Here is a 141,448-nt window from a genome sequence, read left to right on the forward strand (position 1 = left end):
AACACTTTACAAGAAGCTGGGCTAATTGCACCAAAGTTCAAACCTGAATGCAGCCAGAATTCTCTACGCTACTGTCTCATATATTTTCACCTGTTTGACAGGAGATCCAAGCAGCCATGGGCTTGTGCGAGCAGGATGTAGGCCTGCAATGAATGGGCCCAGATTGCATCACTGAAGAAAAAACAAAGTTGAAAGCCTGTTGCCATACCATGTGCCAATTATCCTAAGAGCAAAATTAATTCTGTGCTTTTGTAACGCCAGAGCCTGATTCATTTCTACCTTTTGGCATCGAACGAAATGGTTATTTTAACTGTTATTTAAAAAGGTGAAAGCTTTCAGCAAGAGGCAGAGAGTGTGTAGATGTGACAAATGTTCCACAAGCGAGCTTGTAATAGGCCCCTCATTTGCGATACACTACACTGGTAATGCTTGATGTACGTGAAGATTATTATAATTATCCACATAAACGACAAAGGTAATTTTCAGTTGCTGATTGTGAGTGTCTGGTGTAATCCAACGACCTCCTTCATCTCGTCTGCTTGGGAGATCACAGGTTGTTGGGCCACAGCTGAAGTGATTTAGAAAGTGGAGCGTGTGTTTTGTCCTGAGTCACTACACAGACGTAAAGCCTAGCAGACGCATAGGATGGGGGCCTGCCATGAGACCATTTCTGTGCAGAAATGGAGGAAAGAGTTTACAGTGAAAGAACAAAGAAACATGGCTTGTTTTCAGAATCATAAAAGTCCCCTGAATGAAACTGTAATCATTTCTTTACCAATAAGAGATTGTGCTGGCCCTGACAGGCTGCTTAGTTAACTGTACCACCATGATGGTCCGAGCCAGTATTTGGCCAAAATAAGACGTGCCAAAATTTCAATCTAGTGACTGTAAAGAATGGCACATTATCTCTTTGCTCATCTCTCCCTTTTCTTCAGTTACTGAAATTTTTTGTTCATGCAAGTTAAATTTGGTGTTTGTTAAAAGCCTCCACCCTCCTCAGCCAGCCTTCATCAGTCATGACAGACGATGGGTCGATTATATACCTGTCCTAATTACAGCTTCTCCAACAGCACGACAAGTCAAAAACAGCTAAATATAGTTACTCCGTCAGAACACCTACAGAAAACTAATTGGCCCCTTATAAGTACACCCCTTATAAGTAAAATATTTTTAAACCATTTCATTATCAGAATGATGTGAAGTTGTTTTGATTAATCCAGCATCTCCTGCCTTTTCTCTGACTTACAATGTAATAAAAAAAAGCTTCACAATGTAATTGGGCACAATGTAATTGGGCACATATTTCTTTACAGAATGCTAAAACGTAAGGGTACACAAAACAGGTCCTACACAACACTCAAATGTACATCAATCACTTTATTGATTACATGAATTAGAAGATGAGAGTATGCAGTTTCCCACTGAAGGACAAGATGATATTCAGTGTCTCCATCTTGTCCATGAGTCACAGGCTGGTCATTTGTCAGTAGAACGGTCGAGAGTCCTATAGCTCCTCCTGAAAGTGCAGCGTTAATATGGTTCTAACTGTATAAACATGAATCGTTACTGATCTATGATCTGAGTCACAGACTGTTCTGGGACTCAGCACAACACATGGTGTTTTTGTACTTTCAAGCCACACACAGAACCTGCCATTTATTTCTTTCCACCGAGAAGCTTCCCTCTTCTCTGCTGTCTAAAGCTCAGGGCACCCCAGGGAATAAAGTGTATCCTCCCAAGAACCCAGCCAGCCATTAAAGAGGCAGCAGGCCACTTTGATATGGAAACCAACACAGACCAATGACAAAGGGGAGAGGAAAAATATCTAACAAACACATCCGAAGAGAAAAGACAGAGGCCATCCAGTCTATAGTCATGTACAGCTACAATATTTCACAGTAACATTCAGCTGCATTTTGATGCCACGTGTGATGTTTTGTGGCTATGCATCTGTTATAATGAGGGGATGCTAATTGATATAATAGTGTTAGCAGTGCTACACCCTCTTGCTACACCCTCAAACTCAAGAAAGCCAACCTTTCCAAACTCAGCCACCCACAGGGCCTAAAAATAAAAATTGCTATGAGCTGTGCAAAATACAATGGAGAAAGCAAGTCACAACACAGAACACAAATGCGAGAAGCCATTCACTGTCATTTACATCGCTTCCAGTGAACCTGTGTCAATGTTATTGTGGAGCAAATAAAAAAGAAGAGGATGCTATCTCCAGGGAAATCATTTTTCAGTAGAAGAATAACTAGAGGCAAAAAAATCAACACGTGCCACCTCAGAAACATGGAGAAGGATATCAAGTTTCCCATCTTTGTAGCTTCATGACTGTTCTGCAATGGAATAAAGATTTTCTCTATCTATAAACACACAGGTGTACCCACCGGCCCTGAGGGCCCGAACACGGGAAACCAGCAGTGATAGCCAGGGTCGATATTCTCAACTTGAGTGTCTGACTGTTCCTCTGTATTAGCTGAAAGGCAATTATGTTCTCACAAATGTAACCTCTAGCATTCTTCAGATCTACATGTCAGCTGAAAGGTTAGCGTGGAACACGGTTCGAATCACAGCCGGACACACGAGAAAGACAAGACGGGTTAGACAGTTCTGACCTCAGATCCCAAATAAATGAGAGGTGACCTGATGAATTTATTCACGTTATTATATTTTGTGTGTGTTGGGGCAGGTACATGTGTGAGGCATGTGAGACTATATTTCTATATTTCCAGCAGTTGTCCTGGAACTGCTGCATCTGAGGCCTTTAATCTTAATCTGTATCTTAATTTGTCTAACATCTGGAATTAATTCTGGGATTAATTGACTTTACTTTTAAAAGGTACCATATGTATTAGAGCCTCTGAATGAACAGAGGCCTGAGGATTTTCGTTTGAGGAAATGCAAAACGGTGAGTGGGAGCAGAGCCATTTTTAGTAGGCCTAATCTGAGTTGACATTATTCAGTAATTTACCTCTCCCTCGTCTACCTGAATGAAATGCGGTGGTCAGAGCAGCACCGTTGCTTCTCATCACACGCTTAGCGCGGCCGTTGTCTGCAACAGCGTACTATATGGGCTAGATCTCAAGTGTCAGCCCACTGAATTGGCAAAAGCCTGCCAGCCCACGAGAGTGCAGAAAAGGCCATATGGGGTACTTTCATTCTCTGAAAGATGCATGAAGGACCAAATTGAAAGAGTAATGGCGATGTGACGTCAAGCCTGCAGGTCAGAGCAGAAGGACTCAGCCTCGATTTATCAAGAGTAATTCCCCCATCATTAGCTGTGGGGTTTAAAAGGCCAAGCGGCTGCAGGCTGCCAGGCTTTCTGACATCCAGCCCCGTTACCTGCGGCTGGGCTCGCTCGCACCCAGCAGCAAGCCTGCACCACTCACAATTAACACACGCCGGGGCACACCAGTGAACGCTGGTGCACACTGGTGCGAAATATGTCACAGCACTGACCCTCAGCCAATGGGCTTTCAGTTCCCTTATGAAATAACACCAAACACGAAATAGGTATGTGCTAGGGATCTATAATAAAGAACCATATTTCTGTGTTGTAGCGCAGTGGTATGCGCAGGTCAGTTATGCATAGATGAGGGTGACTGCTATTACAGTTTAGACAGGGAGCAGGTTAGACACAAGGCTTTGTAGTGAGCCAGTCTCCGACTTCAGTCCAATATTCAAATTAAAATTTGCCCTCGGTGGCATTCAAAGTCTGAATGGTGGCACCTGGGTCCTAAGAAGCAAGGACAGAATAATGAAGTGCATGATATGATCTGAGCACTATGTTATATTTAAGAGCACAAAAAAATTATTAAAAAAAAAAAAAGTTAATTATTGGCGGCTATTTCTAGCTGTGAAGTAAGGATTATCAAGTTAGTTATTCAGTGTGGGCAATCATTAAATTACAACATTTCAAATTCAGTCCCCAAATAGAGTTATACAAACATGTGGATATATGACGAAATGCCAGACACGTGATCAGTTCTGGCAGACAATGCCATGACCCAGCTTGTGTTTCTACAAGGCTGAGCAATGTGAAATAAGAAAGAAAACCACTCAACCAAAATGGTAGCACATATTTGCACGTTAGAGCCGGAGCTGGCTGTGCTATTTTTGTTTATCACGCTGCCACTTAATCTTTTCACAGTCACCGCTGCCTTATGCGGTTTCATCTCGTGTCTTCGTTGTGACTGAGACTAAGTAAAAACAAAAGAAAAACATCACACGCTTTCACACATAACAGCCAAAGTAAGTCTGTTGTGTCAACAACAATTGCTCTACACTGCATAACATGTTATGAACTGGTATGCTGGTGCCAGTAAAACAGTAAAACTGGGGTTACAAGCTTTAGACTCTTACTTATAGTCTTTTATCACACTTAAAAACGCTTAAGGGTCCAGAGTTATTATTTAATGTTGTAATCAATATGTAGTTCTCTGTATACAGTATTATATATTCTATTTTAATTGCTATTGTTTTTCATCGTAGTTTTCACATTGATAGTGATGCATCAGGTGAGTGAACTACAAACACTAGACATGTCAAGGCTCTATAAGCAGGTGTAAGACTGCTGAAGGACAGAACAGGCCAGTTTCTGAATGGTTCTGGATAAGTGACTTAAATGGGTTTGAGCTTAGAGAAGCAATTTGTGTCATCAAGAATCGTTCTTTGCTGTGTCTTTACATGGCATAAAGGGAACCCAAAAGGTCCATAGGCTAAAGAACCATAAGTGGTTCTCTGTCTTTTAAGTTCTGTTTTAAACAACATTCAGCACATGATTATAAATGGACACCCAGAACTGCTGGACTACTAGAATAGGTCTACTAGACTCATTAAAAAGTGTTGTACATAATAACATATATTACTACACACTGTGGGTCAATTGTTCAGGGCACCTGATTGGAACAACCTCAGGCAAGTCATAACATATCACGAAGGTTTGATTGTCCTCTTTGAGTCTTGACTGTGATGACTTCATTCCAGCAAATGGTTTCAGATTCTTGTTCCCTCACTAACACAGCATCTATTACTGGTTCAAAGGCTGTGTCAGGCTGGACTAATTTCATGCTTTGCTCCACAAGTGGCCCAGCTGAGATCGAGACACATAGAGAACATGTCTGACAGGTCAGTTCGGTGTTTATACAAGATGTTCAATCTCAGGGTCCCTCATCCCTAGTCCATTTTAAATAATTGCACCAAACGCACTCATATACACACACACTTAGAAATAGAGAGAGAGAGAGAGAGAGAGAGAGAGAGAGAGAGAGAGAGAGAGAGAGAGAGAGAGAGAGAGAGCGAGCTTATATGACAGCATCATTGGACAGCTAATGAGCTGCACTGCTCAAGAATTCTCACTGCTTGCATGCTTGGTAGTCCATGGCTCAGGGTAGAAGAAAAGTTGAATTTCAGCTTTATGAGATTGATGTATTGTTTCTCAGATTTATTCCAGTTGCAAAGGAGGGCAGTTTCCAATCTGTTTCCATGACAGGTACACTAACATGCTTAGTCAAACAACAAATATTTCAGTGCTGTAGTAGACTACTTCACTGTATGTCTTATATCAGAACAATTTGAACCTCCTAAAGTTAGTGTTCACTTGCTTTTCACTTGTGAATGCTTTAAGGATGTGGTTGGTGTTTACATTATTGCTTGGATATTTAAGTCATAAAATACAGAAAAAATGTTAAGTCAGTTAACACACAGGTGAATATTCTCATAGTCCAGGGGTCCCCCACAAGAAACAATATATTACAAGCTGAGATGAGTTACAAAATTAACCTTTCTCACTGTGAGCTTGTAAATCTTTCCAACTTTACACTGTGTAAACATGGGCCAGAACAAGGAGCAGCTGCCACTCAGATGTCAACTGAATGTGTTCCAAACATGTGTCATGTGTAGGAGTTTGTGCCGTAATGGCACAGGAAGAGCACGGCTGGCATCCCCTTATTGTCTCATCGCAGATACCCCCTGCCTCCTCCCGATCTGGCCCTCAGCTGCACCCGGACCGGGTCTCCATGGTTACAGGCATCCCACACCCCTTCCTCATGGTTGTGACATCTAATTTTCTCGGGGATGGTCTCAGCGACGCACAGCGCAGCAGGATAATGATATGCTTTTAGCCCGCGCCGACTAGCAGCACAATCACGGTCGAGCACCCCAAGGTCATTAGCCCCTGCATGGGTATCTATTACTCTAGAACTGGTCACCTGTTCAACTGAGCACAATCCTCGTAAACATGGTTGGACTACAGAGTCGCCCACAGATGGGATTCGTTGGTCTGACTGTGTAACACTAATCTATGGCAAAGGCCATGCATTGCTTTTCAGATTAGAAGGACGATGGAATAAAACATCTAGCAGTTGATTTGAATTCTCCCATAATTACAGTGGGAAAGGATCATGCCCCACAGTTGATCCTTTTTATTTTAGGACAAATAGCTCGTGTCAAAAAAAAAGTTGAAAACCAAAATCATTATTCATGAATGATGAGCAATGTTTTAGTGAAAATTTCAGATGATAGTCATAGTCATCACCTCTGATTCTGTTCCTTGTATAGTTCACAGTAGGCTTTTGTTTTCAAATAGGAATTGTATATATTTCATCATATTCATCATAAAGCATCATTCATGTATAATTCATAAGCAGCAGTAATTCTGCACTTGAGTCTCTTTGACTCCTGGTATCACTCCGACATGTCATCATGATGTGATGCTGCACTCACTTCATGTCCACCAAGGACCACCTGTATGTGAGTCAAAGCAGAGAGACTGTACACACAACACTCCACGTAGGGAAATCTGGGCACAATCACTTTGGCACAATCACTCAAGCACAGCATATATGGATCCTCTGTCATTTATAGCCTTTTTTCCATAGATGGAGATGGAGATGTCATTTCTCCTACATTGTAATTTGTTTTTTGTTTTGTTTTGTTTTGTTTTTTCGAAAGTCTCAACTACTCACCTTGTATATTTGCACAAGGCATCCAACTCCACCCATCTTCAAATGTCACCGCTGAAACTAATCAGGCATGACTGACAATGATAGATCAAGTTGCTCTGGGCGATAGGCTGCCATAGTTACCATGTCCACCATGACCACTTGATGCAGAGAGAGTGCCATTGGATGCCCAGTCTGAGTAGCATGGATCTACCGTGGATCTATATGCAATTAATTTAGCATTAAAAACATTAGCTAGCTCTCGCCTGCAGAAAAATATCAAATGTCTATGAAAGGGAAGCAAGTCACATTTTTTGATTTACATCCACGCTCCACTGACTCAGAACACATTACATCTGGCAACAAATGAGAACAAAACAAACGCCCAATCTTTTAAAAATATAACTGTGTCTTTTCCGTGTCGTTTGGCATCACCTTCCATTTGTCACCTATAAGGTAATTTCCTCTCACTTAGGCGGTGATATTGCAACGGCAGAGAGCACAAGCCTCATAATAAATGAGTTGCCTGTGGTCATGCCCTGCCTTTTCACACGTTTCCTTGAAGGAAAAGCTTTCAAAAATGAAGTGCGAATTTCACTGCCTCAAAGTACCCAAGGCCAAAATATGAACATGCTTGGCATTTACCCACCCAGAGGTGCATGCTGTGTGCGTGACCTTAAAAAAGCGCAGAGGTGAAGCCCGACTCCTGAGGAGCTGCTCAGACACAGTGCTCATTACTTGGGAATCTTAGTTTGTCCAACTTTAATCAAAACAGTACCAAATGATGTACTGATTACACATATCAAGTGCTATACTTGAATATTTAAATCAGTCATTTATTAGTTTGTGTGCATGTCCACCACTTTAATAGGATCCATTACAAGCATATTAAAATGTGAGGCATATCCCACATTCACAGGCATTTTGTAATCAGTTTTTCTACATTTTCATCAATAGTTTTATAAAGTGGTTGTGACAAATATTGAATACCAGTGATACTCTATAGCAGTGTAAAGGGCAGCCTCAACCTGAAGCTCTTAACAGCAAAGCAGACCTGTCCAGCACAGCTTTTAGGTCCCCGACCTTCACAGCACATCGGGCAAATATGCAAAACCTTCGATGTCAGATTATAGATGATGTGTCAGAGTGTTGCTCTTTAAATATATTTATTTTCATAACAAACCTACATTTAACATTATTCAGTAGAGAAACTGCAGTCATTCTGACAGGGAAACTCTTACTCCATGGAGTTCCCAAAACTAAATGCCTCAGGAGTCACATATAAATTTCAGATTCACATGTAGGTAAGAGACATGCCTGTACATCAAAGGAAAGGCAATCAAAAGGCTTTGGTTACAGGCTGCTGCTTTGATGTTTTTTTAGTATGCATTCATTGTGGCTCAGAGCACTTGTATGGTGGAATGCATTTTCTCCACCACACATAGCACTTTAACATAAAAAAACTAAAGTCATCCAATTTAATCAGTTCATCTATCAGTGGAGAAAATAGTAGCAAGGAACTGGAGAGGATGAAAAATCTAGCATGGGCGACACAGACCGAAAAATAATGACTACTTGTAGCGTACTCGCACTCAGTGACCACATTCCCAGAAGTATTGTGATCCCAGGAAGTTAGGTTAACCCCAACCCTAACCCTTTATCTAAAATTCCTGCAGAGGTCCAAACTGAAGACCCATGCCTTCAAAAATAGTCACTCGCAAATAGTCTATTAACAGCCTCAACAAATTGGTGAGAGCATTTATACAGGATTTAAACCTGGTGTCTTCTGGTCCTGGATTTGAGACCGCACTCCCAGCTTTGAGAGCAGAGGGAACAGTAGTTACTGGTGCATTCAGAATCCTTCAGTCTAATGAAGGATACTTTAACAATGCTCCACTGTAAAAAATGCACATACAGGTTATTTATCCCTTTAATGATACATCTCATTTTCTTTTCAATCTGATACTAATCCATTCCAAGACTGTTATCATAACACCAATATCAACTGTCTTGTGTACACAAAAGGTTTATATTTTGTACATAAAATGGGATCATATCTGTGATTTCTACATTTTTGGAAGTGTTAGAAATGAACAACTTACAACATATATGCTAACAGAAATTTAACAAGGCAAGTGTTTTAATTCATCGGTTTCATATTACTACAGGGTCAAAAACTCAATTTAAAAAGTTATTCAAAAAAGAATAAACAAATTTGGCAGGCCTAATAATTTAAATATATTTTATGACTTCATGTTTTATCACTTCACTTCATTTGAACTTGAAAACTTTATAAAAAAACTTCACTGTCATTTGAAGAGTGATGTCAAGTTTGTGAACTTCATGTGATGATATCAGTAGCAGAGCATAAGGAACAAACCGTTTCTATGCAGATATTCATGGAAGGAAGGACCAAAGCCAAGAGGGTCAGGGTGTTCTGTTGAGGCGAAACCTCGGGGTCTGGGAGGCTCACAGACAGAACAGTTGATCGTGCTCAGGTGAGCATCTGTGGCGTGTTCATTCCCTCTCCTCCTCTCCTGGCTTTATGCCACTCACGTCCTACTTGAGGTGAAATATCATCTTTGCTTCCAATATTCTTTCTGTTCTGTTTATTCAGCAGGAAAAGAAGTAATGAACTGAGGTTTTATTTCCTTTTTATAACTGCACCCTTTTGAGGTAATTTCCTAGACTGGAAATTGGAATATTAGTTTGATAGAATATGTTATACGAACCAGTAACTAATTACAGGTTCAGGTTCTACCAGGTTTGCTCTGTTATGCTATATCATATGCTGCATGAGAAGACAACATGACGCACAGAGAGATTCTTCCTGAACAACTATGAATAGAATAAACATGCTCTCACAAAGTTGACTTTACAAGAAAAAACTTTTTTTTACATTCAGACTTATTCTACTGAGTCATTACTGTGAATACTTGCATTTGATTTGTGCTCACTAAAGGCTACATCACGTCTCGCCCCGATCAATCCGTGCGTCCATTTCACGGCAGTGCCAGAGGTAAGATGGAGTGGTGTGAGATGGAGTTGGAGGTGTAGACTGCATAAGTCCTTTACATTTTTTTACTCCGAAATCAAAAGAGAAACACACACATCAGCAATCAGTGTCAGTTACTCATTTCAAGAGAATTAATGTTCATTGTCACACACCTGAGGGGTCTGTTGTATTCCCGTTCTTATGTAATTTATTTGACACATTTATCAATTACAGAATATTGTGGTATTCATTCTAAATAATGCCATGGAAACTAATTTCACCACAGCTGAAAGGGAATTGTTGACCAAGTACTGCTCTATGAAACCAGACCATAATCAAACATACTCAACCTGGGCTCAAAACTGACTGTAAAACCTGTAGAAATAGTAATGTTCCATCTTGCAGGATCTCTTTAATGCAACAGTGACAGGAAAAGCTACAACTATGACAAAGAATAAGCGAGGAATAAGTGAGACCTAAGCGAGAAGAGTACAGCTGGCCAGATGTCTCCTTCAGTCTCGCTGGACTGTGTTGCTGGCATACGTGACCTAACGCAGCCTCTAGTCCACTGGTTCCAAACTCACCTTTGGAAGTAAAGTATGGTCTTCAGCAATAATACACTTATTGAGGCAATAGAATGACGCATAGAAGGACATGAAGAATGTACTAGATAAATAAATTAGCATGCCCAAAAATTTTAATGTTCTTCTCTTCAGTCTCACAACATAAAAAGACAAAGCATGTGACCACGTGATCAGTAATATGTTTATTTATCCATTGGGATAAAATGATCTAATGCTTTTTGGGGGGAGTTGACCACAAAGAATGAAACATCCCTTATCAAAAAGCAAATATCTTAACCATGCTTTGTTGGTTTGAGATGCTCCAAAACAGATCAGTCAATACATTAAAAAAATAAAATTAAATAAGTAGATCAATAAATAGATAAATATAATCATTGATATCTTTAACAAACCAGCTGCATCAATAAAGTCCAGAGACCCTTCTTTCTGACTGTGCTGATGGTGTGTATAGTGAAGGTGTAGACAGTTCATGTTGGGTTTTCTAGGAGGAGGAGGTGGTTGTTTGGATGGGCAACTTGTCAGGAGTTTAGCACTGTTAGCACGATGTGAAAGTCTTCCAGAAGAAGTTCTTGCAGGGGGCTTTGCGGTCTCTCTGGGGCAGCTGTGCTAGCCGGTTGTAGATCGCTCTCCGCTCCTCCAGCCGGGACTCCAGGGGCTCCTCCACTTCGAAGGGGAAAAGCTCCCCAGTTGGTGTACTCTTGTTCACCTCATCCAGCAGACCTGACACCAGATTCAAGATCAGCTCCTTCCGCTCCTTATTCAGCTCCTGCAGTGGGCAAGCCCAGTTAGTCGTGGGGCAGTTCACACTAAAGTGAATTAATGTACCAAAAAACATCAATGTGAGTCAAGTCACTAAATTCCAAATCTGCACTCTAGCCCACTAATTCGCAAGAAGTATATATTTAAAATAGATTTAAATAGGATTTTCCTTAGTTTTTTCTTTTCTTCAATAACAGAAGACAATGTTTACTTAAAACAGAAAATTATTAGAATATATTATATTATAAAGCACTTGTTTCCAATACTAGAATAAAAAAAATAAAAAACCACAAAAAACATCATCCAGAGAACGTGAAGTGATGGAGTGTTGAAACGACAGACAGGAGACGCGCACTCACCCTGGGGTGCATGGGGCTCCTCTCTTCTACTGGGAGCACAGAAGCTGCTCTGACACTGTGCAGCACCAGCAGAAAATTCACCACGCCGGCCAGAAGCTGCATGCTGACAAAATTACTGGAACAGTGGAGAGCGGAGGAGGAAAACACGAGAGAAAGAAACAGAGCCAGAGAAAGAAAGAGAAAGAGAGGGAGAGAAAGAAAAAAAGAGTTTGCCCAAAGCAAGAGCCCAAGTGCAACAGAATGCCAAAGTGTTTGCGGAGTAAGAGTTAAAAGGAAATGGGTGCTGCTCCTCCTGGTCTCGGCTGGAAGGTCTTGGGTTTGGGATTCAGGTGGCAGTCTCTTATATAGCTCAGGCTCCTACTCTCCTGTTGACGTAAAGGCTGATGGAAGAAGGGAGGGAGCTAAGGGTGTAGGAGGATTAGGGACTAACAAAAGCCCCGAGGAGCTAACCCCTTAACAAAGCAGTCACTGCACTAGAGCACCGCGCCGCCGTGCTCATGTCAGAAGTCTAAAAATGGTCCTTACATCAGTAAAAGCAGTGTTACAACAAACAGAACCTAGAAAGTTTTGCAAGCCTTTCTTTTGGATGTCAGTACATCATTTAAATCTGTCATATCATTTAACTCTGTCTGTCAAATCAATGTCCAGAATGTCAAACACCATAGACAGGTGTGCTCTTACCCGGTACAATGCAGATATCTTTGCTACATTAAAGTCACTAATGAGGTCACAAATTATGCATATTTTTTAGCACCTTAAACAATATTCAGATGAATATTGAGATATTAGTAAAATGTCTTACAACCTAGATTTGCCTGACCATGCCAACAGCTGTCGTTTAACATTACTCAGCCTTGCGAGTTAGATTCTGGTCTGCCTTATGCCCCCAGATTGCTATTGAACTGTCTGACACCTAAGCTGGTTGAGGAGAGTTGTTTATGGTGTTTTGTAAAGGTTAAAAAAATAAAAAAATAAAAAAATACAAAAATAAAAAAATAAAAAGAAAGAAACAGAAGGGAAATCAAGGCACTGCAAGACTGAAGTAAAATGTATTAGTCAATGCAGGCTGCATGCGTGTGGAATCAATATGTAAGAATATACATTGGTTGACTGAACCAAATAATGAAACATGAAGACTGGTTAAGATTAGGGATAGTTTGTCATTCATATGTTTTCAGAATTTGTATAGCCTCCAATGATATATCATTAACTATCATTTACTATTTACTATCATTTACATTTACTCATTTTGGGCAGGATTCTTAATTTTGTGTTGAAATGTGTTTCTCTTTGTAACGTTGAACCGAGTGCCGCAGGGTACGGAACAGCACGCACAGACTCCCTCGATTTAGTGAGATGTTTAATGACATAGAACATTGATGACAGTTGCGGCAGTTACACATAACAACGAACAGCGTAGACAGGAACAATGACATATCACGTTAACAATGGCTACACACACACACACACACACACACACACACACAATAACACTAACGATGACAGTAAACAATGACAGTAACAGTAAAAATGACCAACGATGAGGCACACAGAGGCGCGGGTTTAAATAGACTGACAAACACTTAACCCCTGCACAGGTGTGTGCCATCACAGAGGGCATGGCTACAAACTATGGTGAACCCCCATGCACGTGGGAGGCTGTACCACGTGACGGGGGGGCGGATGTAGCGTTCCATGACACTCTTATACAATCATAAACCATTTAACAAATATTGTGTTCTCCCAGTGCCTACTACCTCAGTGACTGCTGTGTTCATATACTCTATAAACGGATTTGCTAAATGCATATGTGTCATGGTATATTACACCTTTGAGAGCACATTCACTCACTTAACTCAGTGCTGTGTACTGGTTGCTCTTGCACTATGATATATAGTGTATACGGAATAACAGAACTAACAGAATTGCTAAGCCTTAATCAATAATGATAAGTAATTGCATAAATGTAACAAGACCCCTTAAATATTGTGGTTTACCAAATGTTAAGAGCAATAAGAAGAAGAAGACAAAAATAACAAAACAAATCTGAAGATTGCAAGTTTTGAATTTTGTGTTCTCACACTACAAAGTCTTACTTTCATGTTAGAAATGACTGGTCAAATCTGAACCATGATTATAAATTGGTTATCTGAAATAATTTAAATTAAGGTCTATTACTGGCTGTTACAAGCTTTCTTTGAATCAAATAATAATTAAACAACATATTTAACATTACTGGATATCTTCCAGTGCTCTACCCCATGTTAGCTGAGGGAAATGTCTCATTTGAGGAGTAGCTCAGGCTCAAATGCTAATTTTGCTAACAATGAGTGAAAAGTCAATAGCCACCCAGCAGCATGATGTAATTTACATAATGTTAATTGAGTCACTTACATTCATTGGTAGTGATACTAGCACGGAATTAGTGTGATTTAGCATAATACTCTCGTTGAGGTCATCCACTCCACCTGGGCCAAATGAGTGATGTTGATGGACACCTTTTTGGATATGCACACGCACACACACACACAGTGAGCTGATATTTGAGGCCTTTAACTAAATTTTACAGCAGTTTGGCACAGCCAGATTAACAACCGAGGCCCAAAAGAGATTAATACACTGCCAAGATGATCTGGCCCAGAAGCACAATCTTCGTACACTGCGTTTGAAGAATTCATGCCAATTGACTACCACTGAACAAATATATATGTGCCACCGACACGTCAAAAACACCACCACTGGCACCAGTGCTACACACTTGATTGGATTTTACATTTGACTGGAGTTGGTGGAGCTCTGAGACGACATTACACACTTTCTCAGCAAGAAAGTGTATTTGCACCAACAGGACTGTTTTTCAACTTTCAGGACTGAACAACCTGGTTTTTAACTGATATGCCTCCATGTTGTGGGGATCTCTTCCAGAGAGTGTATATCAAAGCTGTTTTAAAAAAATGATTCTTCACCGTAGCCCAAGATGAACCTTAATCTGAACACCATGCAGAGACATGGAAAACTATTTTATGGACACAGACACAAGAGACATGATATCGAGATATTTGCAATGCACAAGAAAAATACTGGAGATTTTACTTATTGACATTTATTACGCTAATTAGCAAAGGCCTAACAATCCAGAGTTTTCCTCCAGTAACCAATAAACACTGCTTAACCAAGATTCTGTCCTATGCCAAAAATAAAAATGAAAAATCTGTTTTTACACACTGAACTTAATGCATAAAGAACCCAAATGTTTCCATAATTTCTCTTTCACCCATAGCTTTTATGTTCCAATAGATTCAAATATCTTTATATATTGTATGGGAAAGCAGCACCAAGAAATTGGAGTCCCTCAGTGTTGGCAGACTATTGCTGAACACAAAAGTGGGACGTTCCTGAAGCTAAATTCAAGTATTTTAGAATACGTTTGTAACTTTAAAAGAATGCCCAATTCTAAACATCAAATCAAATATGAAATACACACCTAAATGTGAATATACACCTCTAAACGATAAAAATTTTATTTAAAAAAAACAAACAAAAAAAACCAAAACAACAACATTTTTTGGGCTGCTCTGCTAAAACTTAAAGACAAATATAAAATTGGATTCTACTCCTATTTATACTCACAGGCCAATCATATGGCATCAACACGGCACGCAGACGTGGTCAAGAGACGACCTGCTGAAGTTCAAAATGATTCAGAATGGAGATGAAAGCGACTGAACAGGATGTGATTGTTTGTGCTAGACGGGCTGGTCTGAGTATTGCAGATCTACTGGGATTTTCTACTGGGAAACTGCTGATCTACTGGGATTTTCTACTGGGAAACTGCTGATCTACTGGGATTTTCACACACAAAAATCTCTAGGGTTTACAGAGAATAGTCCAAAAAGAAAAAATGCAAAAGGTGAAATTGCCTTGTTGATGGCAGAGGAGAATGATAGAAAGAGCATCTCCAAACACACAACACGTCAAACCTGGAAGCAGATGGGCTACAGCAGCAACACATCTGACAGGCAACTGAGGCTACATTTCACTCTGACTCACCAAAATTGGACAATAGAAGACTGGAAAAACATTGCCTGCCCTGATGCATCTCGATTTCTGCTCCAACATTCAGATGGTGGGGTCAGAACTTGACGTAAATAACATGAAAGCATGGATCCATCTTGCCTGATATCAACAGTTTAGGTTGCTGGTGGTGTAATGGTGTGGGGAGATTTTCTAGGCACACTTTGGCCCCTTAATACCAACGGAGCATTATTTAAATGTCAGTCTACCTTAGTAATGTTGTGACCATGTCTATCCCTTTATAACCAGCGTATCCATGCCATGCTTGAAGGTTCAAATCATCTCAAACTGGTTTCTTGAACATGTCAATGGCTTCACTGTACTCAAAGGGCCTCCACAGTCACCAGATCTCAGTCCAGTAGAGCACCTTTGGTATGTGGTGGAATGGGAGATTTGGGTCATGGATGTGCAGCCGACAAATATGCAGCAACTGCGTGATGCCATCATGTCAATATTGACCAAAATCTCTGCAGAATGTTTCCAGCACCCAATTGACTATATACCATGAAGAATTAGGATAGTCCTAATGGCAAAAGGAGTTCCAACCTGGTACTAGCCAGGTGCACCTATTAAAGTAGCTGTTATATACTTGTGGATTTCACAGCAAGATTGGTAAAGCCTCCATAAAGATTACCAATGCCATCTTGTGGTTAGCAATTCTATGTGCACCAACACCATGAATTCACCCCAAATACTTCAACATCCACTCTTCCTTTAGGAAATCCCTGCTGGCCTTAAATGTAAGCCACCCATCATGGGATTTAAGAAAATTGGCAAAAGAGAGTTTAATTTGTATTTTAATTATTTCAAAAGAATTTATGAATTTTGCTTGATATTGTGAACACTAGTTGGATAAGGAATAAGCTCATTCTTACAGCAACACAGTAGCAGGTGACTGAGGTGTATTCACCCTCTCCCAAAAGATGAAATTCCCTTACAAAGAACAACTTCAAAATGTAAATAGTGCCTCGCTAGGGTGTCTGAATCTTCCATTTGACAGCTTTTAAAGCTTTTAAAACCTTGTTTCACATTGCACGTGGTGATTTCTTTCCACACAAGGTCAGGCATTCCACTAAATTGACATCTCACATTCCATATGAAACCAAGATGCACACACAACTTTGCCAAAAACAAAACAAAACACAGCATTAATACCATATGATATGCAATTAATTCAACAAGTGTTTTATCAAAATACCTACGCAAGTCGGTCTTATTTTGCGTTTAACTACTCATGGGTGCAGGTGTCAAACCAGTGAAACACAACGAGTCGGCACCCCACACCTTTCCACAGACAAAACACTTCATAAGCATATGAAATAGCATACACTCTGAAAGGGAGTGGCAAATGTCATTAATAATTAAATGGCTATTACTAATATTAATAATAACCTTTGAATGAGGTTACTTTGCATTAGCCTGCTATGACTACAATTAGTAAGATCACATTAGTTAATTTTCTTATACTGACTAACTGGCCCTCAGCCCTCGCTGGGTTCACCAGGAATATAACGTAAACAGACACAGGATTGATTCCCCTTCACCAAAGTGTCTTTTTGCAGATTGACAGAGCGACCCAACAATGATGGATTCATCCCTACAAACGGCAGACTGATCCTTAAACAGTTGCCAAACTCAAATGATGCTTCTTCAGTTAGACTGCCATTTCAAAGCTGGTTCTTTGATGACAGTAATAGTGGAATGGAACACCATCTTTCTGCGGCGAGCCAACATGAAAAGACTTTAAATTTCGCATCGATCCAAGCCAATAAGCATGTTACGCCCAATGCATTCCATAAGACACAGATATAATGTTTCTGATGGAAAAAAATAAAATAAAATAAAATAAACAAACATTCACCTGAAAGATATCCATGATTCCGTGTGCGTGTGAACAAGAACAGAACAAAAACAAATAAATAAACAAACAACAAAAACGATACAGCAACGGCGAGTCTTCATCGCAGCAACAGACGGAATGAGAGTTGATAACTGTCCGAAATGTACAGAATCCCCCCCCCCCCCCCAATATTCCCTTTGTCCTGATGAAGAGCAGCAGACAGGCTGGGGGGGGGAATGGACACACACCGCCACTCAAACCTTTGCCCTTTTTTCTACTCAGAAGGCAGTGCAAGACAAGAAGGTTCCAATTATGCTTCACTTAGTACCTGGAAAACAACCACAGAAAAATATTTAGACATTGGCCTTTAAGAGTTAGTGTGATTTACAAAGCTATGCTGTACAAAAACAAGAATATTTATACATGACAAAAGGAAACGAGTGTTAAGACACTTATGGATGTGTGGTGCTGTGTGTTTTTGTAAGGTTAACCTTTCTGGCAAATTCTGGCAGGATGAATGCTGCTCGATGGATTTCAGGGTTGTAATATTTTAGGCTCATGCTCTCAATCTCGTCCCTTGATAACTGTCGCACAGGCTCCCGGAAATTCGTTTCCTGGAGCAATTGAAACGCACACAAGCATGAAGAGAACACCTTTCTGGAGAGTTCTACAAGCTCAAAACTCTGAGAAGAATGGGGCGCATGGGGAAGAACAGGATTTGTTTTACCGGGTTTTTACTGCAGAGCATGAAGCCAATTTGGCCACTTGGGTAGGTGGGAATGGTGCAGTAAGCATAGTCCACCACCGGGAACAGCGTCTTGCAGAAGGTCCGCATTTCTTTAATCAGCTCCAAATGAAGCCACTGACACTCTCCTGCAAAAAGCCCCCAAACAGCCTTACTTACGATCAGAGGTTTTTCTAAGAGGTTTTCCATGGTGAAAGTGTGTGGAAGTGTGTGACTGCATCAACCTTGACAGCAAAGAATTCCACCATCACGAAGCGCTGTCTTCATGAGTTGATAGTAGGACTCTTTAAACAAGCTCTCTGCCGGACCTGGTACAGGGCAGAATTCTGTCAGTAACAAACAAGCTTTTTCTCCCTGCTATGTTCTACGGTAGATCAAAGGCTCATAACGAGACCAGGGTGAGAGCACATGTCCGCATCATTTGTTCGTACCCACAGGGTCTGAGGAGTCTGTTATGATGACATCAAAAGCATCCTGATTCTGCTTCATGAACTCAAAACCATCTCCTACGTTCAGAGTCAGTTTAGGACTGAAGAACCCCTTCGCCATACCAGGGAGGTACTTCTTTGACACACTGATGACATCCTGGAAAGAAATCACATAAAACAAGCATAACGCCACCCCTCCGTCAAAACACATACTTCTAGGTATAAAAAAGAACCAGCACACCAAAAGGCACTGAAACAGATGAGCCTATAAAGATCGTGTTTTTAAGACAACTACACCAACTACAAATGGGGTTTGAGAACCGAAGTATGCAGTAATGCCAACCTCATCAATCTCACACTGAACTACAGACTCAACCATCGGGTGCTTGACAACCTCCCTCAGAACTCCACCGTCTCCTCCTCCAATAATGAGGACCTGTGCAGGAATATGAAAAGATTACATGTGGGGCCATACATTCTCCAATGCGCTTCATATGACCCATGTTCATTTTTCACATATTAGCAACGTTTTCAAAACTCCCCCTCCCCACAGTGATTTTCTTTCCATCTTTTTGACTGTCCCCCTCATGTTTTATACATAAAAAAAATCCCCAAGCGCAGATTAAGTAATTACCTTTTTAGGGCCAGGATGACAGCACAGGGGTAGGTTGGCAATCATTTCTTGATATGAAAATTCATCTCGTTCAGTACACTGAATGACTCCATCCAAAACCAGGACGTTACCATACGTCTTGCTGCATAAAGAGCAACATTTGCATTACATGAAAAAAGAAGAACCGTCAGTGACAGTCCCGAGACTAATACCCAGGAAGAGCAGGAGTGTTGAACACGGGTACAGCAGTTGATGTCCCTACGAGTGGGGCATGGCACAATACTGTACATCTGGCCAAACTTAGAACTGATGGACTTATGCATAAACTGTCTACGACTAATATACACAGAGGAGCCATTACAGAGGTGAGAAAACAGATCCGTTACACTGAAGTTAGACACCACAGCATGGTGAGAGGCTGAGGCCAAGGCCGAGAGCTAAAGCATGACCGACAGCGAACCTGGCCGAGACAGGCTAGGAACACGAGGTGTAATCGGCGGCCTTGGTAATGAAAAAGGAAAAGGCCTGCTGAAGTAACAGGAGCCTTGGAGGTCTCCATAGACGATCTAAGCCGGATTAACGTGTAACAGACAGGTCCGGGGATGCCACGTTACACCTCCGCCCTCAGGGCGCATCTAACGGGCTATTTCTGGAAAGCTCAGAGAAAGCAGAGCACTGAACAGCCGTGAGGATCGTTCAGACAGGAGTGAAGTGGCGAAACAGCACCGATTCAGATTAAAAACTCTCGGCCTGTTCGAAACTCACCTTTTAAACACCATAACGTCCTGAAACTTTGACGTCTTGTGGTACAGCACCTCCTCTACTTGAAGACTCATGGCCTGACCGGGCCACAATGTACACGTTTCGGTGAACCACCCGTCTTTAATGCTGTCCATTGTAAACGGATTTGTTCAAAGTGCAAGCACAGGTCTTGCGTGTTTGTTAAAAACCAGTAGGTAAGTGCTGCAAGATCTTAAGGAGCTCCAGATTGACACGTTGGGCGTCTTTTGGAGTACAACCAAACCCATGAAAAGGAACCAGCCAATACAAGCGAGTCTAGTGAGAGGCTCCAACCAATAAGAGGCACGTTTTGCGCCAGCACCCGCCCCCTCAGAAACCAATCAACCATACGGGACTACTATACAAGATAGTTCAGCCTTACAGAGAACAAAATGAACCCACGTGTGAAACTCGGTGGTCTCAACACGCCTACAGCTCTTCCATTGGCACGTTATTTTAAAGTAAAAAGATTGGAAAGCAGTGTTTCTGAGACGGATTGATTCGTTTCCAGACATTTATTGAGTTAAACCAAGGATTAGGTTTGCAGTTGAATACGTGCTACACATACTGGGTGTACACTCGTTTGCACGTTGACAGTAGGAAGTTCAGCAGGTGTCCATCATAAACGACAAAGGAAGACACTGTCTTAAGAAACAATACAACTAAGCAATGCATCATTGTCTGTAATTAAATACTGCAGACTCTTGGAATAGAAACACGCACACAATATTAGACCTTATTAACCTAAGCAGCATAATTCATATCTAAATGTGTTTTTTGTTCATGTTTAACATGATACGACATCTGACAAATCTTTTGTTGATGAGCATGATGAACATATACAACTATAATTTGCACCACAAATTATAGTTGTATATGTTTATTACACTGAATTACATAACTATGCCACTGGTGTTGGGGTTTGTGGTTTAATTTCAATATTCACTGTTTTTAATCAGATGACAGCTGTCAGAAAAACAATGATTCAAGGACTAGTAAGAGCATGCACACAGAATGGACATCTGTTGAAAACTACTGAACTGTGACACCCATGACAAAGAAAAAAATGTATATATGCGTCAGAGATCACGATAATTCTGCTACTGTTGCCAAAACCGTCATATTTAGGTGACCTAATCGTTTGGATTTGGATTAGCATCGGCATCAGGATACTGTGGAGAGAGCAACCATTATTCTTACCAGACACACATAGTGAAAAAGGTAAAACACCTGGTATAAAAGTGTTTAAGTGTTGAGGCAAGACTGTCTGAAGGGGTGTATCAAAATGGTCATGAATCATCCTCTTTTGTTTAATTAGGTGACATATTTATTGTTTATTAAAGAAATACAAACCTCAGGGTAGACTCCTATGAGTGAGTCAGCTTTGGTGTAGAATTCCTCTTTGAGGGAGGTTACAATTGCCTGGAAATTCTGGACTGGTCCTTTATGTAATTGGCCACCTATGATATTTAAAATTAATCAAAATAATGTGATCATTTTGACAACAACAAGTTAAATCACTGTATTTCATGTCTAATACCTCCTGACAGTTGTGATCTGATTGTGGTCTAATAAACACCATACACAAACCTTGCCAATGTTTGTGTTATCGAGTGCAGCGTCTATTTCATCGAGGACAAAGAAGGGAGCAGGCTTGTAGCCAAGATGGAAATTATATAAAATCTCATTAGAAAAGGCAACATGTTGGCAGACTAAAAACTTTTCATTCCCATCAAAGAGTAGTGAAAATTAGGATTACAGAACAAGGACTTTTATTTTAATGGTTGTCTCACCTGTGCATGGCAAAAAGCAGCGCTAAGGCTGCCACGGTCTTCTCTCCTCCAGACAGGTTGTCCATTGGCCTGAATCTCTTTCCTGGTGCCACACAGTTGTAATTGATCCCATCCAGGTATGGCTCCTCCAGGTTCTCCGGTCCTAAGAAAGCCTGAGCAACAGAAAGACTCACTGCTACAAGTCTCATGAACAGCGGTGTGTGACAGTGATGTGATTAGGGCTGTCACAATATCAGATTTTCACAACAAAATTATTGTGGCCCAAAAATACTCATGGTAATGATATTATCGTGATATCTGTAGAAGATCTGAACAAAAATATGTACAAAACACTGCCCCTTTAAGAGACAATGACCCACACTGATCATGCCCTGATCATATAGCTGCTGGGTGTGTGTGTGTGTGTAAGTCAGCTATAGAGCTGTAAACAGAAGAGCTGCACATGTATGTCCTAGCATTAAATGTTTATTTGCTTATGATGCATGATCTGGTACAGATATTCTCCATGGTCTTCATGTTACGCACGCTGATGCGCTGGAGAATGCTCTGCCGCTCAGCCAGCTTCTGCTGGAACGTGCTCATCTCCGCCTTGATCTCCTCTTCAGACAAAGCGTCCTACACGCACAGACAAACGGAACGCTGCCTGCTTCGCTTTTGAAACACAGACCGCATTCTGGACAAGGGATCTGGGATTTCTGGTACTTGTAAAACCTTGTGGTCCTTGTTTAAGTTGCTGTAGTCGATCTCCATGAGGGCTTCCTTGGTATGCACAGAGCTGGAGGTTTTTTGGCTATTGATGGACTCATCTGTCTGAGAACTTCCCTTGAGGTAAAATCCACATCATAACAGTATGTTAGGGTTTACAGTATGTGACCTCAGCCATGTGTGGATCCTGTCTCCATTTGTCTGTTCACGTTAATAGCAGTGGTCTGTAAACCCACTAGACTAGCATATATATGGTGCTGCATATAGTTAAGTGGCTTTTGTTTTTCTTCTACCTCCCCCTGGCTGATGTCATCTATGGTTCCCTGGTTTGAGAGGCAGCCTGATAACCTCCTACAGGCCTGCAAGATGCAGGACGTCTCGATGGCCATCACCTCCTTCTGGAGCTGAGTCAGTTCTCTAAGCTCACACCATATCACACACACTATGAGGAAAAGTTATCTTAACGGCCACACGTTACAAACAAACAAAGGTGTTCTTGCAACAGATGCCAACAATGATATTTAACAAGGTCATATACTAGATTACACTCGATTTCAGTCAGTGATCTTAGCACGTGGTACACCATATCTCAGTTAAAGTCTTCAAGTGGCCTTGCAGTGCACAGAGCAGACATCCTCCAGAATTTGAAATGCACCGATAGGAGATTGATACTGAGCAACTACTGAGAATGGCTTGGACAGTGCTCTTACCAGGTTCATGCGGTCTCTCAACTCCGTGACGTCTCTCTCTCGCGTGACTGGATGATTCTTCTGATGTCATTTATACGTGGGCCAAAATTGGCCAGTTCGCTCTCCAGCTTGGCCTTCTCGTGCAAAGACGACTGATGAGACACAAGGCCTCACAGTGCAGGCCCTCACAGAGACGGCGTTCGTTACGAGACCCATTTCCCACGTCTCTTTCCTTGGGCTTACCTGCAGATTGAGGGACAGGTGGTCTTGGTCTGTTCCAGGTTGCTCTGCGAGTACTTCAGCCTGAGACTGTACCTGCCTAAGCTCCGCCTCCTTTCTCTTTGTCTTTATCTGATCCTGAAATGACCAATCCCCACCAAACAAGCATCAGAAGACAGTGACAAAACAACACAAACCACTTTCCGTCTCCCTCTCGATAGGCTGTAGCGTCACCATATAAGCAGGCCATTGTTTCGAACAGCATTTGGTCCGGTGACCCTTGCTGGGTTCAGTAAGTCACCTTGAGCTCCTTTGTAAGCTTCTCTTTCTTGTCTTTGAGTTTGTCCACGGCTTTCTCATCCCAGCATTGGGCCTTTACTTTCAGGTAACTGGCTCCTCCAGAGAACACCCCAGACTTTTGGAAAAGGGTGCCATCCAGAGCCACGGTCTTCAGAACAAAAACAAAGAAAGTGCTCAAGCCAGAGGGGTAAAGCGTCCTGTTTGACCCACGTAGGAGAACATGCTACTCTTTAATACCTCACCCAGATACAGTTCTGTGTGTGTGTGTAAAAGCCTACTGTATTGTGTGTGTGTGTGTGTAAAAGCCTACTGTATTGTGTGTGTGTGTGTGTAAAAGCCTACTGTATTGTGTGTGTGTGTGTAAAAGCCTACTGTATTGTGTGTGTGTGTGTAAAAGCCTACTGTATTGTGTGTGTGTGTGTGTGTGTGTGTAAAAGCCTACTGTATTGTGTGTGTGTGTGTGTGTGTGTGTGTAAAAGCCTACTGTATTGTGTGTGTGTGTGTGTGTGTGTGTGTGTAAAAGCCTACTGTATTGTGTGTGTGTGTGTGTGTGTGTGTGTGTAAAAGCCTACTGTATTGTGTGTGTGTGTGTGTGTGTGTGTGTGTAAAAGCCTACTGTATTGTGTGTGTGTGTGTGTGTGTGTGTGTGTGTGTAAAAGCCTACTGTATTGTGTGTGTGTGTGTGTGTGTGTGTGTGTAAAAGCCTACTGTATTGTGTGTGTGTGTGTGTGTGTGTGTGTGTAAAAGCCTACTGTATTGTGTGTGTGTGTGTGTGTGTGTGTGTGTAAAAGCCTACTGTATTGTGTGTGTGTGTGTGTGTGTGTGTGTGTGTAAAAGCCTACTGTATTGTGTGTGTGTGTGTGTGTGTGTGTGTAAAAGCCTACTGTATTGTGTGTGTGTGTGTGTGTGTAAAAGCCTACTGTATTGTGTGTGTGTGTGTGTGTGTAAAAGCCTACTGTATTGTGTGTGTGTGTGTGTGTGTAAAAGCCTACTGTATTGTGTGTGTGTGTGTGTGTGTAAAAGCCTACTGTATTGTGTGTGTGTGTGTGTGTGTGTGTGTAAAAGCCTACTGTATTGTGTGTGTGTGTGTGTGTGTGTGTGTAAAAGCCTACTGTATTGTGTGTGTGTGTGTGTGTGTGTGTAAAAGCCTACTGTATTGTGTGTGTGTGTGTGTGTAAAAGCCTACTGTATTGTGTGTGTGTGTGTGTGTGTGTGTGTAAAAGCCTACTGTATTGTGTGTGTGTGTGTGTGTGTGTGTAAAAGCCTACTGTATTGTGTGTGTGTGTGTGTGTGTGTGTAAAAGCCTACTGTATTGTGTGTGTGTGTGTGTGTGTGTGTGTGTGTGTGTGTGTGTATAAAAGCCTACTGTATTGTGTGTGTGTGTGTGTGTGTGTGTGTGTGTGTGTGTAAAAGCCTACTGTATTGTGTGTGTGTGTGTGTGTGTGTGTGTGTGTGTGTGTGTGTGTATAAAAGCCCAATATATTGTGTGTTGTGTTCACCTTATATCGGTAAGGTCCCCGAAGGCAATCCTGCGTGCATCCTCCACGTTTTCACACACGAGCATATTCCCACACGCGTACTGCAGGGCTTTAATGTGGCGTGGCTCATAGCGGATCACATCGATCACCAGCTTGGCCCCTCGGAGTTCCCTCAGCTTCTCGTCTGTGGGCTTCACCTTCAGCGAGGAACATGAGAGGACCCCAAGCCCACTAAGCCTGACATACAGCTGAAGACTGGCAGCTGCATTATCTGGATCCTCTGGTGTCTTGAAGGGAATGCAAGTCACACCTACGGGTAGTCCAAGGGCAGGAAGGTCTCTGGTTCTCCTCTTTGATGTACTGAATACAGTCTCTGCCCGTCTTCTCTGAGTCCACAACGATGGCATCCATGTTCTTTCCCAGGACCTTTGTCACCACGATCTGGTACTTCTTCTGTGTAGGCTGGCATAAGTCAATCAGCCTGCCATCCTGATTGAAAAATAAGATTTAAAAAATTAAAAACAACAACAACAACACAACCTAAACTGCTCCGTTCACCACAAAGCCAGAGTAAAGCCTCTTAATGCTCTCCATGATCTCAGATTTACGCTGCGTACAGCCGTTTTCCTGCCTGTCCATTCTAGAATGGCCAAGTTGCTCCATCACCTGGGACCAAGAAAAAAAAGCCACAAAACATTCACCATTCACAGTGTCGGGGGGGTGAGCATGGTGGTGTGTGAGTTTACTTAGTTCAATTCCATGTTTCTCTCATCGATCCTCTTTTTGGCCAGTTCCACTTCATCCTCCATTCGCCTCTGTTCATCTAGAGATTGTCTGCTGAGAAAGACAAGCACGATATCAACTGCGGTGACGCGTAGTGCCTTAGGTGGTTCACCTGCTGGTGGCCATGTAATCCATCTTCTCAGTGCATTTTTGCTTTTCCTCCATCTCGCTTATTTTCTGCTTTATTTTGGCTTAAAATTCAGTCATTTTAACCAACGAACCCAAATGGTGAAATAATGCACTCAGCCTGTGTGTAGAATCACCCTTGAAACCAAAGATTCAGTCTGACCTGTGATAAGGCCTGAACCATGTCTTTGCCCTCGCGTGACTCCACCTCTGTCTCCATTTTCTTCCTCTCCTCCAGGTCCACTCTGTCCTGGTCATCCTTCTGGTCGCGACTGAACTTGTCCAGCTCCTGGGCCAGGGTTGCTGCTCCCTTGCTGGCTTCCTCCTTCAGCCGGTGGTATTGCTTAACCTGCGCATCGTGTGCCATCCCACAAAGGATTACAGAGAAGGCGACGTGGCCAAAATAAAGTCCGAGCTAATAACAATGAATTGGTAACATAGTAATCAAAAACAAAATGCATGAAGTTGAGGAATATAGCAGCAGCCATAAACCATGTGTGTTATTTCAAATGGAGCCATTTTCTCAGAGAAGAGTACTGTCATGGTGTGCAGAAGCACTATTCTGAGAGTGTCAGTCTGGCAAGCACACTTCAACACATCTGTCAAAACAAAGATTTGCAAAGGTGTCTGTTTTAACTATAACAGTTATTAAATCAAAAGACTGGAACTGGGACTCCTCTCACTGACTAATTGTGACACATCCCACTACTGCATTCTCTTCACCCTTTTTTGTATCCATTTCTCTCCCTAGACCATACCAGAGGTCCTGGAGCTATGAGCTAGAACCACCAAGAACTCTGGGCCAGATTCTTCCCTCTCCCACCAGCTGTACCTCAATCCAGCCTCATTTAGTAGGACCTAAGCAAAACCTTTTATTGAACTTTGAGAAGCTGAGCTCAATTGGTTCTCCTCTAAGGTGAGATCCTCACCCTGGCTCTGGGCCTCCTCAAACTCCTGTCTGGCCATCTCCACAGCAACCTGCTCCTGGTCCAGCTCCTCCATGTCAGCCTTGCGTTTCTTATACATCTTCTGAGCATTCTGCAGGGACTTGCATCCAGCTTCTTAATCTTGTGGGAGGTGTTCTCCTTGGCCTTGATGTACTGTGGCCGTTTCTGGTTCAGCTCAATATCTTTCTCTCTGTGGTGGCAGACATTGTCTTCAGACTAACAGAACCGGATCAAGACTAGTGTTTGATTTTATTTCATTTTAAGGTACTTGCATAGTTTAACACACTGATCACAAATTATGTAAAGTAAAGAAAGATATATGAAAGTTCCTTCTCACATACTTTACTTCCTTCTCCATGTTCTGCTGATCCCTCATCATCCATCCAGGTCTTTCTTCTTCTCCTTCAGTTCCTCTTCGATATGATCCATCTTCTTCCGGTCTTCTCTGTTGCGCTGCGACAGCTCTCGGTTCAGCTTCTTGAGCTCTGCCTTAGTGTGGTAGAGCTTGAAAGGTTGCAGCTGCACATGGGCCCTCGCCACTTCGTCCTTCAGCTGCTGGTAGCACTCAGCCTGCGAGGAGGCAGGCACAAAGCCCCGTGTGCTTTTTCTAATGGAATAACTGCAAACAAATTACAGACAATAAAAAACACTGAGCAGTTGAACAAAACTGGGCTGTCTCTCATATTCTGATCTTCAGTATCTGGTTTTGTAAACCACACTGAAATATTTATTCGCACGCAAACCTCCTCTTTCTCCTCCTTGCGCTCGGCCGTGATGTTCTTTTTACGGTGGTAATTAAACTGTGTGCCCTCCTCTGCCTTCACCATGGCGATCTGGCGATCTGAGCCCGTTCCCCCGAGCACGAGAGCGCTTCACACAGGGAAGTCCTCTCTTTTGGGTTCTTCATGGCTATGGACTCAACAGCACCCTGAGCGGGGGAAAAAAAGCCAACAATCTCACGGCTCCATCTTCCGTTTATGTTCAATTCACTACTCTCATACAAAAATGGCTTTTTGTACCTGAAACACTAGAACGTTCCTGGCCTCGATTGAGATGCCGAGTCTCTCCAGTTCCTCACTATACTCAGAGAGTCCAACTACCTTGTTGTCGATCTGATATTCAGAAGAGGAGCCTGAGACAGATACACAGACCGTCAATGTGAAGCTAACCAAGAGACTAAAAAACATAAAAATAAAAGCGAACATGTGTAAATGCTTTTCACTGCACCTATTATGAGCCGCGTAAACGTGCGTTCGCCACCGCCTCCTCACTGTACACCATGCTCACAAAGGCTCGGTTAGCCGCTGCTTTCCCCACCGGCGCGCCATGGATGAGGTCCTTCAGATTTTTTGACACAGAGGTTACTGGTCTTCTCTGCTACGACAAAACTGATGGCGGCCATCAAGGTCGATTTTCCTAAATAGCAACGTTTAAATCAGATAACAATCAACAGCATAAAGGAATGCATTTAACATATTATGAATTCCTTATTGATTTGGACATGAAAACAATATGGAGGTCTGTTAACATTGAACTGGACCAGGCTAGGGTGCGTCGCTCATAGCACACATGAAATATCTGCAATTTTCCATGTATTTTCGCGTAAAGCAGCACATAAAACAGGACGAAATGCCAGGCTATGTGGTTCTATAAATCTAAATCTGATGGACAACAATCTAAAGGCATCAACACCAGACCTCCATCCGCGCTTACCGGATCCATTTGGTTCAATTATTGCTGTAAATTTGTGGAAAGGTCCTATTATTTGTCAGCCTTTATGAGATTTGAAATTTTCGATCTCAATTAGTTTCAAATAACCCATGTTGACTCGCATGCCGACACGCAAGCTTCGTTTCAGGACTCTTCGTTGCTTGTCTGTTTTATAGTTGCGTTGCTTTTTGAGTCATTTTGTTGTCGACTGGAGTTAATTAATTTTATGACGACCCGACCACCGCAGTCAAGCGCCTCCGTCCAGCGCTACCCCATCCAGGTCCAGACTCCCGCACACCGCTTTCGAGAAACGCAGGTTGAAGCGGCAGAGCATAATAAAAGTCAGCAAGATTGTGTAACATTTTAGCGAAAATAGGACCAGGTCGTTATTATTGATTGTCATATATGCATTTGCTTGACGAACACGTGTTAGAAGACTAACGGAGCTGTTCACAATGCTGAATTCTGTACATTTTGAGAATTAAAAGAAATTGGCCAATTTCACTTCAGTTTCACACTTCTGTGGATACAGGTAGGTTCATTCTCTTTTGAGTTCGGAGGGAACAAGACTCCAGCTATATGAATTTTTGAGGGCCTTAATGTTGGAATGAATAATATTAATGCCCCACTCTTGTCTGACTGGCACTGTGAGGTTGCCCCCTGTCATTCTAAAATGGATCTGTGGAAATTCCCTTCTCATCTGATTTCAGAGGGAACATAGAACATAAATGACATTTAGGCATTTAATACTGAAATGATACTGAGTGACTTTGTGAGGCGGTCTACCGTTAATCTATAGTTGTCTGTGGAAACAGGACATTTTCTTTTAATCCTAAACTGAGTTCAGAAGAAACATAGCCCACATATATGACATTTAAGAGTTCTTTACGTTTGAAAATAATAATCATAACGCCCTGATGTTGTCTGAGTGGCATTGCGAGGTAGAATTGGTCTGTGGAAACAAGAAATTTCCTTTTAATTCTCATTTTAATACAGTGGGCACACAGAACACGTATCACATTTAAGAAGGCTTTAATTTTGAAATAATTATGCATAGAGCTTGTCTGACACTGAGCCACAGCCAAGTTACCATGGCCACGCAAACCTCCAAACAAAAAAGCGGCACAGACCTGCAATATGTCCTGCCATCACGAGTGCGCTTGACGAGCAACAAAGTTTGGACACCTCTGGGTACCTCTCGATTTGAACGATAACGTTACCTATAACGACACACCTGCGGACAATCTGCTACCTGCGAGGATGCACAAGGTCGACCTGCCGGTGGACGAGGCTGCCGTGGAGGCAGTGAGGCGGCGCCGGTCCGCGGAGGCAGCCCGGCAGACACGGATCTTCAGCACGAGGAACCGAGTCATGGGTCTGGACCTGCACGCGCTTGAACGACAGGTGGCCGAGCGGCGTGAAAGGGTCGCGATGGACAAACAGCGGGACATGGCCCATGGTAAACGTGCATTGGTCAAAGCCAAAACCAGTCTATAGGCCACACTAAAATGTATAACTGGACACGTTTTTCGTCCCCCCCCCCCGTTATACAGATGCGTTGCGTGTCTCCTTTGATGAAATGCTTATGAGGCAGCAAAAAGAAGAGGAGGACATGAGAAGAGGCCTGGCACGGGACCTCGTGCAATACCGGGCAATGCACCAGCGCGCGGAGGATTCACGTGAAGCAGACCTTAAGTGTAACCACCAGGGGGCACTTGGCGTCGACGTATCTGCTCCACAGTCCTTCGGACCTGCCAGCATGCAGGTTTTTCAGGTGCATATAGTCTCTGCAGTTACTGCCCACTAACTACGCCTTCTATCATTTAAGGCACTGAGCTCGGCATTTGCCATAGAACGTTTGAGTCTTTGGACGGATCTGTTTGTTTCTGCATGTGTGGGTTCAGGGAGAAGGAGTTGGGGAGGATGAGAGGAAGAGGGCTCAGATGGAGATGAATGAGAGAGTGCTCCGAGCGCAAAGAGAAGAGCGGGACAAGCAAAAGAGGGAGTACAAGCACAAAGGTAAACACACACACACACACACAGCCCAGACTCCCTTATGTCTGAGTCCTTACAACCTATGGGCCTGCTGATGTGTATGTACACTGTAGTGGGTCATCACCGTTTCCTCTGTATGTTCACAGCAGTGCTGAATATGTGCGTGTTGGGGAAGCAGTGAATGTTGTGTGTGTGCAGAGCTGCTCAGATGCAGAGAACTGCTGCAGCACGACCTGCGAGTGGCACAGCTGGATGCTCTGGAGACGGAGTGTAAAAGAGCCGCGTGCATCGCCCTCAAAAGCTACAACCAGGCTCAGGTGGATGGGGAGGGATAGGGAGAGAAAGAGAGAGGGGGGAGAGAGAGAAAGAGAGAGGGTGGGGAGAGAGAGAGAGGGAGAGAATGAATCTTAGTACATCAAACAGTGAGTCCATTACCTTGATTGTATTGTTTTCTTAAGTGATGGAGCTCATTAAATATAGTTTGCTGTTCTTTGCTTTGCAAGAGACAGCTACATTTTAAAAGTGTTTCCACATTATTTATATTATTTTAAACCCTCAGGCTTTCTTTGTCATTGTCATTTTTGATCAATAGATAATAACCCTCCAGGGACACGATGAGATGGGAGGGTCAAAGCTCCTGAACTCTGACCTTGAGCTGTGTTTTTGTAGGCAGAAGAGAGGTTGGAGAGAGAGAAGCAAGACAAGCTGAGACAGGAAGAGGAAGGGCTGGCAGAGATGTTGCACATGGTGACCTCTGACCTGCTGACCGAGTGCCCGGAGGCAGCAGTCAGAGCAGGGGCGGCCCCCTGTGTGCCGCCAGACCACTGGAAGGGAATGGGCCCCGCGCAGCTCAGCGCCATCTACAGGCAGAGCGAGGAGCAGCGCGCCGAGAGGGAGGTGAGGGACCATCTCTCTTGCTTTCACACACCCTCTGCACCGAAAGGCGGTGCTTCTGTCTCTGCCGTGGAAGTACATCCCTCTCGCCCCCCACAGAGGCACACGCAGCTGGAGAGGCAGAGGGAGAAGGCGTGGGATCTGCTGCAGCTGCAGCAGGCCAGGCAGCAGGTGGAGGAGGAGAGCAGAGTGAGAGAGACAGAGAAGGAGAGGAGAGGGAAGCTGGACCGCTACAACCAGCAGCTGGCCAAAGAACAGCGGGCACAGTAAGGGCAGCACGCAGGCGTCAGGCACCGCGGAACCCCAGCCCTCTGCTAGCTGATAGCACTCACAGCCTTTAGCTTCTTCACACTCAGGTGTTACTGTATGGATGTGAGTGCTGGTTCTTTTGTCTTTTGTGCACTAGTGAGTCATGGTATAACATTAAACACGTCCTGTGGCGATATTTTGGAAAGCTCATGTAATTCTGAAATCTGGTGTCTTTGGTTTTTTTTAGACAATTTTACAAAAATCAATAAAACATTTGAAAAAAATGTTTAAAAAATAGCATTTTTAAGAAGATAGAAATGCTAGCGTTTAGGCATGTTTTGTGCCGCAACTGTACTTTCCTCTTGTGTAAAAAAGTGAAATGTTTGCAAAAGTCGAGGCCCTGTGAGAGTCTACTGATGAACAGAAATCCTGTCTTTTGCAGCCAACAGTACCTCAAGACGGAGCTTTATACCAACCAGCCCGCTGCCCACTACTTCACCCAGTTCAGCACCAGCTCACGCTAGAAACCTCTCACACCACCATCCGCCCAGCACCAAATGCACTGTGGATGTTTGAATTTCTAACTGCAGAGAATACGTGACCTTGTTAAGGATTAATAAATTATGCTTTTCATAGCACTGATAAATTGTGTTGCATTTTTTTAATATAACATTCAAATATATGTATTAGAACAGCAAAATATTGTACTTCAGCATCAGAGTCCATATCATCTCATAGATTTTCTGTGCCATCATTTAAAACTACATTACGTAGAGTAGTAAAAAGTTGAACAATTTTAGTGCTACTCAGGCAACCTTGCATCCTGCCTGAGATGCACGCTTAAATGCCTAAACATGAAACGTAAAACAGCAGTATAGTGAATATCTGTAAACTGACTACATAACTACATAACACGCTGCATCCGGAAAGCCACCAACATTGTGAAAGACCCCACACACCCCTCACATGAACTGTTCACCCTTTTGCCATCTGGAAGAAGGTACCGCAGCATCCAGTCCCGCACCTCCAGACTGTGCAACAGCTTCTTCCCAGAAGCCATTAGACTGCTGAACTCTGGCTAACTCCAATTCCAATTCAGATTCCAAAAATGGGCACTTTTATACACACACACATACACACATGCTTATACACAGTCACACACACTCACACACTCTCACACACACACACACACATACATACGTACGTACATACATACATACATATCTATACACACACGCACACATTGTTTTGCATCGGACTAGTGCTGAAGTCAAACCTCACACAAATAAACTATGCACTTCTGTTGCAGTCTTGCACATTATCCTACTTGCTGCTAGAGTACTGCACTAAACCAGCACTGTACTCTGAACTGTTCTGGCTGCTACCGGTGACTGCTATTTTCAGGGTAGCATATCACTGATTGCTATGCACAACTCGCTTTACATATGCCCAGTACTGTGTACTGAACTAAATTGCACTGTCTACTCATTTTGTATTTTGTATTTGTCCTGTCCTGTATTTATTATTGTTTATTTAATGTTTATTTAATGACATTTTGCACTATATTGGACTGTTTGCACTTGTGTAGCATGTTGTCTGTTGCACTGTTGTTTTTATGTTGCACCATGGTCCTGGAGGAACATTGTCTCGTTTTTGTTGTGTACTTGTACATAGCTGAAATGACAATAAAACCTCTTGAACTTGAACTTGAACTTGACTCTTCTCTCCAAGGCCATCGCACGCTCGGACACCAACAACACAGACATCCAGAATTTTGTCCTGAGTGTATCTGTACAATATAAGCAAGGGAGGCTAACACAAAACCTATTAAAAGCAGCAGTCCCGTCGACCACACCCCACCATCCCCAACGCTCCACGGCTCAGACACACTGGTTTCAATTCATTTGAGTCAACACATGGCAAATTCTCCCTTTGTGTGTATGTGTGCAGTGTATAGCCAAGACTAGAGCATCCCTGATTTTCCCATGGCTTTTTCAGGAATTGCTTTGTAACAGATACACACCATACTGCAACTCAAGCAAACAGGAAACAGTTGGAAATGTGGGGGGAAAGTAGTCTTATTATGGTTGGCTTAATTTAAGGTCAATGGCCATTAATGTTTTATTTTTCTTTTTTATAAAATATGTTGTTTTTTTGTTTTTTTTAAATTCAGACATTATCAAAGGATGGCTTTTTTTTTCTTTTTAAAGTTTTTGAAAACTAATCACTAGTTATCCAGAACAGTTATACCACAACTAACATTTTAGCCAAAAGGTCAAAGGTTCAGAATTAAAACATCAACAACTCAGAATAATCGACGGAACACACTGTTACAAATCAGTGCCATAACAAAACAAACATTTGGGTTTTATTTACATTCAGATAAAAACAGAGGTTTTGGCCCGTCTCTGCTTCTGCACAAGAACACGACTTGCTGTATATCCTTTCACTTCACTTTTACTGGACTCCTCAGGTCTATCTTCTCATGTATTTTCACATAACACTGCTCACCCAAACGTACGTACCACACAACGAAATAGAAACCAGTGCTATTTGGTATATCTGGCATGGGATTATATTCTCCACCCCTTCAAAGCATACAATCTCCGTGTATGACATGAATCACGATAGTTACATATATGACTGTTTTTACATAACCAAACCAAATTTGTCAATGAGTACATGAGGGTGTGTGTGTGTGTGTGTGTGTGTGTGTGTGTGTGCGGTGTGTGTGCGGTGTGCTCTCTCACAACCCCATCAAACTCAGTACTACCTCACACCCCATTACACTTTTGAAGTGTGTAGTCATATGGCTTTACACCAACAGGACTGCAAGAGAAGATTTGTCAGTACACACAGTTTAATACACTACGCATGACAACTTTTCAGTAGGTATTGATTGCTCCATTGATTTTATTTTTGAAGCATTTACAATACAGTGGGTGATTCATGATTCACATACACTAGTTTTCCAGGTCAAGCCCACTTGTACGGGCCCACCCATATCCGTCCCTCGGTCATGGACAAACACGATGGAAAAGTGACATGGCCGTTCATCATAACAGTCAACTGCAACGCTCTCGTGCACTCATCCAGTCATTCCTCACATTCTGACCCATTGCTTTTTATTTGATTCTTTTTTAGATTTCTATAACCTTTGATTTATTTCAATCAAACAAAGGGAACATGTGACATTGAAAATATTTCAATAATCAAGTGATGTCTAGTCCTGGATCTCTTCAGAACTAAAATTACAGTAGCTTAAGCATGTTTAAGATGTGCCATCATTTAAAACTACATTACATAGAGTACAACAGTAAAAAGTTGAACAATTTTAGTGCTACTCAGGTAACCTTGCACCCTGCCTGAGATGCACGCGGAAACGCCTAAACATGAAACGTAAAACAGCAGTATAGTGAATATCTGTAAACTGACTCTTCTCTCCAAGGCCATCGCACACTCGGACACCAACAACACAGACATCCAGCAGCAGTTTAGTGGGATATTGGCATAGTTCACACCACATATTCCTCCTGTATGAAAATACACCTTTACGAGAATTTTGTCCTGAGTGTATCTGTACAACATAAGCAAGGGAGGCTAACACAAAACCTATTAAAAGCAGCAGTCCCGTCGACCACACCCCACCATCCCCAACGCTCCACGGCTCAGACACACTGGTTTCAATTCATTTGAGTCAGCACATGGCAAATTCTCCCTTTGTGTGTATGTGTGCAGTGTACAGCCAAGACTAGAGCATCCCTGATTTTCCCATGGCTTTTTCAGGAATTGCTTTGTAACAGATACACACCATACTGCAACTCAAGCAAACAGGAAACAGTTGGAAATGTGGGGGGAAAGTAGTCTTATTATGGTTGGCTTAATTTAAGGTCAATGGCCATTAATGTTTTATTTTTCTTTTTTATAAAATATGTTATCTTTTTTTTTTTTTTTTTAATTCAGACATTATCAAAGGATGGCTTTTTTTTTCTTTTTAAAGTTTTTGAAAACTAATCACTAGTTATCCAGAACAGTTATGCCACAACTAACATTTTAGCCGAAAGGTCAAAGGTTCAGAATTAAAACATCAACAACTCAGAATAATCGACGGAACACACTGTTACAAATCAGTGCCATAACAAAACAAACATTTGGGTTTTATTTACATTCAGATAAAAACAGAGGTTTTGGCCCATCTCTGCTTCTGCACAAGAACACGACTTGCTGTATATCCTTTCACTTCACTTTTACTGGACTCCTCAGGTCTTTCTTCTCATGTATTTTCACATAACACTGCTCACCCAAACGTACGTGCCACACAACGAAATAGAAACCAGTGCTATTTGGTATATCTGGCATGGGATTATATTCTCCACCCCTTCAAAGCATACAATCTCCGTGTATGACATGAATCACGATAGTTACATATATGACTGTTTTTACATAACCAAACCAAATTTGTCAATGAGTACATGAGGGTGTGTGTGTGTGTGTGTGTGTGTGTGTGTGTGTGTGTGTGCGGTGTGCTCTCTCACAACCCCATCAAACTCAGTACTACCTCACACCCCATTACACTTTTGAAGTGTGTAGTCATATGGCTTTACACCAACAGGACTGCAAGAGAGGATTTGTCAGTACACACAGTTTAATACACTACGCAGATTACAATAAAAAAGACACACGTATAGAGGGCTACACAAAATTAAGTACGCTAGAGTACGATGGTGGGGTGAACAAAGGTAACTTTCTGGTGACATCGGTTATGTGGACAGGCACAGGGACCGATGGATGTGACAGCTGTCTAATACTGTTGGCTGACTGCTGGATACCACTACGTACAGCGTGATATAAAGCACCTCATGTTAACATACCATTGCAGCTTTTCTATTTACAGTATATAGCTTGGCTATGGGGACCTGGCTGTGTATTTGCTCTTGAGGTATGCAGAAAACCAATCAGAAAATCACATATACATTATGGGAAACAGAAGAAAACATAAAGGCATAACATTTTAAAATAAAGTAAAATAAAAAATGTAAAAGAACGCAGTGCACCGGTCTTCCAGTGCAACCCACTGAAATGGCAAATAACAACTACTACATATAATAAATAAGTCCACCTATGCAGCCCATATGCAGTGTGCACTGGGCATACGTCTGCATAATGCACTGCTCAGGACATTAAGGTCCTCGTTTCCCTCTGCTTTAGTCCTCCTGCACTGCCTTCTGCGTTCTGTATTTGGCATTAACCGTGGGTGTCTTGGTGGCTGAATTGTCATTCTGTCGTTAATAAAGTCACTGGCATTCAGTAGGTCATTTTTGCAGGCAGAAAACTGGGAGGCCAAGCCAGCTGTCACCCGTGTGTACCTGTGCACAGCTGTGTATGCCTGTGTTATGTTGGGCTGCAGAGTTGCAACACAACGGCAACTGGGAAGCAAGCAAAAGATGGCAGGCAGTGGTTTTAAGGGACAACACGATTGTAGCACTGAACCAGTAAGCGACAACATGTTATTATTAAGCCATGCCCAACAGCATTCGCTCGAAAATAAACATGCCCAAAACCTCTGACTCCAAGGTCACTAGCAGTGAACGTGCTCATGGCCACTAACTGCAGACATTTCCAGCACAAAGAAATATATGTGAAGTTCTACAAATAACATACATGCATAATTTCCACTAAATGGTGTTTTGAAGATCTCAATGCAGTCAATCTATGCAAACATTAACAAGACATTTTTTTGGATTTTCTTTCATCTATCTAGTATGTTGTTAGCCATATATGGATTATTTGCTTAGCATGAATAATTGTGGACACTACAGTGTCTTCCCAGCTTGCAAACTATTACAAAAAAAGCATAACTTTTACATGCTGTTAACTTTGCATAGCTAGCTATCATTGGTTACTTTAGTGGCGTAGAGGGCACCTATCATGAGCAAGCTCAAACGTTAATGTTGTCACTTACAGCTTAGTGGTGTCATTCAGTTTCAGCTGAATTTCGTATTTGGTTTTGTTTCTGGCATTGTTATGTTTATAGTCCCTGAAATGATGATGCGCTTGTCATCTTTTGTTTGTTTCGCAGTTGCTGCTCTTCTGTGACTCTTTCAGTCACCGTACTGTAAACTACTATGGAAGGGCATATTAGAAACAAAGAGGAATTATCTATGAACAGTTTGCAGGGAGGTTCCTACCCGTACAGTTGCTTGTCTAGTCTATTCTAGACTATTCTAGTCGTTTGTGTTTCCCTCCATCTATGCCTGAATTGTATCGGTTGATCAAATTATGTCTAATGTCAGTCCCAAAATTGTATGTGGTGTCCCACTACATGGGATTTGCTTTGAGTGTACATACCGATGTTGTACTGCATCTACTCATTATATAGTCAGTCACTTAGATACGTGTTAGTGGGCACATGGGTGAATCCAGTTTGGAAGTGTGGCCTACCCTGCCTGGCTAGTCTGAGGCCACGGCGGAATGGGGTGTGCCGTGGCCAGTGGGCGTGACGGTGGCAGGGTGGGCGGGGTGAAAGGGCAAGCTGTCCTAGGGCTCCACCTCGGGCGCTTCTCTGGTGCTGCTGAGCTGACTGGCCAGGGACTCGTCCATAATTACCTCCGTCTGGATGCTGTTGCTGTTGCCGTAGTCCTCGAGGGCGCCGTCGCTGCAGAGCTTGCTGTCCTCGCACAGAGAGGGGAGACTGGCCGTGCATTTATCCTCGTTATCACTTCTCAGGGGAGATGAAAGACAGGGAGAAAGGGAGAGAGAGAGGAAGTGTGGGATGAGTGGAGAAATGGACAGAAAACGGGACAACCGCTAGAAAGTGCTCTCAGACGGCAATTAAATGATTAGGCTGAGCTCAAAAGGACTGCGTAGAGGGGGGCGGCGAGGAACCCAACCCCAGCGAGAGAGCAGCCGCATGCCTTTACAGAAACACACTACAAGTCATACCTCTCTAGAGATCTGGACAGCGTTTGAGAGCATCAGGAAGAAAGAGAGAGAGCGTAAGGAATACAAAGAAACGCCAGAAGAAATTCACAGGCAAGCTTTGTCATTTAGAAAAGCACTGATAAGTAGCTCAGGGCACCACACCTGTACTCCCCAAACGTCTCGTCCTTCATGGGTCGGGCCTCCGAGTCCACCTGGCCCTCCTCCTTGTCTTTGACTGAGATAGCAGAATTTACAGCGTTAATATCACTGATGCCACTGCTTCTGTAACAGACAAATGTAAAGCGTCAGCACAACCGCAGTGTGCGGTCACTCAGGCAGGTGGCGCACCTGAGTACTTGCCGCCTTTGCTCCGCTTGATGAAGCAGAGGATGAGCAATACCAGCAACAACAGCACGAGGGCGCTAATGAGTCCAATGAACCAGCCTTCAGTAGCAAAGCCAGATCGCATCTCCATCACTCCTACAAACAGACGGGCATGAAAGCAGACTCAGGGTGTCAGGGATTAAAACGACACACATCAAATCTTTTTCAGATGTAGCTAATGTGCTCGTTTTTGCATAGAAAGACCAGCCTGAACTTATAAAGAGTCCAGCACTTTCAGAACCAGCTCTGACCTTTAGTCCTGACTGCACTGTTCTACACTGTTTTACACCACTGTTTCTGTCTGAAAGCGTTTGTGTTTGTGTGTGTGTGTATGTGTATGTATGTGTGTGCGCGTGCGTATGTGTTTACATGCTACCTGCTCCCGTGGTCCGTATGTCAGTCTCCCAAAAGGTTCCGTTACTGGAGATGAAGTGCAGTATGTAGGTGGATCCAGGCTGCAGGCCGTGCAGGGAGTAGAAGGCCTGGGTGGAGTTCACTTTCTCCGAATGCTGCCAGCTCCCCCGGCCTGGGGGACAGAAAGCCCAACACACTCCATCCCACTGGCACATTAGCAGCCGGCACAGAGTCGTCTGCTCTGGGTTTGGCATCACCACGGCAACATGCTGGCATCACATGACACCTATGCTGAAGTTGGCCCTCAAAAATGTACATCAGTGCCTTCACATTAGAGGTTTGCCCTTTTTAAATAGGAACAGGAAGCATATCAAAGGCTAATTACTGAGTTATTAGTGTGCATGTGCAACAGTTCCATTAGCACTTTTAAAGGGCATTTCCTTCCGGCAAAGCTCTTACCGTTCTTCCGTAGGTAGTGAATGTGGAAACCCACGTTCCTTTGCCTCTCGTGGGAAACCCAGGTTAGGTTGACTGATGTCTCTCCAACAGACAGACTAAAGTTCCGGGGTGGACCTATTCACACACACACGTGCGCACACACGACGGGAAAAAAATAACTTTATTCTGTTTTCCATTATGGATGCCTGCTCTATAACGTCAATGGTAACATTGTTGTGCCTGGTGGGACAGGACACTGAGCACGGAGTGTGTTCAGGAAAAACTTTTCCATATTTACACTGTAATCTTAATCACTGCACTTCTCTCGGGCCCATTACTCATGCATATTGCTTTTTTCGGAGAAACTGTTATGCTTCAAGGAAACTGTAACTGCATCTCGGAAACAGCAGATATTTCACGGCTGGATTATAGTTAGTTTGGGAAGATTTATTTCTCTGGGTGCATTCTATTTCTAGAATGTCATGTTTTATTCATTTGCTCAGTTATTTTCCATTGCTGGGTGATGCTGGCTTATCAGAACTCTGTGTACTTGATACCCGATAACAGGAGATAAAACTTTGGCGTTTTTCTCCAGAAGAAGGTAAGGGAATCGACTTCCCTCCTTCCACCGGTCCCTCGGTAAGCGCACTTGGTCTGCCTGTTTAGTGTTCCATCCGTTTGCAGTAATATAAGTCAATGCAGAAACCCAGCAGTATCCAGTAAAGACGTTTCATACGACCGTGATTAATGTTGCTAAAAATTAAACCTTAATCCTTGCATCCTTTAATCTTTGAAAACACAAAGCAACGGACTCAGAAACAGGACAGATCTGCTATATAAATGTGGGACCTCCATCGAGGATGGTGGCTCCTTCCCGGGTGATGGGCAGGCCATCCCCAGCAGCGGTGAAGCCCCGCAGGTAGAAGCGGTAACGGCTGTGGGGGTCCAGCTCTTTAAGGGTCAGCTGGGTCACCGTGGGGTCATCAATCCTCTCCTCCTGCATGGGACTGTATGCATTATCGACTGCGGCGTCAGAGACAGAGATAAAGAGAGAGAACAACGGAATGTGAAGATGAACAGAGAAAGCAGAGACATAATGGGGTATTTCTTTGTGAGGTAAACTTCTAGAATGTTTTCTAGGGCACCAAGGGACGTTTTAGGCACAACGGGAGGCGGATGGCCTACTCAAAGTAGGATCACATTAATACCGAATCCAGACACTGTCAGGCGGTTGTACGTGTACCTATATCGAGGATTTTACAATGGCCTCCAACATGGATCAGCCAATCAGATTTTAGGACCAGAATTATCTGTTTTATAATGCCACATAAATGCCACTGATTACTTGAACTGATTACTAGAACTGTCTGTGTAGGATGAATGTACTAATTACTAAGAAATTAATGGCATATGAAAGCAAAGTATTGCATCTGATATGCTGTGAAGAAACATTACACGGATTCCTATACAGCTAATATTCCTGCAGTCATTTGTTTGAACGCTACAAATTATACAGTGGATGTGTGTAGGCTTACGCTGCTGGTATTGCACCAAGTATCCCATCAGAACCCCGTTGGGTTGGGCAGGTGTGGTCCAGTGCAGGGCCATCTCTCTCTCAGAGGGGCTGACCAATACCAGAGACGTGGGCGGACCAGGAACTGTAGGAAAATGACAGCGTCGGTGAGTGGAATCCACAAGCTTGCCACGTGGATCTCCTCATCTTCCTCTGTGATGCTGAAAGGCTCGAAATGCTTGGTAATTATCGAAAAGAGTTGAATTGGGAGTTGTAGAGAAACGCAAAATTGTCCGGGGCTTTGGCTTTTGTGACTGGGATTTACAAGTGGTGACATAAATGTATGCTCACATAGTCTCCAACATTTATTTTCTGTCTCTTTTCAGTCCTGATTGAGACAGGAGGTGCTTGGGCATAAAGTCTGTGCCTCACCGCCCTCGGGGGTCTGGAAGGTGCGCGCCTCCGAGTCTGGTCCAGCTCCTCTGCTGTTGAACACTTTCACGGTGAGGGAGTAGCAGGAGTATGGCAGCAGGCCTCCCAGGTCCTTCTTCTCCTCGTCAGCTCCTGTTGTCTCGTAGACGGCGCTCAAGGACGCGTCCTCCCTCCCGACCTGATTCTGCTGGTGTCTTCCACATGGGCCGTGGTTCCACAGGTGGATCTGACAGGAAAACGACAAACAAATTCACTTCATGTTGGTGCTCAGCCAGTGGAGATGTTGAAACTTGCCTCTCATTTCATCAGTGTGGAGATGACGAAGCTTTAAAAAACACTTGAAAAATGTTATACATCTTTCTAAAACTCAACATTCAAAAAAAGGATTTTAATAATCTCCTTTGGAGTCACAGATTAGCGGAGCTCAGGCGTGAAGATCCACGGATGTGCCTGGTGTTTTTAGCTCATGCTAAACTTTTATCTGTTCGTTTTGGTGGCGGGCTCGTAGAGTGTTTTAGGGCAGTGATTCAGCACCTTGTAGCCCAACAGATGCCCCCTCACAGACTTCCTTTCCACTGGGGCCCATGTCACCCTGATGGCAGTGCTGCTAAGAAGAATCACACCCACATTCAGGGGAGATTCCAGAGGATCTGAAACACACACACAGGACACACACAGTGGACCCGTGGTCCCTTAAGAGAATTCAAAACTGGGATGACTAAACCAACTCACTCCCTTGCAGGATTCTAAATATTCTCTTCTGTTTGCTTCAATGACTTACACTTTAGAACTAAAAGGATGCAAGAAATTAATGGTGGAAATTGTACAGGGAAGCCCCAGATCAATATAAAGCATCTATCGAAACCTGAAACCTGGCAGCATCATGCTATAGCAGGAGTACACGAGAATAGGTTGACTCACAGTCCTCTCCAGAGTAGCCAATGGTGGACCTGGGTTCTGGCCCCTCTCCCACGTTATTAACGGCCTGCACCTTGATGTCAAAAGCAGTGAAATGGTCCACGTCGGTGACGACGTAGCGCGGCGAGGTGGTGAAGGCGAAGTGCCAGGAGGGTCCGCTGCCCACCACCTTTCTCCACATGACCTTGTAGCGGAAACCCGGCCCGTTGAAGCTCATCCGATCCATCTCCTGCAAGAAGACAGAGCTGGGAGCTTCACAGAGATCTTTACCAGCATCTAGATTTCCAAAAGCGTGGCACACATGGAACTCGGTTAAGCAAGCTGCGAGCTGTAAATTTATGGCTCACGCGCAAAGAAGCCTGGGAGGAGAAGCAATTCAACGGTCGGCGTGGAGTGAGAGCAGTGAGCTGTTTGCAGAACTCACTTTCCACGTGATGACGAGGTTGTCTGGGTCCTCGGACTCGCTTTGCACTCCTACGGGGTTGCTGTCTGGCCCTGCAGGGGACACACGGAAGCCTTAGCGCGCAGGGCCGTTCACAACACAACACACACCTGTCACTTCAAATCAGCACCACAGCAAGGCAGCGTGAAGGGGATTCCCAGCTGGGGCCCACTGGGAGCGGAGCCGCTCGCTGCTCTCAAACACCCCTGGCCAAAACTCTAGCCTCGGTTTTAGGTCCCAGACCGACATTAACGTGCAGGAAGGGCTCTGGCCCCTAAGGCTGAAAGGCTTGCTATCTTACGATCAGCGGGCGTGGGGTAGGCTTCGGAGAGCAGGCTGGGGTCGCTCTTGCCGACAGCATTGATGGCGATGACCCGGAAGCGGTACGAGAAGAAGGGTCTCAGGGAAAGAGATGCACGTAGGGTGTCTCCAGACACACGCGCAAGCTCCTCCCACTGCTCTGTGTCAGCACCTGTGTCAAACTCCACAACATACTCTACACACACACACACACACACACACACACACAGCAGAGAAGGCAGGGAGACACCGGATGTGGGCAACATTAGGAAATATCTGTGCTGAAGTCCAAGACCAGCTAACTTTGTCTCTACAAGCCCCTGTATGATCCATATAGGTCAACAACCAATGGTCCATTAAACACAGATCAAATGGCTGCCGCCTAATGAAAAACGTTCAGCGCCACTGAAAGAATATTACACATAAATCAGTGTCTGTACCAAATACGGGACTTTTGTGGTCATCTCCGGGAGTCCAGGAGAGAATGACTGAGCGTTCTCTGGCCTCGGAGATCTGCAGCTGAGATGGCGCATCTGGCTTGTCTGAGTGAGAGCAGGAACACACATGGGAATTTGCATGCCACGACGCCAACAGCAGAGCAGGGCATGAAGGGCAGGTCAGAATGTAAACAACACTTTGCATGCAGACATGATATAGAGACAGCTTTCCATGACTGGGGGAAAATGTCTTTTTCCACAGGTCAAAATTACAATAATACATTATCTGTAAAAGCCCATCGCATAAGAAGCACTGATTGGTTTCATACCAACGACGGTGATGGAGCCGCTGGCATCCGCCCTGTCCAGACTCGTCAAGACCTCACAGGTGTAAACACCTTCATCCTCTTCCTCGACGTCATTTACTGTGAGCTCAGACTCTAAAATCCTGTACCTGGAGAACAGCAATAGCAGCAACCACCATCAGTGGCCTAGAATAGTGGCCTGAATTCAGGTCAGAACACATCTGATGCTATCCCACGGTACGTCTGATAATCCAGTCTGATCAGTGGGGCTGTGACGGATCCTACTTGTCTGTGTCGGAGGACTCAGTCAGCTTCTTCTGGTTTTTCCTCCACAGGACCTGTGGTGGGCCCAGAGTGTTGTCCATCTGGTACTGGCAGGTAAGTGTGGCCGCCTTCCCCCTCTGAACGCGCAGAGCCTGGGGTGGCTCCACGATCAGCGTCCTGTCTGACGGGTGTGTACGGGGGCAGCTGTTATGCGTCACAGCCAAGAGGCAGTAACAAAGGCTGCCACGGCCCACTGAAACCGTGGCTACCGTTTTGATTGCAGCTTTATTTTCTGTCTGTTTAGAAAATTGCTAAGCCACTATTTCAAGATGAACAGAAAAAAATATATAGTATTCATTAAAAGTATATTCAAAGTTTTATATATATATATATATATATATATATATATATATATATATATATATATATATATATATATATATATATATATATAAAATTTTATTCAGTATACTTTTAAAGATGTATATATATATAAATATCTTTAAAAGTATACTGAATAAAATTTCATATATATGAAATTTTATTCAGTATATATATATATAAATATATTTAAAAGTATATGCAATACTCAGATACTGCACAGAGAAGTGTGGGCATAAGAAAAAAGCGTTTCTGCATGTTTGTACTGGTTTGTACTGGTTACTTACTGAGCACTTCCAGCTCAGCAGTAATGGTGAGTTTGGCTTCATTAACGGAGCAGGTGTACAGGCCTGTGTCGCTGTGGGACACACTCCTGATCACCAGAGTGCCGTTGCTTAGCTGAGTCATCCTAGGGTTGGACATCACAGAGTCCCAGGTCTCACCCTCCCTGAACACACACACACACACACACACACACACACAAGCATATTGCTATATTGTTACATATACTAATTTTAACATGCTCCCAAAATGACCCCTCTGCACTGTTCCCAAACTTCCCCCAAACCCCACTGCCCCGCAGCTTCCTGCCAGCATGTGCACTCACAGCTTGTATCCCTCCCCCTCTCACCATGTGACCCGGGGCCGGGGGGAGCCAAAGGTCTGGCACTGCAGCTCCACCGTCTGTCCCTCCGCCGCCCGGTATGACAGGTCTTCCTCCGTCAGGATCTGCGGGGGAAGCTCTGGAAACAGCACCATGTCCTTTCACCTTCAGCTGACACCACTCACAGGCAGGGGTGGCGCAGTGGTTAAGGTACTCGACTTATAATCAGGTTGCCAGTTCAAGCCCCACCACTGCCAAGGTGCCACCGTGGGGCCCCTGAGCAAGGCCCTTAACCCTCAATTACTCAAGTTCTGTTCAGCCATAATTGTAAGTCGCTTTCTATTAAAGCGTCAGCTAAATGGATCCATGCAGTCATTATATATATTAACTATTATATGTAATAAAAATTATATATATATATATATAGCTATTACATAAGTGTTTCTCTGGAAGCCTTGTGTATTACAGAATTTTATATATAATTTGATATATATATAAAAAATGTCACTACATATATATATCTCACCTATGACAAGGACGTAGGTGTTCACAAGTATGTTGCCGTGAATGTTGGCGGCCTTGCACTGGTACACTGCAGTGTCACTGCGTGTCACATCCTTCATGATGAGGACGCCCCCAGTCACAGTACGCCTGGGGTCAGGGTCGATGTCTGCGCAGAGGCTGCAGCCTTAGAGCATGGCCTATACCACACGCCCACCCTGTCATCCTTTACCTCGCACTTTGGAGAAGTGTCTGCGCCAATTTACAGAGAATTACGGGGAAACCACACAAACACCCCCCCCCCCCACACACACACCTGAGAGAGGGATTCCGTTGATGCACCAGGTGACCAGGGGGGCTGGGATTCCGTCTGCCTGACACTCCAGTCTCACGGTCTCTCCTGGTGCATACAGTTCACTATCCGGTTCCTTAGTCCAGTATGGCGCAGCTAGAGTAGTACACACACCAGTGCACAGATGAGCACGTGCACACAGGAGCACACACGTATAAATACACAAATACACCGAACTGAGCAACCCACCGGAGAACCATGTTAACAAAAATCATCCATCCGGCAGAAATGAAGCCATACGATATTTAGATACATGCGAAGAAAACAAAGCTCTGACAGACACTTTGAGTTCCTGGCACCCCAAAAAATACTAATTAGAGGATGTTTATCAGTGCAGTTGCTAATTAGTGTACACAGAATTGGCACACTACAGCTGGAGCTCTGAGCCACCAGTGCCAGAGGTCCTCCAACCGAATGCCCCACTGAGCCCCACTGATAGACTAGTTTACACCACAAAACAGCCGAGGCAGAGTGGCCTGCACCTTCCACAGTGACGGAGTAGGTGTGGGTGGAGGTGCCCTGTGAGTTGGTGGCAGAGCACTGGTATTCCCCATCGTCATTCTCCGAGATGCTGGTGAAATGCAGCAGCCTGTCAAAGCTGTCTTTGGAGGTGCGAGATTCAGACAGCGCGTCATCCTTCCTCACCCACTGGACAGAGGGTGTGGGGCTGAGGGAGAAAAGGATAGAAACAGGAATGAAGACATGCAAAAGACAGTTATGTGATTGGCTTCAATATAGCATGGGGCGAACAATGCATACACAGACGCACATCCATATTCACACACACACACACACACACACAAACAAACACACACTCACACGCCCTGGACGATACACTCCAGATCCAGACTCTGGCCCCTCAGCACCAGGTAGGAGCTGTGTGAGCCTGTAGGTCTCATCATCTGTGGCCTTCTGTTCCGCACCACTGCGTTAGCTACGGACAGAGAATAAGAATGACAACAACATCAAGATCAACAACAACAGCAGCAGCGAGTGAAGCAAAACAAAAACATGGCCACATGTGACATCTCGTATGGAAACAAGCAACCACCCAAGCTGCTGTGCAGTACATGTGAGCCTTGAAGAGGCGGGCTCTGGGGCCCAGGAGGAGCCACATCAGGCTCCTCTTCATCTGAAGCCCCTCCCTCCTGTTCTCCCCTCCCCCACACATGCCCTGCTGCCTGCAGGCTTAACCCAGTCCCTGGCTGCCTAGGGGCGGTGTCTCGGCTGCCCCTAGCTCCTCCCACTTACAGGCCACAACATTGAGGCTGATGGCCTCTTTGACGACGATGATGCGGGCGCCCAGGAACTGGACGTTGCACGTGTAGTCGCTCCGACTGTCCTCCGGGATCACGTGGGAGAAGTAAAGGTTGCCGTCGCGTCCCTGGATCACGCGCTCGCTCTGCTGGATGTGCCGGAGCCCTGCGGCAGAACGGAAACGGATCAGAGTCCGACGCGCTCATCCTCGAACGTCAGAAGAGCCCGCGGAGCTGCCGGAGGAAGGGGGCGGAGGCGGCTCACGTACTCCTGTCCATCCAGTGGATGACGGGGGTGACAGAGCTCTGCGGAGGGTTGCAGTGCAGGACCACTGGGCTTCCCTCCTCCACCATCTTCTTCTCCTTCTTCTCCTTCTGGATGGCAGGAGTGTCTGAAAAGGAAGGGAGTTCTGGTGTTGAGCGGAAAGGGTCACAGGAACGTTAATGATCATCACTCTGAAACCAGTCGCCTAGTCTAATGAACAAATAATGGAGTTCCGGTGTCAATCCGAAAGAGCTGGAGCTGTTCCAGTAAGGACAACTGAATTCATAATGGTGCCATCTCCGTGTGCCGCGTCAACAAAGGGTAGAGACGTTGCCCTTCCTGGAGCCATGGAGAGTGCTAAAAGCCTTAGGAAAAATCCACTGAAAAACGTCCAGAGAATGATCATGTTTAAAAATGTAATAAAGCACGTTTTAAAGAGACACTGCTGTATGCCTGCTGCCCCTGGAGGGTTTAGGCTGTGGGCTATTGTTAGTCACATGCATGCTGACTGCTCCTGCTTCACACACATTAGTCCCAGGTGGCCTCGCCCCTGCAGAAAGACATACGGCGTATCAGCTCGACCTGGTTTCTGGGGCAACTGTTGTCACGGAAACTGGGAGTGAGGTCATAGAGGCACATGAGCGGAACAGGTAGATGGCTGGCGGCGCAGAACAATTGTTGCTGGCCCGTGTTTGATGTAAGCAAACGTCGCTACGCGCAAACGCAGAAGCGGAGCACAGCTTTACGTTTGCTGTTGAAGCCAACCTAAGCCGGCGTTTTCACTCCTCAGACGGACAGCGAGACGGACGCACCCTCGGTGACGATGCGGACCTCGCTGGACACGGCCGTGCCCAGGACGTTGGAGGCGTAGCAGCTGTAGTTGCCGTGGAGCTGGTGGATGGGGCCGTCCTTGGCTACAAAGCTCCCGGAGTCAGGGGACATCGACACTGCGGACGGGTCAAACTGCACTCCATCTTTCATCCATCGGAATCTGGGGGGGGGGGAATTGGGAAGATGGCAGGAGAGACGAGTGAGAGACTAAGACTCGCTAAATATCTTCCTGCCGAATCTTTTCTGCGACCGTGTTTGGTCAAACACACCAACACTCAGGCAGAGGTGTGAAGGACCCTGGTTTACGGACTATGAGTCCATCTGGGACTAAATTTGAAATTTGTTTCTATGGATACTGACGTGGGAGGGGGATTGCCAGTCGCCTCACAGGTCATAATGATGTCATCCGAGGAGAAGGCAGTGATGGACACTGGTTGGGCAGTGATCACTGGGGGCTTCTTGACTGCAGAGACGGGGAGGAAGTAAGAGACAGCAACAGAAAAAAAAAAGTGAAATTGAGAGGGGGAGAGAGAAAAGGACATCACGTGACAGAAACAGAGAAAGAGAGCAAGAGAAACAGACAATACGTTTATCCAACCCATTCCCACCCAATATGTGCTGGCAGCGATGGGCTGCATGTGTGTGTGTGTGTGTGTGGTACTCCAAGGGCAGGGGTAGACACACTCCGTGTCCACCCATAAGGACTGTCTGCATTTGAAAAAAGGCCACTCAACTGATCCATGGGACTCCCACTGAGACCCTCGGGCACAAAAGGGAAAGCCCCTGGGACAGACACACACACACACACAGTTCTCGTGTTTCCATGAAACAGAACATCGCTTGAATAATGCCCCCATCCTGGGTGAGCAGGCGAGGAGCGGAGCATGGGCTGCCCCAGTGGAGGAGCCACGTGTTCAGAAAACGACACGCTCGCCACGCGGATGACATTTCACGCACGAGTGCCTCACAGGGAAGGCGGCTGCGAAAGACGTGGACAGGGACGGAGGAAAGAACCCAAAGAATGGACCCAGCGGAGAGGTTTAGAGAGAGAGAGAGGGAGGGAGAGAGAGAGAGAGAGAGAGAGAGAGGGCTAGAGAGAGAGAGGGGAAGGGATATATATATATATATAGAGAGAGAGAGAGAGAGAGAGAGAGAGGGATAGAGAGAGAGAGAGAGAGAGAGAGTGAGAGAGACCTTTTGGGAGGGGACTGTGGGAGCTGTTTTTGAGATGTTTTTAAGTCACCAGGGCAATAAACAAGTCCACATATATGGCAGGTAAAATTCATATTATACAAAGTGGGCAAATGCAGCCAACTCTTCCACCAAGTCTTTTCTGTACTAGGTCACGGTTGGATACTCGTGACACACCACTGTCCTGCCATGGGCCCCAGAAAGTGTTCTTTTTTGTTGTTGTTGCTGTTTGACTGCAAAATTTGAAGTGTGTGTGTGTGTGTGTGTGTGTGTGTGTGTGTGTGTGTGTGTGTGTGTGTGTGTGTGTGTGTGTGTGTGTGTGTGTGTGAGAGAGCTTGCGCATTTAAACAGAACATGACAGAAAGAGATTGTGAAATCTGGGTGAATGTGCAAAAAGGGCCAAGGAGAGGTGGGGAACAGAGAACAGGACAGAGCGCGAGAGCGGTGAGGGCTCGAAGACAGAGCGCGAGAGCGGTGAGGGCTCGAAGACAGAGCGCGAGAGCGGTGAGGGCTCGAGGACAGAGCGCGAGAGCGGTGAGGGCTTGAGGACAGAGCGCGAGAGCGGTGAGGGCTCGAAGACAGAGCGCGAGAGCGGTGAGGGCTCGAAGACAGAGCGCGAGAGCGGTGAGGGCTCGAAGACAGAGCGCGAGAGCGGTGAGGGCTCGAGGACAGAGTGCGAGAGCGGTGAGGGCTCGAGGACAGAGCGCGAGAGCGGTGAGGGCTCGAAGACAGAACTCTCACATCAGCAGCCATAGTTCATCTGCTGCAGGCTGTCCTTATAGTGACCTGAACCTCTATGTTATACATGGTGATGAAAAGGGTAACTATAGTAACATTTACCGTACTTCCAAACAGAATATTTGCAGTATTTGGTGATGTTGTCATGTGACACAAGACCTAAACCCAAACAGAGATAAAGACTTGTGGCAAACAAACACACAAATATGCACCAACAAACACACACACACACACACACACGAGAGAAGATCATTGGCACTTACGTTCTTTTGTACGGTCTGTCCAGCATGTCAGTAGGGACGAAGAAGTGAGTGTTTATACACACTAGATACACATTGATAGATTACATTATCTAAACACACCCACACACCAGATGCATCAGTGCTGTGTTTTATACATTACTGATTCTCAGTATTGCTGGTGATTACATGTTCATGTTCATGTGGGGCAGTGATAGCTTCGTGGTAAAGGTTCTTGACTAGCAATCAGAAGGTTGCCAAGTCAAGCCCTCACCAAGTTTCCCCTGTTGGGCCCCTGAGCAAGACCCTTAAACCTCAATTGTTCAAGTTGTATTCAGACATAATTGTAAGTTGCTTACAATTAAAATGCAACCAATTCCTGTCAAAACTGTTTTTGCTTTTAGAAACAAAATATTACCAATAACCTCCTAAAAATGTATTTTCTTTTTTTATTTTTATTATTTAAAATGTTGTATTATTTTTTACATATGTTCTATTATTAAAATAATCGGGTTTTTTTTATTATTTAAAAAAATAAACACACATACATCTGCACATGTTGGCTTAACTTCTTAGGTCTGGCAGAGTTCTGGGGCTGTGTAGTTCTCATTGCTCAGCAGGCGTTTTCTTTAACAAAGGCGCTCTTTGTGCTGATGAACATGTGAGGCCTTCCAAAGATCAGAATAAAGATGTGACATTGTGCCAACTCAGACACCTGGTTTGCATTTGGCTGGCCAAGGCCCAGTAGCCCTGCCTGATAGAAACGAGCTTGCTAAGCAAGACCAGAATAATGGCTCGTGCTGGGCCCTCCTCTGTATCCTCCAGTCCTGACACTTTATCCAGTGGTGTTGGACACAGTAAAAAATATGTTCTGCACTGGAAGAAGGGAATATTATCTATCTATTGGACTGACCCTGTGCACCAGACAAAAAAAAATTAAAAAATCTATTGCAGGTGTGTTATTGATCGGCCACGTCTATATTCACTGTTCATGGTCAAAGGGACTGCAAATGAAAATCAACATATGTCTTGATACTGTCACCTTTATACTAGCCCCGCCCTCTCACAACTCACCACCTCAGTCTGCTTGAGCCTCTGTGCGTGTGTGAGTGTGTGTGTGAGAGAGAGAGAGAGAGAGAGAGAGAGAGAGAGAGAGAGAGAGAGAGAGAGAGAGAGAGAGAGAGAGAGAGAGAGAGAGAGACAGAGAGAGACAGAGAGAGAGAGAGAAAGGGCTATTCTGAGCCTGTGACAAATTACTGCAAACTGAAACTGCAGAGCAGCACTGTGTTACTGAGAGCTGAGAATCAGGTACACATCTGCACCAGCAAACAAGATCAATGCTACAATCAGTTCGGCAAACCATCAAATTAAACACACCTACATCGGGACACTCCACAAATCCAAGCATACCTTTACCGTCAAGTTTACAGCAGTCAGACACACATGCACACGCACGCGCACGCGCACACACACACAGACACACACTGCACCGTCTCTGCACTTGCAGTGCTTAAATCTCATACTCACAGTTGTCTGGAATGTGGATGACAGCCTGGCCTGGCATTGGAGTGAGCACCAGGAAGAGGAGAACCCGGAGGAGAGGGAGTGGGGGAAGCGCGTGGCGCCCCCTGCTGACAACCTGCTGTCGTGACGTAGAAGGCATTGCTCACTGTTCCATCAAAGCTGCACCTGCTCACGGACTCGAGCACACTGTGAGGATGACTCCGGCGGGCCCACACGGGGACGGGCGGCTCTCTTCCTCCTCTCTCACACTCACTCAGTCTCTTCCTCTGATCCTTCTGCTCCTCCAGTGCTGGCTGTGCTTCCCCTCAGCTCGTCTCTTCCTCGTTGAGTCTCTCTCTCTCTCTCTCTCTCTCACAGATCCACGCCCTCCCGCTGTCGTCTTACTGGGGGGATAAAAAAAGAGCAAAAGAGAGAGTGAGGTGAAGAAAAAGAGAGAGGTGGAGGGATGCGTGCCACACATGTCAAAGGAAGAGAAAAATGACTTGACCACCAGCCAGTCCAGCAGGGAGCTGGGGGCAGACAGAGAGTGAGGAGAGAGAGCCCAGTGCACAGCAACAGTCCACCTTAGCAAAAGTCAAAACAGGACAGACTGAAAGTCACGTTCCTGTTAAACATCGGGTGAGATGAACACATACGCAACCAAGTGTGTCGTGCTGACAGAAGCAAATCCAAAAATGACATAACCTGATCAAACAAACATGGGCAGACTGATCACACGTATCAAAGCCAGTATACTGCCATTAAGCAGATAGCAGATAAGAGGAGAACAGGGAGGGGGAGGGGCCAAGAGCCTGGGGCAGGAGCGTTTGAAGTGGGTCAGTACGAGCACGCCGGACGATAAGCACCTATTAGAGATGGTATCAGTCATGCTGCAGGGGTGAGGGCCATGCTCCAGGAACAGTTCAGGAGCTCCCAGCAGGCGCTAGCGTCAACGCTATCGTACTCCGCGTCTGCTCCTTGCCAGAGCAGGTCTCGTGGGCGCACACGCGCACACGCAAAAGGAGAGCCCCCGAGGACCGGCGCAGGAAAACCGTGAAATGCACAAAGATGAGTGAGAGAGAGAAGGAGAGACTAAAATAAGCAGGTGGGGGGTGTTTTTAAGGCTCCGCTGATGCCGGTTGAGAAGCAGCAGAAGGCGGCTCAGGGGCTCAGCTGTAGCCTGGCAGTGCTGCACGCCCGGCAACGGAGCCGGCCGACCTTGGAGAGAGCTAGAAGGTTGAGGGGAGGAGTAAAGAAGAGACACACACACACAAGCGAGGATGATGGGAAGGAGATAAGCATTTCGGCCGCTTCTAGCAACGCTCCCATTTCTTTGAAACCTGTTCGTGTCAGATTTCACTGGTAGTGTTTTTCACGGGCAGTGTTTGAATTAGCAAGTGTGAAAAACACCAGGCCATGTACTAATACTTAAAGAAGGTCATGGTTAAGAGATGATAGAAATAATGTTGGTATGGAACATGGATTAGATGGGTCATTAAACACATCACCTGATATCAGTCTTCTGCTTGAATAGCTCTTTGAAAAATAGTAGGGCGAGAGAGACAGACAGAGAGAGCTAGGGGGTGGGGGTGGAAGGTGACAGCATAGCCAGTAATCCCCTCCCCAACTAAACCTCCGAGCCAGTGCATCACCTCTCACGCACCTCCTCTCTCCTCTTCTCTCTCAGTCTGAGATGCTGGCTGTTGCTGACAGATCAGAGGCTTCCTCACAGGGTGTCAGCAGCCAATCACCAGCAGGGTGAGCCTCTGCTGGTGAAAGTGGATGAATCGAGGCGCACTGTGTCATTTGCTTAGCGAGCAGCGGGATACCGGAACGTGTGAGAGGACCGCTGATCGCCGGTAAAGTTCGGCGGGACCGAGAAGACGCCCGAGTGTAGGCTGGTTTAGCCGAGTTCCACGTGCACACCCACCAGAAACGCCCGGCAATCAAAATGCCGTCCAGCAACGCTTGATCAAACAGCAGTCGGTAACGAGGTGACCAGACCAAGTGTGGCACACTCGCTGACTGAAGGTGGTGAATAAGAACAGAATAATGATGGTAATGAGAACAGGGAGAGAAAGCATGGAAACGCACACCTGCATGCACACACACACACTCACACACAGACCGACGTGTGCACGTTACTGTGCAGCAAGTGTCTTGGCTTTAGGTGCTTGCCATCTTAAGCCGAGCGTGCAGATAAGAGATGGGTGGGGCGATCGATGGGCTGTCCCATCTTCTGTACTGATGGAGGAGACTGACACAATGAGCTGGGCTTTAGCGCTCACCGACCTGCGGTTCAGCTGTTTCCGATAGCATCTAAAGTCCATTACCTGCTTCACTGGCCTTGGGTCAGAGGACAGACGGTGGTATGGTGCAGCCGTGATGGCCACGGGCCGCCATGAACTATTCTAACCTGTAGCCTCACGTCTAACATGGAGGAATAGAGCTCAGCATGGGAATCTGTTTGCCTTCACACAAAGAGGTTGAGTCATAGACAGAGCAAACAAACAAAGAGGAATTCATTATTTTTGTTCAGCAAAGAATGGGAACAATGACCAAGTTGCAGTTATCAATTAAAATATGAAGAGTGTAGCCATAAACATAAAAGATTGCAAAGGGCCTAATTTGTAACGCTGACAATTCAGCCTGTGTCGAAATCTCTCAAGATCAGAACAATGTTTTCGGTATGTAGCATCCACTTGCTTTTAAGTGCATCTAGCAAACTGCAGTCTCCAAGGGCCTTGTGGGACATGGAGATGCATGTTAATGACCCCTCATCTGGATCACGAGTTGAAATGCAAAGAGAAGGCAGCAGGAGGGTCCGAACTCCACCTTCTTCCCACCAACCAGCTCCATCATATCCCAACCACTTTTACATAATTGCCCCATTTCTCCTCCGCTGCTCCTCCAAACACTCAAGCGTGCAATGACCCAGCGTGCAATGACCCAGCGAAGGACACACGTCCTCAGACTCCCAAGTTTAACCCCGAGTGAAGGGGCTTTCACAAGCCTCGTGGAGCGCCATGCACATATGCAGGCTGTGTCCTGTCATGCCTTCTCTTTAAATATTTACCACCTCCCACTGTGAAGATGTGTGTCAGAAAGGAGGAGAGGGGGAGAAAAAATAATGAATACATGGGAGCCCTCCACCCCACGAGACCCCCCTAAGGGTCTATCTGCCTGAAAATCCAAGAGACCCAATAAGGGGAGTGTGTGTGTGTGTGTGTGTGAGAGAGAGAGAGACAGAGAGACAGAGAGAGAGCTTCTGTAAGAGAGGCGTGAAGAAAAGAAACTGACATTTAGATGGCAGCACTCACTGGAAGACGAGCAAAGGAAAGTGACTGAAAGTAATGGAAAGAGGAGGAGTTATGGCAGAGGACAGCAGTGTGTGTGTGTGCGTGTGTGTAGGGGGGGTTAATTCACAGAGACCCCCTACAGTGTAAATTATTTATAGCCTTTCCCTTCCTGTTTGCCCTGAATTCACCTAAATTCATAATTCATATTCCTGCATTCATCATATCTGGTTTGGTGCCAGACTGGCCCACTCTGTACAGGGGATGCAATTGTCTCCGTCTAGGGTCTTCCTGGAAGTCAGCTTCTCCAGGGAACGAGCCTGTGGCACTACGATAAGCCCAAGGGTTAAGGCTGTAACCATCATAGAAGGGTAGCACCAGATGTATGTGAAGTAACACTTTCCCCTAATCCACTCCAGAAAGCTTTAGCCTCACAATAGGGTTTACTGGATTACACGAGGTCCATAACCGCTCCGTTGATCTCACTGAGCAGCACCATTTAGAGAGAAAGTGGCAATTATCGCGCCTGATAAAAAGCCGATAGAAGCCTCGCTGTACTGCTGCCTTTTCAGTGTGTTTGCATGCGTTACTCCAGAACTCCAGGACAGCACGATATAGTCGGGGCTGAGTAGCTGGTTCCCTTCTTCTTCTTTTTTCTACCAATGCATCTTCTCCACTCTCAACGCCCGGACGCCGTACACGCTTTTCACTTCTCCCTCTCCTGTCCTGCTCTTGAAAGTGATGAAGTGCACACAGTCTGACATGCAGCTGACACCAGAAAATGTATTTTTTGCTGCTTTATTGACTGAACATCATATGGTGGATATCCCTGTGCTCCCTTCATAAAGGCCTGGGATGTGTGCAGACAGGCCTGCAGCGCACATATCCAGCTGCCTGAGAACTGACCTGTTCAGATGGCTCAGCGCAGCACTCAGATGGCACACTCCCTATCAGTGCTGAGAACAGCTATACAGAGAGATGGAGAGAGAGAGAGAGAAAGAGAGAGAGAGAGAGAAAGAGAGAGAGAGAGAGAGAGAGAAAGAGCGAGAGAGAGATAGAGAGACAGAGAGAGAGAGAGAGAGAGACAGAGAGAGAGAGCACTATTATTTTTTTGCCACTTTTATCTTCTAAAAGCCTCTCTCCAATTCCACACCCTCTACACCTATTCTCTCTCTCTCTCTCTCTCTCTGTGAAGGGTTAATATCAGAATGACAAAAAGCTGTAGAAATATAAAGGTTGTTAGTGGGGGCTACCACTCACGCTCCCTTTCCAGGTTTCCATGACAACATGGTCTTTACAGCTGCCCCTCCAACATATAAATTCAGTTATTCACACACACGAACGCTAACAGGCAGACACTTGGCCGCTCCACGTTCAAACATGCACAGGAACATGTGCACGCACACACATGTACATGCGCATGCGCCCCGCCACCAAAATGCTGCACATATTTCATGTTGTTTCAAATTAAAAGGGATGATTACCCATCACATTTTCTCGAATCTAAGATCCTGAGCAGCAGAGCTACGACGCCCTCTCGGTCCCCCCCCCCTCTCTATCCCTGCGCCTCAGCCCTGTCGCCTGCAGTCCGGAGCTCCGTTCTGGGACGGCCGGGAAGCAGCAACGAGGTTTATTTATTTATTGTTCCCCACCTCGAGCCACAGTAAAGGAACGGGCGACTAAGAGATGTGGTGAATAATTAAAGGCTGCGCGTACGCTCATTAAGACGGAGGGATGCCTCACGTTGATCTCGATAGGAGAGAGGGAGAAGGGAGGAAAATGGAAAACAATGGATCAACATCAAAGGGGATTCGGGTAGAATAACAAGAGTTCAAATTTAATAGGGTCTCACACAAACAAATATATCAGCAAAAGAGTTAGGATGACAGTTTCTATACAACACTCACAAACCTATGGTGAAATGTACCAATAACAGACAGTAATATGCAGTGTGACATGATTCTAGCGTTCGCCGTGGTTCTGGGTGTGGTTAATGCGGTAAATTATACAGGCGGAAAGTAAAATATTCTTTCTCTTAGCATGACATAACACAATAGCGTTTTATGAATAAATCTAGGGTAAACCTAGATGACGTGTGTGCTGTATCGAAACGAAATCAAATGACACGGACCAGCTACCACTTCAGATGACAGCGCAAAGCAAACTCTTGGATCTACATTAGAGGAGATGGTAACACGAAACGGCCTCGTGTATTCCATACAGGCAGAAGCAGTGTCAGTGTTTCCACAGCGAACGTTAGTGCACTGATACCAGCATCTTTCTCTCAGCCAAAATGACAGACTGGTCTGTGTGAACAAGAGCATTTATTAAAGAAACACACACCTCGGGTGCTTTGGATTACACCTGCCTCCAGACACGTGGCTGACCATGCAATTAGACATTCCATACTACTCAGAAGCCTTATATTAACATGGCAAGCAATCACTGAAGGCACAAGAAACATATTTTACACTAAATGGAAAATTAATAAGAAGAAATGCACTTGTAGCTTTTCCGAAACTCAAAGGCGTGGGACTGGTAGATCCCAAGCGCAAAGAAATACAAAAAGAGAGCCATAAATACTGGCCAGTGAAAATACTAGAGCCGGTTAATAACAGCAATCGTAACGTGAGGGAATTAAGCGGAAAAGCCATTACTGCTGACCTTCTACCCTCCCCAGGCGCTCAGAGCTTCGTTTCACACGCCATTTGACATGCTACACACTGAGAGCTATTGTGTCACTCTCACATCCAGTTTGTTTGTTTGTTTGTTTATGTTTGTTTATGTATTAAGACAGAAAGGAGGACATGAGTCAGTCGGTGAGGTCCACGTCTGGCGTCTGTCACACCCTGGCGCTGGACTTGTGGTCTCAGAGAGGCTGGCAGAATGAACGGAGTTTGTGGGATCAGACAGATGAGGACATTCAGAGGAAGAGACCTGGCTACAGTGGCCGACTTCGCGTTAGTGACGGGCGTCCTCTTTTGAAGAGTTGATTACGTAAAATCTGTTTCCCCAAAGAGTGGTTTTCACCCGAAATACATCAACTCATAGATTTCTGTTTCCATGCACCATTACACTGAGTTCACTTACTGCGAGCAAATATCTGTAGGCCGATTTACTACTGTTAAACGGAGCCATTATAGTGTGTTGAGACACAGCTGATTACTCCAAAAATCACTGGAGCGTCTCTGACACTGTACTTAAGCCACCGCGACAAAGCAGAATATGTTCGATTTGAAAATGAATACAAGATTATCGTCATTTTTAAAGCACTGTTTTGAGTATATACAAACAATATAGAGGTTATTTATATTCTTTAGTATTATAAATAACTATATTGTGTGTATATACTCAAAACAGTGCTTTAAAAGACACTCCAACGATTTTTAAAGAGCAAGTGTTACATTTTTTTTTTTTTAATGTGACGTCTGATCTTTATTTACCATGATCATTATCAGAGATGACAAACCGAGACCTTCGCCTTACAGCAGATGGAAACAGAAAGGTTTCCACAGTATGACTGAATCGCCATGGCTCCGTCACTCTCGAGAGCCATGAGAACAAAACAGAAAGAAAAGCCACAGCGCTGCGCAATGGCAGCAAGCGCAAGGCAAGCCCTGAGCAGGAGCTGGTTAAGGAGAACAGCAAGGACAGCAGTGAGCAGAATGAGGCCCAGCTCACAGGAACATGGACTCTGCAAAGCCTTCATGCGCACGGGGAATGGTACACTACATTGTTGCAGGAAACAAAGAGAGAACAACAGGTATCACACGGGGGTAACACTCCGGTCAAAGCAACAGTCCACGACAAATCTATTTTTACCACAATTATGGAAACGCGGCAGGATGACAGAACTGCTTTAAAAGCATTGAAACCTGCCACATAACAAAACAGGAAGCTTAACGCAGGCTTTAATCAAGCCTGAAGTACACTATACACAAGCAGGCCGTGATTAACATGCTATGTGCCCTCATGGCTGTCAGGGTGAAGATGAAGCTTTGTGTCTGTGTGCATGTATGGAGGCGTGAGTGCTCCCCTGGGCTGGATAATAAGTGTGCTGTTCTGAGGAGAAGACAGCTGTCCTAGGATTGGGTGACACACTGGGTCAGGTCAGCAGCTCCTCTGGGAGCAAGCACACACACATGCACACGAAGCCTAACCACTACCCACCCCCCATTAAGACAAGATCTCCATTACGCTCTTACATTACCAACATGTTTTAGCGCCAGCTAGCATGGCTGTCATAAGAAAGCACAGCACTGGGGAAAACTACCAAGCTAAACACTTGCACAATTAGTGCATCAAGCATCTAGTCCCCACAGCTATCAGTCATCACCAGTTTGGATTAGTCATGATAGCCTTGTTGCTCCATCAGTTAGAAAAGCAGTGTCTAAACACTGGCCTCTCTCCGCTGACTCTGTGAGACTAGAGGGGAAGATTTGTCTGGGATGTAGCTAACCCAAGACAATGATCTCCTCCCATGTGGAAATGGGGAGTATTGTCAGGACAAGGTCAAGCCTGCTTTACTACGCCGCACAATTTGCACGAGGACTCGGAGGGCCAGCACACACACGTGCCGACCACGGCGACCGGGTCTAAAGAGACAGGAGAAGGTAAATTAAACGATTGTGATGCGAATCACAAATCACACGAGAAGGCAATTTAAAGACTGTGAAGCGAATCACAAATCGGCACAAAGCAGACGGGCCGTAATAATGGTTCTTCTATAGTGGATAAACTTCACAATCATATACGATGATTACACAAGAAATTGCTTACACTAGAGGGTGTATAAAATGGAGGAAGACGTGGTCCGCGATGTTATCAGATGTTAATTTCGTGGCGCTGTCCGATCATCAGAAGCGGGTCAGATAACCGCTTTAACTCTGAAAAGTTTCAAAAGCGTCTTGCATCTAAGTGTTTTTCGTGTAATCAAATCTGGCACCACTTGGGAACAATGTGAGGAGAGAGAAACAGGGCTCTGTGTCACATGTATTCTTTACTTGGTGATGTTGGGAGATGAAGGCGGACCGCTGTCTATAGTGGGAATGCACTGACGGCTCTTTTTTGGGCGTAATATGCCTCCTTAGTCGGACTGAGTGGCAAAAGTATTCTGCAACATGGCTGCATTTACTAAGGGAAACATTGACAACAGGACAAGAAGCAATTATCTGCTTAAGTTACATGGAGTTGGACTCAACAGATACAGCCAAATTACCCAAGAACCAGTGGTGCATGGATGTCGACATTTTCCTGACATTTATATTGTAGCTAGCTAGCGAGACCCAATTTCGACGCCGGGGAAATACACTAAGCAAAGCCTGAAGGCATACAAAAGCCTAAACGTTTGGTCGTACTTCAAGGGGGAATGTGTTGGTAAAATTAGTGTGGATGTTAATAATGGATATTCTGGTTGTATATAGATAAGATGGTTCAAATATGTGTATTTCATTACAGTTTTTATTTGGAAAATTAAACTAGCTTGGCCTACTTGTTCGTAGAGAGCGCTGCCACTCGGTAATGTTATAGCTAGCATACACTAGCTATCTAGCATTACCTATAGTTGCACAGGAAAACCAAATAGCTAGCAAACGTTATTTTTATCTTTTAGCAGCCTGTAACAAGATAGATCAGAATTAATTCCTTAAACTATATTTACAGTTTTAGGTGCTTGTTTTTGCAACATTCACGCTAGATAATTGTACCACTCAGTCTGTCACGCACTGAGGCTCCGTAAGCGTCTCCTGACTTACTGCTTTCGCTGACATTCGTCATCTGTACTGGAGAACATCAAACCTGACTGTCAGCCCCATCTCCTAACACAAACACACACACACACAAACCATCAGTGGATCAAATAGCATGGGTAATCTAGTGCCAAGTGAAATCGGTTGAAAAGCGATTTGACTGCCATTCAAATGGCCTCGTGGTCACGCAGAGTAGGAACAGGGTCAGGCAGGCGGAGGCTGGTGCGCGTCCCCACTCCTGTAACCATGGGCGATGGTGAACCCTCACGGGTACCAATAGAGGGCTCGCTGCAGGGGGAGTGCACACTGTGCCTTGCCTGAAGTGGGCTGCTCTGCTGGGCTGTGATGTAGATAGCGCTACACTGAATCTCAATGGCCTGGACATGTGCAAGGTGTCAATAAAGGCCTGCCTTTTTTTTTTTTTCCCCTGCGCCAATCACCATGACAACTCTCTGACTCCAGCAGCATGCAGCTATGCTCCACCCCATCCCCCCAAATCATTTCTCTTCCCTTTCTCCCTTTTTTTCATTTTTTCTAGTTCGTCATCTACGGTTAAATTCTCCTTGGCGCAACTTCGACTCCGTTTCTGCTTTTCACATAAATCTCAGGGCTGGGCCAGTGGATTTGTGCTTGTCTCCTTTGTGTCTCTCGGTAACGTCTCTCAGCCACCAATGCATCTTTCTCTTCAACCCACCCTGTGAACAGCCCCTCCCTGTATCACTCTGATCACATGGTTTCACTGTGCATGCATGTACACACACACACACACACACACACACCCATCCATCCATCAGCTATGGGGACAAGCAGTTGGAATTCAACACTCTGTTCTTCATTAACAGATCCCCAAGAAACCGTCTCTTTCCATTGATGTCAGTAACAACCCATGAATTCCTAAACATGTTTAGGAATATTTGTATGCATCACCTCCTAATAAGCAATGACCTCTGTCAACCCTGTTAATCCATAATGAGCCATTCTTCATTGCTTCAGGTTTCCAATCAGTCACTGTGCACTGTGGCGCCTGAAGTCCTGCTGCTGCCCACCCCGTTAGCCTCTAAATCTGCGCTGCTGTGAGTGACTTTGCCCTGCAGCAAATCCAATCATGGTTAACAGAAGCTATGGAATTCCATTTTAGTCTCAGCTGGTCCTGCCTTTTCTGCAGTGACCGATTTGGACTCATGAAAGGCATCTCCCGCCAGCGGCACCGGCTGCACCCAGCGCATCAGTTCGGCCTCTGCGGTGGCCGTCGTACACAAGCTAGTCTCTGAACAAACGAAAGCAGATATTCCTCGGCAACAAAATAAACTCAGCCGACACATCCAGAGCAACAGGACAGGCGGAAGGCGACCGGCTCTGGCCCCGGCTCTTTGTCTCCCGTCAACATGCCGATGAGACGCGACAGCCCTAGTTGGCCGCGATTCCTTGGCTGTGCCAGGATGAAGCACACACCAGGGGAATGGAGAGAAGAGTGTAAGAACAGACGCTGAGAAACCTGAGGGAGACTGCACTGACCTTTCGCTACGGCTAAAGATGATCTAAAACACGCTGACATACACGCTTGCATAAAACACTGATGGTATAAAGGAATCGAGACAGAACACCAAAGTGACCACTCCCAAACTCGATTACGATGCCGGGGTGACCTCTGTAATTACGTAAGGCTCATAGATACCCCAGACAGGACAGATCGGAATGGGCTGCCTAGACCCAACCCACCCCCCCCTTTTAAATGAGGTTAGAAACAACCCTCTACATCTGCCGTCATTCCAAAATCATTGATCAAATCACTAACATGGCGATAATATTGCATGCATAACGACGCGCGCACACACACATATAGATATGAACCGGCAATGTTGCTGGGATCAGCTTCCCCTAGTCTGAAAGACAAACTGTGCACACATTAGAGGGACCAATAATAGCCCTCTTATCACACGAATTTATGCTTCGTGGTACTTTCTTCACACCAGAGAAGGTGAGAAGGAAGGAAGGCCTAATCCACATAAATAAACCAGACAGGTGCTTCCACTGTGACCACACCACATGAGCAGGATCCAGCCACGCGCCCAGCAAAACAGGGAGAAATAACAACAAACGCAGCGCTCCCTGTACCCTACCGGCCTGGAGCGAGGGACCATCCCCTTGCGCTGGGTAAATATTTGAATGTCTTGCACTGTTTTGTTTTCATGTTAAAAGGATACGCTTTAATTAGTGTCTTCCGGAGGCAAACGAGGGAGAGGCCGTGTTCCATTCAGAGGAGAGCCGTGCACGCGCGCGCGGGCGTGTGCACCTTCGCGACAGGTGGGCGTGCAAGTCTCAGCATGTTTAGGCGTTGTTTGTCACCATCTTCTGCGACAGTTTAATCTCTGCGGGTTTCATCGCTGGCGTTCTCCTTCCTTTTAAACAGACAGACGGGCAGATGCACACGCCCTCCCCCTCTCCTGTCTCACGCACGCATTTTCTCTTCATCTTTCTCTGCCCCAGCCACTGGGCCTCATCCCCTCATTCCTCTTCAGCGTGTCTCCTCTTCGCTCACTAGCCTCCTCTGTGTCTCTGCTTCCCTAACCCAGGCTCTTACATGGGGCTTTCAATCATTTCTTAATGGGCATCCCATCCTCCACTGCTCTCTGAACCACACCCAACCCCTCTGGCCCAAAGACATTTGACTGGTTAACTGCTTGGTTACCTCGTTAGGGCTTTTTAGTGTTTAATATCTGATCTCCTGTCATCTTTCTCATCGTGCCCCCCCCCCCCCCAAGTCTCCTGACTGCTACACAGGCCACAGAGCTGTCGATGTTGCAGGCATGCATGTGCATTTAATAACCACCGCTGGTACTCAGAGGTTTTATTACTGGATTATTTTGTTCAGATTCTTGCCCTGCAGGACAGGTTAGAGGTATGCAGTTTAACTTATTCTATAATCTATATTAAGTTACACTGCGAAAGCCAGTGTAATCAAAGATCAGAAGTTATAATCAAATTTGAAAAGTTACATTTCACATCCATCATGCTATATGCACCATATTCACATTGGTTTTCAGGAAATTCCACAATGGCAGCGGAAGTTCTCTGTAAGTTCGCAAAAGGTGCGCATTAATACCCCTAACGTCCGGAGAAGACCGCACATTTAGCTTGGCTAATACACATAAACACGCCCTTTCATCTTGTACCACTTAATGCTCCAGTTTGTTGTTGTTTATCTGAAGAGCGTTTTGAAACGAAGCCGAGCTGTTCTCATGCAAGGCTGGCAGCAGCCCTGCAGAAACGCATTACAAAAAAAGAGTACTGTTGCTGGAAAACACGCGCCCAGCTCGGCTTCATTTACCTACCACATGGAAAATTATACACTTTCAAACGCAGCATGGAACAAACCTACAACCTATGGTAGTCTGTCGCACACGCTTGAAATATGTGAAAATGTGTGTATTGAGAGCTGGTAATAAGCTTGCTGCTTTGCAGCACTGCAAAAACATTAAAAATCATAGCGGTTTTTTTCAGCACCGCAGACCTGTCAGCCCGTGCGTGCGTGGCGGGGGCAGATTTACGTATAAACATAGTGGGTGATTTGAGATGCATAAAGATCATTTCGATCGCTTTGCCACAAGAGCCGTGCCCAGAGTACAATTAACGCGCATCTGATTACAATGCATTTAATTCAGCGCTTCAAAAAGACGACAACTGACGCACGCGAAGGTCTCTCTCGCGCCCCCCTCCCCCCAGGGTGCAGTAGGGGAGGGGGATGTCATGCCTGCCCAAACTCCTCTCTCCAACCGTCCCGACTCGCCCGCATGTCCCCGAGCCTTTCTGGCTTGGCACAGTGCGAAACTGGAAGGCGCCGTAGGTTAAGATTAAATTAGCCGCGTGTGTGGGGATTACAGTCGCTGGCGTGCTGATCCCCTCCCACACTGCCCTTAATCCAGACGTAATGAATATAATCACACCCGACGCTTCTCGAGCCTCCAGTATTACGCAGGTGCACACAAACATTTTCCGCAGTGCACGCAGTCACCCGACGGTCCTAGAAGAAAGAAAAATAAATAAATCGCACGCGCACAGCGTCTTCCCACTTAGAGATTTCAGTGAGGCACATCCTCGCCGACGTCACTGCAGGAGTGAGTGTGTGTGTGTGTGTGTGTGTGTGTGTGTGTGTGTGTGTGTGTGTGTGTGTGTGTGTGTGTGTGTGTGTGTGTGTGTGTGTGTGTGACACAACCAAATTCCCCCCCAGAAATGAGAAGGGTGGGAGGCACCTTTACACTGTGCATTTTACTAAGACTGCACTGAACAGCAGAATGGGAGACAGGAACTCATCACTTATTCTATCACAGCTGTGAATTATAAGGGTAATTACTTTTTTTTTCTTCTTCTTCTTCTACATGGGTCTAGCAGTTGTGTCCATCTCTCCCACACTCGTAGGCAAGCAGTGCTCAGAACATTTTACATGAACTCTTTCAAATCCGTCTGTTGCTAAACCAAAAGAATTTGCCACGCATAAAATTCTCTCCTCCATTTTGGGTAGTGCACCAGCACATAGCACATTACAAAGGTAGTTTCATCATTAGAGCTTTGACAATGTTGTTCTGAAGGACCCCCTTTAAACTTGCCAGTGCTTCCTCTCAGTAAACCAGTTTATTTCATCAGTGGAGCAGCAATTGTTTGAAAAGTCTGTTCCGCTCTTCTTCACTTCCAGTCAGCCCACCCACTCGTGCTCATTTGTATGCAGTGTCTCGGATTTTCGCACGAAATCTACTAAATACAAGACGTTCAACCGCCATAAGAACGCATTACAAACAAAAGATGTACTATGTTGTTCCACTGTGCCATGGGTAGTTTACCAGCACTTGTGACACTGGGGTGGTGCTCTCACAGTTGTAAACACTTTAATATATTCTAGAAAGCTGTGGCACAGAGGTGATCTGGAGGGCCTTCATGACACTCGCCAGTGCCGCTTCTCAAAAGGCCAGTCAGTGCGTCACGTTAGTCCAGTTCATCACTGGTTCATCAGAGGAGGCTTAGTAACAAAGCAAGGATTCAGGCTAAGTTTAGTTCCTCATTTAGCCAATAATGGGTCTTTCAGTGGAGGGCAGTGATAAGACACAGGCAGACAGGGATGATTCACTGTGCCTCGCCCCAACAAAGACATCATTTCATTTCGGCCATGAGAGGGAGAAAATGGGACTCGTGGAAACAGAATGGCATCAAGGCCAGAAGTGAAAGCTCCTCTGTTGTCTTCTGTGGACTCCTGTGCTGTGGCCTTCATCTGTTGCTTCTTGGCAGTCGCACCTGTTTCCTCGCCCGACGAGGGAAGCATTTGTACTTATTGTTTTGAAGGCCTGTTGTTCCAGCATGATTGTATCTTAAGACATCATAGAAGGATGTAGAGATAAAAAAAAGTGAGAAGTAAGATCAGAACTGTTGCACACTCCATAAAAACATACCTGAGCGTTAAAATGATGTTTAAAAAACATGCATTGATCTTTTGATTGTTTAGAAAACAGATTACAATGTCTGCTTTTTAAGTGATTGAATGTGGGGCACTGGTACTGTGATTTTAAATGATTAATTGGATTAACAATCATATCAGCATATAAAGGCTCAATTTAAAGCAGCCAAAATTATGCACTTGAAAGATTGATTTCAATTTTATGGCCTTTGTCAGTATATATAAGAGAATTGCAATTTGTTCTGAAGAAGCCATTAGTTTGATTGTGATCTACAAAGTGCCTGATCAGGCCTGATGAGCCACTGAAAAATAACAGTTGCAGTTTAGGGAGGAAAGACAGCATTAAAAGAAATGAAACATGACATGACAGATGCTCACCACTTAAACTAATGCACTAGTTAAACCAAGGCTGATATTTAGCATGGCCTTAAACATCCAGTCAGTTCTTATGGCCGGGCTCCTTGCCGTTTCCCTCACTTTGCTCTGATGATTGACACTTTGGCCCAGACTTCCCTCATGCTTTTAAGCCTCTGTGTGTGTGTGTGTTCACAGAGAAGCCATAGTTCGTGGCCACCGCCCATGTGGCTCTAAGTAAACGGTTCCACCCTGCCTGGCCTGTACTGGCGCTGCTGTCTCAGTCTGCCTGCACTCTTCGCATTGATGCAACATCTCCTCCTTTTCTCTCCTGCCCACTACACATGATCCTCAGCTGCCCCTCTGCCCTCACTCAGTTCGGTGCAATTTCGGCCCACGGGAATCGCGGACGACGCGTTCCCATGTTCGTCTGCCAGCCCTCGGGCCTGGCACACATCAGTGGGTCTACTCCCTCTGCACGGTTACGATAAGCAGGATGTCGGGAGGGATTTTTGCGCCACCAGTGGGTACAGGGTGTGCCGATGGCAGTGCCATCCAGGCCTTTGGGCAATAGAACCGGTAGCTGCCGTGGATGCTTGCGTGCCACACCACTTCTCCCTCGAGCTCCACTCTAACTGGCAGATTCAGAGCAGATGCTCGCACCCCGCCGAAAGATGCGTTACCACGCCAACCACCGGCCTTTAAGGCAGGCTGAGATGGTGAGGATATATGTCCTGATAGGAGGATTTAACTGTGATGGCTCTTTTTCTCCTCCAATATCAGCTTATGCCCCTCCCCCTCTGACCTTGCACCCATTGTCTCAGCGCCAGTCCCTGTCTCACTTCAGACGACAGATTTAAGCACACACATTACCATCTCGGGGAATGGCTCTGCCTGTCAAACATGACCACACCCACCCTCATTCTTTCCTCTCTCCTAAATCTCTCCAGCCTGTGCATCCGTCTGGGAATATGGCTCAATTAAATGTGGTGGCTCAGAGGAGGAGAGAGCTTTGTGTTGCCGGATCACATTTAGCCTCACAAAGGCAAAAGCCCTTTGGATATTATGGGACAACAACAACAACAACAACAACAACATTCCATCACATTATGATGTAACAGTACAACAAGTTGCTAAGGCCAACAAACCCATGCCTTCTCCACAGTAAGCCTTACTGCTTACCCTTGGGATGATGTGCTAAAGAGAAACATGCATCACTGTCACACACCTTTTATGGATTCCCGATCCATATGGATTGCCAAGGACAGGCGCCTCTATGAATTTCTTTGTTGACAGTAACTGTGCAAATCTGACAAACGGCTCCAACCTCATGCACAAGTTCCAGAATTTGTACCAAATGTATTTTTTTGCTGCAATAGCAGCAGGACATGCGACAGCCACAACCCTTGCCAAAGTGTCCGGGATTAGCACCCTGAGCATTGTGTACAAAAGACCCACCCCGAATCTCGCATGCTGGCACTCGGCCAGGTGAGCAGCCTCCGTTTAGCAGCCAGTGAAAACAAACGCAGGTCCCACCCTCCTGCTTCGTTTGTGCTCGCACGCTCCCCTTCTGCCCCATTAAACTGCAGTTAGTTTTTCCCTGTTTGCTTTAGTGCACACGCCCTGGATCTGCACACAGGCTGCTGCATGAGGAGCGCGCCGCTCAGCAAAGACCCACATTACCTTGTTCTCCAGCGATTATTGGCGGCTAACACAAATAGCAAGAATGGGAGGGGGGTGGGGTCAGTAAGCCACAATTAAGAGACTGCAGCAGTATATCTAGTAAGCAGAACAGGGCAGGAGGAGATTAAGATAGTGTGGTTCAGTATGGATGAAAGCACACTGCTGCATGGCACTGCACCTGCTCAATCGTCTCTGACAAACAGAGACGATCCAATCAGTTGCTGCCTCATTGATCAGCATGACTGATCAAACAGCGTCATCGAGGAGGTATCAATGCTCGCGTGCCAATATCAGAGACGGAGAGACACATCTCCACACCACTTAGTATTCAAGACTACCGCTCACTGATGGAAAAGAAGTACTCTTCTGCAGCCAAGCTGCCCTGTTTACATGAAATGGAAATGAGGAAGATCAGAGGATTTTCAAAAGTTCAGTACAACTTATTTATTCTGAATGAGATGATATAGAGGGAATCAAAACATGAGCTACTCTTAAATTACTTGCGAAATCTCAAAACCACTGGAATGTTACCAAGAAGAGTGAATAAACGACATGTAAAAAATTCTTCATTTGTAAATTAGGGATTTGCCTTGGAAATATGACTAGCTGCTTCTAAAGCTTTCATATTTAATGACCTACCTTTCCCCTAAATGTTAAGCCAAAAACTGGTTTCCAAATCCGTTCATCCATGCAACTCCTGCCATCCCTTCACTCCAGGTACAGAATACAGCAAACACACTCATGAATCCCTCAGACTACAATAGTGCTGTCGTTTCATCCGAGGACCCATGAGGATCTGCCTGCCTACGTAAACACGAGATGTATGCAGCAGTTCTCAGCTATGCGAAGCTGTTACTGCATGCCATTGACGCCATTCTGCTCTTACCTCCACAGGTTTACGAAGGCTACAGCGCTCTGTGGGGTTTTTCCTCCCCCTCCTCCCTGATGTAGAGGTTTTGCGATTCTTCCTCCCTTTCAAATTGATTGTGGCCTCTCTGTGCTGATGCTGCAGTGATACAGAAACACACCCTCTCACACTCCTCTCTCTCCCTCCCTGGCCTCTGATTCGCTGCTGGCTAGAGGTGACATCACCCTTTCGCTCAGCTCTTTCCTCCCTCCCTCTCCTTCTCTCTCTCTCTCTCCTTCCCTCCCTGTTTTTTGACCATTGCTTTATTCTCTTTATCCCACATTCTTTTCTTTTTAATCCCGTGCTGGACAACAGCCACCCCACCCCACCCCACCCCACCAACATCTGTAATCTGATTGGCCCGATCAGACAGATGAATGGGTAATGCAATCATAGAGGCATGATGGCAGGCGCATTAGCCTCTCATGGCAGCAGTTTCCAGCACATGGCATGATCGTGGCATTAAGCACATGGACTGATGCTATGCTAATTAAACAGCGTTATGTTGTGCTGGAAGGGCGCACTCTCTCCCCCCCTGGCACCTGGCTACTGAACAGCAGACGTGATGATACTGGCAGGGAGGATGGGGGATTAGGCCTGATGGGTGGGGTGGGCAGAGAAATTGAGAACCATTCACATTCATTTAAGCAATTATCAGCCCAATGCAAGAGAAATCAATTCAAAAACAGCATCTTATATCATTTAGTAACTTGAGCGTTCCACAAACATAGTTTCACATGACTGAATGCCAAATGACTGGCATTCAAGTGACAATAAATCAGTACTCTTTTCCAGCATCATAACACTTGCCTGAGTTAGGACACTAAGTAAATACAAATATCAGAACCCCCTTCGATAGCACCTGTGACTTCCACCCCTGATGGGTTCTCCTTCTAAAACACAAAAGACATACTCCTCTACATCACACAGTCCTCTGGCTCTCGAGGCATAATAGAAGTGACACTGTATGGCTGCTGTAAAAGGTCACTGTTCAGGTGCTTGTGTGTCAGTGTGAATAAAGACTCAGGGAGTAGATATTTTTGCATCATCTCCACATTGCCTCTCCCAGCATGTGTTTCGCCTTGGTGTCACACATGGGTGACATCGCCGCAGGGTGCGCAGTCTGAGCGTCTGCTGCTGGTAACATAAGAACACGCATAAGCCCATGACCCCGGAAGATGAATCTAAACGCCCAGCCTCCCGTTAAAGGACTGCCGTTGGGTTCGGTTTGCCAAGTGGCTCTGTTGCATGCTGGGCTGCCTGGGATTGCAGGTCACATGACTAACTCAAGGCACAAACACACACAATGACAAAGGACTATGTAAAACAGAGAACATTTGAATAAGCAATTTGCAAGGGTTACAAACAGAGGTCTAACTGCCAGAAACAAATGTATTATATGATGAGACGAAATAAAATATTGGAAGAAATTTGTGATTTGGTTTTAGAACTGGAACAGTGAAATATGGCTTGGTGCAGATAAACAATATAAAAATAGGTCAAGGGAGGGACAGGCTTTCAGACATGTCAAACTGTCATGAAACAGCTCAACTGTCTTGTGTTGGATTCCTTCATCAAAAGTTTTTTCTCCCCTCCTTAAAACACAATCAAGATGAGGCTAGTACTTTGAGATCAGCTCTGTGCATTGTCAGAGACTACATGATCAAAAGGCAAAGAATACTCAAGTGTTGCTAGATGATAAAAATAACCTGAACACACTTGCATAAAAAATGGGTTTAAGAAACAAAAATAGCATCCAGTGCTTTTCCAGGTGTTCAGAATGTTACTGCTGGAGCAATCTGAAGTTCTCAGCCTTAGGCTCTGTCTGTTTGCCATTATTCTTCAATTACCATGACTAGCACTGGGCCAAACTGGCCAAATGACCTCACGTCCACTAAATGAATTCACTTAAGTCAATTAGCTGCCTGAGCCAGTCAGAAATAACCCATGACAAGTATACCAGAGACTTCCGATTTCTGTCCCCCCCCCCACCTTTTCCTGTTGTCTACTAGTGTTTGTGTCTACTGTTTGCATGGGGGAAGTTTTTTTTTTTTTTTTTTTTTTTTAAATCTTATTTTTAACCTCCATCTCAGAATAAGACAAGATTTGAGCTCTGGCTTGTGTTCGCTGTAGCACTGTTCGATATTCTAGTCTGACATTCTGCCAGACAGATAATGCCTCGCTGTAGCATACTATTGAGTTGACTCCTCTCTGTAGACTTTTAGGTTTAGGATGCCAGAGTGCGCACACACACCCCAGTCATTTTGTTCTGTCTACAGCAGAGCAGAGTCTTTTGGCCCTAAAGTAGGACACATGATGACGGCGTTACACTCTTGGGGCTGCCGATTGCTGCACACCCACTGAGGTGTCAGGCTGTACATGGTAAAAGCCTGAGACTAGAGACAGACATACATGGACTGAGTGACACACAGAGACGGTGAGAGATGGTGTGAGAGCCGTAGACACTAGGATGATTTACAGTGACATTGTTAGGCTGCACAATTCATCTGTGTCAAATTAATTTATTACTGTCGACTGCAATTGATATCCATTGTTTGTGTGTACAAAGATATCAGACCTCAACCACACCACCAATTTATGTTGGAATGCTACATACAAACACTGGATAAAATTATTAGGCCATGAATTATTGATTCACACACACACACACACGAGAATGTGATGTGAAAACTCGAGATAAAACATGAATGTTTGGGAACAGTACTTTGACAAATTACTAGACTTTTGCATCTGTAATTTGCATTGTGAATGTCAAAATACAAAAAAGAACCAAAACTTCATTGTGCCCAAAACCACGTGCATCACATATTCCTCAAACTCCCAAGGCCTGCACAGTGGACACTTACTGTTCTTGCAGTGGTACTTCTGTGCCTGTTACACCAAATTTCCATTAAAGAAGAATTTACCAAATTGAAAAGAACACTAATCCTTATAGATTAGTAATGAACTTGCTAGATATCATGACAAGAAATATAATCTTAGTGGTCACTAAACGAATAGGGGTTTTATTGATATAGACCACCTGCTTTCAGTTTTCATTGACTACATTTTAACCAGAACTTTTACAAAGTCTTTTATTCAGTTACATACAGTTTTTTTGAACATTTTAATTTTTGTTCATGTTGTATTTGGCACGATTCAGCATAAATCACAGAAATGGATGCCTGTGAAACTAGATTAACGCTGATGGACAAAGTCTCACTGCAGTTCTAACAATCAACATAATCCTGCATAGGTAGTCTTACAATAAGTAGCTATATTAACTTACCTTTTTAAACCTGGGATAGCTTTGATTTTTGTTGTATTTTACATTATTGATCCTCAACTGCTCTGCCCACCACCAGTGATCTCAACAGTGGGCAGTGGAAAGATATACAAACTAATAAACTGATTCTAAGTAGATCAGGTGAGGTTTTTGGGCATTTTTCCTTGTTAACAAATGAGTTTTTATATTACCCTATGATCTTAAGCAATTAACACTGGCGGTGCCTTACATTAATTACTAATTATTTTTAGCAAACATTCACTCTTCTTGGTAACATTCCAGTTTTTGAGATTTTAAACCCCCCCCCCCCCATTAGTTTTCCAATTTTAATCTTATTTTGTAGAGTTTGTGTGATCCTCAAGGCTTTTCCCTTCTATAATCTGTCTGCAATGGATTGTGTGTGAGAAACTCACCAGGAAGCATAATCTTTAATTAAGGCTTTGCACAGAGCACATGGAGGGGCTGTCTCATTACCAGGTGAACTGGTTCAGCTCTGCATACCCTGAACGTGAAGCACGCATATGCCAAAGGGTTAACTCGCCCTCACAGTACAAAATACATATATCTGTATAGTCAATTAAAACCATGAAGCCAATTACACTAATGAACAACTCCTGCTTTAGTGCTATGCAAATCCATTTGTCCTCCCCTCGTCATTCCCCTCACGGGGGGGAAGTAATGCCCCTGATTTATGCCTGGCACAGCACTCTGCATTATGATGGGAGTTCTGGCAGCGTCTCAGAAGCTGTCCGGTATTAGTCCCTGAGACCCAGTGATTGGCTGCCACCTACACTGGCTCCCTGCCTGGAGGTTTACAATAGTGATGCGAGCTCTCCAGATATCACAGAAGAGACGCAATACCCATGTTTGTAAACATGTATTCAACATTATAATCCTTTTTTAAAACATTTCCCCACAATGCCTCCAATAGCTTTACTTAAGACTTGCATTATTTATAATAACCGAGTCAATACCTATTGAGCAGCCCTTGCAGAAAGTCACATAAAATCTGCATAATTTAGAGGAAGGAACGTCAACAGTGTTCATGCAACATCAAATGCAATCATGCAGCTACTGCAAAGCCAAGAGGAGCAAAAGACAATGTTTTAAGAAAGGAAAAATCTTTGAGGGGAAAATACTTTTACATATTTCATAGAATTGAGATGATGTACCGCCTCAAGATCTCCCCCTAGTGGTGTATTGATAACTTGTACCTCAGACATTTACTCAGGTCCGTACGTTTCTTTGGGTTCTGAATACATTTTAAAATGTGGAAATTGTAAACTATAATGGCTCACGGTAACATGGCGACCCTCTGCTCTGTGGCAGGTCTAAGGGGCAAGTACTCTGTCAAACTCGTTCCCCCTGAATTGAATTCAAATGCAAATCGTGAGCAACTCCGTGCGAGGGAAGAAATGCAGCGAGTCACGTGTGGCAAACGCCATGAGAACTCACTCACGTGCTACATGGGGGAAAAAATCCGTCACCATTAGCTGGACCTTATCTGTCTCCCGTTTCAACTTTTGCAGGGACTAACAGTCTCTGGCTTCAAGCATGAAAAACCACAACAGCTTTCATCTTTATCTGCCTGTACAGGACCAGGGCTAGCAATTTTACAATTAAACTCAGACTGGGGGTGGAAAGGGACGCAGACAGAGAGGGGAAGGGAAAAAGAAAATAGAAAACAATTAAGGCAGCATGGGGTTAACATTGATTTGAGCTAAAGTCATTTATCTGTCCAGCTCATCATGTCCCCGAGGCAGAAACTACAGCAAGCGCCAGTGGATTCCCTCACCTTAGATTTGATGAGGTGGAGGCATGGGCTGCGCAGAATCTCATGGAGCCGTGGTGTCTGCTTAAAGACAGGGTGGGGCAAGGCGTGAAGGAAGAAGCGGAGGGGGAGGGGTTAGGGAGACAGGGGTACCTGGTGGGAGGAGGGTAAAGGAACTTAAGTGCAGCTTAAGCGCAGATGGTGAGAGACGCCACTCATGCTAAGGGGAGAGATGGAGTGGGCAGGGCAGGGCCCAGACAGCGAGGAAAAGAAGGCAACACTGAACATGACTAACAGAAAAAAAAAAAAAAAAACAACAAAAAAAAAACAACAAAAAAAAACTAAAAATCAATAAATCAGCACCTGGTTGGTAAATGTATCAGTGTACTGGGGTGCAGTAGGCATGATAAATGCCTGAGGTCTCGCATGCACGCAAATCTGGGTCATCGGGAGAGCAACAGCCATCCATGATGACTGCGATGAAGTGGGGGGGGTGGGGGGGGGTTGCGTGCAAAGACAGACACAGGCCCACACACTTTCTTGCTACTGGCCCCTCACAACACCATCTGAACCAGGTAATCTCAGTGTGACACCAACGATTGCCCTGAGCAGCTCTGCAGCAGCACGGCCAGACGAGTTCTCCACAGCGTACGTGCCCCAACGGACCCTCATTCTCCTGTGAAGTCGGCCTGGAAGCTGGAAATGATCATAGCATTGGGTGCAAACAGTCTAAGGTCTCTTGAAACAACTTTAGCACACACGATCGAGTCCATTTTATGCATTTATTTATGTAGCAATTTATTCTCTGATTAGCTGCTGAGGGGCTGGTTCAGCAGCCCATGAACCACGTCAGAAGGCTGGTGGTTCTGGCCAGTCCGTCACTTCCTCTAAGCTCTGTGATCCTTCCCAAAAATACCACAAAAAGTTGCCTAAAAATGTCACCCTTTGAAAAGTCTCTGCACGGTTGCAAGTTCATTCAAAACTCTAAACTCACACTCGACCCCACCCCCCTCCCAGTTCGCCCATTTTCAAAGCTAGTGAGGTCAAACATTAGCAACAGAGGACAATCGACATATGCATCCCCCCCAAAGGTTTTATAACCATCCTGTTCACGCACACAAACAACCTTCTTATTTTAACAGCCAGAGAAGAACAAAAAAAGATTAAACATAATAAACTCCCAAACCTTTTGTACAGAGAAAAACTAAGTGGAGAAAATGTCTCTTATATTAGTCCGCGTAAAACCTCCAGATCGTCTCTCTCGGGTCTGCATTTTAATTGGGATGGGAGACACACAAATATACCAAATGCAGTTCTGTGTGTCAGTGAGAGGCTTCGTGTGTAGTAGGCAATGTCATTATGTTTGTCTCGCACGCTCAGTCATCCAACTTTACATGGATTAGAAAGAAGCAGGTCTTGGCCATGTCTACGATAGTGTGAATATGCGTGTGTCATAAGTTAACAATATGTAAGTTTAAATCAGTGTGGTGTGTGACAGCGTGTGTGTATATGTGTGTGTAATATATATATATATATATATATATATATATATATATATATATATATATATATTTTATTTTTATTTTTTTTTGTGTGTGTGTGTGTACTGTGTGGGTTTTAGGAAAGTCTCTAGGCCAGCCCGAAGCCTTCTGAGCATTCCTGAATGGCCAACAGCAGCATGTGTCTCAGCTTCTCATAGCTCTCGTAGGCTGGGAGGTCCAACTGGTTAAAGCTGGAAGGAGAGAGAAGAGAAAATAGGGTTCTCACACACCATCAACTCAATACTTAACACAGCTCCTGGCCTGCTCGTTATGTGGACGGGTTTCTGTACCAAGTGTGTGCAGAGGGGAGTCGGTCAGTGGAGCGGTCGTCGCGGTGGATCTGGAACTTCTGAATGCCGTTCATGCCCTCCAACGCGGCAAAGCCCTGCAGGGGCACCTTGGACGTGCCCGTGACAAACTGAAGGAACTTGGCACGGTCGGCCTGGTCAAAGGAGCGCAGCGCACGCCAGAACCACTGGATCTGCATGGGGAAACGACACAGGTCAGCACCAGGAGACTATGGCACCACCTTACCATGGAGGTGCTAAAATTTGTGTTTTTAATAGACTCTCAAGTAGCCGTTTTGCTTCCCTTCAAATTCTAAACTTTCTCTGTGTGCATACACCTACTTGGATGGAGCTGGACTGGTACTTGTGGTACTCCGTGTTGGCCTTCAGGTCGTCAATGTCGATGGTGGGCAAGCCTGAGATGAGCAGCTCCAGCTCCTGCTCTGTGAAGATGGAGATCAGCCTCTTGGGGATGATCTCATAGAAGCCCTCCAGGAAAGCTGCCAGCTGCTTGCGGATAGCACCTGCACAGTAAGGAAGCAGTGAGCTCGCGTGCTAGCCTGCGCTCCAGCAAGTCCTCAAAGATGGAGGAAATATCCGCCGACGTGCTGACGATGCTGCGCGGCACAGGCTCACCCGTCATCTTCATCTGGCACACCAGGTGCACGTATTCCTTCTTGTTCTCTTCAGTCACCAGGATGTTGGCCCCGTTGGGCTTCAGGTCCCTCACCTCACACACCCCAAACTCCTGGACCTGGAAAATGACAGGGACGCAACAGATCTACTCAGCCCTGTGCTGTGGGAGACAGGACATACAACCAAACCCAAGACCTTTCTGAACGGTCTTCACACCTCTGTGCTGAATGTCAGCTCGTAACCCAGGGTAGACACATCATTCTCCAGCAGGTAGACCAGGCCCTGGAAGAAGGGATAGTCCTCGCTCTCCATGTCTGTGTACCTGTAGAAGACACCACCAGCAACAGGGCATGGTTTAACACAGGAGGTCAGGATTAAGGCCAGCGTCTGAATACAAAATCACACACAGAGACACATGTCTATTAGGGCAGGCAAAGACTAACTCTTACTACACTATTTTATTTTATTTAGAAATTTTTATAACTGCCAATATGAGCAAATTCCACACAATTTTTAAATTTCAGCTGTTTTTTAAATGGAACCGCATTCATGTCAGATGCACATCTACTTTTTAGGAAAATGTCACGATGTAGCTTATCAGATTAGCCTTTTAGTAAAAGGAAAAAAACATGCATAATTTCACTGAAATCCTTTAGCCACATATGTCCAATCTGTGACGCAAAATCCAGTGTGGAATCCAAGGCTGCTACGATCCTACATGCTGCAGACCCAGCTGGTAAATGACATCACCGACCGCATCACTGTGGCGCTGGGTCACTTTGACTTCAGTCGCATTCTGTCTTCTGTTAAATGAAGCAGCTCTGTACATCCAGACATACCCTACCTAACACTCTTTCCCAGGATGTGCTTGTAGAAGCTCCGTGTGAAGTAGCACTCCAGCAGTCGGTTGTCATAGACAGCCTTGGCCACCACGCGGCCCACAAACTTAAAGTAGCTGAGATGGTTGGGGTTGCAGTGGGAGGAGGGGTTGATGGTGTAGGTGACGCGGTCTCCAGGTGATGTGCGGAAGAGTGCGTACATGGGGTTGAACATCTCCCTGGAGATGATCATGTACCACTCCCTCAGCAGACCACCGGCATCCTGGCCCTCCTCCCCTTCAAACACTATGTACCTGAAGAGAGAGAATGAGGGAGAGCTATTTAAACTGAGTGGAGAGATTCTCTAGCTACACAGCAGCAACAATTATCTTGTACACTAATCTGTAGAAATGAGGGTGTGGGTAAGTGCTTGCACCACATGCACAAAGCGCATCAATGCATCACCAGTTCTGGCTGGCAGCTATCTACTGATTAGTCCACGTGTCTGTGTAACACTCACAGCCTGTTCTTCATGTCCTCTGGGCTCTTGCGGTGCAACTCTCTGTAGGAGTCCTCAAAGACATGGTCTCTCCTCACGTGGACAGCCATGTCCTCCTTCCTGAGTCCCTCATCCAGACGCTCCAACTCCTGACGGAAATACCTGACACACACACACACACACACACACACACACACACCCTTCAGTTGAGCACATACGCTATAAGGCCTACACAGCAGCGAATCTAAAGTGAGACATCTACAAATGGAGACGAGAGATGAAGAAATGAGAATACAGCAAAAAGAAACTAAAACCAAACAGCAGCAACAAGTAAACCTCCAACCAGTTAAGTGTCAGTCAGGCCATACTTGCGCTTGACGTCAAAGTCAAGTATGCGAATGTAGTCCACGAGGACAGCAAAGGGGCCGTCAGCCAAGTGCGTGGTGGACTGGCGCAGGATCTGGTTAAGCACCGTTCTATGGGTTTCTAGATCAGAGAAGAACACACTTAGGCCCTCCAGCCTCCTCATACTGGCGAAGGAAGACGACCGTGAGGCATGATGGTTTTAAACTCACCAGCGAAGCGGAGGAACTTCTGCGTGTCGGGAGGCAGGTTAGAGGAGATGTGCATGGACGAGGGCTCCCGGGAGAAGAAGGGGTCGAGAGAGGAGGGCGTGGCAGGTGTGAGCGGTGCCGGGGACAGCGGCGGCGGCTCGTCTTTGATGTGGGACAGCTGGCTCTCGCGCGTGTCCCGCACTGGGGGCTTGCTCTCGCGCTCGGTCGCATGCACCAGGAAGAAGGCCTCCACCGCCGGCTGCAGAACTTCACAGCGAAAAGATACAGAGCTGTGTCAAAGCGCTTCTGCCTTTGCAATCTTAACCAGCAGGACATGCTCGGCGATATGATTACCCAGGACGGCATGCTGGTCGTGTGACTCCTCTAGCTCTTTGAGACACTCCCCCAGCATGTCCCACAGCTCATCCAACAGGAGCTGCTCGCTAAGCAGAGGCAACTCAGGCAGTCTCTCATCCTGCTCCTGCTGTCCACTGCCCTCCTCACCTGAGAACACGTAGGCACACCTTCATCACCAAGCTTTAAAAAACCACAATAAAACCACTAGATAATTATCCTGATCAAGTCCCCCCCCTTTCCCATGAGAGATTTAGAGCACTTAACGCTCATATTTGCTCTGGTAAATTGAAATGAGCAGTGAGGTTCTCCTCCAGGTGCCACCCAGCGACGCAGGGCTGCGGGCGCTCACCGATAGGAGCCTGGTCCTGCTCTGAAGGAGAAGGCTGGTCCACATCCATGGGAGAGTCATCCCTCTGGGCTGCTGGGGCCTCTGTCGCAGAATGCGCCTCCGACTGGACCGGGAGAACGGAAGGAGACAGGGTGAGATTCCACACTGATGCAATGGGGAGAGGGGGCGTCTAACGTGGCGAGGGAACAATGATGGGCTCTACATCTCAGCTTCAGGGGCACGAGTGTTCAATGAGAGGAAGAGAAAATGGAGAGCACCATGCATTATGGAGAACCATAAGCGGTCGGGAGGGGTGTTGATAGTTGCTGAAGCACTGAGCCATGATAGCCAGCCAAAAAAAAACAAACACCACAAATCATCAACACAGGGAAAGAAAGCCAAGCCTAAAGCCACATTCAAAATTCATAACAGTGGGCTGTGACGTGTACCCAGTGCAGTGAGCGTTTGCTGAAGCACGTGCAGAGTGCTGGGTGCGTTCGTCTCACTGACATACATGTGCTGGGGGCGTGTGTGAGGCTGGCCAACTTGGAGGGACAGTGCAGAGTCATTACAGTGGGAATACTAAAGAGAAACGTTTGCGTGGTCAGCTCACTCGCTCGCAGAGGTTTACTAGACAAGTAGGCGAAAGGACGGAAAAGGGTGCACAAAATAGTCTAGGTGTCCACATCGATTATTACAACACAACAAATACGTGTCGAGTTTGTAACATTTGTTTACTGCGTCTATATGTAAAGTCTGAGAGTAGATGCTACATGTCATTTCTGACACATCTTGTGTGTTGTCAGTGTTCAATAAAATGCATTTAACAATCAGAGGTGAGGCACTGGCGAGTAGTGTGAGTAGCAGTCTGCCTGCTGTCAGTGTGGCCCATGCTAACCGTGGCAGAGCTGGCCGGGCCGGTGGGGGGGTTGTTGGTTGCTGCGGTGTTGGGGGCGTGGCCTGTGCTGGGGGCGTGGCCGGCTGCCGCGGACGATCCGGCAGCAGCGGCAGCGGCAGCGGCAGCAGCGGTGGCGGCGGCGGAGGAAGAGGAGGAGGATGAAGAGGGCAGGGGGGCCTGCTGTAGCCGGCGGGCCCTCTGCCCCTCTCTCACCATCTGGATAATGGCATCGGCTTCTGCCTCCAGCTGGCGGACGGCAGCCTGAATACTGCTGGCAGAGCCCAAGCTGGTAGAGCCTGCAGGGGGCAGCAGAGGGAGGAGGTGCAATCAAACACGAAAAACCTTCGGATCAACAGAACAGGTCGGACCAGCATTTCAAACAGGCCACTCTGCTAGAAAAAGGGCTTGTATCAGGTGGCGCTCGCAACTAGAGGTCATGGTCAATCACAGGCTACTGGCTCTCCGGTTAACTCCAACATTATAGAAATTCTGTTTGACTTACAACATCACACAGCCACCCTGTCATCAAGTGTGTGAGAGAGACTCACTCAATCTTCCCGTCTGCTTGGCCTTCTTGTTGGCGCGTCGCGTGTCCTCCCGGAGCTGGATAATAACCTGCAGCACACGCAGGAAGAACTTCTGCGTGGACGTCTTGGATGTGAGTGAACTCATGCAGGGCAGCTGGAGCTCTCTGCCACCCAGCGTGCGCTTCTGGGCCGCCACAATCACCACACTCTCAGACCCATCGAACCTGCAGGCCAGAGGAGAGTAGGCAGCACGAAAGGAAAGATGCGCTGCGCACGACCCTTTTAAGAAAAAAGGGCAACACAGCTGATCCTGGAACTGACTGCTGCGTATAGCATATAGCCACTCCTGCAGAAGAGTTCCTGAATTCTGATACGGTAACATGACGACGGCTGGCGGAGGCCCTCGGCTTGGCTCACCTGCTGGTCATCTTGCCCTTGAGGCGTGTGGTGAGGGAGGGGTCCTCGTGTGCAGCTTCTGGAGACTGAGTGTCAGCCCGCGCTCTCCTCTGCTGCTCCAGGTTGTACTCTCGTAGCTCTGCCAGTAAAGTGCCTGCACACGCACACACGATGACCACCAGAGGTAATGGAAACGTTACAAAACGGGTTACAGAGCATGAAAGCAGAGCTGCGAGGTGGTTAAAGAGCAGGGAAGTACTAACCGATTTGTTTGCAGAGTGTGTATCCGAGATGGCGGGCCCCGCTGAGCAACAGTCTGAGCACCGTGTCTCGGGTTTGGCTGTCCCCTCTGGACAGCTGTAGCAGAATGTTGGCCGCGTCTTCCAAGCCCTCCTCTGAACACGAGTGAGAGGTCAGCACCTAGCAGAGAACGCACACAAGGGGTGAGATGAGGGGTGGTCTCCCAGTTACACAGTCTGGGGGTCTGCCAAGCCAGATGCGAGGGGTGTGTGTATAAAGCGTGCCATACCTCTACTGAGAGCTGTAGCTGTTTCTCAGTCAGGCCAGTGGAGGCCAGCTTGGTTTCACTATCTGTACTGCTCACTGTCTTCTGTTTGCCTGCATTACCACCAGTACATCACCTTGGTTGTTACTTAATCTCTTGTAAGGTGAACAAATGCATCAAAACAGCACTAGAATACATGATCTGGACCACGTTCATGGAACATTTTCAGTGCATCAGTATTAAAATAATTATCAGTGCTATTTTATTAACAGTAGTAATTTTGTGGGTGTGAGGCACAGAAGCTATAAAGAAGTTTAAAAACTTTCAGCAATGGACAACCGCGCTATGGTGCTTATAGCGTCCGTCAGAGTGTGAAAAGCTCCTACCAGCAGCAGACGTAGCTGTAGTCGTGCTGGAGACTGCAGCAGTGGTGGTGGTGGTGGTGGTGGGGGGGGTGGGTGTGGGTGCTGGCTGAGCGTGTGCTGGTGCCATCCCTGCAGTCGCACCCTGGCTGCCCGTTGTGGCCGCCACCCCGGTAGCGCCCTGGCTGGCGGGCACCGCCGGCGTGGTGGACGGGGCCTGTGGCACTGGGTGCCCGGCCGGCACCTCCGTGGCCTTGTTGTCGGGCAGGGCGATGGAAATGAGCGACAGCAGGCGCAGGAGCTTCTCGGTAAGCAGCGAGCTGCGCCGGATCACAGGGTGGGACAGCATGTTCATCAGTTGGCCCAGCGGAGACGCCTCCAGGCTCAGCTGGGCGCCCTCGGCCTCACCCAGAGCCCCCAGCGGCACCGTCTTCATGGAGGCTTTTCCCTTGCGGCTCACGTTCATGTTGTCCAGCTTGACCAGCAGGTCCCAGAAGTCGGTGGAGATGCCCAGAGGTGTGCCTGAGCCAGAGCCCAAGGAGTTGTGAGTAGAGGACAGGGTGCCTTGGGCGCCTGAGGAGTTTGACTGGCCAGCACCACCCGGCCTGCAGACTCCTCCGGGTGCAAGGGTAGAGCTGCCACACAGGCGAGAGTCCAGCTCTGAGGTGGAGGAAGACTGGGGATCCTTACAGCGCTGCTGCGTGAAGTGGCTGGGGAACACCTGCACACGACGCACCAGGGAGGCGCTTAGAAAAAAAACCACAACCAACTGCTGTACCTAAACAACATTTTCAAAGCCTGCAAGGCATTCAACACTCACCTTAGCCAGCTGAATGAGGGTATCCAGGACGTGTCGACACACGACAGGGGCAGCTTGCGGGTGGATGTGCACCGTCGACCCGCCTCCTGAGCAACCGACTCCTCCCCCGGCTCCCGAAACCCCTCCCCCAAGACCAGCCGAGCTCACGGCCCCTCCTGCCGAATGTCGCTCTGCGTGCTTACGGCCCGACGCCCGCTGGATCTGGAAGATGTTGGTGCGGCAGCCGAGAGCGGCATCCATGGAGACAGAGAGCCAGGAGAGCTGGCTGGAGCTGCGCGACTCCACCCTGTTCAGCAGCTCCAGAGAGGAAGAGGAGGACGAAGACGAGGCCATCGAGGCCTGCGAGGAGGGGCCCTTGCTGGCGGCAGCCGAGCCCTGGCCCTGGGTGCGCTTGCCGCGGGCGTCGTCCAGCCGGGCCGTCTCCAGGCAGAGCTCGCTCTCGCTGCTGCGCTGCAGGATGGACAGCAGGCTGCGGATGACCCAGCCGCGTGTCTGCGAGTGGTAGCACAGGTTGCGCAGCACACGGTGCAGACGGCTCGTGTTCAGCTTGGGCTCGTCCACGAACAGTAGCACCAAGAGGCAGGAGAGCGCCTCGTGGTCCAGCAGGAGACGCCCACGCAGACGCAAGAGGGAGTCCACATTGGAGCTGGAGGGGCTGCGCACACGCACACACCAAAAAACAGAATTCATTCAATGAACCTTCCGCTTACATGGGCAACAATAACGCATCATCACATTCCTAAAAGCACTCCCTCCACACTGACCGGCTGTGGTTGGCGCTGCCACCCATCTGAAAGGTCCCCCCCCGCTGCACGGCCAGGCGGGTGTACTGCACACCACGGTTGCCCCCCAGGCGGCTGGTGAAGGCGGGCGAGCGCAGAATGGCCGACAGCGCCGAGGACGAGCTGTGGCCGAACAGGCGCTCATGCATCAGCTGCCTCTGGCGAGCCTCCTGCTCGCGCCGCAGGGCAGCTGCCTCCGCCGCGATGTCCGGGGGCATGACCGCCAGCACGCTGTCCTCCATGTCTTCCAGCACGGAGCGCCGCAGCTCAGACGGCAGAGTCTGGATGAAGGTGACCGGGTCTAGGGGCTGGTCTCCCTGCGGGGGCTGCTGCGACAGCTCTCTCCGCTGCTGCTCCGCACGCTGCTGGGCCAGCACCTGGGCAGAAGAGAAGACACCCTCCCTCAGCCACGGGTCCGCAACCCGCCAGTCTGGTCCATGCTGCCTCCACGTGTGTCTCTTCAAACAGGGCTTTGCACGTACAAAAACACAAATTTGCTCAGTCTCTCTTACCTCCTCCTGGATGGCTGGTGGTAGCGCAGCCAGAAACTCGGGGCTGACTTCAGTGACCCCCGGCCCCCCGCCCAACACGGGGGCGGCTGAGGAGGACATGGAGGAAGATACGGAAGGGCGAGAGGGGGGCCGGATGCCCAGCTGATTCTGCAGCACCTCGCGACGGATGTCCTCGGGCAGGGCAGCCAGGAAAGAGGGATCCACGCCCTCTGGCAGACTGATACCTACAAGCATTACATTTACAGCATTTAGCAGAGCTACTTCCCAAAGTATTTTGTCATTGACTCATAGAATACATCCTAGCCAGTACAGCAGGTTAGAGTCCAATATACCAACGAACTAGAATACTGTAGAAATACAGGGATCACTGCTGATGTTTAGAAGTACAAAGGTCTATCTTAAACAATGACAAAGTGTAAAACAACAAGTACTAGAGTTTGTTAGACAAGATCAGTGTAATAAACAAATTAGTACTTATTGTAAGGTATTAAGTCAATCAATATAGGAGCAGGGTCAGTTGTCATTTAAACAAATAGATGGGTCTTCAGTCTGTGAGCATTGCAGAATGGGAGGGTTGCAGAGAGGACGCACGCCAGATACACACGCCAGCATAAACCAATCTTCCTGCGAGACACTTACCTGCAAGTGGGTCCTCTTCCTCATTGCTGGTGGATGGGAGGGGTTCCTCCTGGATGGCTTGAGATTGGCTGTCTGCACTGTCACTCCTGGGCATCGTCTCGCCAGGGGAGGACACGGATGTGGAACTAAGGAGTCAGATTCACGTCAGTGAGAGGGGACAGACAACAAGTGTATAATTCCCCCTTCTGAACATACCCACACTGGAAGGATGCTCACCCTGTATCAGCATCTGTCTGCCTGTCGGTGAGCCCACTGTCCCCACTTCCCGACAACTCCTGAGACATGTGATTTGGCTGGGCCGAGTTGGGGGCAGACTCCTCCTGGGTTGCAGAAGCGGGGCTGCTGGTATCCATGGGTGAGCCCTCAAGTTGCGACACACCCACTGGCACAGGCTCAGAGCTCTCTGCTATATCTGGGCTGAGAGAGGCTAAGAGACACAACCAGATGGCTTTCAACGAACACAAGCTTGAGACTAAAATGTGTATACCCCAAAGAATATAATTAAGAGATAACATGCAGTAGTTGCATGTAGAATGCAGTGGGATTTAAATTTCTGTTCAGAGTGCACTTGGTGTCCACAAAGTGCTAAATGGAGTTTTTCTCCATTAAGACAGGACAAAAAGAGAACATTTTACCGCAAACATTTTTTACAGGTTTTTTTAAAGTTATTCTACCTTCCCTGACTGCATCCAAAGCTCCTCCTCCACCTCTCTCACCAACAGTGGGAGCAGGAGACATCTCCATCTGGGAGGCTTCTACTTCACAATTGGGTCTGTCAGGAGCCGAGAGCTGGGGTACCGCACCCGCAAGCGCCCCAAGCGAATCAGCATGCGAGTCAGCCAGAAGCAGCTCTGCAATTGGCTGATGCACTTGCTGACTGATGGCCGTCTCCAGCGAGACGAGGGCCTGTTCGTGCGGGGCAGTGGGAGTAACCTCTCCTGAAGGAGGCGCCGTTAGAAAGCCATCAGACGTGCGGGGTGGGTCGAGACAGGACGACACCCCACCCTGCACCTGCTCGCCTTCTGCTCAAGATGAGAGAGGCGAGAGAAGGAACATCAGAGGAACATCCCATGATGAGAACTCATTCACACGGCGATTTTATTCACCAACATCTAACCAGACATGTGGCTAAAACTGGGGTGATGGCTGAAATGAGAAAGGCAGTAAGTTGCATAGTTATCTCCTTCGAGGGCCACACTATCCTGATCCCCAACAACACAACTTACTACCTCATCACAGCGCAGCCAGAGACAGTTCCAGGCGTAAGACAGGAATACACAACACCCAGCAGACAGAGGAACAGCACACCCAATGCAACATCAAACTTCTCAATATTAACAGTCAGAATATTTCACAGGCTGTTAACACTTCACTTATGGAATCTGTTTAGACAAAGATGTCTGTTGGAGTGCAGAAGGAAGCTTTGCGGTCTCCCGGGTCGCTCTGTTGCCAAGCGACTGCCGTGGGAAAGACAGTAGACTGTATAGTTATCTCCCAGATCTGGTGTGATCCTAAAACTATACAAACTACTACCTCAGCCCACAGCACGCAGCAAAACATACTCCCGCCAGGCAGATCCAGCACAGCGTCGTCTCCCAGTCACACTGACTCACTAAAATCAGCACGCTATGCACCCATTTACAGGTGTTAGTGCCTTAAATATGCAGAGTATTTCAATACTGAAAAGAACTGGGAGGGTGGGGTAAAAACAAGAAAACATGACAAATCTATAAAGCAGGAAGAATTTCTGTAGCAAACACTGCATTTCACAAACTAATGCAAAGACAGTAATTGGAATACCTGCTGCACTGTCTGCAGCTCCGTTGACGGTGCCTATTGCAGTGCCCTGTGGGAGACAAAGGGAGCACAAATGACATTCAGCCAGCCTGCTGAAACGCTGCAAATGCGCAAGAAAGCCTCGCCCTGGCGTTGAGCCGTGCCCTGTCCATCATTCGGTATCGATCACAGGGGATCGTGCTCACTGCCCCAAACGGAGCCCCTCCCCAACCCTCCCCACTACCTGCAGAGTCTGCTCTCTGCTCTCCTCTCCAGCCGAGGTGCTCCTCTCGTTCTGCTTGGCCTCTTCCTCCTCCGCCAGCTGCCTCCTCCTCTTCTCCCTGCGCTCTTCCAGCTCCTCGTCACGCAGGCTCTCCAAATGCTGCAGGATGGGCACCTTAACCACTGAGCAGAGAGAGGGGACAGTTAGCTTAGCCCTGGAGAGCCAGCACATCCACGTGGGTCACTGCTCAGCTTTAGAGTGGTGCGACCAAGAAAAAGCAGCATTTCTGAGGGGTCGGTTTGAGGACTCACCTGCCACGCAGTCGTGCATGCTCTCCGCATCCAGCACCTTACACTCATCTGTCCATCTGGTTAAGGCTGTGGGAATACTTGAAAGGGTGCCTTAAAAAAAAAAAAAAAAAACAAACAAAAAAAAAACAAACACCACACCCACAAGTAAATAAATTTTACAAAATAATTTAAAAAAAATGACTTGCACAGCGTGTCCTTCCACGGCTCAGAGGTGCGGCAGCCTTCACTCACCGGCCTGCCCCGCAGTGCTGCTCTGCTCATGGAAGAAGTCGTCAAGCAGCTCATCGTCGGACCGGGCGATGATGTGCACGTCCTCGTTGCCCACCAGCAGACGGGCACGCCCACGGGACTGCAGGGGCAGCGAGCTGGACAGCTGGAGGATGTCAGCAGCTGCACTGGGGCCCAGCAACCTGGCACGCGCACGCACACACACAGAGACAAAATAGTAGACACATTCATAAAGTTTGGTTCCACATTTACATAAACAATGATGGGGGGGGGGGGGTCATCTGGCACTAAACATCTCTAAGAAGTCAGTCATCTCTTGCAACAAAACATGCAAGAAATGTGCATGTATTTGCAACACACACACACACACACACACACTCCAGTTTACCTCTGCAGTATGAGCGGAGGGTTAGGCTGGCGGTTGCCAGGGTAGTGCACGTGGATGGTGTGGCCGGTGTTGGCAGTGAGCTGGCGGAGGGTGCGCTGGCTGCGGCCCATGCCCTGCGCCAGGCGGCTGCTGGTGCCTGCCGCTCCCAGCGTGAGGGAGCCGTGGTCAGCATGGCGCACCATCAGAGGGTGGGAGCTGGGGATGTTGCCTGGGGATGGAGGGATGTCAGCTAGAAGGGTGAGAGAGAGTGTTAAAGGAACAGTCACTGACAAACCGAGCACATTATACAATCATTACAAACTGCATAATGCACACATTACTCACCTGAATTAGAGAACATGTTGTCAAACTCGATGATCAGGTCATCATCTCTGTCAAATCTCTCAAATCGTATGTGAGGGGCCGCATTAATGTCAGGAAAATCTTCATCCAGTTCCATCTCCGAGCCTTCGTCATCATCATCCTCATCTCCCTCTTCGTCATCCTGAGGGCATTTGTTGTGAGCAAGTGAGCACAACCTCCACATCTCCCCTTAGAAAATAACCAAAGTTAGCACATCAGCATCTTTGACATTTTAAAACTGCTTACCTGATCTTCCTCCTCCTCCTCCTCCTCTTCCTCTTCCTCGTCCTGACTGTCCTCATCTTCATTGCTGCCACTGGAGTCTTCTTCCTGCGTGTGCTCCTCATCCTCGGGCTCCAGGATGTTCATGGAGTCTGAAAGGAGGAGAGAGCAGAAGAGAAGAGAACTGACCTACGTGTGCCACTGCGCTCACGCTGTGACCAAAGTGCATCATGAAGAAGACAAACATTAAACACTTCAGAGAATCATTCAATTAGGGCGATTAGTGCTCCAGAATCTGCCCTACCTTCTCGGTTGGCCTGCAAAGTGGAGGCCTGGCTCATATTGGAAGGAGCTTCGTCCATCAACACGTCCTCCTGAGACTCATCCTCTCCAGAGCGGCCGACTGACCGGAGCGTAAAACAACCGCACATCCGTTAGCGACAACCACGCAATCATAGCCAAATTTTCCCTTTTCCCCTTCAACTGAAGCATCGGACATGAGAACTTACCGATGATGGTACTATTGACCGTTCCCGCATCTTGTTCTAAAAGCTCATCTATCAAATCCACCAACTCATTCTCCACCTACCAAAATGTGAAGAATAAGCCACACAGTCACAGGTGGAAGCTACTTTACCACAGAAAGAACAGCTGCATTCTCAGCTCTGATCTAAGGCTTTATATAATAAAAGCCTCACAACCTGCATGGCTTGCGTGCTGAGCACCTCCGGCTGGCCGGCGATGACAACAGTGTCCCCCTCGGCCTCGCCATCCATCAGGTCCCCATCGGTGCCTTGGCCCCGGTGGCGGTTCTCCACAGGTTCGGCCTCACCTGCCTCTCCTACAAGCAATCAATACCGTTACACACATGTTCACGCACGCACCTTCACAGTGATGGTTCAATGACTCCAGTTATAGGTTATTAATTCCTAGAGAGAGTGTGTGGATTACTACACCGAAGCCGAGCTGTACTGCTATGGCTCTACAACCCTAGCCTCACCCAGCAGGGAGGGTCGTACCTTGGTCCTGCGTGTTGCTGTTGCTGTCCCGGGCCGTGCCCACAGCATCATGCTCAGTCTTGTTCTTGCTCGAGCCTCCCTTGCCTCCAAACAAGCTGCTGGGCTGGTTCACGATGCGCGAAAGTGTCTCCAGAGGCTTGAGGGCAGCATTCACCGTGTTGGCCATGTTGGGACTGGTAAGAAAAACCGAAAGAAGTCAAAATGGACAGAAAGATGCATATGCATCCAAACCAGCTTCACGTCTGTGCGTGCATGCGCAGCGATACCTGGACAGGTCCAGGCTGTGCGGCACACGAGCGAGGTCATTGACCAGGCCCTTCTTGAGGAAGAGGCGGATGATGTTGTTCATGCCGTTGTGCTGTGTCTTGGCTGTGGCTGTGCTGTAGAAGCTGGAGGTGGAGGGGCACGACTCCATTATGGTGCTGATGATGCACATCACTGCCTGCAGCCTGGAAACAGGAGCGGAGCAGAAACAACAAACAAAGATCGATAAAACAAAACGTTTTGAGAGAGAGAGAGAAAAAAAAAAAGCCACTTAGTTTTAATTACATGTGCAGGCACCATCCACTTACAACAAGTGTTTTAGCTTTATGGTTTCAAAGCTGTTCAGGTAGGCAATATGACCATATGCTCCAGCTACCCTGATAAACTCACAATCTGGTGTGCTTAGAATATTGTGGATACTTTTGGTACATCTGCAAACACTAACCAACTTCACGCTGCAATAGCACAGAGGCTGTAAACACGCAGTGGCATTACCATCTCAAGTTAAAATGGGCAGCTGAGTGCTTATTAAAACTAATCTGCAATACAATATGAAATTATGTATTTAGCCATTTTCAAACTCATTTTTTAAAAATCAGCAAAACAACTGAATATGTGGCAACACACAGTTGTTTTGCTGTCTGGATTTATTAGCAAGTCATCAAAACTATTGAGAAAAGCTAAGTATATTACGACGGGTGTGGTTCACTGTGAAAAAATATGCGGTCCTGTATCTGCCGAGCCCATCAGCGTTCTGCAGCTGAACTCACCGAGCATGTTTCTCTGTGCCCTCTGCCATTGCCAGCGCCCGGCTCAGGGCGGCCTTCACCTCATTGACCAGGGCTACCTGGGCATCGGTGCCAGTGCCAGCTGCTGCCAGGCTGGCGAGGAAGAGGCGTGCCAGTGCAGGCGTGTCCTTGTCCTCAGAGTTCTGAGTGTGGGGAAGAAGGTGGTCCAGGACAAAGGCAAGCACACTGCAGTCCTGCAGTCCACACAGATCCACACACACACACACACACACACACACACACACGTTAGTCCGACAAAACGATCATTCAACACCAAACTTGGCACACAGTAGACATAAGCCATAGAAGAACAATAATAATGAATACTAGTATGAACATATTAAATGTGATCAACACGCAGACTGAACGCTGGGATGGCGCTCGTATACGACCTACCTCCTTAATCAGCTCCGACTGGCCGGCCGTGTAGCTGTAGGAGGCGATTAATGTGGCGATGCCCACGTAGGAGCGCACCAGCTCCGCCAGCAGCCGCAGGATAGTGGAGGTGGGCATCAGGGGTTTGCTGGCCTTGGCCTTAGCCGCCCGGCTCTCCTCCGAGGAGGCGCCCCGCTCACCCTCCTGTTCCTTCTTCTCCTCCCGCATCTCCTCAGGAGTAGAGGCTTAAAAACAAAGGAGAGAGTAGAGGAAAGGAGTGAGGAAGAAAATTCAGGTCTAAGGCTGATAAGTGATAGAAGTATATTTAGACTGTTTAGTTGTGTGTGTATGTATATATTAAATTCTCACCCTCTCCCTGAGGTGTTCCAGACTGGGAGGACTCTGCAACAGCACCATCTGCAGCGAACACCTGAGTCTGAGGAAACAGCAGAATTAGCTGCTGAATTACCTTCCTCCATGGAAGGCCAGAAAAGGTAAAGCTCTCACACTGGAGGTCACATGGGGGGGGGGGGGGGGGTCATTCACATGCAGCACACTGATAGCACCATCAAAAGCAGAAACCACATGTTCCTCTGAATGCTCTGGTATCTTACCCACACACACTCACGTTTATGTGGAAGGCGGATTGCGAGTCAAAGTCGCTTCCCTGCCGTGTGAGTCTGTACTGCTGGTAGACGTCATCTCCAACATCCTGCAGGATCTGACACAGATCCTGACTGCCAGGCACTGTGACCAGTCGCTCCTCTCCTCTCTCAGCTGCACGTGTGCATGCACAGGTAGCCAGGCACATGCACACAGACGGTGAAGAGAAAAGAAATCCAAGAGAGAGAAATGTAAAATGTCAAGCAGTGACACTCCTTCAAAACTCATCTTCAGACTACGCACCTTCCTCGGGAGCGTGGTATGCTGCTAGGGCGTTCAGCATGTCATAGAGAACCTCTTTAATGGTGTCTGGGATAGGGGGCAGTGGAGACAGCTTCAGGGGCGTGGTCTTCACCAACTGCACTGCATTGGGACCCTTAATCCTGAAGTTCTCAAATTCATCGTCTGACGCTGTTACAAGAGGAAGGGGACATGAAGCATCCTGTACCATAAACCGCTCAGACTTGACGATATGGCTTTATTGGCTCAGGAGAGAGTGTTTCTCCGTGGAAAGCATCCAGTACCTGTTCCAGCCCCTCGCGGGGCAGGCAAGGCGATGCGCACGCAGCTGTTGGCCGTCTCGGTGAAGACCTCTGGGTGGCGGCAGGCAGCCGGTCCCAGCACACGCAGGATGTAGTTGATCTCCCGCGAGCCCAGACTGCCCGAGACCACGCCCGAAGTCGTGCTGCCTGCTCCGCTGGTCACAGCAGAGCGCACCACCTGAGACAGCAGCGAGGTGGACACAGGCGAGCAGATGAAAGGAGAGGCAGTGGGTGGAGAAGGAGGGCATGCATCAGCACAACTCTGCTTGGCAACAGCAAAACTTATGAGAACAACAATTCAAGAGGTGTGTAGGGGGGAAACAGGACAGCATTATTGACTGTGGGATTACTCCCTTTCAATGCTGACAAGAAGTGCCAACAGTGCCCTTTTGTGGAGAATCGTCAGCCTGCCAAACATGTGGTGAGCAAGCGAGCGAGTGACAAGCCAGGACCATGAAGGAAGGCAAAAAAACAAAAAACAACCCACCAACAAAAACAAAAAAAAAAATCAGGCAAATGAGTCAGGCACCTTCTCCATGGTGTGGCGCAGCGTGGCAGGGTCCTCGATGATGTGGCGGAAGAGCAGCGTGACGAGTGGTGTGAAGCCGTTGAAGCCGGAGCTCTGCGTCAAGCCCAGGATCATGCGCGTGCTCTTCAGCTCGGCGAACATCATGGCGTAGTGGTGCGTGCGCGTGAGCCGCAGGCACAAGCGCAGCGTGGCGTGCAGCGTGTCCGGGTCCACAGGAACACTGATCATGCTGACACACGCCCGGATCAGGACCGTGGTCATGTCCTCCGACAGGCCCTGCACCACAATGCCCACGGAGACCGGCGACGAGTCCTGAAGGAGGGGTGGCCCGGACGAGGAAGACTCCTTCTGTTCTGCCTCCTCTTTTGGAGGAGCCATCTCCACTGCAACAGACGTGGAGTCTGTGAGGGCAGATTCATATTTTTCATATAAATAAATACATATAATGAAGATTCCAGGGAGTACCTGCAGTGTACAGAAAAGATGTAGCAGTAGTAAAAATGTTCTTAAAATTGCACAGAACCTCCCACCCCCACAGGTCACTTTACTCTAATCTTGTTCTAACGACACAGGTAAGGAGGTGGCTTGTTCTCACCAGTGTCAGTCTGGGTCTCCTCCGTCTTGGCTCTCTGCTCGCGCTCTCCCTCCTCTCGCTCAGAGTCAGCTGTGCTGCCCAGTTTGGAGGGCTTGGGGGCACGGGGCCCCCGCTGCACGGTGAGCATCACAGGCCGCCTGTTGCCCGTCTCCTCATTTACCTGGGTGGGTGTTGGACACCAGTTACTGATTCTGTAAAGATGCTACATTCTACAGATGACCTAGGACTGAACATACGAGTTAACTAACTACGCTCATGTTCCACACTTGATTTTAAAAGTGAGGTGCCAGAGATAAACATGCAAACGCTATGCAAATATTTACTGCTCTCCAAGCCATGCCTACCAGCAGCTGAATTTATATGCCCATCTACAAATTAATCATTCAGTAGATGTGTGGGAAGATCAGGTAAGATGCCTCACGGCTGGCCTGTGTGTGTTACCTGCACCATGGTGTTGAACTGGACCGTGTATCTCCTGCGGCCGGCAGTGAAGCGCACACTCGTCTCGCCAGCCCTCCAGGCCGAGTCAATGGTGCTGTTATTGCTGGCGCTGTAGCTGCACCAGCGGCCCGATCGGTCATCGAACCACCGCCAGTTATTCCCGTTGGGCTGCAGGTACTAACAGGAAAAGAACACATAAATGTGTTAGCCTTTATGGTCAGTTTTAGTGTTCTAAGGCATTCAACGTTATTTCAACACCGTACAAAAGAAATGCAATCTGTTATCGAACCTTGTTCATCTGTGCTCTTCGCTTGGAGGAAACAGCCATTTTCTCATAAAAGTCGATGAGCAGGAGTACTGGAGTGATCCATCTACACAAAGAACAACGTTGAGGGACTGTAATGAAACTACAAGAACAAACCGTGTGTTTAAATGTTGGAGCTGGCAGCTACACAGAGCTCTGAAAGCTCGTGCGCCGTCCTGTTCTAGGAACAGGTCCACGTCGGCGGGCACTCACTTGGGTGTCTGGATGTCTTTTTGCTCCTTGGCAGCCTGCAGGCAGGGCTGAACCACCTCCAGAAGCTTGATGAGCACACTCAAGACCCCGCTGCTCTCTACGATCCGCGCGCACGACAGCTTCAGCTCCTGCGGCAGCACAACACCGACTCAACAAGGCACACCCACGTGTGTTCCGGGGGAACGCAATGCCAACGTGTGTATGAGAGATACCCGCATAGGATGCTTATGGTAAGAGACAACAGAGGCAGCATGGCTGGCACAAGATGCTGGTGTGTGCTGGGAGAGGCTGGGGGCAGGATGTACCTCGAAGAGCAGCGTGAGGAGCAGAATACGGGTGGCCAAGCTGGAGGCTTGAGGCAGGGTGGCCATCTGTCTGGTCCACTCGGACACGGTCTTCGTGTCACTGGTGGTGAGTGGTACAGCAGCCTTTATCAGTACATCAGCAGCGTCCCACACCTACAATCATACACACACAGATGGAGACAGGGGCAGACATACACATCAGGCAGCCACAGCTGTGCAAATGGCACTACAGTGAAGGACATGTTAGATGCTAAACTAAGTCTTTTGGAATCTACACATCTGTGCATTGGGGAGGGGGGGGGGGGGGAAGAGGTTTGAGAGACTGACCTGGTTGACGACCTGGCGGAGAATGAGGTCTCGGTATTCGGGGCCGTTCCTCTTGATGGCGGTCATGAGCAGGTCACAGAGGCGGTAGACGGTGTCCGGCAGCTCGTCCAGCAGGTGGAAGCAGCCCGGCAGCATGGTGTCGGTGAAGGCGTGCAGCTCAGAGCTGTCCAGGGGCTCGGCCTCCAGGAAGCGCTCCAGACAGCGAGCCTCCTCTTCCTCAGCTCGCTCCCGCGCTCTCCTCTCCTCTTCCTCACGCCTGCGTGCAGCCTCCTGAGAGAGCCGTGCCCACACACACACACACACACACACACACACACACACACACACACACACACACACACACACACACACACACACACACACACACACACACACACACACCCCATGAGCACTGCACTTCTCATAACAGCTGTGAATATGCCTGTCCAAGCCTCACAGGGCCAGAAAATGAATGCGAGCTTTTACTTTCATGTGAGCACTCCTGTGGGATCTTATGTGATCACTTTAAAGTATGTGCGTTTGTGCTCGTGTGTTTCTATGAGAAATGTACACAAGTCTAATAATAGCACTCAGACATAAACCTTATTCTAGGGTTGATTTGTAAATAGACAAATGTTTTGGAATAAATAAATTAATTTGCAGTATGACTCTCTGTTTGTGTGCATGTGTCTATCTGTGTGTCCCCATCTGCCTACCTCAGGGGAGTCTGAGCGCTGCTCCATGCTGACTTCCTGACCCAGAGACATGGCGATGGCCCTCATCATCTGGTCCTCTTCAGACATAGTGATTTCCTGCATTGACACAGGCTGCAGTGACTAATCGTGACCCTGACGTGTGTGTGTGTGTGTGTGTGTGTGTGTGTGTGTGTGTGTGTGCGCATGACACTCAGTAAACCTGTACGATGGGCTCTTACCCTGAGGTGCTGAGTGCTGAGCAGAGGTGGTGGGTGGGTGAGCAGGTACTCAGTGGCCTGCTCCATGGTGGTGGTGTTCAGCAGAGCCTCCATAGCATGCTCTCTGGTGAAGCCCATATCCATCAGCTGGACAGAGGTGACAGTCGGTCAAAACTGAGGGCAACATCCCACCTCAAGCAGCAATTACCACATGCAACCAAATAGGTGCCATCCTGCCCTGTTACCTGCGTGAGCTGAGCCTGGTTGACCTGTGGCTCCCTCCGGGGCGTGGAGTTGCTGCCCTCCTCTGCAGTGCCAGCAGTAGTGCCAGCACCAGCCACTCCGGCAGCAGAGGTGCCTTCTCCCAGTGCTCCGGCAGCTCCTGGAGTGCCGCTAGCTCCTGGAGGCCCCGAGGAGCCGGTGTCCTCCTCCGAGCGAACCGAGCCCTCTCTCTCCTTGGCCAGACGCTCCTGGATGACGGGCTCTCCGCGCAGGATGTGGCAGAGGATGGCGAGCATGGACTCAGCCATGCGCCCGCCGTACACCTTCAGGGGCTTACGGTTCCACAGGCTGCGAATGCAGCTAAAGGCAGCCTAGGTGGCGAGGACGGGGAGGGAGGAACCATTAGTAGATATTACCAGATATTATTTGGGTTGTAGACCACCCTCAGTGAAGAGAGGCGTGGTACAGAGTGGGCACTGGTACAAGCCAGTTTGGCACATCAGTGCGTACGTTTTTTGCATGTTAAAATTACCGCTGGCTTGAGACTGGTCTCCCAAACAAAAACATCCAGCCAATAGGCATGTGATCAGAAAGTGATTATTAAGGGAGAGTATGAAGATGGCCAACACAAATTAAGCATAGAAACTGCTATAGTCTGCAACTGTATCTACAAGGCGGTGTTAAATAAGTGCTCTTATTAGAGTTCTAGTTTACATATTTGCCAACAGAGTGTATATATTCGCACATGGTAATTCAACAAAAGGATGGGATAGACTGTCACCTTCTGGGTGACGATGAGGAATCGCAGGGCGCTGAACTGCGGGGTAGCGGAGGTCGCCCCGGGCATCTTGGCAGGCAGTGAATGAGGGGAGTCCAGCACAGTGCTGGGGTTCACCATCTTCTCCACCAGCATCAGCCAGGCGTCCAGGAACTCGCCGGTGCCGTCGGGCAGCTCAGTGTGCTCGAGCCCCTCAGACACGGGCACCTTCCCTCCCATGGACAGGGCCCAGTTAAACGTCCTGGTGAGAGGAGAGAGGACAGAGGGGTTAGGGAACGACACTTATCAGTGTGCAGGGGAGAGAGCAGACAGGCCTTCCTGCACTCACTCAAACAGGGCATCGTGGCCTCCAGAACAGAAGAACTTCTGCAGCATGAGATGGTAGGGGTACTTCCTCTCGTCAAACAGCATAGGCGAGGTGAAGCCCACAGAGCAGATGAAGAACGTTAGCCTGAACGTGGATGCGCAAATTAAAATCGCATGCAAATATACGTGAAACCAACACACCTGGAGCAGTGACAGACATCATATTAACAACAATTACATTCTAATTATATAGTCTTTTCATACTCTAGGTTGGTTGACCAGCTAACATTACATGTCATTACACACACAAAAACACAAACAAAGTTTGCAGATTAGGTAATGGTAACAAGTCACATTAAGAGGAGAGGCAGAATGAGAGACTTTATATATATATATATATATATATATATATATATATATATATATATATATATATATATATATATATATATATATATATATATATATTATATATATATAGCCTCTCTGCTTAGTGAGGAACAAAGGACTGAAAGACCTAGAAGGGAAGGACACAAACTGTGTTTTCAAAGGGGGTGGGGAGTTGGCGCACCAAGTCTGACCGTTCCAAACCTTGGATGCTAGGACATTGAAAGACCTGCTTCCCATGGAAAGGCTAAGTCTAGGAACCCAGAGAGAACTGGCTGGTTGTGTACCTGAAGCGCGGTGTTGGCGTGTATGGGGGCGGCTGCCAGCTCAGGCCCTTGGTCAGCAGTTTGGTGAGGGATGAGGCGGTAGCACGGGCAGCTGGCGTGGGGGCCGTGCCCGTGCTGGTGGTGTGGTGGGAGCGCCGCTGGCGGACGGGCGAGCCCACACACAGCTTCACCAGCAGGCCAAACAGCTCTGCCAGAGCCCTGCCCAGACGAGAGGACGCTGCAGAGGGGGAGGTCAGAAGGATCGGCTTTAACGGGGCATTGCTACCTTCAACCCTGAGCTAGTGCTTACTCTGTGGGGCAGGGTACTGACCAGACAGCAGCGGTTTGATCTGCTTGATGCGCGTCGCCATGGCTGGAGTGAGTTTGGACTTGGCCTTGGGGTCAGCGGTCGTGGGCTCATCCGTCTCCATGGGAGCAAGGGAGTCACCATCCAGCCCCATGCCTTCAAGCAGCCCCTGCGCAGAGGGGTCAACGCCCACAGACAGAGACTCCGCCTCTGCTAAGGGGAAAAACACCGACACGAATCAAGCAGAGATACGAAAACACACTACAAACAGCAACACAGGAGCCAGCAAAGTGGGAAAAGGAAGCAAAGTATGAGCAGTCGCTTTTATTTGCATAATGCACTAAAAAGGCCCAAAAAAACATTTGGGGAAAAATTACATTTATTTACATTTATAAAAATGACAAATTGCTATAAAGTGAAAGTGTGACGGAGTGGGAAAAGCAGAGGCTTATAACGGGAGGTATTGAGCAGAATCACCATGATGCAGTGATTTTTTACCGGTTCTCCGGCCTCCGCTGGTCGCAGCGCCGCTGGGTGGTTTTTCTTCCTTAGGCACCAGTTTCTGCATGTCAGCCTGACCAAACTCACAACCAGGAGGAAGACTACACAGCAAACAAACAAGCGAAGCAGACACAAACACATCCCCATTCACTGGTCTGGAACAAAGGGAGCAGTAGTATTTGGACAACAGAAAGACAACAACATGTAGTTGGTCAGCTACAATAGGCTGGTTTAGCCAAAATCTGAGGCCAAAGTGTGGGTGTGTCACAAATAAGACAACCACAAAATATATGAGCCATACCGAAGCACTAAAGTGAATGGAAGACCTTCAAATTTTGCACAAGTGCAGCAAAGTGAAAATTAAACGCTACGTGTAATGCCCATGCAGGACAAGCCTCCCACAACACGCTGTGCAACTTCTAAAGATTTTGCTGGGTCAGGTTTTGCTGGGCCTGAATATCCTTTGCTGTACAGGTTCAACCTGTTCCCAAAGTTAAATCGGCTTCAGCTAGCAAAAAGGAAACTGACAAAGCAACACTATATTCAGAGCTACATTTAACAGAGGCTGGAGGTCAGAGCTAGAGCCATGTGAGCGGAGGGCGGAGCCGACCTGTTGGGCGTGCAGAGGGACAGCAGCACGGTGCTCTCCCACACAAGGGAGCAGTAGAGCTGACTGAGTTTATTGAGCACGCTCAGACCCAGCTGGGAGCCCCACTGGTTTACAGAGATGGCACGTATCTCACTCTGAGGAAAGAGGGGAAGGAAAGGGACGCCGTTACAAGAGCAGCACACATACGTTCAGCAGTTTCAGATGATACCATTTTTCCCCTTCCACTTTTTAAAAGGACAGGTTCACCATTCTTAAACCCACACCATCATGGGTCATAAACATACAAAAACATGACAATACTCTACACACCAAGTTGCAGAAAAGAGCTTTAGTCTCTCATTTATGGCATTTAGCTGACGCTTTTATCCAAAACGACTTACAATTGTGACTGAGCACAACTTGAATAATTGAGGGTTGCTCAGGGGCCCAACAGTGGGGCTTGAACCAGCAACTTTCCAATTACAAGTCAAGTACCTTAACCACTGCCCTGCTCTGAATGCCAACACAGAAGGCATTACAACGCACAGCCAGAAAAAATGAGAATCGCCAGTTTTAATAAGATGGGTGTGATGAAAAATATCGTACTCATCTTTATGCTCTAAAGGCCTACCTGTCCCACTCTGCACGTGTGGACGAACATCAGGATGTAGGCATGCGCGGCGGTGAGCGCATGCAGGAGAGGCGTGGCCCGCGCCGACAGCGTGGCGTCAGTGACATGGCCGGCGTTGGCCAGTTCCCTCAGGAGAACCGAGCCACCCGGCTCCTCGATTGGCCGGTGGAGCGGCTCTAGAGCCGACAGAATGCTGTCCAGCTGGCACAGGCCCTCCTGCAGGACTTTGGGCTCATGGGACAGAGTCTGAGCCATGGCAACATCAGATTTAGAGTCTCACCCTCACAAAATTGAAGTTCATTATTTCTTCAAAATGACATTTTAAGTAGGGTTGCACAATATATCTGAGATCAATAAAGACAATTTTAATTTATCGTTATTGGTTCGATATTGGAATTTCGGCTGATTTTTGCCTATGCAACCATTAAGCCTTGTCAATTTAGACCACATTTGAATATTACTAGCTCTAAGAAACATGCCAATAATCAGACAGTTTTCTTTTGTCAAGTGCAACCCATGTTTAAACCTGATGTGAGCATTATTCCAAATTATATGGTTTTTTAAAATGATTTTACTGTTTAATCATAACACAAATCTGATGTGGGTGACTGTAGTGCTGCAGTTATGTTTTTTTCTGGGAGCCATAGGCTGTAATAGCTGTACTAGTATAATGCAGAAAGAAAGGCAGTAAACACTTGAGAAAGGTTAGAGTATAAAATGTAATGAAACTATTTTTGTTGCCCTTGAACTATATGTTTAGAATAACTGGTGTTTTATATATCTGTGACAAGGCTATGTAAAATTACATAAATAACCATTTTAGGGTTTCATGTCTTGCTCTCAATTGCTTTTTGAACTCGCTTTAAAACTGTTTAAATAGTCAAATTCTTGGTTATTGTATGAGCCCAAGAAATTAAATATGGGTGCACTCCTAATTTTAAGGAGTCTTTTATACACAATTATTAAAACACATACATCATGAATATTTCTGTAAACCTCACCAATATGGATTTGCACACGCCAGCAACAGCCTGGCAGGCAGCAGATGTGGGGAAATCTATGGGCAGGTTGGGAAGCCCGAGGATCGACACCAGGGGTAGGAGGCCTTTCTGATTCACAAACTCCTGACAGTGGTCGTCTGTCGTGTTGTTGCTCAAAATGGACTCCACAAACTTCATCTGGAAGACAGAAATATGGGAAAAAGCAATGAAGCTCCGTCTCAATTCCACATCCCCCTAAATCAGCCACCTCATTGGTAAATAACCACACGCTGTCTTTTGATGAATAGCCGGGGCTGTGGGGTGTTGAAGTAAATAAAATAGATATGGCTTTAAGATGAAGTGCATAATAAAAATGAGACGCAGATCCAAGATGCTGAGCGCCCATTTCACCATTAGCTGACCAAGCACTTACCACATTGAGAATGTAATCCATAAGAGGAATGGGAATCCGCTCTTCTGTGCCAACCACTCTGCAAAAACACCGTCTAGTTTTTCACAAAAGTCTATGCAGCCTCATCACCACACACAAACTTACTTATGCAACACTATGAATCAAAAGATGGACAATATGTCCTTTCCAATACAACAACTGAACTGAATGATTATGCCAAAGCACTAACTGCCTGCTGCTCTCTGGCTCCCCCTGTTGTTGGCTAAAAGTGTGCAGGGCCTCCTCTTCTTCCTCATCCTCACTGGACGCCTCCTCTGCTGCGTGGTTGGAGCGAGCCGGTGGCACCGTAACGGTTCCATCTGCTTTCTGGATGGAAGGTTTCTGGCAGATGTACTCAGGAGCTCTGCCCAAGTTACAGATTTCCTCCAACAACTTACAGAAAATAAATAAAATCACATTGCAAAGCCAGTGTCAATTAAGAAAAAACAGTTATAAGAAAAACAAAACGAAAACAAAAACAGCAACTCTACCTTAATGATGGCCGTTGTTGCGTCTGTCTTCAGTGTGGGTTGGTGTCTCATGAGTTCATCCACAGCACTGCCCAAGTTGGAAGCAGTATCCCCTGCAACACACACAGTCTTAATCCCAGAACACCAGCTTCCCACCTCACCTCCTCCCACCACCCGCCATTTCCCTGTTTCATCAGTTTGTTCAACAAGTACAAGCAAACTACAATGAACATTTCAAGTGATACAAAAGCATAAACAGGTCAGTATCAGGAAGCAGCTCATTTTCACTCGTGGTCCCCCGTCGGCGAGGTGGGGGCTCTCCACTCACCCAGAGGGTCGGAACTACGCCTGCGGCGCATGGCTGGCAGGTAATCGGGTGACAGCAGCACCTTGAAGAGGCGCTCGAAGGGCTGGCACTGGACAAACGAGTGCAGGCCACGCGCGTTTAGGCACAGTGCGCTGAAGACGTTGGGCAGGGAACCCAGCACCTCTCGGGTGGCAGGGACCTGCAGAGACAGAGTCTGTGAGAGAGAGAGAAACGGATAGAGAGAAAGCGGCGCATGGGAGGAGTGCACATGCAAGTGTGCGAGCGAGAGAGAGAGGGGAAACCAGACCACCCAAGAGGTGATTAGTGAGTGGCTACGTTGTCGGGTTGTGTGACAGGGAATAGGAAAAAATCTGTTGATGGTAGAGTGGATGAGACTGCGATGAAACTGGGCTGTGAGAAACAACAAATAAACAAATAGTAGGAAACCGAGAATGAGATGCGGGAGGTGAGACAAGATGTCCATCTACCCCAGGGCTCACTAACAGAGGAGCTGTGATACTCCAGCAAGTTCTGAATGAAGGAACCGCACAGGCAAAACAGAAAACAAGAGAGAAAGGAAAAAAAAAAATGAAGAGGGTGAAGATTAAGGGGGAGGGCCGAGACAGCAGACTCACGTCTTTGATGAGCAGTGCATGTAGCATGACATCTGTGAGGCCATTGTCCTGCAGAGAGGAAAGGAGAGATGGCTCCTGGAAAACAAAGACCGTCACCACCTCCGTCGCTGAGAGAGAGAGAGAGAGAGAGAGAGACTGACTTAATACATCAGTTCAGTTAAGAGGCCTGTAATCAACACAGTATGTGTGTTTGTAAAATATAACCACCCCCATTCCAACAGCAAGCACAACATTCCCAGGCAAGTGCTTAGCATGAGCAGAGCTCCGAGTGTACTTCTGATTACAACGTCGTTGTCCCCATCAAGAGAGATCTAGGGTCCATGCAGGTGTTTCCCACTCACCCAGAAGGAAAAGTGAAGGTCCATAATACTCGGCGTTACTGATGATGTGTTTCAGAGAAGTAGGCAGGGAGCCGTCCATCACTGGAGGAGTGGGGAGAGAGGCTTGTAAGAAAACACACACACACACCTTACATAGAGCAGGGAACCACATCTCCAAGCACTTCAGAGAGCCTCTTACCATGGCGAATGCCGTCTGAAAAGGCGGGGTCCTGAATGGCTTTCTTCAAGAAGTTTAACATGGATTTCAGCAGAGCTGCTCTCTGAGGGATGCATTGCACGCCTGTGATGCAGTAAAGCCAAAGTTGTTATTTAACCCTTGCTCACACACTTGTGTTCACGAGATACGGGCTCCTGGAAGGTGTAGTTTATTTACCTGCTCTGGGTGCACCAACTATGCTGCTGCTGCTCTGAGCACGAAGGTCTGTCTCTGTTCTAGAGCCCGCGGAGGTCGACGGCCCTGGGCTGCTCTCCATGGCAACCTCAGACACTGCAGAACATTCACCATTTAGGGCAGTGTTACATTACCAGCAAGTTATTGGAAGTCACCATCCATTGCTACTATTGCTCAATCACCATTTAGACCAGGACATCTATAAATTACAACTAAGGGTCCTTTCCATAAACAATGACATACATTGTAATTGATGTGGTTTCTGAAAGCCACTACAAAATGGAAAACAAAAACAAAAGAACTGACTGTCCATGTCCGTGTCCATGTCCTCAGTTTCAGCAGCTGTGCTGGGTCTCTGGATCTTTGGCTTGATGACAAAAGGACACTCTTTCCTGGACAGGTCCACCTCGTGCTGCACAAACGCAAAGCATTCAGACGGGAGAGCAAAGCGTGTTTCATTCACAAATAGCAGCAATGGGGGCGGGGTCCGCCACCTACCTCCAACCTGCAGATAAAGATGGAAAGTCCGCTGTGGGACTGGAAGGCAGCCATGTCCAGATTGGTGATGAGGTCCACGACACGCACGGCACGGGTCACAAAGGTAATCTGGTCCTGCTCGTCCCCCAGAAACTTGATCACCTAGAGAGAATGCAACATGCCTGATAAGAGTGCAAAGAGACAGAGAGTGAAAGCGGAGGACAACAAACGCAGTGCCAACCTTTAACAAGGCCTCCATCATCCCACAAGAGACCAAGGCCTCCCCGCCCGCGTCGTAACTGGCCAGGTGGTAGAGGAAGGAAAAGAGGGCTGTGGCAAACTGGTGTGGGTACGGCTCCATCAGCGGGTCTGGCATCGCCGCAGAAACAGAAAGGGACATGGCAGGCATTTACACAAGCCGAAACACAACGTTGGCCTCCCAGCACAAGAACAGACGAGCCTGGCCCTTACCGATCATGGCTTGTATGCAATTGCGGACGAGCACAGGCAAGAAGCCGTGGTAGGAAGCTGTGCCGGTGCAATCGATGATGTTGGAGAGTTTGGGAGTTCGCTCTAAGTGGACTATAGAGGTCAAAGTGCGCAAAGAGGCTGCCTTTATGTCCTGTTGGAAGAATGCATGTAAATCCATGTGTAAATCCACACACACAGCAATAGCAAAACACCCCGCACAAACAGGTAGAGTAGGTGTGGCCATATTTTTATCTGCTACATTAACAGTGGTTGATGGTATGCAGAGCCCCAAAAAAGTTAAATAAAACATATCTAAAGTAGATCAAATCATTGTACAGTATTCAGTCATCCAGCCTCAAAGTAGCCAGCCACCTGAGACGGTCTCCCAGCAGTCTGAAAAGTCCCACATATGCCAACCTCTTGTTAGCTACTTGTCGGGTGAGGGGCGTTTTTGATGCCCAAGTTTGCACAGCAGACATATGAGGCAGAAGAGAGCAAAACTGGGACCCATTACTTACCACCAGCTGTTTATCTGTAATCTGCAGCACATCGACCAGCTCCTCGATCAGGCCATTGTAGAGTATACTGTTGGCTGACTCTTGGAGGGCATTTGAGTAGACTACGGAGACAGAAACAAAACACACACCTCAGCACATGTTATAAACGATACCCTCATCCTGGTCAGTCTGAGAGGGCACTCACCCAGAATGGAGATAGCATGCAGTCTGGCCTGCACAGCCTGCAGTCTCTTCTTGTGGTTGGAAAAGCCATGTGCGAGGCGGATGTGTGTGAACAGCAGAGTCTGCTTGTCTTTCGGGATGCTGTACATGACCGTCAGCGACTCCATGATCTCGGACGGGCTCTCTGAGATCTGACCATGCAAGCAGGTAAAAGGAACAATTACAGTCAAAGGGATCAATACGACCATTAAGGCCTAAGCTACAGTAATCAGTACTAACAGAGGCTCACCTTATCAAGCTGTTCAATGTGGATGTAGTGCAGCGTGTTGCTGCTGGACTGTTGAAAGACAACAAAAGACAAGGAAAAAAAATTAAATATGGCCTGCTTAAAGCAGTAAACTTTTTTTTTTTTTTAAGTCTCAAATTGTGTCCAACACTGTACAAGTGAGGAAGCTCATAGCTATTTAAAGAGAGGAAATGTGGTTTTATACCTTCTTCTCCACTTTGACCTCAGAGTTAGGCTCAGCATAAAACTCAAAGTGCAGAGTGGTGGCACTAGGTGGGTACTTCTGAGCAGACGAGGCCAAAACGTTCAGAAAGGGAAACAAACAAAACAACAGGCATGATGAAACTGGAAGACCTTTGCCAAGTAATACTTTTGAGCAGCGCATACATCTCCTATGTATCCGGAGAATAAAGACGTACTGTCATGGGCAGGTCTCTGCAGCATTCAGCCAGGCCAAAGCCATTTTCCTTCCCTCCCCAGCTCTGTATGAAGATTAGAAAACGCACTCAGTATGTAACGGATGAGAGAAAACAACCTTCAGCTCACAGAAGCTAGTGAATTGAACCCACAGCTCACACAGACCACCCAGAATATGACCTTAACCATGCTGATCTTACTAAAATCGTTAAAGACCAAAATGCGTGACAGACGCGGAAATGTTGACAAATGAATTTGGGTGGTTAATCCCTACCTCAGCCAGGTGCTGCAGGCGGGCGAGCAGAGGACTCCGCTTGTCCGAGCCCAATCTGGTGATGTAGTTGGAGCGCTTGCTGAACACATACAGGAGGTTCAGCACGGACAGCACAACCTGCATGTCGCATGATGCTAGAAGGGTAGTCAAGTGCTGCAGGGGCAGAGGTTGTCAGGGTAAAGTGTCACGTAGTCAGCGCATATTGAAGTAGCTAAGGCTAACCTACTAAACGAATAGGACAACACATGGCCAGCCAGGCGCTGCCATACCTCTATGGAGCTGTACAGGTGGCGGGAGAAGCTATACTCTATCAACAGGGCCGTGAAGTTGAGCACGGCCAGCAACAAAGCTTTGAGCTGCCCATTGTCTGGCCGGTCACAGACCAGCATCCAGGACATGTTCTCCACCGTCTGTCCCGCGTCGCAGAGAATTCCATCAAAGCGGTCCAAGAGGTCTACCCAGTGGTAGAGCTCACACTGCCGAGGGGAGAGACAGGGCTGTGAGAACAGGGAACACGGGGTCATGGCGGCTGGGCGGGGCGGTGTTGCTTGCGTGAGCCTGGGATTATGTAAGCACCTTGCCGATGTTCCACGTCTTGATCTGCTGGAGCTCCAGCAAGAGCTGCTCATCGCTGCATGCCTTCAGCTTCTCTATGAGCGTCCTGCAGTCAGCAGGCTGAAGGCACAAGGGAGGATGATAAGGATACAGCAACAGAGAAAAGACCATGTCACTGACCCACTCGTGACTCGTGCGACTACTGTTCGCAAAGATGCGAGCATACTAACCGCTTCGGTGGGGGTTTTCTTTAACTTGCTTCTGTCAACCTTCATGGTTACTAGTTTCTACACTCTGTTCCTGTGCAGTCAACATAATTTAAAAGTGTGTTAAACCCTGTTTGGATTCTTCACAGAAGAAATCAACTGCTATATGGAAGTAATATCAAATTCCACAACGTACCAGAGAAAATCTTAATATACAAAACCACCATCTTGTACATTTACATGATTCTACATAAGTTAAATAAAGCAACTTACGATTTATTTTGCAACTCCAACTTAACGGCATTTTTCACATGTAATACCTACAATAAAATACAAAAATCATTGCCTGTGACGCAAAAAAGGTAAAAGTTTATATATTACACACATACATACATACATACATACATACACACACACACACCCCCCCTCTGGTGTCACGCGTTTCAGAGTAGTGAAGGAGGATTGAGAATTAGGACAGTCCCACAAATATAAAATCACTTATTGCCAATTGCAAAAAAAAAAAAAAAAAGTCAATCTGAAATAGAAGAAAGACATTCCACTTAAACACTACACTATTGTAACAATGCGAATGAGCTCATTTGCTCTCAATGCCAGAATAACCCTGAATGTTAAGAGTCAGTGTGTGCTGTCAGTTGGATATGCTTTCAGAAATTCAGAGCACCTTGCTTTGTGTTCAGAACACACTCCAGACGCCCTGGTCAAAAGGCTAAGGTACTCCAAATCAGTGGTTTTGAACAGTATACATGGTAACCAGATAAAGCAAATGTAACATTCTTTTGACACAGTTTGGAGTGTTTGCCCTGATAGTGTGTTTTAACAGATGTTTTGTAGGCAATTGATTTTAGCAATTTAATGACAGTGTTCTCTGTACTTTGAGAACAAACTTTTAACATTTTTAGAATAACAGTGACTATCACTTTGGGTGAAATGAGGAATGTAACAAAGGCTGAGCAGAGGTGTCCCCGAATTTTAAATTGCTTCAATCTCTTTTTCCATTGCAAGAACTTGGCTCAACATTAAAGAGATTACACTTTATATAACTGCAATAAATCATCCTGGACCAAACTGTTTTACCTGAGGAGTTGGCCATTTCAGGCTACTAAAGGGAGTGTAGTATTGCAGGTTTTCTGAGGTGAATGCGAACAATTCAAACTGAGTAGAAACTTTTTTTTTTTTAAGTGTTTGGTAAACTTGTAATCTGAGGGGCTGACTCCAGTGACTTCATAGTGCTTGCTGTTAAGGTGCAAGATAACTTTGAAGGGTCTCTAATAATTAATTTTTTTAAAGATATGCATGAACTAAGCAACTACTTTGTAAAGAGCACATTTAACAGTTTTACAGAAGCTACAAATTTAGCTTTAGGAAACCCCGCAAGAATTAACCAAACGGTGGTACTTCTTTGCATGCAACACAACCGTATGTATTGTTGTTATGTAAACCCCGTCTACACTTTTGAATTTGTTAGAGGAATGTGTGTGTGGTTGTGTACATGTGTCTGGAATTATTTTCTTAGAAAAACACTTTCAATACGATTATCAGATGAAGGCAAAAGATCACAACTCTGCTTGGTTCATTTCAATTTCAAGCATTTCTAAGTAATACGAAAAGACCTAGTTTTTTCATATTGGTCGTACTATCACTTAACAGAAAGACACCTATTAAACCATGCTGAGACCTGAGAAATTATTTAAACCAGATATGAACAGATGGCGTCACCGAAAAGCAAATTAAGATTAAATAGAAAAATAAAGAAAAAAAAGTTGTTACTCGATGTTTCACGAAGACTAAAATGGAAGACGCTGAAAGGTCTAGATATTGAATACTATAGCTACTTACATAGCTACATATAAAATCCATTATCCGGCCTGGCTAGATTACTGTTAACAGCAAACCGAAATAACCGTATCCACTGCACTGCTCTCGGGTGCTATATATAGCACTTAACGTGTGCAAAAAATACTGGTTTCAAACAGTGACGATAAAATAAGTGAAGATGGGCTAGTAGCGTGAATGTCACTGCAGTGTTTACACACCTAATACAAAACTTCAGCTAGCAATAGCGCTTCCGTCTGTGTTCAAATGCTAAGAAACGTACTATAGCAGACTGTATCAATAACTTAACACGAATTTCTGAGCATTGGGGAACAACAGATTTTACACCAGCCATGCAATCTACTGCAGCCAAGTTAACTGCAATGCAACAGCAAAAAATGCCCTGACGTGCGTCTTTTCATTAGCCAGCTAGCTAGCTGGCTAGCTGCATGTAGCTAACCCCATAGCAAACGACATTAGCCATGTCACCAAGCAGAAAACAAAACGTTATTGAGGCGATGCAAGATAAAACATTTGCAGGGGGGGAAAAAGACATTCGGATCCACTGAAAAATACGGAAAATGATAGCTAGCCAGAAAAACAACGTAGTAGCTACAGAACACACAGGCCACTTAGTAGTAGCCAGCTAGCATTGTAGCTTTAGCTAGCTTAGCTAACTAACGTTGGCTATCGTTCCCTAACGGGCTTCTTCAGCTAAGATAGCGAGCCAAGTTCACGAACCAGCGTTGTGTCCACTCTCACTACAACACAAACACTAACGAGCACTTTCGACCCGTAAGTAAACCAAGGTACTATAGAATGAGCCCGTTTAACGGCCGGATTCATGAAAACGGAGCCATCGTTTAAACCGACAGCTGGCTAGGCGGTTAGCTCGGCGCCTCGCGAGCTGGTTAGCCTAGCTAGCTAAAAGTGCAGTCGACGATTCCTGTCTAAAATATGTCAACATCAACTTGCCAATTCCCTCAGCGCACTAACAAACCTTTTCCCCCCTCAAAAAGTTTCTTATACATAAGGTTAAACACAACAATTTATATACACGTCGAATATAGTGGGAAAAAAATACCAGAAACTAAAGAACTGGGACTTAACCCGCTGCTCAGGCGCAGTATACCATGTTCGCCTCGGCGGCACACGCTCGCGTTGTCTAATCTAGCGCCCGGCTTTAGCGGCCTGCTGAAGCCTGCGGCTCCATCGAACATTACTAGCTAATAAGGGGCCGTTTCTCACAGCGCGCACACACACACAAAAAAAAATCACATTTTAATAATGACCAGATCCCACCACGATACATTACTCATACGTACTCCGCGAATTAAAAACGTCGCGTTGTTCTAAGTCATCCTTCGTAAATGTGAAAGCGCTAGAAGATGCTGGTACACACGGCTTCCGACACGCGTTTGTCTCGTAGGTCGGTCGGTGGTCAGTCGGTAATCGGTCGGTGGATCGGTTGGTCGGTCGGTGGGTCTGCTGGCTGGTTAGCTAACCGAGAAACGCATATCTAGCTGAATCATTCCCCGAACAGGCCCAGCAGAAACGCGAATGTGCTGGTGAAGTTCAGAGTTTCACCGCCGCAGTCGTGCGCGGCTACCTAACAAACCCACGACGTGCGTCAGGGTGACGAAGACCTTTTTAAATATGCTTTAGTGTCTATAAAAGTTACAAAAAAAGTTGTTATCCAGTCAAATTTAGTACGTTAAGAATATGAATATTTCAGCTGACCACGAAGCATTCCGAATCTTAACTTTGATTCACAAAACAAAAGAATTCTATAGGCCTGTCTATATAATTTGCCTTGGAAAGTCAGACGGTCTTTAGTGTAGGCTATATTCATGCCTCAAGCACGCCGTCATGTTCGCAATGCTGTAAATTGTTCTATTTTTTAGAAACTAACTGCTGCATTACAACGTGCTTGAATAAAACAAATTTACATTAAAAAAGCAATATACTAACCCACTCCGAGTTACACATCAGCATTTCTCATGCAAAATTATGCTTTGAATGGAATCAAATCATTGAGTGGGTATATCTATGGCACCTATTGGAAAGTTATGATTTCACTTTACTTCTACGCAAATCAACAGCAATCTGCATGAAAAACTGGGGACATTATGCACATGAATGCAATGTCCTATTAACATCTAAAGGAATATAATAAAAATGCTTTTCTTTTACTAATCTTATATTTTAAAAGTCCGAACATTTAATGTGAAATGCCAAGATATTTGAAAGATATTCTTGCGGTGCTCTATATGATCACATGTAGTTAGTGAAATACGCATAATACAAATATTTGGATATATGAAAGAATATGTTTTGCCGTTCATCGTCATTCCGGTCATATCAAAAATAGAAAGGTCGGTGCCATACATGCCAAACTTGGCTGCAAGGCTTATAGCTGGTATAGCCATCTAGCTAGTCTCCGCCTCCCCTAGAAGTGATAGCTAGCTAGCTGGTGTTAGCCATCGCTAGGTGGAAAAGAGAATGCATACAAGAGTGTGTCCCCTGCTGTTTGTAACTTTGTGTGCGTACACACCATGGCAAATACCGCACAGTTAAATATTACACAATGTTTAAAGTAATTTGTGAGCCGGTGCACCACCTATGATTAATATCCTCTCACATGAGCACATGCTATGAGCCAGCTCACTCAAATTACCTTTCAATCGTTCTTAGGGGGGAAAAGGGTAGCTAACGCTCTACGAAAAAGTGCCACATGCTGCTACCAACCAACATGAATTAATATAAACGCAACACGTAGCTTAGGTAGCTACTGACCGCATCAGCAAAATAAATGCCTCCAAACAATCCGAAATGTGGCTCGCTCAACCGACGCGCGCACTCGCGCGCGGCGCGTGCATGCAATGCTGCTACCACCACAATGCTCTCACTTGGACCGCATATTAAACATGGCGGTTTATACAGTATGTTGTCGGGACTATGCACCAAAAAACACTGCTTTTCTGAACGGGGTCTACGCAGAATATATTTATACATATATATATATATATACATAAACGGACAGCTTCGTCGTCCAATTTTGTGCAACGTCAGTTTCAAGTTCAGAGACACGGACCAGTTTCGTCACTTACCTCGGTTGCGTCTCAGTATAACTTCACCATTTTCCAGCAGCGAGCAGGGCGTAAGTCTCGCGATGCCGCCTCCCGGCTTCATCCTGCGCGCGGCTGGAGCGGTGGGATGGGGGCATCCCTAACGGGGCGTCAAACCCAAATAGTTTGGCCACCCAATGATTAGGCGGCACCCCGGGGGGTATCACATAAGCCACTGAGCATGCTTTCACAAAGCTCCAAAACCTTTATTGGTGCTGTGTTTAAAATATGAGAAAAGGTTTCAGACAGCATAAGAGCATTATAAAATTTCCTTGTCTAATACTTTGGTGCTATGGTGTTCGCACTTTGCACAAGTTTGGTTTTATATGAACTGTTAGTAGCAGAAAATCCATTTGCTTGTATACTCTCTGAAAGACGCATAATTATTTGCAATTTGTACCAAGTTTGTGACAGCCAGACAGTACGGCTACGCATGCGTTCAGAGAAGATATATCAAGAATAGGAGAGATGCATTGGAAATGAAACTTTGTTCCTGGACAAAAAACTTTTGTGTTGTCATTGAGAGCTATTCAATGCTGAATCTTCAAACTAGTATACACCTAACTGGAGCAGTGCACTTAAAAACTAACAGAAAATCACTGAGTATGTACAGTAGTAAGAAGCTCTGAGTTAAAAGACAACAGCATATACAGGATATTGACTTCTGGTTTCTGTGTTATTTTTATGTCATTACTATAGGGAAAATGTGTTATTCCATCCTAAAATATTTAATGTGTTGTGCAGAACAGTGCGGATTAAATTAAAAACACATACATGGTCAATTTACATTTCAGACACTTGTTTATTTCATTTAATATCTGTGTGCTTATTTTTATATGTAGGGTTAAAAATGCCAACATGCATTTCTTATACATAGCAACAAGGGGATACCAGCATCATTTTGTTTATACTTTTTTACATCATGGTACAGCAAATACCTTTTGCAAAATCCTCCAAAAACAGGGTCTAATACAGGGCTCAGTAGTGCAATACTACACACGATAGGTTATTAAACTAAAAATAATCAACCAAACAATCAAAACCCCTTGCAATTCAATTATGACTGGCTATGCCAAAGTTTACTGACAAATGCCTCTGCCCGCCCAGCAGGGGGCGCAATAGACAAGTTCAAGACACACGCAACCCATATATTTTATGAGCCTGTTGTCCAATGCCAGTTGTGTAAGTTACTCTATGTAGATTATGGATATAAAAGTAATTATCGTTAAAATTTAATTATTGATTTAATTAATTTAAACACCCGCACATGTACATTTTTAATCATTTAAAGATAAATATTTCTTTACAAAAATAAAAGCTGAGATTTAATTTAGAAAGAGAAAACATTTAGATTTTTGCTGAGCCAATAAAGCACCGGGTTTCCCAAAAGTAACAGAAAGATCGACGTCAAATGGTAGAAGGAGTATCACAATCTTACGCTAAAATTTGGCTCTGAGAGTGTATGAGTGTGTGAGAGTGTATGGGTGTGTGAGTGTATGGGAGATAAATGCTTGCTGTATCACACAGTTCCTTCCTCGGCCACTGGGGGCGCACTAATGCCACCGTTTGAGGGCATCTCTGTGCGTTGCCCATAGCAACGAGTACAAGCGACGGCTGCCCATGCAGCAGTTTACGGTTCTGTCACACAACGTTAGCTAAAGATAGCCGGTATAGAGCTAACCTAGCGATGGCTTCTTAACAATCATGCCGCTGATTTGATTAAAGTGTCATTATTTGGTCTGGTATAGATCCGGTATGGTCCGGAAGGGGTGCTGAAGGAAAAAGGTTCGCGCAGCTACTGCTATTGTTCGAAATACTGGCTAGCGTTTTCTAGACAGATTAGCTAGATTGCTAACGTATAACGTAACGCTAATATATATATATATATATATATATATATATATATATATATATATATATATATATATATATATATATATATATATATATATAAACAACGTAACGTCAGTCTCTCTCCCGTCAGCTAAAGTCATGTCATGGGGAATGGCTAAGCTAACGTTGCTAACGCCATTCTTTTGTCTGTGTGGTTCGTTACCATTTTATAATAACTGATTTAACTTTAGCTGAGTATCTAGAGAACTGCCTACCTAACTAGCTAAGTTACCAACTAAACTAACTCGTTTTGGTGCCTTCTCGTTCAAAGTTGACAATGAGCAGCCTCGTAGCGGCCCGTTTCCTCGCTCTTATCGCGCACCTGGTCACAGTCCTCTCCATATTCTGCTCACGGGTGAGACTCCAAATGACTTGGTTACCTGCTTTAAAACGAGTAATCATTGCTCTGTTCGCCCTTTCCCAAACTGCCCGACAACGTTTATGTTTCTTTTTCCTAGGAGAACAGTGTTCGAGCGTGTTTGCCGCTGGATTACAGTATTGAAGAATACCGCACCGAGGACACACGGTAAGATTGTCAAAGACGCACAATAAACGTGTACAGGACTGTTCCCTATCCATCTACTGCCCGTGGTGTCTTGTGTGCAGGCTGGTGGTGGCATTATCTGTAACTCTAGGGATGTTTGCAGTAGAACTTGCTGGATTTTTCTCCGGAGCATCCATGTTTAACAACAACCAAGGCCTTTTATGTATCCTTACCTGTAATGTTATTTAACTCAATCAGGAAAAAATGAGCAGGGTGGATTTATACTAACATGCTATAGTTAGATTGATTCTAAGTGAAGACCTGATAATTGACTTAATATTAAACCTTTGATGGTACCTGTCAAATAAATATATCAGATGCGTTTTAGATTACTGCATGGAAATCGGCAGTAATGAAATTTTGTGATCATTAAATGGTAAGCAGTTCTGGTAAGAGTCTAGTTGGGTAATTGTAGGATATGTGGTGGGGCAAGGCACCTTTCCTGACTGCTTCCCTGCAGCCACAGCATGCCATGTGAGTGGCTCAGTAGCTCTGCTCTTCTTTCTGTTTGAGCAGTGGACCTGCAGCATCTACTGGTGGATCTTTGGCTTCTGCAGGTGAGTCTTTTTGATGTGGCTCTGATTGCCATCATAATATAGTTATGAATGGATGGATTAGTTTACAATAGTTATGAATGTTTCTCAAAAGGCATTAAAATATATTCTCATGCCGTGTCCCTTGGTCCCTTTCATGTCCTGGTGTTTATCTGTCTGTTTCTTTGTCTTAGTGTAATGCCTGCACTCTATGAGATAATTCTGCTTATTGCTGTATTTGGTCTAAAGAGGAAGTCACTGTGAAGCCTCTTCTCCTTCATGGGATAAGGAAAGATTGGGTTGCCAAGCAACAGAAATGTCTGTGGTCAATTTACAATCTGCAAAAAAGGAAATCATATAAATTTATAATTATAATAATAATATTATTATAATTATGACCACATAATTAGAACTTGGTTTGTTTTGTTGTTCTCATCATACGTGTATCATATTGAGTATAACAGAAGTAAACAATTTTATATATCTTAGCAGTTGGGCCAAGATTTATACGTTTTGTATTATTGTGTATTGCTGTACTGTTGCTGTTTTTTATGTAATAAAATGTGATTTTGCATGCAGAGCGTGCCAAATGCAGCCTTGTTTAATAACCCCAGAGAAGCCAATAGCATTTTAATTAGCTGCATGGTGATATTACTTCTTAATGTCCAGCATTAAAGCCTTAAGGGGGGGCGGGGGGGAGGAGGGCCTTTGTTAGTAAACCTCGCCATTTGTGTGCCAGAAGCAGCATCTTCTGGAAAATACAGACGTTACGCCTTCGCACTTTTTGTCATTCAGCTTTCACTTGTTTTTGATGTAGGCCAGATGGCTCTTGCCTATGTTGCCGTTATCAGGCACAGGAAACGGGTTGTGATCCCACTGTGACAAGGACTCCGGAGTACTTTCCCCTTGAGGTGTCCGAGGGTCATCATGTGATAATATGTTGAAGTGGTTCTTTGTTGTCAATGTTTAAAATGGGACCTTTTTATTTGGTATAAGGCTATAAATATTTATGTATGTTGATCTTTGGCACATTTGTACTCTTGCTTCACGAGTCAATGATCAGAGTCGTAGCATTTGGATCAGTTTAATACAAAATCAAAAATAAAAATTATATACTCCATTTTGTTTTTAAAATCTGAAGTTGTGGGCTGCAATATTTGCAATTAAAGTATTGACATAATTGTGTCTCATTTAGGATTTATATTGAGCTCATGATGCTAGTGCTGCTGGCAGCCTGTCAGTGTGCCTTTTGTTTATATGTTAGACAGCAGGTCAAACACACACACACACACATACACCCACCTGCCATTGCAGAGAGATCCCTTGGTCAGAGTTGCCTGCTGAGTCTAGTCGAGCCCATCTCTGTCTCCAGCCTCCTCACTGACGTGGCGCGAGGACAGGGCAGGGAACGAGGCAAGGGGAGTAATGTATCTAATACCAAAATTAACACAGGAGCTTTTGGCCTTTCGGCTGGCTGTTCCAACTGTCAGGTGCGACCCAGATGGTAAGGGTTTCTCATTTCCCCTTTGCCCTAAGTTAACCCTGCATCACGGCAGTCTTGGAACAAGGCAGAAGTTTAAGATCAGGACTTGGTTGATCAAAAGGGGCATTTTTCACTTGGCTACATCTGACTGAAATACACGATTCTTATGTTAAAGACGCAGAATAACGTCTACAGTTTTTTTCTTTCTTTTTTTTTTGTCTACAGTTTTTTTAAGATGCGAGGAAGGTTATTTAGGGTTACAAAAGCAGACGGGTAAAATTTGATCAGAAAATATTAGGCATTGTGATTTTGCTTGTCACAGATATAACATCATACAGACACTGAACAGTTCTGGAGTGGGACACATCCCTTTTCCTTCCTTTTCTAGTGGCACCCATTTATGTAACAGCATTTTTCTTGACAAGATCGATACGTCCATTCCAAGGAAAATCTGCTTCCATACTCTTCAGATAGTTGAACCACTCGCCCTAACTTAAATAACCCACACAGATCAATAAGGCACCTTCAGTGGAGAGGTGGCCTGCTTGGATCTTTAATGAGCTCTAGTGGGTGTATATACACAGTCCTATTTCTTTTGTTTCTCATGCACCTGTCCAGTCACATATTACCAGCACTCATTTCTTTCTCCATTGTTATTTCTGTCCTCGTATTCTGACCCCTCCTCCCTCTCTCTCTCTCTCTCTCTCCCTCTCTCCGTCTCACATTCAGAGTTCTTTCCACCCTTAGGCCAATTAGTGTCAACCACACGCTAACAACATCAATGACCTCTGGCTCATAATTAAGGCCAACTGGAGGGAGTTAAGCATCTTGACAAAAATGGCATATCCTGAGCCTGTGCAGGAGTGTTCGGCTGTCAGCCTCGGGGAGTATTAATACACCGCCGGACGCTTAGTGGGCCCTGACTGGCAGTGAGAATGCCCGAGTGTTCCTTTGTATTAAATGTTGGTATGAAGCATCTATGACAGAGGCTTTGTAGACCTTTATTTTGTAGTGGAGGAACTATTTTGTTATTAACCCTATCAGTTGCTGAATTTTGGAAAGGTCTTTAGCATGAGCATCAGGTATCTATGTGGTGTATAATATAATTTATAATGCTTAGTAGTAATACAGTATAGTAGTGCTGGCACGGGTTTCAGGATAACGTGAGAAAATATACTTTATTGTTCATTTTCATGGAGATTTTTTTTTGCATGATCAAGCTCAAACAATCATCAATACATAAACAACCAATACGCAACACTAAACACAGAAACATGCACGCATATCCCATAATCATATCGTTATATACATAACCATCACCGTTTTCTCTTTCTTCACTCATTCATTTTACGGAATAAAGAATAAAGGAGATCTTACACTTATCCCTCCTAGTTAGGAAACCCAGAAAGCTTTCCTGAGGGCTGTAACTGGAGCACCTCATGTAATGAGAAGAGTCCTAGGCAATTTTCTCAGCCAATCTGAGGGCAGTGTTTGTACAGCTTTGAGTGGTCCCTGGATTTGCCCACCACTTTGGAGCAAACGCCCAGGAGCTGAAATATCCAGGCCAGAAAGCAAAATGCTTTGGATGATGGAGCAGAAGAAAAGATGAAGGATTCCACTACTAGCTTCAAAAGATCTTAACTGCCCTAAATCATGTGTGTATTTTACTACAAATGTAGTCAATATGTCTATGTACTGTTTGTATATGAATAATCTATATCATTACTGATGCTTAATGGTAATACAGTACAGTAGTGCTGGCATAAGGATATATGTATGCCATAACCAAAATTAGAAGAGACTGAAGTTGAATCATTCGTAAAGCCACACTACACAGCTGGCAGTCAATGATTCATGTCCCCATTTCGAAACACACCCTGTGCATAATTTTGTGGCCTTCAGGTATTCCACATAATCCCAGACTATTCTTAGTTGCGCAGAGGGTTGCTGCATTTTTATGCCTTCCTTTGCGCATAACTGTGGAGGGCTGGTTTTTGATGCGATACTATAGAATGACCAACAGAGGGCAGCAGTTGGACTGTTTGTCTTAGGACATCTCTTTGCAGACCATTTGCATTTACCTGACACGCAGAAATCAATCCATGTGAACCCTAAATGTTAATCGGTCCTGTGTATCAATTGACACCAGAATATTTCATGATTAGAATACATAGGACCTACAATCTATAGGTAGCCCATTGACAAATGTTCAAAGCAACTTAAATAATGAGAAATGAAGAGGTATGCTGATTGGTTAACGCAATTATTTTGTCCTAAGCACTATAGTTAGTAATCGAACTATAGATTTTTTTCTCTGTCTCTGTGTGTCAAGCTGTAGAATACCTATTAAGATATGATGTGCAGTTAGTGGATCTGAATGGCTTACCCATCGTGACATCCTGTCATATTTTGTCACATAACCATAAAATCATTATGATATAGTTCTGTATATGACTGTTTGTTGATACCTATCCAAGAGAACCAGCATTTTGTTCAAATTCATCGCACTTTTCATCTGTGGTTTGTTCTGGTCACCTTCTGGCAAATTTCCTGACCACCAGTCTCCATCATGCTTCATGTTAGGCTTTTCAGAATCTTTGCGTTTGCCTGATAAAAACAACAAAACAAAACATGGCGACTGCTTAGACTACATTTCCTGCCCTGCTCCCTTCAGCAACGATGATGCATTATGGGTAGTTCTACAATTCTAATAAATACACTTGAGGTAATTAAGGCATGGCGAGGCAGCCGACAGTGGTGGTCCAGGGACAGCGCCAAACCATAAATCACCAACTCCTGGTTCCGCCTTCTAGAGCGTAGCCGATCACGCACCCAGAAAAAGCAATTCTGCCAAGCCGGGTTTGCACATTTGTCTTCATCAGCCACTGGTTGTTTAGGGCCACTCTGCATTTGCTGGTTCCCATGGCAATCAAGCAGGCCAAAGATATCAAATGTGTCCATTTTCATGTCAGCAATAGAATAACGTTTGAGACAGGTTTATAAACTAACACCATCATGGATTAAAATAGAAGGTGGCATGGCTGGCCAACTGGAAAGGTGAGGTGCCAGTCCAGTGTGTAGTGAAACAGAATGACAGATGACTATATTGATTTCAACATTTCAATATATATATATATATAGTAACATGAATTCTTATTTTTAGTTAAGAAGAATCTCTAGTGTTATGAACATACTTTGCATATTCAAATAAAGGCTTTGCTGTAATGATTAATTCACATTTGACAGAGATTCATATACCCCTTTTATACTATTTGGCACTCTAAAACTATACCTCTGTTAGTTATGGGTTGTTTATGTTAATACTAGGATAACGTGCAATTCTAAAAGTCAATTCAAATGAGAAACACAACAGACAAGAGGAAAGAATATTCCACCAGAATGTGTGGACAGAAGGTGAAGCATGTTTGCCTGTGTTTGACCCTGCAGATGTGTCTGCTGTGGACAGCTGTCAGTCACCCACACATGAGCACAGATCCGGAGAGGTGTGTCTGAGTCTGAGAATAGTGGCTCCAACCCCGAGGGACAGGATGCCAGCAGCAGACGCTGCAACAGGAGATTCAGTCGGACAGACCTGGAACGGCTGGAGCGGCCTCCGTGACACCTGATGGACACCGAGAGGCCGCGTGGGGTTGTTTTCTCCTCCTCCCGAACATGTTTTCCATTCCGGTCCTGCAGCCTGGGATCTTGTGGTGACAGGAGGCATTCACTGCCTAGAGCTGAGTGCATGCAGGTGATCCCTGCAAGGAGCAGGTTCATCTGAACAAGGTCGGGCCTCCCGGAAGTCTTCCTGCCAACCGCCTTCCCCCCCACCCCCGTCACAATGACGGAGAAGTACACGAGAAGTGAAAAGGGAAACCAGGAAACTGTAGCGTGTTTATTCAGATCACCCACTATCACAGAGAAGCTTCTCTGCTTCCGCTTTGTTCTCGACGTAAGCTGGAAGCTGGTTCCACTGGGCAATCTTTGTACCCATTACTGTCATCGCTATGTCCCATTGGGCACTGCATGATGGCCAGATGTCAGTGGTCCTTGATTGGTCTCGACCAATCACAGAGGTCTTCTTTACACCGTGTAAGCGCTCATACCCCACGAGCTCGGAGAGAGGTAAACAAATAGCCTGAAATAACATGCAGATCACATGCAGATCACATGCAGGCCCCAAGGTAGGACGTCTGGGGAGAGATGTTTGGAAACAATACAAACACACACACACACAAAAAAAATGCATAAAGAGGCAGCGAAATTGCCGGAGGAAAAGACGAAACTCTTTTTAAAATAAAAGCATGGACTGGAGATCTTGACCTCCTTGGGTTTGCTGGATTTTCAACAGGGAGTTATCATGAGTTCACCAGCAAGTCAACAGGTGGGTAACAGGGTTAGGAAAATGTTTACTAAAACTAAATTGTATTATGTTAGTAGAGATTGTTGATGTCATTAAAAAAAAACTTAAATAGTGACATTTAGAAGGGAAAACGGGCCAAAATTGACAAAAAGCTGCATTGTATAGTAAGAAAGAAATATATGGAAAAGAACCAGATTATTAAAACATTTATCTGTTTCTTATCCATCAAAGAAATATTTCCATGACAGACACTTTGAATTTCAAAGCAGAAGAGCTCTTTCCAAACGTGATGGAATGTGCTCCATACAAACAGTTGAATGCCCATGCACTCACTGTCTTTCCTCGCAAACACACACATAAATGCTTTCCTTCCATACTCTGATTCCTCTCACCCTCTCCTCCACTGTTGTGGTGAACTGGACATGTGTGAACACCAGTGTATCAAAACAGACATAGTGCACGCATAGTGAATGTGCACTTGCATACTAAGTAAATGTGTGAGTAAACACAATATGCCATTGTCTGAATGCTTCATTTGGCTCTAACCAGTGTAATAATTGTTAAGAATCAAGCTGTTACAAGCTGGATTTCAGTATTTTGAAATTAAAAATGAATTTTCTACTTTCTGTCTAAACGTAATCCTTGGAAATTCAAATCCCGAGGCAAACGTGAGCTCACTATGGTCACTGCTCCTCCACATTTTACCAATACTTCCATTCCAGAGTACAAATGTCTATATTCCTGTTCGACGAGAACAAGGTGATATAAAGGAAGGTTCTGCAACGCAGAGACCTGAGCAGAATGAATGAAACGCAGACATTAGACATGATTCATAGATGCGATTGGGATTCTGTCAAGACTGGATATGCCACAGTGCCGTCTTACTTGACCCAAGTGCTGGAGGTCAACCATGTTGTAAGGTTTTACACCAGCCAAACTCTACGCCACACAGCTCAATCAATAATGATTCAGATACATCTCCTCTGGCTGCCTCTCCACGCGTAGCCAAGGGATGCCAAGGAACATATGACACTCGAGGCAGGGGAATTCCATGAGACGGTGGATATGTTAAATATCGGGCCTGACAGGGCTACTTTCCTGACTGTGTTTAAAAATGCAGGCCAGTTGCATTTGAAGGGCTTGTACTCAAATCTGCTGTTGTACTGCACCCCCCACACACACACACTTTTCTCTGACAGTAGCTGAAGCCCCAGGCACATGCTATAACATCCTCAGCTTCTCCCCCATCCCTTCATCCCCCCCCCCCCCCAAGCTCTGTCTTTCCTCCCTGTTTGTGGTGGCCAAGGGCCCGCACCACATGTGTTGACCGATTAGGACGGGGAGTGGGATCCTGATCAATTTCTGGTGCGAAGAGGTGACGAGTCAGGCTCTGCTCACCGCCTTCTCCCGGCACGGCTCCCCGCTGTGAGACCCGGCCGACAAATTGGTTGCTGCACGGTAGCCTGCCTGTTTGTGCATGAGTGTATTTCTTCGCACACAGAATATCAACATGCCCTGAGGTTTATGAACACCTCTGCACATTTCAGCACTGATACTGTATCTCTGACAGTGACCAGTGCAGACTTCTTATTCTGCACCAGAGAACATCCCCCTGTGCCTCGGGCAATGGTGATTTGCACCGAGGCGGTAGTGCACTTGCACGTGTGTATGAGCGCAAACATCCTGCAATACTGTATCGGGTGTGTGCAAGGTGGAAGGTCCTCGGCGGAAGGTTCTGGAAGTGTCCCAGGTTCCACACGTGGATGAGACACGACGCGGTTGGGAAAAGGAAGTAACGCAGCACTGCTGCTTCTCATGCATCTGAAACGTTGTGCCAACGTGTGAAAGCACAATTGCTTGCTGTGCACCTGTTTTATCTGTCAGGCAGGCACTGGATCAAGCCTCAGTGTTGAGTGATGCTCACTTGTGTTGTTCACCTACTCATCGTGGTGAACTATAAGTGCAGTAAACCACTGCTAGCACTGATTGCAGATTACACATGCTTTTAACAATTATTTTTTGTCTACATTTTTTTCAGTTGCTAAAATCAAATCTAGAGATGTTCTAGCTTCTCTTTTTGTTCCATTGTGAACATACTTTGTTTTGTTCTTATTAGGAACATCTCTTGCACACCTACAAGTTCTGCAAGCTCTAGCCACCAAAGAGCTTTTAGTCTCCATCCGGTTTCCCAGAATCCTCCCTCTTTCTCTGCTACGGACTTACTCAAGAGGCCGTTACTTCACGGAACCGTAACAGGAGCGAAAGCAGACAGCGCAAAAGAGGAGACGTGGAAAAAAGTGCCATAGCACATAAGAGCACGTGTGTTAGTGCGAGAGAGGAAGGGAGCATGTGTGTGTGCGCTCGGGTGTGTTTTTGTGTGAGGGAGGGTTAGGAGGAGACGCTCCACTGGTTGGCTGACTCACAGAGGCTCCCTCCAGAGCACGGCAGAGGAGAAAGGAGAGAAAACGAGCGGCTGGGAGAGAGGAGGAGAGTTTGATGCCCTGCCTTCCCCCCAGCAGAAAATCTATGCTGCCTCTCTTAGTATTCCTTCCATCCTCCACAGAAGCCTCCAAAGTGGCGCACCCAGGCGAGCGGGCGGCTGGCCGGTGAGGCCCGGGCCCGGGGAAGAGAGCTTCGGGCCGGGGCTGTTTGCTCGAGGCTGTCAGAAGTGACAGGAAGCGCAGCGACTTAAAACCTCAGCGGGGACTTCATCCGGACGAGCCCCGCTCGCGTGCTGTCTCCCCTGCTCCGTCTCTCCGCGCCCGCGCCACTCACCTGTGACCCAGAGCCTCTCGCGCTCGTGCCTTCACAGCCCAGTGATGCACGCATCTGATTCCTATGCAGCACGCCCGCCATGCAGGTGAAAAATAGAAAACATCAGTGTGTGTGTGTGTGTGTGTGTGCGCGTGTGCGCGTGTGAGAGAGAGAATGACTGTGTGATTTGTGCGTTCTCACTTAATGCTTACTCTAACCTTTTCTCACTTTCTCACTAATTTGTCACGTCCCATTTTGTTTCATACCACAAACAGTAAGAAACCCGCCATGCCTCTTCACAAACACCTCCCGTACAAAAGAATTTTGTCCCCAAACTGCTCGCCCCAGAGAAGCCCCAACCCCCATCCTCACTCCGTCACCCTGAGCCTTGCCGTCATGCTTCTGTGATCACTTCAAAGGTCATCGTATGTGGCCACTGTCATCACCTGTCACTGTCACTCTCCCTGGCGGCCTGGCTCCCTCCCGCCCTCCTTGGCCTGCTCTCTACCATACATCTCAGCCCTGAGCTCTGGAAGACAGATCAAAGTGTCATCTTAAGCGGAACTTTGAAGGTTACAAGCAGATAGGGGCGATCTCGCGGCAATAGCAGACACGGGAGATGGCTGAACACCAGCGGGAACAGGGGCCTCTTAAGGGATTCAGTGTAGCTTGTGGTGTGGCTAACCGAAAATTAGTGAAGGTATCACTCACTCTGACTGTGGGTGTTAGGCTCTAGCCTGGACACTAATCTGAGAGAGGCTTGTCAGCGAGAGGTCAATGCACTGAAGCTGGGATTTGGGTCAATGATTGATATGTTTCCTCACACATAAATTAGGACTGAGCATATGAACCCTAATCCTGACAACGCAGAATCTTGCCTGCCGATTTATGAGCAATTTCATTTGTCCATAATTTTCTTTTTTATAAGGCTAACTGGCACATTTCATGTTTCCCTTGTTTCTGGGATATAATTAGCTAATAAATAAACAACAACATGGAACATCATCAAAATAAAGGTTGGGACATATTTAATGCACAATGAAGTAATCGAATGCTAACAGTTCATGAATCAACAACAGGCATAACTGGGTACTGTGCAACACATGAACATGAAATCTGTTAGTTAGCGTCTATGAGGTTATCACAGAACGAAGCCTTCATTTCTGTCAGCTGGGCTGCCTATGTGTCCACCAGGACGCTTTTACAATTTAAAAAAGGATAAACAAGCTTTAAAAATGTAAATCAATAAACTGTCAATAAAATTTATTCTTATGTTTTGGCTTTTTTAGCATGTCCAAAGCAACATTTATTTATTAACTGAGAAGTTATTCACAATAGCCAACTGGCTGATTTCACCATAAAGGCAATTGTCATTGCTTTGAAGGGTCATTCTTGAATATTGATGAAAATGGCGGCTTAAAAAAAGATTAGGTTTACACAAACGCTCTGTCTCTTCCCCAGATGTGACGTGAAGGGCGGTAAAGGCAGCACTATATCAAGAACACAGCAAACACAGGTGTATCTTTTTTTATCAACTCTGGAGTCTGCACTAATCAACAGCAAACTTTAATCAGATATGATCAATTATTCATGGCCCAAGGCCTAGCGCGAGTGTCTCTAGAATGCGCTCATACAGACGGCTTCCAATGAATAATTCAAACATCACTTATACAAAACCGAGTGCCTTTCTGATGCCACATGGCTGCATTAGGAATATTATGCAAGAAAGGATGTTAATTAGTTCAGAACAAAGTTATTTATCTAGCGGCAACGAATGAATAAAAATCAACTAAATCAATTAATGCGTTGGGGTTTGAACATTTTTTCAACAAATGACAGGCTTGTTCTTGTGCAGCAGTCGATCAGTCTTTGTGTTCATTTGTTTGGCATGTTGTGTTTTTGAAAACTGATAAAAGATTTGAAAACTTGTAAAGGAAACTGGGCACATAAGTTTCCCACATGGCATTGGCAGTGCAGGGCATTGGTATATTCCAGCACCCCACCTACTACATTACGCTACTTCATAAGAGGGCCAGGGGCCGGGAGGTGTGAGGGGACACCGGGGAAGACAGATGGAGACGGATGCAGAAGGTGCAATTCCCGACTGCCACTATCTATCCTTAAATCCTTGACAGCAAGCGGCTATAATTCATCGAAACTCTCAAAATTAAAAATTGACACACATTTTTTCATTTTCCTTACCTTTCATTGCTTGCTCTTTTCTCATATACCAATGAGAAGTGGTCAGAACGTTGTTGGTTTGGAAATGGGTAAATTACTCAACACAGCCCAGATAAAGTTATATTAATATACTCAGGTTTGAGCATTAGAAGATATCTTAAAATAATGAGTGATCATTTTTGCAAATACCATATGGTAACATGAAAAAGGAAATTAATTTAAAAAATACAAAATAAATGTGTGTGTATATATATGTATATATATAAACATTTTGTGCAAAACCTTCAAAGTAAATGTTACAGAAGAAATGTAAATAACTAAATGGTTTTGAATGTGCTCTGTGTTTATGCTTGTGCTTCTCTGTAGTTTATGGTACATCAACTTGCCCTAACTCTAACTCTAACTCTAACCTTAACTCTAACTCTAACTCTAACTCTAACTCTAACTCTAACTCTAACTCTAACCCTAACCTTAACTCTAACTCTAACTCTAACCCTAACTCTAACCCTAACTCTAACTCTAACCCTAACCCTAACTCTAACTCTAACTCTAACCCTAACTCTAACTCTAACCCTAACTCTAACTCTAACCCTAACCCTAGCCCTAACCCTAACTCTAACTCTAACTCTAACTCTAACTCTAACCCTAACTCTAACCCTAACCCTAGCCCTAACCCTAACTCTAAGCCTAACCCTAACCCTAACCCTAACCCAGCCATAACTCTAACCCTAACCCCAACTCTAACCCTAACCCTAACCCTAACTCTAACCCTAACTCTAAGCCCAACCCTAACTCTAACCCAGCCCTAACTCTAACCCTAACTCTAACCCTAACCCTGACTCTAACCATAGGACTAAGAAAAATATGCAGTGCAGGGCCACAGTGCAAACACTGAGGTTATGTGAGTGGGCTGAAATGAATGGTAAGGTAGTAGCAGTTTTGAGGGAATGGAGTTGTGCTAATATTTAAAAAGAGGTACAGAAATGGGTTGAATTGGTTGTTTACTCTACAACACTGCAGTCCAGCATGTGCAAGGAAGAGTCCTAACAAGGGCACAGAGTATTGATGTTTCCATGGAAACATCCAAGGGCATCACTAACAAACCATACTTTGTGTTTTGGATGTTTTCATTTAATGCTCAGATTAACAGAGCAAGACATTAATGGATTACATATTTGAAAGTGCAGGATAATTATTGGAACAGGATACACAAAAAACAAAAAAATAAAACAAACAATCAAACAAAAAACAAACAAATGCAGAGAGTCAAGATGGAAATGGAATGAATTTAGGAGAGGAATTTAATTGCTGCTACAACCAGAATGCTGATTCACAATGAGGCAGTAGCAGTGAAGTAAACAGATAAAGCAGGAGTAATGTAGGATGGACAACTGATCAGTTCTTACTGTTAAACACTATGGAATGAATAAATTTTTTTTTACTAGTTAACGAAGCATGTGAGCATTTTGATACAGTTAAACACTTCATCAGAGCCTCTGAGGGCATTTATATTGAGAAAAAATATAGCTCAATGTAAATATTTGTGTGCACGTGTGTGTGTGCGTCCGTGTGTGCGTCCGTGCGTGTGTGTGTGCGTGCGTGCGTGCGTGCGTGCGTGTGTGTGTGTGTATGTCCCTTGCCGCATCTCCTGCAGAGCACACACCCTTGTCATGTTCCTGTCACAACTGAAGTTTGGAAGAAAGATGAGCGCTCTTTAAAGACAACACTGTGCCCTGCTGTGACGGATAGAAAGGTAGAAAGTGTCTGTAACACCTGAGAAATCAATCTTTCCCGTTCTCTTTCTCTGGCACCTTCATGTTCATGGTTTAATACATGTATTTATACCTTGGAGATGTTTTATACTTTGTAGATGTAAATGTCCTCTAATATTTTTAAAATATGTAAACTATTTAACTATTATCCATAATTCTCACTTCTCCTGTAATCTTCTCCTCTTTCATCCTTTCATTTCCTCGCTGTGGCTGCACTGTAAGCCCTCATTCCGCCACTGTACCTCGATTCAGCGCTCGCGCGAACGTGCGATTCTCCGATGGGCAACTGTGAGCAAACGTGGTTGTGCCGTTCTCTCGCGCGACACGACACTGCTTGGTTTGGACTGCGAGGCCGATTTCCATCCCCTGCGAGGGATGCTGCTCCGCCTTCTTGGAATCAGACACAGTAAATAAGTGGTAATGGGAGCGGGTTGGACGGGGCTGGAGAGCGCTTTCTGTCATCGCTTTAGAAGGTTGCGACCCTGGTGCCCGGTGACACCGGGCTGCTAAATTATTCAGCCGGTGTCTTGTGTGGGGGCCCTCTGGAGGAGCTGCGGCCGTGATTGCTTGGAGCTGACTGACTGACATTTGCACATGAAAATGGACTCGGTTTTCCCCCAAACAGCAGTGTGGCTTAAGTGAAACAGGGCAGGGCCTCGCCGCAGCGCGGGGACGACAGCACGGCCGTCTGAGCCCGCCAGCGACGGCAGCTCCTGGACTACGGCGCCGTGCGTGGTTTTCTCAGACCCGGGACATGGAACATACCGTAATGAGCAGTTCAGATAAATATGCTAATGACATTATACTGTTTTATTGATATTCCCAATGTAACATTGCTAAGTGTATATTATGCTTGCCCGTGTACACAGGCTTATATTTACATATGAAAGATTTTTATTTTATTTTATTTTTTTTTATGTGAAAAAGCTGCCAGTGTAAATTATTTCAATGCACTTTGGTATTTGTGCACTCAAGCAAGATATGGACTTGTATAAATAGGAATTCACCCTGTGTGAAAGATGATAATGTATTACTCTTTTAGGAAAGAATTTATGCAAAAGATCCCACAGATTTCTGGCGACGTATGGTTTAATTACCTCTGAGATGACTCCAGGAATCTAGATTCTCATTTTAATGAGATCAATTCCAATTAGCTAGCCCTTTGAGATAGCAAAGGAAATATTCAGGTTATTGGGAATGCAAGAAAGACTGTTCATGTTTATATTTGTGTAGCATTTCAAAGCTGCTTCTAAAACAATTTGAAACTAACACAACAAATAGGTTATGTCATTACATAACAGTGCCAGATGTGACATTCATCAGCATATCCCAATTGCCCATCTTTTACCTACTTTGGAAAAATCTTAATTAAATTAACCCAGAATGAGATTATGAGGTGTAATAACACATATTTGTTGTTCAGAGGGTTTACCTATGCTTGGAAGTTTAGAGATAACTTGTACTGTCCAAAAGCTTTCCTTATGCCTACACCTGACCAGACACGTCTACGTTAGAGGTGAATTTAGAGGTGTGGGGTTACAGGCCATAGCCCATCTGTTACCCTTGCGGTCTGTGAGCGTCACTCTTCCTGGGCCATTACTGATCGGTTTCTGACCAGAGGGAGACTGCAGGCTGTTTATCATCAGGGTAGGAGATTATTTTCAACATGGTAGTGCAGTAGTAGTGGGTGTTTAATTACTGGTGCTTTTTCTTGTGGTTTATTAACTCACCAAAGTAACAAGGCATCAGATCAATAGCACAATAAATCTATTTTCTATTAGTGGAGAAAATTCTCTGCGAGAGCTGTTTACTAAGTAAGATACGATTATTTAAAATTAATACTTTAGCATAGTCATGGAGTATATGTATTCCATGTTCTTATATCTTCTCAATAAGAATATGGTTATTTCCATGTCAAATAAAAAGGCCAAATGAATGAGAAACTGCTGCGTATTAAATTTCCCAAATTACTAACATGAGTCTTTTGTTTATTTTCTTTATTTGCTATGTAAAAGCTCTTAGTGGGAATGCTGACACAAACGAATAAAACATGCCATTCCATTTCAGCAAAAAGCTTTTGTTTAATCTCCAAACCCTCACGGAAAATTAGTGTGGACTTAAAGAGGAGGCGCATGCAGCCTGGCGGCTCTCAGTATGCCTGACCATATCTCTCAGATTGAGAGGACGGAAGCAGGGGGATGAGTGACCGGCGAGGGGGCAGGGGAGCGAGGGCGGAATGCAAGACAGATGACAAATTGTGATTAATAAATGCGGTCCGGGACGGTAGCGTGCAACGATGCTTATTAATAGTGAGAATTAGAGAGGCTGTGCAACTCAATCTGCACACTGTCACTCTGCATCAGGCACCATAATCAGAGTCTAATGAAACAGCACCCCCCCCCCATCTTTCCTTCTCTCTCTCTCTCTCTCTCTCTCTCTCTCTCTCTCTCTCTCTCTCTCTCTCTCCCTCCTCCTGTCTTTCTCTTCCTGGATCCAGTTACCTACACATACACAGATGCATTCCAATATGGACACATATGCATGCATATCCACACCCTGACGTAGACGGAAGTCTACCTCGGAAGATTATAGCCATGTAGCTGATGGTCATGACTGAAAGTTCAGCTTTCAGCTCAGCTCAGTAGGTACACACCTATGGTTTCAGTGCCTCTGGGGTGTTTGCACTACAAAACACAAAAAGCAAAGAGCAGGTTCATATCTGACAAGATAAACATGTTTTATGGTATAAACCTAATAAGACCATAAAACACAAGATTCCAATCCTGAGGATATGGGACAATAAACTCAGTAACATGATGTTATAGCAAAATGTTATCCTAATGTTATGTAAAACTGGTAAAATTGGCTCCCAACTGCTCAGATTAGATTTAACGTGCTGATTTATTCAATTTCTAATCCCCACACAAGCCTTTTTCTCACCTTTTTCACTTGTTCCATGTGTGTTATCATCAGATCAAAAAGAAATTTTTTATTTATTTATTTATTTATTTTTATTGAGTCGCTAAAGCTAATGTGTTTCTTGTTTTTCAGTATAATGCGTTACAGTTTTATGCTCTATGCCAGTCCTAGCCCACAGTCCTAGTCCTGGAACACCTACACTAGTTCGGTGGTTTCACTAACCCATCTGATTTTTTTTATTTAAAAAAAAATCTTTCCAAAGTGACCACTGCTTAGAAACACCTCTATGGGATCCCACGCAATTCTGAAACCAGCCCAGAGACAGTTCACAAGCACTTGTGAATGATAATGCCATTGATCAGGAGGTGTGATAAAGAGGTCATACGAGCGATGAGGGTAAGACACCACAATACAAAATTAAAACCTCTCTAGATAGATAAGAGAGCTGCACAGTATGATCTAGTACTCTGTAATATAAATTAATGTTTTCTTCACCAAACGTGGCACCTACCAAGTCTGACAGTGTACAGAAGGCATGAAATTCATCTTTCCTACTCAGGAGGAAAGGATGTGCTGATCACTAAGAGCTCAAGTAATTTTTCTTTTTGGTATTTTAACACTGCTGCAAACATCATAACAGATGAGCATTTAGTATATGGACTTTCTGTGGTTAGCTGGTAGGTAAAAGGTGCAAGGCAATCTGTTAAATCAACGAGATACAAGGTACTTGCTTTGAGTTGTATGTGAGCCGGCTAAAATAATATTGATCAATGAAAAGCAACTACCAGTTTACTCCAGATGATAAATTGGCCAGATGGAGTTGAAAAACTGGACTGTCCGACCTAACACTGGACATCTAGCCAGCTTATCACACACGGCACAGAAGCCATGGAATAGGAGCCCTCTTAGGCCTCTTGTTTTAGCATCAACTCAGTGACAACATTGCTAAAAAGTTGGTACATCAGCATGGCGGGTCACCTCAACTCTAGAAGGTCTTTGTCAGTCTCATCCAGACGCAGAAACAAGAAATGGCACAGTGTATTTAAAAAAGGTGGTAGCTTGGATATTGAAGTCTGCGGGAAATCCATTCATAATGATCGGCATTTTTCACCACCCACTGGACTACAAGCTGTGGGTGATTAGAACTCCCCTCCACCAGGCTGAGAATGAATGGCTCAGACACTACAGTGTCCAAAGACAAGGAGACCAAACACCTCAAAGAAGCTTTTCTTTGTTTTTAATAAAAAGCTTGCGTCTTCCCAGACTGGCCCTTTTACAAAACAGCGGCAAAGTCCAGCAGCAACACCAGACTGACAGGCAGAGGGGAAACAGCGGATCAGACGAAACATCGTTATCCCCTCTGTGTCTGGAGCAACTGGCAAAGTCAAGAGGATATTCAGCAGACGTTGGTGTGCAGTGCACTTCAAACGCAGCAACACATCAGCACAGACACCTTTCTATGCATAAAAACCAGAGCAGCACAATCTGTGCAGTGCAGTGCAGTAAAGAGGGCACACACTTGTGCGGTACCGAGAGAAGACTGCTCTATATGGCTCAGCACAGAGGAGCTGACTCTTATAAGCATTCAGTGGCCTGTTTGCATTTGAAGGAAAGGGATACTGTACTGAGGACAAGAATGTAGCATTATACCATTTGGACAAAGAACACAATTGGTGTGAAAAGGAAATAAAGGAGACCATCTGTGTTAAGCCGTCCTTGAACCAGGTGGGGGCAGGTGGTGGAGGCAAGGTGTTTTTGCAAGATGGCTTATCCACTATATACAATGCTTTTCTAATATCATTACATTGGCACGTTCAGACCAATTCATACCTGCAGACTCCAATGCCTGTCATGTGCCCTTAACATGTTTTATGACACCATAGCTGTGAATCACCCATAAGGGACTCTTTCCACCAGTCTTCTCTGACTGATAACCTTCCATTGATTGACTGGCAAAATGTCTTCAAGATTGCAGATTATACCATAAGTCCCCTATTAGCCTACTGCTATTATACAACTCATTTACAGAGGTTAGTGACCACTGTTCTGTGATTCCCTGCTGTGCCATAATGATACAATAAGACATTTAGTAAGATGACTGAAGCCCTTCACAGACACTTCATTAAAGGATCAATAATTAGACGAGGAGTTGAATCAGGTGTGTTAGAATAGGGAAAACACTAAAGTGTTCAGTGTAGTGGTCCCCTGGGACGAGGTCTGGGAAAAACTGCTCTGTGACACTGGTCATTAACATGAAATTTACATTCATGCTTAGTTCAGTTCCAACCCTAAATCATCCAGATAACCAAGGTCTTCTGAAAACATTATTAGCGGGATCAGGGAATTGGTAACAAAAGGGCTCACAGATTGGATGTAATTGCAGATCTGATTTAAAGAGTTCTGGTGCAACCAAAACACAATCCAGTATCAACAGGCAAATAACACACCATAAATACAAATACAGACCAATCGTGTCCAAAACAGTCTGAGATTAAAGAATACAAAAAAAAAAAACCTGAAGAAGATTCAACTAAAATGTAGGAAGAAAGTCATGAAACCCAGCTCACAAATGCTCAGAAACTATATCATGACCTTGCAAAGAACAGATGAAAGTGCCAAAGAGCTGCTGTGTAGGAGGGGAGAGAGAACATTCAGAACTGAAGATCTTAAAGGTGAAGGAACAGGCTGGGTGAGAAGAAGAGGGGGAATGGGGAAGAGACTGGGGTGTGATGTCTACTCACACAAGTGGTTTTAGGTTGTATATTTACGAGGGTTAGTTGAGAGGGATGTAAATATAGTTTTTGACCCAAACTTCAGTTAGCTCCATGTCATATGAATCCATCCTAATTTTTCAACACTCCTTTCAGATTTACCATGCACAACGACTAAACAGATATAAACACAGCCCTGGTCATGTCATTAGATTGTGGAGCTCATGGAAAAGTCCTGAGAGTTCTCATGAGGCATTTTATGTAACAATAACTACAGCCAATTGTTGTTAAACACACCAGCAACGTGGTTGCATGTCATATCTTATAGAAACTAACTCTAAGTCCCCATTGATTTTATAGTGTGGCGCACCTGTTCAGGACGTAGGCAAACTGAATGTTTGTGTAGCGCCGAAAAGACTGGACTTGCTTTCTCTGGCCAGTGTGTAAGAAAGAAAGAGACAGACATAAGATGATGCAGACAATGCCCCAGTCCCCTCGGCTCGCTCCGCCCACGCGATCAGTCTACTGCAGCCTCATCTCTCGCACACACAGCCAGATACGCATATGAAGCTGGTGGGAGGAGGGTCATTTAAATACCAGAACTCCGCTCTGTTTACAAACAACACAGTGGAACATTAATTAGTAGGTTAAAAAACTGAGTGAAACACAAATCAGTGCACTGCAGGAATAAGAAGTGTATTAGAAGAAGTGACTAATGAGTTGTCTGGGTCATCACAGAATAGGTGTTTTACTAAGGCTAACTGTGACTCGGAGCTGTATTTATGTTTGGTGTGGATGTATGAAATAAATATATGGGACAGGTCAAAGTAACAATTCAAAACAGCCATCATAAGCCTGATTGTAAATATGTAAAGAATGCCATCACATTCCTGGACTATGATGCAAGCTCTTTCAAACACTTCATAATAACTCAAACCAAGCCTTTTTGCTGTTATAAGCAAAAAGCAAGTGACTACCAAAAAATAACAAAGGATAAAATGAAAGAAGAGAAATGTGCAGAGAGAACATAGAGTTGAGAGAGTGAAAACCGAGAAAGAATAAGGAACAGACAGCTTAGAGACATGCATATTTCAATATTAATCATCTCAGTAATATTTTAACAGGCACTAAAGCACCCATTCTCACTATATTGCCTGTAACTCCTAGTGGTGATTATACATCCAAGGAGGCAAGAACTGCACTGGAGCTCAGTGTGTATGCACATGTGTGTAAGCATGTGTGTGTGTGCATGTGTGTGTGTGTGTGTGTGTGTGTCTAATGGAATGGACTGACTGACCCACAAAGTGGAAGTGACACACCATTTAACTCACCCAGCAAAACACACACACGCACGCACACACACACGCACACACACACGCACGCACGCACGCACGCACGGACGCACACACACATACACACACACGCACACACGCACACACACACCAACTCTACATGTCCCTGCAGAATCCCCCAAGATCCCTCATGTCTCACCACTCATTATTTGGGGGACATCGTTCCCAATGCTACCTCCACCCTCTCCATCCCCTCCCCTCCCCTCTACCTTCTCCCCTCTCCCACCGACAGTGGTCGTATCAGAGAGAGGAGGAAGCAGGAGAAAGAGGCATCAGTATGTATTCCCCTTACTCCCACCTTTGCCATTAAAGTTTAAAAATGCAGATGTGTGATTAAACCTGACAGGAAGGGAGATCGGATGAGTTACACAGAATTCTCAATGGAGCGGGCACAAAACCCCCACATTTAGCCAGTTAGCAGTGAGTTGCACATACTGTGAGGGAAAAAAACGCACACAAATTGTTCATGCAAAACTGCCTTTCCATAATTAATTCCTTCAGTGATGATCAGAAAATAACTTAATTTAGTGGGATTATTCATCATTTGTACACATTAGATCACATTCGGTTCTTAAGGGGATGAGACGTAGGACTGTGTGTATAAAATGAGTAAACAAGGGCAAGGAAACAATGCCTGTACGTCGCCGTAAGTTTCATTTGTTATGATCTGTTAAAGATTTGGGGCACTTTGCTAGTCTCTACAGAATACAGAATTTAGTGCAATTACTGAGGGCTGATGGTAACTGCAATATATATGTGCATGTGAGACTGTGTGCATTAGAGAGAGAGAGAGAGAGAGAGAGAGAGAGAGAGAGAGAGAGAGAGAGAGAGAGAGAGAGAGAGAGAGAGAGAGCACAATGGTCTCAGTGTCCCTCACTAATGAGGTCTAAAAGATAGGAAGCTAAAGCAACACACACACACACACACACACACACACACAGGCCTCGAAAATACTTGATGTGACATCCTTAACCCACAACACTGATGTGTTATTCATATTCTTATCTGTTTTTCCCCATTTTCCATAAAACGCGATTAGCTCATTTAAAAAGGTTTTGTCTCATAGCTGTGCACAGGGTACCGATAGCCTTGATAAATCATTACATTTACATTTTTCCTCTATAACAATTAGGCTGCCTGAACAGTGAGTGCGGTTATAGGGACAGAGAAAGGGCTAAGGGAACGAGGAGGGAGGGGGCGAGCAGACCGAAACACGAGGGGAGAGAGTGCAAATAGTCTGCAAATCTCACAGGTGTTGGAGAAGTCCGAGCTGCGCAGCCGTGGGAAGCGTTTCGCTGCTTCAGCGAACTTCAGACGGTACAAACTCGACATTTCCTCCGTAATTTGTCGGATAACTGGGACAATTAAATTAAACCATCGCTGCCTATCGCTGAAGAAATGGAACGGGCGCGCCGTTAAAGCGAGTGATTTCTACTTGTTATGAGTTAACTCGCATCTCTCTTTTATAAACCGAGAGCTGTTTCGGCGGTGAAATCCGCTCGCTCTTTCTAATCCTTCGGCTCGCTCGGCAGCACAACGCGAGGAAGCAAGCGCGCGCGCGTGCTGCCTGCCACCACGCGAGCCCTCTTCCGTGCTTGCACGCGATGACGGCAACTTTTTTAATTGCGCTTACCGACTGACCCGCTTAGGAGCTTTAAAAGGACGGGGCGCTGCAGGAGGGTGAGTGTTGCTGAACTTTACTGCAGAAGCGCGTCCGCTCTCGTTGAGCGTTCAAAGTTGCGCTCCGAGCTGCACCGTCGCTACATCCTCGCGTGGGGAGGACGAGGAGTGCAGGCGTGACAGATTTGTTTAAATGTGCTAAATATGTTTGAATTGTTGTCTTTTGATGCTGTTTCCGCAGGATGGTGACCGAAGAGAAATTACAGTTCTCTGAATGACGGCACGAAAAGGTAGCGAATACCGTAGCGTGCAAAATAGTGATCACGCAACGTCAAGTTTATTTGTCTTTTCACGTAAATGAAATGTCTTTGCTGTAAAGTGTTAACCTACATTGACTGTGTTACTGATGGAGGTTAACTTTAGCCTGTCTGATTTCCTCATCTGTTTTTTTTTTTTCCAGTTATGGAATTTTATCAGTCCCCATGAAAGCGATGGATCAGTGCTAAAACAAGGCATTTTCATATTCTAAGACACCAGAGACTTTTTCCTCAGTCTTGAGTCGGGGACTCCTACAAAAACGCAGAGCTAAATTTCATTTGGCAAGAGAATTTCCAAGTGTCAGTTTAATTTTATTTTCGGTCATGGAGCATTGAAATTCTCCCTTGATAAAGTGAGCTCCTGGTACGCCTGTTTTGCAAATATCAGATTTTATGATAGCACATAACCTCAACTGAATCGAATTTCACAATTGTTTCCTTTGTCAGCTACTGCTAAAGTGCCCCCTTTCTGAGCTGTGGGACAAACATTTTCACTGATCTGGGATAAAAGAGAGAGCCTAAAAGAGCCTTGCGTGCCCTAGAGGAATCCCCACGTAATAACAAAGCTTGTAAAAGGGGGGAATAGAATAAAGAAAAAAAACAAACCAACATTTGTGTATTGAGTCAGAAAACAGAACATTCGTAATAACACGAACAGTGCTGTAATTATTGTGCTCAGAGTGCTGTAGCACATAGGTGAACCAGAGCTCAAAGATCTCATCTGTGCCCCTGCTCTTCTCTCTCTCTCTCTCTCTCTCTCTCTGTCTCTCGCTCTTTCTCTCTCTCTTCCACCTGTCAATCTTCCCCGTCTTTCTGTCAACTCCCCCAGCCAATTCTACCCACAGTCCCTCAGCGACCATTCCTCTCTGTGTGCTCCACGCTCTTTTTGGTCTATTTACATCACTCACAAATTATCCATTATCTTCCGCCCATTGGTCTCATCTATCCTTAGACATCTTCGCTTCTGAGTTCTATTTATATATGTTCACATTTTAGAAACTCACCATAACTCCTTTCTGTCATACCGTTAGTCTGTGTTTTTTGTTGAGTCCGCGGTCCACGCTGGCGGGCACCATTCCGCCCAAAGGAGACGAGGACTTTCTCGCCCTGGCTACCTCTCGGATCAGCCGCCGCAAGCGCGTTATAGGGGCGGCGGTGGGCGTAGCCATGGTTCTTATTCTCCTGGTGGCCATACCTCTGTTGGTCCACAGCACGAAAGGGGGAGGAGCCGGAAGTGCAGGAAGTCGTTATGAAATGCTTGGCAGTTGCCGGATGGTCTGTGACCCCTACACCCCTTCACAACATGGCCAAGAATTGACGGCTGTCTCCCCGCCACCCCCCGATTTCATGAACCGAAGAGGAAAATCTGCATACAGGGGGCCTCCAGGACTCCCGGGACCACCTGGACCCCGAGGACCTCCTGGAGAGCCAGGAAAGCCTGGCCCACAGGGACCCCCGGGACCTGGTCCTAATGGTTATGTGCCCTCTTTCTACAGCCCGAAGATTGCTTTCTATGCAGGCCTGCGCAAACAGCATGAGGGCAGCGACGTGCTCAAGTTTGACGACGTGGTCACCAATGTGGGCAACTACTATGAGCCCAGCACTGGCAAGTTCACATGCCCCCTCCCTGGTATCTATTACTTCACCTACCACGTTCTCATGAGGGGAGGAGATGGCACGAGCATGTGGGCAGACCTCAAAAAGAATGGACAGGTGAGACTGGCGTTATATCACCTTTATTCATTGGTCATGACTGGCGTTATATCACCTTTATTCATTGGTCATGACTGGCGTTATATCACCTTTATTCATTGGTCATGACTGGCGTTATATCACCTTTATTCATAGGTCATGACTGGCGTTATATCACCTTTATTCATAGGTCATGATTGGCGTTATATCACCTTTATTCATTGGTCATGACTGGCGTTATATCACCTTTATTCATAGGTCATGACTGGCGTTATATCACCTTTATTCATAGGTCATGACTGGCGTTATATCACCTTTATTCATTGGTCATGACTGGCGTTATATCACCTTTATTCATTGGTCATGACTGGCGTTATATCACCTTTATTCATAGGTCATGACTGGCGTTATATCACCTTTATTCATAGGTCATGACTGGCGTTATATCACCTTTATTCATTGGTCATGACTGGCGTTATATCACCTTTATTCATTGGTCATGACTGGCGTTATATCACCTTTAATCATAGGTCATGACTGGCGTTATATCACCTTTATTCATTGGTCATGACTGGCGTTATATCACCTTTATTCATTGGTCATGACTGGCGTTATATCACCTTTATTCATAGGTCATGACTGGCGTTATATCACCTTTATTCATTGGTCATGACTGGCGTTATATCACCTTTATTCATTGGTCATGACTGGCGTTATATCACCTTTATTCATTGGTCATGACTGGCGATATATCACCTTTATTCATAGGTCATGACTGGCGTTATATCACCTTTATTCATAGGTCATGACTGGCGTTATATCACCTTTATTCATTGGTCATGACTGGCGTTATATCACCTTTATTCATTGGTCATGACTGGCGTTATATCACCTTTATTCATTGGTCATGACTGGCGATATATCACCTTTATTCATTGGTCATGACTGGCGTTATATCACCTTTGTTCATAGGTCATGTTTTTGACATTTATGAGCAGCTTTTGTTAGCTCTCTACAGCTCAGAGTTGTTCATGTTGTTGCAATTAACATATAGCTATCTATATACAGTATGATATATTCTACTTTAATATCTAGAGATTACAATAGAGATTAGAATTACTGTAGAAATTCTTTTTTTTTTCCTGTAGTCAGTGATGTGTAAGACCTTGGAGGTTCACTGCATTAGTTCATATTCTAGTGAATCTATTTCATAATAATCCAACTTTCTATAAAATGACATTGAAAGCTTGTTGAGGGAAATTCACATAACATGTTTTTCGCATCTCTAAAATATTTTCTGTGAAACATGTTTGTAACATGGTTTATTTCTGGCAGACTGTTGTGAGTTAGTCTGCTGATACACCTCTACAGAATGCCATGCTAGCACCCGTGGCTAGGTTGGTTAGGTTGGCATCAGTGGAAGATCAACAGAGCTTGATTTCTTGCTTTTCGTGAAGCTTTTGTAAATGTGGTTGCCTATGCTCAGTCAATGGATCTTTCCCCACAGATGTTCCTATCTGAAGCAATATTGCCATAAGCACAAGTGTGTGGTGAATTATTCCACAAAAATTATTATTTTTGTGGAATAATTCACCACACACTTGAAAAGCTGAAAATATTGTGGGCACAAAAATTATTATTTTTGTGCCCACAATATTTTCAGCTTTTCAGAGGTTTTTGCAGTTTTGCAGCCCAGTAACTAACCCTAACCCAGAGCATGATGACTGTAATATGCTGTGTAATTAAAACATATAGTACCATTTACCTGTAGCCAGCTTGTTTACTCTCCATATAATGTCCCTTTGGGATATGAACATTGCATTAGATTTCAGATAGCTTTCACAGAGGTGCTCCTGGGTTGAGTCACAGCTATCCAGTAGGCCTTCCCTGCTCATGACTCAGTTGCTGATGTTGTCATTGTGAAGGTCCCTCTCTGCCTGTCATTAAAGGATGAATCAGCTGTGTGTATGTGTGTGTGCATGAAAACATGGTGGAGTTGAGTGCTTGGTGTTCTTTAAAACTGCTGAGGTGTTTGACAATGGATTGTTTCTATTTATTCCTCTCAGTCTTAGGAAGTTTTTGCTCACCTCTGTCACCTTTGGCTTGCTCTGTTGGGGCTCGGACCCAGATATATGTAAAGCTGCTTTGTGACAAGCTGTTGTAAAATGTGCTATATAAATAAACTTTGCTTGCTTGCTTCAACCAACCGTTACTGCTTTACTACTGAGTTTTAGGTATATAAACATAATTATGTTGAATATTAACTATAAAACCCATAGAATGCATCCTGTGTTACTGTTAGCATCACAACCAGCACAAAACAATTCTCTACTGTAAACATCGATGCAAAATTAGACATAAGCAACAGAAATAACTGGGATCCATTGGGAATGTTGGGAAACTGCCTAATGCTGTAGGCTGGGAGTTAAATTGTAACAGGCTTTTACGATGTAAAACTAAGCAGTTTTGAAACTGGCCTGTTCGTATCCATGTTTCTCATAGGATGACAGACTACAGCTTTATTTAATTTGTATTTATGTGAATTAATGTGAAAATATTGCAAAACCAGTCCTTTGGCAGACATATTCAGCACAGATACAGTTTTCTGAAGCTTCGGTGAGTTATTTGCATAAAGTCACATAGTTCCTTGCTGAACTGAAAATCTACTTAATGTATAGTTCTCATTTTAAAATCTAAATTAAACACTTAAATAAAGGACAAACCAACTCATCAAGATGGATGCTGACATGTCTATGCAACATGGAAATTAAAGGGTTTCCATATTTTAGCATTTAAAAGAAAACAAAGACTATTGTGATCATTTGGATATCAGCACACATTAAAATTTTTACAATAAATGTGAATATCCACATTGACCTAACTTTAGCCAGACTAGATGTGTGGCTGTTTGGCATTGCTACTGGTGTAAAGGTCACACAGTGAGGAAGGGGCTGTATAGGACAAAATATGGGGAAAAAATCAAAGTGAAAATGTTTTAATAAACATAAAGTACATGTATATGCTGTTTGGTTTTGGTGTCCTCTTGCAGCCCTTGAGTTGGATAGTTGACGTATTTCCAGCAGTGGACAGTAGCTTCTTTTTTTCCAATTCCTATGACAAGCCCTAGTGGCTGGCCTTGTGACTAGCAG

The 141,448-nt window shown here is 45.6% G+C and overlaps 8 protein-coding genes across 25 annotated transcripts in view; 3 read left to right on the top strand and 5 right to left on the bottom strand.

Annotated features, from left to right (window-relative positions):
- Window positions 1–10,685: 10,685 nt before the first annotated feature.
- Window positions 10,686–17,713, bottom strand: sst6.1 (somatostatin family member 6.1). Of its 2 annotated transcripts, none has more exons than XM_035522404.2 (3): window positions 17,580–17,713; window positions 11,645–11,759; window positions 10,686–11,292 (listed from the first exon to the last, which is right to left on the bottom strand). In XM_035522404.2, exons 1-3 carry the CDS (start codon window positions 17,678–17,680, stop codon window positions 11,062–11,064), a joined length of 447 nt encoding a protein of 148 aa, XP_035378297.2. In that variant the 5' UTR covers window positions 17,681–17,713; the 3' UTR covers window positions 10,686–11,061. The 2 variants fall into 2 exon arrangements, with proteins under 2 accessions (XP_035378297.2, XP_081563320.1); XM_081707194.1 differs by lacking the exon at window positions 17,580–17,713 and adding an exon at window positions 15,275–16,362.
- On the bottom strand, window positions 17,708–20,366 carry srm (spermidine synthase). Its single transcript, XM_027016319.3, has 8 exons — window positions 20,110–20,366; window positions 19,366–19,486; window positions 19,075–19,167; window positions 18,735–18,888; window positions 18,528–18,611; window positions 18,286–18,431; window positions 18,050–18,172; window positions 17,708–17,886 (listed from the first exon to the last, which is right to left on the bottom strand). Exons 1-8 carry the CDS (start codon window positions 20,238–20,240, stop codon window positions 17,869–17,871), a joined length of 870 nt encoding a protein of 289 aa, XP_026872120.2. The 5' UTR covers window positions 20,241–20,366; the 3' UTR covers window positions 17,708–17,868.
- Window positions 20,367–22,496: 2,130 nt separating this feature from the next.
- smc1a (structural maintenance of chromosomes 1A) lies at window positions 22,497–29,841 on the bottom strand. The gene is given in 23 exon segments (XM_081707195.1): window positions 22,497–23,617; window positions 23,619–23,668; window positions 23,832–23,978; window positions 25,330–25,343; window positions 25,346–25,505; window positions 25,619–25,665; window positions 25,668–25,797; window positions 25,867–25,974; window positions 26,055–26,145; window positions 26,204–26,282; window position 26,355; window positions 26,426–26,566; window positions 27,109–27,269; window positions 27,272–27,354; window positions 27,506–27,551; window positions 27,554–27,734; window positions 27,908–28,005; window positions 28,008–28,092; window positions 28,184–28,296; window positions 28,392–28,421; window positions 28,424–28,514; window positions 28,516–28,580; window positions 28,878–29,841. Coding segments are annotated over 23 exon segments (2,109 nt in total). The 5' UTR covers window positions 28,999–29,841; the 3' UTR covers window positions 22,497–23,550.
- Window positions 29,842–29,990: 149 nt separating this feature from the next.
- On the top strand, window positions 29,991–33,659 carry ribc1 (RIB43A domain with coiled-coils 1). Of its 2 annotated transcripts, none has more exons than XR_014119789.1 (7): window positions 29,991–30,333; window positions 30,428–30,648; window positions 30,779–30,893; window positions 31,068–31,186; window positions 31,539–31,766; window positions 31,863–32,135; window positions 32,455–33,659. XR_014119789.1 is itself a non-coding variant. In XM_027016317.3 (7 exons), exons 1-7 carry the CDS (start codon window positions 30,135–30,137, stop codon window positions 32,534–32,536), a joined length of 1,131 nt encoding a protein of 376 aa, XP_026872118.3. In that variant the 5' UTR covers window positions 29,992–30,134; the 3' UTR covers window positions 32,537–33,187. The 2 variants fall into 2 exon arrangements, 1 of the variants encoding a protein (XP_026872118.3); XM_027016317.3 differs by having other exon boundaries at window positions 29,992–30,333; window positions 31,863–32,029; window positions 32,455–33,187.
- Window positions 33,660–34,894: 1,235 nt separating this feature from the next.
- On the bottom strand, window positions 34,895–70,135 carry l1cama (L1 cell adhesion molecule, paralog a). Of its 2 annotated transcripts, XM_035522291.2 has the most exons (29): window positions 69,991–70,135; window positions 52,606–52,985; window positions 51,103–51,117; window positions 49,271–49,373; window positions 48,892–49,070; window positions 48,084–48,206; window positions 47,810–47,980; window positions 47,378–47,492; window positions 47,041–47,225; window positions 46,523–46,654; window positions 46,232–46,375; window positions 45,733–45,844; window positions 45,389–45,549; window positions 44,742–44,901; window positions 44,481–44,605; window positions 44,155–44,256; window positions 43,716–43,910; window positions 43,397–43,467; window positions 42,976–43,201; window positions 42,589–42,704; window positions 42,055–42,280; window positions 41,645–41,767; window positions 40,959–41,132; window positions 40,131–40,244; window positions 39,694–39,843; window positions 39,282–39,413; window positions 39,096–39,168; window positions 38,955–38,966; window positions 34,895–38,730 (listed from the first exon to the last, which is right to left on the bottom strand). In XM_035522291.2, the coding sequence occupies exons 2-29, from the start codon at window positions 52,739–52,741 to the stop codon at window positions 38,550–38,552; spliced, it is 3,756 nt and encodes a 1,251-aa protein (XP_035378184.1). In that variant the 5' UTR covers window positions 52,742–52,985; window positions 69,991–70,135; the 3' UTR covers window positions 34,895–38,549. The 2 variants fall into 2 exon arrangements, with proteins under 2 accessions (XP_035378184.1, XP_035378185.1); XM_035522292.2 differs by lacking the exon at window positions 38,955–38,966.
- Window positions 70,136–75,836: 5,701 nt separating this feature from the next.
- Window positions 75,837–112,230, bottom strand: huwe1 (HECT, UBA and WWE domain containing E3 ubiquitin protein ligase 1). 13 transcript variants are annotated; one of them, XM_081706577.1, is made up of 82 exons: window positions 112,148–112,230; window positions 107,478–107,524; window positions 107,229–107,298; window positions 107,020–107,118; window positions 106,713–106,919; window positions 106,444–106,596; window positions 106,172–106,234; window positions 105,958–106,035; window positions 105,756–105,803; window positions 105,489–105,657; window positions 105,305–105,405; window positions 104,787–104,937; window positions 104,557–104,684; window positions 104,337–104,477; window positions 104,145–104,250; window positions 103,821–103,934; window positions 103,626–103,727; window positions 103,448–103,528; window positions 103,107–103,213; window positions 102,493–102,685; window positions 102,186–102,277; window positions 101,885–102,087; window positions 101,677–101,734; window positions 101,265–101,441; window positions 100,264–100,509; window positions 99,654–99,787; window positions 99,020–99,144; window positions 98,567–98,755; window positions 98,257–98,473; window positions 97,605–97,727; window positions 97,280–97,517; window positions 96,522–96,869; window positions 96,298–96,423; window positions 96,080–96,175; window positions 95,385–95,654; window positions 95,058–95,210; window positions 94,753–94,880; window positions 94,525–94,606; window positions 94,236–94,412; window positions 93,795–93,954; window positions 93,200–93,600; window positions 92,653–92,848; window positions 92,372–92,539; window positions 92,094–92,242; window positions 91,835–91,901; window positions 91,487–91,710; window positions 91,073–91,284; window positions 90,305–90,487; window positions 90,039–90,211; window positions 89,721–89,860; window positions 89,529–89,604; window positions 89,324–89,422; window positions 89,044–89,171; window positions 88,780–88,939; window positions 88,456–88,684; window positions 88,071–88,249; window positions 87,840–87,929; window positions 87,550–87,710; window positions 87,330–87,375; window positions 86,204–86,551; window positions 85,746–85,956; window positions 85,530–85,654; window positions 84,891–85,114; window positions 84,361–84,755; window positions 83,597–84,251; window positions 82,801–83,497; window positions 82,439–82,527; window positions 82,173–82,329; window positions 81,931–82,063; window positions 81,535–81,737; window positions 80,987–81,282; window positions 80,110–80,212; window positions 79,758–79,907; window positions 79,425–79,670; window positions 79,218–79,335; window positions 78,871–79,011; window positions 78,377–78,664; window positions 77,749–77,854; window positions 77,533–77,650; window positions 77,239–77,420; window positions 76,900–77,090; window positions 75,837–76,800 (listed from the first exon to the last, which is right to left on the bottom strand). In XM_081706577.1, the coding sequence occupies exons 3-82, from the start codon at window positions 107,271–107,273 to the stop codon at window positions 76,698–76,700; spliced, it is 13,788 nt and encodes a 4,595-aa protein (XP_081562703.1). In that variant the 5' UTR covers window positions 107,274–107,298; window positions 107,478–107,524; window positions 112,148–112,230; the 3' UTR covers window positions 75,837–76,697. The 13 variants fall into 13 exon arrangements, with proteins under 13 accessions (XP_081562703.1, XP_081562714.1, XP_081562710.1 ...); XM_081706588.1 differs by lacking the exon at window positions 112,148–112,230 and adding an exon at window positions 110,363–110,645 and having other exon boundaries at window positions 81,200–81,282; window positions 99,041–99,144; window positions 102,493–102,670; XM_081706584.1 differs by lacking the exon at window positions 112,148–112,230 and adding an exon at window positions 110,363–110,645 and having other exon boundaries at window positions 99,041–99,144; window positions 102,493–102,670.
- Window positions 112,231–113,744: 1,514 nt separating this feature from the next.
- tmem107l (transmembrane protein 107 like) lies at window positions 113,745–116,255 on the top strand. Of its 2 annotated transcripts, none has more exons than XM_027030363.3 (6): window positions 113,745–113,950; window positions 114,330–114,413; window positions 114,517–114,584; window positions 114,665–114,765; window positions 115,063–115,159; window positions 115,953–116,255. In XM_027030363.3, exons 2-6 carry the CDS (start codon window positions 114,336–114,338, stop codon window positions 116,077–116,079), a joined length of 471 nt encoding a protein of 156 aa, XP_026886164.2. In that variant the 5' UTR covers window positions 113,745–113,950; window positions 114,330–114,335; the 3' UTR covers window positions 116,080–116,255. The 2 variants fall into 2 exon arrangements, with proteins under 2 accessions (XP_026886164.2, XP_026886165.2); XM_027030364.3 differs by lacking the exon at window positions 115,953–116,255 and adding an exon at window positions 115,330–115,715.
- Window positions 116,256–135,960: 19,705 nt separating this feature from the next.
- The window catches only part of c1ql4a (complement component 1, q subcomponent-like 4), a 14,346-nt gene continuing 8,858 nt past the window's right edge, over window positions 135,961–141,448 (top strand). The window contains exons 1-3 of one of the 2 annotated variants that reach the window (XM_081707253.1): window positions 135,961–136,350; window positions 136,532–136,580; window positions 136,751–138,320. In XM_081707253.1, coding sequence (XP_081563379.1) covers window positions 137,775–138,320 — 546 coding nt within the window. In that variant the 5' untranslated portion in view covers window positions 135,961–136,350; window positions 136,532–136,580; window positions 136,751–137,774. Of the gene's footprint in view, window positions 136,351–136,412; window positions 136,581–136,750; window positions 138,321–141,448 lie in introns of those variants that run through there. The other variant, XM_027030365.3, reaches the window with a different exon arrangement.

The sequence above is a fragment of the Electrophorus electricus genome, chromosome 24, assembly GCF_041902795.1.
Source record: "Electrophorus electricus isolate QZ-2024a chromosome 24, ASM4190279v1, whole genome shotgun sequence".
NCBI classification, from domain to species: Eukaryota; Metazoa; Chordata; class Actinopteri; order Gymnotiformes; family Gymnotidae; genus Electrophorus; species Electrophorus electricus.

Coding starts and splice junctions, on each gene's coding strand:
- ribc1 (XM_027016317.3), top strand. CDS start 30,135: ATGCACAAGGTCGACCTGCCGGTGGACGAGGCTGCCGTGGAGGCAGTG. Junction 30,334..30,427: donor ACAGCGGGACATGGCCCATG/GTAAACGTGCAT, acceptor CCCGTTATACAG/ATGCGTTGCGTGTCTCCTTT. Junction 31,187..31,538: donor AAAGCTACAACCAGGCTCAG/GTGGATGGGGAG, acceptor GTGTTTTTGTAG/GCAGAAGAGAGGTTGGAGAG.
- l1cama (XM_035522291.2), bottom strand. CDS start 52,741: ATGCCTTCTACGTCACGACAGCAGGTTGTCAGCAGGGGGCGCCACGCG. Junction 42,705..42,975: donor TGGCTACTCTGGAGAGGACT/GTGAGTCAACCT, acceptor TGTGTGTTTCAG/ATCCTCTGGAATCTCCCCTG. Junction 39,169..39,281: donor CAAAGGCGGCAAGTACTCAG/GTGCGCCACCTG, acceptor CTGCTATCTCAG/TCAAAGACAAGGAGGAGGGC.
- srm (XM_027016319.3), bottom strand. CDS start 20,240: ATGGACAGCATTAAAGACGGGTGGTTCACCGAAACGTGTACATTGTGG. Junction 19,487..20,109: donor GACGTTATGGTGTTTAAAAG/GTGAGTTTCGAA, acceptor CTCTTTATGCAG/CAAGACGTATGGTAACGTCC. Junction 19,168..19,365: donor GTCATCCTGGCCCTAAAAAG/GTAATTACTTAA, acceptor ATTCCTGCACAG/GTCCTCATTATTGGAGGAGG.
- sst6.1 (XM_035522404.2), bottom strand. CDS start 17,680: ATGAAGACTCGCCGTTGCTGTATCGTTTTTGTTGTTTGTTTATTTATT. Junction 11,760..17,579: donor GAATCATGGATATCTTTCAG/GTGAATGTTTGT, acceptor CCACTGTTCCAG/TAATTTTGTCAGCATGCAGC. Junction 11,293..11,644: donor GGAGCCCCATGCACCCCAGG/GTGAGTGCGCGT, acceptor TGCCCACTGCAG/GAGCTGAATAAGGAGCGGAA.
- tmem107l (XM_027030363.3), top strand. CDS start 114,336: ATGAGCAGCCTCGTAGCGGCCCGTTTCCTCGCTCTTATCGCGCACCTG. Junction 114,414..114,516: donor TCTCCATATTCTGCTCACGG/GTGAGACTCCAA, acceptor TCTTTTTCCTAG/GAGAACAGTGTTCGAGCGTG. Junction 114,585..114,664: donor TACCGCACCGAGGACACACG/GTAAGATTGTCA, acceptor TCTTGTGTGCAG/GCTGGTGGTGGCATTATCTG.
- huwe1 (XM_081706577.1), bottom strand. CDS start 107,273: ATGAAGGTTGACAGAAGCAAGTTAAAGAAAACCCCCACCGAAGCG. Junction 97,728..98,256: donor ACGCCAACACCGCGCTTCAG/GTACACAACCAG, acceptor ATCCACGTTCAG/GCTAACGTTCTTCATCTGCT. Junction 87,711..87,839: donor CATGCACGACTGCGTGGCAG/GTGAGTCCTCAA, acceptor CTCTCTGCTCAG/TGGTTAAGGTGCCCATCCTG.